The sequence below is a fragment of the Pelophylax lessonae genome (assembly GCF_965119305.1).
Source record: "Pelophylax lessonae genome assembly, chromosome: 5".
Taxonomy (NCBI): domain Eukaryota; kingdom Metazoa; phylum Chordata; class Amphibia; order Anura; family Ranidae; genus Pelophylax; species Pelophylax lessonae.
In genome coordinates, this window is record NC_138772.1 from 147,446,323 (window position 1) to 147,590,501 (window position 144,179).

Genomic DNA, 144,179 nt, shown 5'->3' on the forward strand with positions numbered 1-144,179 from the left:
CGCTGCCACTCATCCCACCCCCCATCACCACCGCTGCCACTCAATCCACCCCCCATCACCACGGCTGCCACTCATCCCACATCCCATCACCACCGCTGCCACTCATCCCACCCCCCATCACCACAGCTGCCACTCAATCCACCCCCCATCACCACGGCTGCCACTCATCCCACCCCCTATCACCACCGCTGCCACTCATCCCACCCCCCATCACCACCGCTGCCACTCAATCCACCCCCCATCACCACAGCTGCCACTCAATCCACCCCCCATCACCACCGCTGCCACTCAATCCACCCCCCATCACCACAGCTGCCACTCAATCCACCCCCCATCACCACCGCTGCCACTCAATCCACCCCCCATCACCACAGCTGCCACTCAATCCACCCCCCATCACCACCGCTGCCACTCATCCCACCCCCCATCACCACAGCTGCCACTCAATCCACCCCCCATCACCACCGCTGCCACTCAATCCACCCCCCATCACCACCGCTGCCATTCATCCCACCCCCCATCACCACCGCTGCCACTCAATCCACCCCCCATCACAACCGCTGCCACTCAATCCACCCCCCATCACCACAGCTGCCACTCAATCCACCCCCCATCACCACAGCTGCCACTCAATCCACCCCCCATCACCACAGCTGCCACTCATCCCACCCCCACATCACCACCGCTGCCACTCAATCCACCCCCATCACCACAGCTGCCACTCAATCCACCCCCCATCACCACAGCTGCCACTCATCCCACCCCCCATCACCACAGCTGCCACTCAATCCACCCCCCATCACCACCGCTGCCACTCAATCCACCCCCCATCACCACGGCTGCCACTCATCCCACCCCCCATCACCACCGCTGCCACTCATCCCACCCCCCATCACCACCGCTGCCACTCAATCCACCCCCCATCACCACGGCTGCCACTCAATCCACCCCCCATCACCACAGCTGCCACTCAATCCACCCCCCATCACCACAGCTGCCACTCATCCCACCCCCACATCACCACCGCTGCCACTCAATCCACCCCCCATCACCACAGCTGCCACTCAATCCACCCCCCATCACCACAGCTGCCACTCATCCCACCCCCCATCACCACAGCTGCCACTCAATCCACCCCCCATCACCACCGCTGCCACTCAATCCACCCCCCATCACCACGGCTGCCACTCATCCCACCCCCCATCACCACCGCTGCCACTCATCCCACCCCCCATCACCACCGCTGCCACTCAATCCACCCCCCATCACAACCGCTGCCACTCAATCCACCCCCCATCACCACAGCTGCCACTCAATCCACCCCCCATCACCACAGCTGCCACTCAATCCACCCCCCATCACCACCGCTGCCACTCATCCCACCCCCACATCACCACCGCTGCCACTCAATCCACCCCCATCACCACAGCTGCCACTCAATCCACCCCCCATCACCACAGCTGCCACTCATCCCACCCCCCATCACCACAGCTGCCACTCAATCCACCCCCCATCACCACCGCTGCCACTCAATCCACCCCCCATCACCACGGCTGCCACTCATCCCACCCCCCATCACCACCGCTGCCACTCATCCCACCCCCCATCACCACCGCTGCCACTCAATCCACCCCCCATCACCACAGCTGCCACTCAATCCACCCCCCATCACCACAGCTGCCACTCAATCCACCCCCCATCACCACAGCTGCCACTCATCCCACCCCCACATCACCACCGCTGCCACTCAATCCACCCCCCATCACCACAGCTGCCACTCAATCCACCCCCCATCACCACAGCTGCCACTCATCCCACCCCCCATCACCACAGCTGCCACTCAATCCACCCCCCATCACCACCGCTGCCACTCAATCCACCCCCCATCACCACGGCTGCCACTCATCCCACCCCCCATCACCACGGCTGCCACTCATCCCACCCCCCATCACCACCGCTGCCACTCAATCCACCCCCCATCACCACGGCTGCCACTCATCCCACATCCCATCACCACCGCTGCCACTCATCCCACCCCCCATCACCACAGCTGCCACTCAATCCACCCCCCATCACCACGGCTGCCACTCATCCCACCCCCCATTACCACCGCTGCCACTCATCCCACCCCCCATCACCACCGCTGCCACTCAATCCACCCCCCATCACTACGGCTGCCACTCATCCCACCCCCCATCACCACCGCTGCCACTCATCCCACCCCCCATCACCACCGCTGCCACTCATCCCACCCCCCATCACCACAGCTGCCACTCAATCCACCCCCCATCACCACCGCTGCCACTCAATCCACCCTCCATCACCACCGCTGCCACTCATCCCACCCCCCATCACCACCGCTGCCACTCATCCCACCCCCCATCACCACCGCTGCCACTCAATCCACCCCCCATCACCACCGCTGCCACAATAAGCAGTTCATTTTAATATTGCCTGCTTATTTATTTCTTTTATCGTGTGTGGGGGGCCTCCTACATGATTTTCGCCTAAGGCCTCAAAAAGTCTAGAGCTGCCTCTGGCTTTGTATGTTGTTGTTGTTGTATATTGAATTTAATTTGTTGGGTGAGTGGAAGCCAGTGGAGGGATTGGCAGAAAGGAGAAGCAGACCCTGAACAGTTGGTAAGATTACTTATAGTTTCACGGCATCTGTCCAGAGGGACAAGAATTACCAGCAACTGGGGGATTGGAAATTAAGTCAATGTTTCTACCTGAGTGCTGAGACATGTATACTGAATTCCACTTGCTAAATTCTCTAAGCTCCTGCTGCCTTTCTGGTGTGGCTCAAGTTATAGGCTTTTCAAAAAATACTGCCTTGGAGGTCCTTTTCTTTAATATTGCTCCTAAGTCCCTGAAATTGTTTTTTAGGATGCTCCATCTTCATCTAACTTTATCATTGGTACCAATGTATACCATGACAGCTGGGTTCCCCCCAGCCCCACCCAAAAACTGTCCATCCGATCCATGATGTGCCGAACCTCAGCACCTAGGAAAACAACGTACTGTCCAGTGATCACAGTCATTGGGACAGATTGCCCTATCTGTCCTTCTAATAATTGGGTCCCCTACCACCTGTATCTGTCTAACCTTTTATGTAACCTTGCCCCCATTCTCACTGAAGGAGTTGTTCTCCCTGGCAACCAGGGAATCACTCTGCTCCAGTAATGCTATTCCTTGACTGATAAACCCAACATCACCCAACCAGGCAAATTTATTGGGATGTGGCAGCCTAGGATTGGCTTGTCCGTGCATAGTCCCCGTTGCCGTTACTATGCGCTTTTAACGCGCATGCACTTTATTGAGTCCTATAGATAGGGCAACGGCGACGCTTGTGCTTCATACTGGCTCTCTTTCGGATGAGTGGCCTTCCTTCCGGATACTGCACGTTTGCCTTAAGTGCCCTTAGTGATGGCCTATCCATGCACCGACGGACTTCGGCTTGGTTCACTTCCAACCACCACTCCTGTGAGCCTCGGCGTCTGGCATTCCTGGGATCCTTCCATTTGGTACCCTTAATTCCATCAGTGCTCTCACCCTCTCTGATACCCTGTGTGGTAATGTGCCTCTATGTTCCTGGTTTTATTCAAATAAACTATTTATTGTTCATTGATTGTTGACTTTGGATACCCCTCTGGTAATCGGGTTTGTCAGTCCCTGTGTGCTGTCAACTATCGTTGTGTTTAAATGAGTTTTGGCATATCAGCACCAGCATACATCATGTGGGGATAAAAAGAGAGAAAAAGAGGCATGATAGAAGGAAAGAGAGAAGGAAAAGGATAGATGGAGAAAGAAAAAAAAAAAAGGTTGGACTATCTGTACAGAGGTAGAGGACAAATACAGACAGAAGGAGAAAGAGAGAGAGAAGGAAGACAGACAGAAAGAGGGGGAGAGAGAGAAGGAAGCCATGCAGAAGGATTGAGAGGGAGTAGAATAGGTGGATGGAAGCAGGAGGAGAGAGCAAAAATAGCCACACAGTGTTGGGAAAACTGAGTTCATGCTCAAAGAACTGTGCATGTGTGTAGACCAGTCCACAGAACTGTGCACAGAATCAGGGTAATACACACATCTACACAAGCATGAACATGCTCGTGAGTGAATTGTGTTTGAATTTTCTTTGGTGCCCAGTGGCCAGTTTAAAGCACCGTAAGATCAAGATCATTGTTGAGTGGTCATCAGCTCCTGTGACAAGTGACCCTGCTTGTTCCTGTGATATACCACCTGGTTTTCTTTCTGACTTCGCCTGATCTTGATACCTTCGGTACCTGACCTCTGGCTTGCATCTTGACTCTGCACCATGCTTATCCATTCAGCTTATCTTCTGCTCATGTGATACAGACCTCAGCCAGGCTCCTTTTTACGCTCTCATCTTTCAAATCTGTACCTCTGATGCCAACCCGTCGCCAACCTTTGCCTGTCTGACCAAATTCTTGCCTCCTGCTTCTGCTTGCCCTGTGGTTAAACCTGGCAAGAATTCCTGTTTTTTAGCTTCTACATCATTTCAAACTCCCATTCTTCTGCTGGCCAGGACTTGCTAAAGGGCTCCAGTGCCACTCCATGTCCTGTCCTACTCTGTCATCAATCTCTGGGAACAAACAGGACAGGAGGTGTAAGAGTTAGCCCTCTCATCAGTACGCCCTCTACCAGGAGACAGATGGAGAGATAAGGAAGATAGTAAAACGTAGGGAGAGAGAAGGAAGTAAAGAGAAAAGGAAGCCACACAGGAAAAAGAAAGAGAAGGAAGACAGGCAACAGGAGGAAAAGACAGAAGCAAAGAAGGGAGAGAGATTGAATATAGACAGAAGGAATGAGAAAAAAAGAGAGAAAGAAGGTGGTATAAGAACAGAGGGAGGGAGAGAATGTGCATCTCCATGTGTGTGTGCATGACTGTGTGTGCGCAGTGTGTATACACTGTAGTCAGTGCCAATCCTTTTTTTTTTTTTGCAATTCCACTATAAAACAATTTTCTTGGCTTCAGAAATGGAAGTCATAAGGCTTATGACAAATGACTTTAACGCTCCAATTTTTATGCCGACATCATGAATTCCTGAGTTCTTACAGTGCTACTGTTTCATAAAGTCTGTTACATTTCAACAATGCTCTCTTATCTATGCTTCTGAGTGATTGCATTTTACAGAACTGTTTAGCACATATTGCGAGTCAAAGCAAGACGGAATTCAATAGCCCGTTCTGAGACTTACCAATAATGGGTTTTAGAAGGATGAAAAGGCTGGAGAAGCATTGATTCAAGTTCACTTCAAATCTGACTTCAACAGGGAACCTCTATTCACTCAGCAAGAACAGATTGGCAAAAGGAATGACGCGCTCTTTATTTAGTCCTCATTTTGATTTTGCAGACAAACTGTCTGAACAATGTTATTTTTCCCAGCAGTGGAACTGGGTAGAAAATTTTTGGCTGAAGGAAAATAAATGAATGTGCCAATGTGCTTATAGATGAATGAGCTTCACACAATTATAAACAGCAGTGCACAAAATCAAAAAAGACAAAATAGAAATGGTTTGCTCAGATTTGTTTTGCGCTTGAGTCTATAAACATTTCAAAGAAACTAACACTGATTACGCTTGCCTGATTTAGCTTAAGTTTGCTCTCCATAAAAATTATCACAAGCGTAAATGTAACAGCTGTCAGTGTGAATGAGTTGCGCATTTTCTCAAGGTATTGACAAACAGTAAACAAGCAGCTTTAACTTTTACAATTTCCAGGACTCTAGGAACAGCACATAGTATGGAGAACATCATAAGTAAAGGCAACAAACATTGATGATTATTTCAGCTACCAGCATACTTGCTAGTACCATTACCTTACATTACCTGTTGTGGGATTTCTCCATTATAGTACTTATTCCCCTTAGCAAAGAATTTATTTTAGGGGTTCCTCACTTATTCACCAGTATTTTTTAAACATCTATTTTTTTTTTATATATATATATACAGTGCCTTGCGAAAGTATTTGGCTCCCTTAAACTTTGTGACCTTTTGCCACATTTCAGGCTTCAAACATAAAGATATAAAACTGTAATTTTTTGTGAAGAATCAACAAGTGGGACACAATCATGAAGTGGAACGAAATTTATTGGATATTTCAAACTTTGTTAACAAATAAAAAACTGAAAAATTGGGCGTGCAAAATTATTCAGCCCCTTTACTTTCAGTGCAGCAAACTCTCTCCAGAAGTTCAGTGAGGATCTCTGAATGATCCAATGTTGACTCAAATGACTAATGATGATAAATAGAATCCACCTGTGTGTAATCAAGTCTCCGTATAAATGCACCTGCACTGTGATAGTCTCAGAGGTCCTTTTAAAGCGCAGAGAGCATCATGAAGAACAAGGAACACACCAGGCAGGTCCGAGATACTGTTGTGGAGAAGTTTAAAGCCGAATTTGGATACAAAAAGATTTCCCAAGCTTTAAACATCCCAAGGAGCACTGTGCAAGCAATAATATTGAAATGGAAGGAGTATCAAACCACTGCAAATCTACGAAGACCTGGCCGTCCCTCTAAACTTTCAGCTCATACAAGGAGAAGACTGATCAGAGATGCAGCCAAGAGGCCCATGATCACTCTGGATGAACTGCAGAGATCTACAGCTGAGGTGGGAGACTCTGTCCATAGTTCAACAATCAGTCATATACTGCACAAATCTGGCCTTTATGGAAGAGTGGCTAGAAGAAAGCCATTTCTTAAAGATATCCATAAAAAGTGTTGTTTAAAGTTTGCCACAAGCCACCTGGGAGACACACCAAACATGTGGAAGAAGGTGCTCTGGTCAGATGAAACCAAAATCAAACTTTTTGGCAACAATGCAAAACGTTATGTTTGGCGTAAAAGCAACACAGCTCATCACCCTGAACACACCATACCCACTGTCAAACATGGTGGTGGCAGCATCATGGTTTGGGCTTGCTTTTCTTCAGCAGGGACAGGGAAGATGGTTAAAATTGATGGGAAGATGGATCATGGAGCCAAATACAGGACCATTCTGGAAGAAAACCTGATGGAGTCTGTAAAAGACCTGAGACTGGGACGGAGATTTGTCTTCCAACAAGACAATGATCCAAAACATAAAGCAAAATCTACAATGGAATGGTTCACAAATAAACATATCCAGGTGTTAGAATGGCCAAGTCAAAGTCCAGACCTGAATCCAATCGAGAATCTGTGGAAAGAACTGAAAACTGCTGTTCACAAACGCTCTCCATCCAACCTCACTGAGCATGAGCTGTTTTGCAAGGAGGAATGGGCAAAAATTTCAGTCTCTCGATGTGCAAAACTGATAGAGACATACCCCAAGCGACTTACAGGTGTAATTGCAGTAAAAGGTGGCGCTACAAAGTATTAACTTAAGGAGGCTGAATCATTTTGCACGCCCAATTTTTCAGTTTTTTATTTGTTAAAAAAGCTTGAAATATTCAATAAATTTCGTTCCACTTCATGATTGTGTCCCACTTGTTAATTCTTCACAAAAAATTACAGTTTTATATCTTTATGTTTGAAGCCTGAAATGTGGCAAAAGATCGAAAAGTTCAAGGGGGCCGAATACTTTCGCAAAGCACTGTATATACTTAGCTAAATCATCATTCATGTCTAAAGTCTTCTGTATGGTGAGGGCCCTGCCAACAGGAAGTTCCCATGCCACCAAACAGTGACATGTACAGCAAATATGGACTCCCCTCCTCTGCATAAAGAATTTAAAAGACTTGGGAGCTGGAACATCAAATGACCATGGATCTCAGTGTGTATTTTGGGCATTTAAAACTGCTTCAAAGTTAGAGGGGGCAAAGGGTAGGAAAAGGGTGTCCAGAATTCAGTTTTTTAGTCATCTATGGAATAACATTATCTAAACCCTAAATGGAAGAACTTAAGTTTCCTAAAGCACTATGTATCAAAACACTTACCATGCTTTCACTTTTTTTGTTTTTTCCTTAATTAAAATACTTCTTTCAGCTTTTTTTTTTTTTTTATCTCAGTGCTACATATAAAAATATTGAAAACATCTTTGGAAACTACATTAACATGTTTATGTCTATACTGAATTTAAAGTATTGGGTTTAGATCTACTATGATGTATCCAACACCATGTATAAGCGCATAATGTTTCACAATAACAGTTTAAATAGACGTTTTTTTATCTTTTTTTTTTATCTCAATGCTGCATATAAAAAAATAGTGAACATCCTTTGAAATTAAATTGACATGTTTAGGGCTATATGGCATTTAAGTTATTAAGTTTGGATCTACTTTAACTATATTGTAGCCACCACCAAGAGTAAGCCCATCATTTTTCACCGTGGCAGCTTGAAGTGACATATTTCATGAAAACTAAACGAATGTACAAATTGCAAAAACCACAGCAAGCAGATAAAATCTTTGCTCTATCTGTTTTAGTGTTAGTGCGAACAAGTCTCAATCCTGATAAAAAATCAAAAGCAGTATATTTTCAGGGGCTTACAGGTAAAAGGGACCGTTGATCTGTTGTAGGTCATTTTAACATCAGTCTAAGGTCAGAATGGGATTACCTTAGAAAACATTTAAGATGGATTTTGAGAAGAAAGGGGGTTCCCCTGGGATTGGGACTTTTTAGGCACCAATAGATAAAATTTGCAACAAGTAAGAATTATTAATAAATGTTTTAATGAAAAAAAATAATATATACAAAAAAAGAGAAAACATTGAAACATGCAAATATATACATAAAAACAATTGCAAGCTCAGGTGTATGTGCAATGTAACCAGAGAAACACAACCAAAAGGACCAGAAGATCCGACGCGTTTCGGGGTTCTTGAGACCCCTTCGTCAGGGATAACGCTAATGTCCTATCTGTAAGTATTCAAAAAGATAAAATGTATAATGTTCTAACAATATCATATCTGTTTATACAATATATATGCACAACATATTTTGACAGGTGGTTTTTACTTACAGGGTTGGTTTACACATAAGTTTAAGGCTTGCAGATTAAAAACAGGAGGAAAACTGTGATCCAAGTACTGCCAAATGCCTGAAAGATTTTTTCTCCTTTTTCCTTTTCCTTTAAGATGTTATGCAACCATCATAAGATGGAGAAAGGGGGGATGGGTTTGTGATCCTCAAAAATATCCTGATTCAGGGCAGCTGGAGTCCAATAGTAGCTTGGCTTAGCGGGACGGGTCAGACATAAGCCTGTCCATACTGCAAAAGACCATGTAAAGAAAAAAGATGTAATTGTTAAAAAAATACTGTAAATATTAGTCTCTTTTCTTAATAACAATGATATGTCACTGATAAGAAAAGAGGAACTGCCAGAACAATAATGTATCTCCATTTAAGAGTCTCGTGAATATCGCCATATTTATCTTTTAACAATTGAAATTGTATATAAAGAAAAACGACAAAAATGAATAAAAAAGGAAAAGAGTTGTCAGTGAAAAACACACCATATAACCAAAAATATACACTGAGTACATATAAACCCAGTGTGGCTGTATGGCTGTGGGCAAAAGAGATACACAGCTCAAACCAAAAAGGGAGGAGCAAATGTATAATGGCATATCGCAGGAGTCTAAAGAGACACCATTTGTTCTGGCAGAAAGGCACGAGGATGAGAGGCTCAATCAGTGCCACAAAGGAATAGAAAAGATTAAGAAGAAAAGAATTAAGCAGAAAAAAAGAAAAAAAATTAAAGAGATCTTTGTAGAGAGTACCTTTTAGATGACAGGGGATCAGAAATCTGCATGGACAGCCTTCTCCCAGCAATGGATCGCACAAATGATCCACGCTGGGAGCCGGTATTATAGCGTCCATGCAGCTGATCCCCATTAGGCAAATGACTGCAGATCACCGCCGCCAGCTGAGGGCTCCCTGGGCGGTGTCTGCCTGGTCACGGACACTGCGCCCGACGCATAGATGTGCGTCATGGCGCCGGATGTGGGCGTGATCGGCACGTCACTGCCCACCGACACGGAAGTGATGTCAGCGCATCGCACAGGAAGTGCGGTCGCTGACATTCCGGGGGTGTGGCTGGCACTAGGAAGTGTCAGCAGAGTGTGTATATATCCACCCGGATGGGGGGGGCATGCCAGTGATTGACAAGTCCCGCTTTCCGTGCCGGGCTGTACTGGATAGGAAAGAATGAGGGGGTCACTATTTATCATAGCATAAAAGTCTGATGTATTTAATAACAACTTAACCAGAAATCAAACCACTTTGGAATTGGAATAGGTTGAGATTTAAGAATGAAAAAGTCAGATTGGCAAATGAATAGGCATTTGGCAGATGGCGGGCACAGCTGTCGACCTGTTCTTATTACAATGGGCAAAATTAGAAAAACAAAATATATACATGGGCATTAATATATACAAGATACATAATACAATATTATTATATTACAGTATGAGACACATATAAGATGCATATGACAGAATCAATTGAGGGAGATGGGATACAGCACAACAATAGATGAAATTATTAGCTATCTCTCCATCCCACCCGAATGAAAACCCTCCAAAAAAGGCTTAAACGAGACTGCCTCGTTCAGCCCGGGGGGCTCAGTAGCTCTAAGTGAATATATCCATCGAAGCTCCAGCTGCAGGAGACGTTTGTTCCAGTCTCCGCCCCTGGAGCTGGGATGGATACGGTCCAACACCAAGAACTTGACTTTTGGAAAGATGCCCGCATGTACTGATGCAACGTGGCGTCCCAGGGGTAGTTCAGGATCGCATGTCTGCATGCTCCTGATATGCCTATATATGCGCCTCCAAAACTCCAATTTGGTCTTGCCCACATAAAAGCAATTACAGTTACAGAGCAGAAGGTAAACCACCCCAATGGTACGGCAGTTCGCAAAGTGCTTTGCCTGAAATTTAATACCGTTGGGTAAAATAATGTCACGTTGCACATGCATGAATTTGCAATAATTGCAAGATCCGCACATGTATGTGCCCCTGTATTTACACGGGTCAGATTTAGGTGGCTGCTTGAATTCGCTCGAAACTAATTTATCCCTAAGTGCGGGAGCCCTCCTGTATGTAAACTGAGGTGTTTGGGGTACATGAGGGCCCAACAGAGGATCCAAAGCCAGAAGGTGCCAGTATTTGGAAACTATGTTGCGTAGATCCTGATGCTGCTGTGAATATCCTGTAATTATTCTCAGAGTGTCATCAGTTTGACGTTTTTTTGGGGTCAGAAGAGTACTTCTGTCACACATTAAAGCTTTTTTGTACGCTTTTTTCAAAGTTTTATGGGAATAACCTCTGAGCAGCAATCGACTACGCAGACCATCTGCTGCTGTTTTGTATGAGATGAGGTCAGAACAATTGCGTCGGAGGCGCAGATACTGACCAGTTGGTATAGATCGTATCAGAGGCTGGGGATGGAAACTGGTAGCATGGAGGATGGTGTTCCCCGCAGTGGGCTTACGATAAAGACCACTGCGGAGGACACCATCCTCCCCTCTGGAGATCTCCACATCAAGAAAAGTTATCCTAGATTGATCTGTGGATGAGGTAAAGGAAAGATTGAAATTGTTCCTATTAAGTCTCTCAATACACTTATCTAGGAGGTCATAAGAGCCGTCCCAGATTAGAAAAATATCATCAATGTACCGGATCCAAGTCCGGATACAGTCAGTGTACAATGAGAGAGATTCATCCGAAAGAAAAGCCTTTTCCCACTCCCCCAGGTACAGATTGGCGTAGGATGGGGCACAACAAGTACCCATCGCTACGCCCTGCACCTGGAGGTAGTGGGAATTTTGGAACGTGAAAACATTATGGGTGAGGATGTACTCGAGAAGAGTCAAAATGAACTCACCGTAGGGGTCCAGATTTTCTTGGCCTGCGATGGTATGGCGTACAGCTGCAATTCCCTTGTGGTGGGGGATAGAGCTGTATAATGCCTCCACATCAATGGCTACTAGCAGACAGTCCTGGGGAACTATGAGATCACTGATTCTTTCTAAAAAGTGAATCGTGTCTCGCGTGTACGATGGTAATTGTATAACAAATGGTTTTAGAAAGGCATCAACAAGCTTGCTGGCATTGTCCGTGATAGAACCACATCCGGATATGATGGGTCTCCCCGGAGGATGGACAGGGTCCTTATGGACCTTGGGGAGAGCGTAAAAGGTAGGTGTTATGGGGAACGAAGTACGTACGAACTCCCAAGTATCCTTAGTGATGATGTTATTTAGATACGCCCCATCTATTAGTTCATAAAATTGTAGATTATACTTCTGGACGATGTCCTGTGTAATTCTTCTATACCATTGTTGGTTTTTTAGGATCATATGGCACATGTCAATGTATTGGGTGTCGTTCATCAGAACAATGTTACCCCCCTTGTCAGCCGGCTTAATGACAATGGAGGGGTCACCAGCAAGGGTGTTGATAGCCCGTCTCTGTTCAAGAGTAATATTAGAATCCAAGAGTGTCTGCATTCTTAATTTGTCCAAATCTTTAGATACCATTTTCAGAAATGCATTAATATTTGCATTCTGAATGGAAGGATATTTATCCGACTTTTTCTTTAAGGTAGGATGGGATTCAGAGATGGGGGTCCCCAATGGTTGAACGCCAGCTAAAAGGGATGGTAGGTCGACTCGATCTATTAAATCCTCATTCTCCTCCAATAAAGATATGAGGGCATCCAAGATAGGGCCGCTATCTGGGGTACCTGTCGGGGCTGTGCCAGTATGGCGTTGGTACAGGGTTTTGAAATTAAGCTTACGAGCGAAAAGATGTATATCTTTCAAGAATTCAAATTTGTTGAGACGAGTACTGGGGCAAAAACTAAGGCCCTTCTTGAGTATTGAGGATTCATCCTCGGATAGCCTATGGTTGGAAAGGTTTATGATTGTAAGATCTGTGTCAGGCACAGGGTCAGGCATCAACTGGGTTGTGTTGGGACTTGGGGTGGTGCAGATAGTTTTAGAGCTTGTTGATGAACAAGCTCTAAAAAAGAGGGATCATACAGATCGATCGTGCTGGATAGTGTAGATGGTGATTGGATTGTGGACAAATTGTTAGGTTGCGGGGGCTGGGAAGTGTGAAGTGATTGAGGAGTGTTGGTTGATGATTGATTAGTGCTGGGGGGTTTAAACATTGGGAATATTCCCTTTTTAGTGTTAAATTTTTTTGGGAGGGACTGAACATCCGTGGACTCCTCAGAAAGTGGTCTCTTTGGCCGTTCAGCCAATTTTTTAGTTTTTGGCTGTGAAGTGTAGTTAGAGGTGTTAGTGGGAAGATCTTTTTTGTTGGAATTAGTGTTATGTTTAGTTTGTGTCCAATTGTATGCCTTCCCCTGTTGGAAAGCGAGTCTGTCACGATTTAATTTTTTTTGTTTATTACTAAGAATGCTTTTGTTATAGACCTCAAGATGTTTTTTAAGCCTTGTCTCTTGTTCTATGTAAATTCTATGTGTTTTGAAAGCCTGGATTTTTTCACATATTATGGCAATTTCTGAATCCAATTTCTTGGATCTAACTGAATACTCCTCTATGAGGAGTTTCATGAGGGAGGCAGAGCAGTCTTTTAAAGACTGTTCCCAGTTGGATTTGAAGGTGGTACTTAAATCCTCTAGTAATGAAAACACTTGAATTCTTAAACCAAAAGGGTTAATGTTTTCTTGAAGATAATCCCTGAAGGATTTAGCATGCCAGAAAAGAGAAGACCTCTTTTCTAGCAATTTCGATAGATGAAAAAATGAAGAGAGTAAATCAGTGTCCACAAATTCTTTAAGGTTGTACTCACTCATGTACTGGGTCATAAGTGCCTCCCAGTCATCGCCAGTGAATCCAGACATTCTAACACCTTGATACGTCAATGCCCAGTAAAAAAGCCCAAAGAAAAATAGGAAAAAATAAGAATATGATTCACAGATCTTTAGAAAAGAAGTTTTTTGTTAATATATCATTCAAACAGACAAAAACAGAATTTCTTTACTAATAGATGGGGCGTATCTAAATAACATCATCACTAAGGATACTTGGGAGTTCGTACGTACTTCGTTCCCCATAACACCTACCTTTTACGCTCTCCCCAAGGTCCATAAGGACCCTGTCCATCCTCCGGGGAGACCCATCATATCCGGATGTGGTTCTATCACGGACAATGCCAGCAAGCTTGTTGATGCCTTTCTAAAACCATTTGTTATACAATTACCATCGTACACGCGAGACACGATTCACTTTTTAGAAAGAATCAGTGATCTCATAGTTCCCCAGGACTGTCTGCTAGTAGCCATTGATGTGGAGGCATTATACAGCTCTATCCCCCACCACAAGGGAATTGCAGCTGTACGCCATACCATCGCAGGCCAAGAAAATCTGGACCCCTACGGTGAGTTCATTTTGACTCTTCTCGAGTACATCCTCACCCATAATGTTTTCACGTTCCAAAATTCCCACTACCTCCAGGTGCAGGGCGTAGCGATGGGTACTTGTTGTGCCCCATCCTACGCCAATCTGTACCTGGGGGAGTGGGAAAAGGCTTTTCTTTCGGATGAATCTCTCTCATTGTACACTGACTGTATCTGGACTTGGATCCGGTACATTGATGATATTTTTCTAATCTGGGACGGCCCTTATGACCTCCTAGATAAGTGTATTGAGAGACTTAATAGGAACAATTTCAATCTTTCCTTTACCTCATCCACAGATCAATCTAGGATAACTTTTCTTGATGTGGAGATCTCCAGAGGGGAGGATGGTGTCCTCCGCAGTGGTCTTTATCGTAAGCCCACTGCGGGGAACACCATCCTCCATGCTACCAGTTTCCATCCCCAGCCTCTGATACGATCTATACCAACTGGTCAGTATCTGCGCCTCCGACGCAATTGTTCTGACCTCATCTCATACAAAACAGCAGCAGATGGTCTGCGTAGTCGATTGCTGCTCAGAGGTTATTCCCATAAAACTTTGAAAAAAGCGTACAAAAAAGCTTTAATGTGTGACAGAAGTACTCTTCTGACCCCAAAAAAACGTCAAACTGATGACACTCTGAGAATAATTACAGGATATTCGCAGCAGCATCAGGATCTACGCAACATAGTTTCCAAATACTGGCACCTTCTGGCTTTGGATCCTCTGTTGGGCCCTCATGTACCCCAAACACCTCAGTTTACATACAGGAGGGCTCCCGCACTTAGGGATAAATTAGTTTCGAGCGAATTCAAGCAGCCACCTAAATCTGACCCGTGTAAATACAGGGGCACATACATGTGCGGATCTTGCAATTATTGCAAATTCATGCATGTGCAACGTGACATTATTTTACCCAACGGTATTAAATTTCAGGCAAAGCACTTTGCGAACTGCCGTACCATTGGGGTGGTTTACCTTCTGCTCTGTAACTGTAATTGCTTTTATGTGGGCAAGACCAAATTGGAGTTTTGGAGGCGCATATATAGGCATATCAGGAGCATGCAGACATGCGATCCTGAACTACCCCTGGGACGCCACGTTGCATCAGTACATGCGGGCATCTTTCCAAAGGTCAAGTTCTTGGTGTTGGACCGTATCCATCCCAGCTCCAGGGGCGGAGACTGGAACAAACGTCTCCTGCAGCTGGAGCTTCGATGGATATATTCACTTAGAGCTACTGAGCCCCCCGGGCTGAACGAGGCAGTCTCGTTTAAGCCTTTTTTGGAGGGTTTTCATTCGGGTGGGATGGAGAGATAGCTAATAATTTCATCTATTGTTGTGCTGTATCCCATCTCCCTCAATTGATTCTATCATATGCATCTTATATGTGTCTCATACTGTAATATAATAATATTGTATTATGTATCTTGTATATATTAATGCCCATGTATATATTTTGTTTTTCTAATTTTGCCCATTGTAATAAGAACAGGTCGACAGCTGTGCCCGCCATATGCCAAATGCCTATTCATTTGCCAATCTGACTTTTTCATTCTTAAATCTCAACCTATTCCAATTCCAAAGTGGTTTGATTTCTGGTTAAGTTGTTATTAAATACATCAGACTTTTATGCTATGATAAATAGTGACCCCCCCATTCTTTCCTATCCAGTACAGCCCGGCACGGAAAGCGGGACTTGTCAATCACTGGCATGCCCCCCCCATCCGGGTGGATATATACACACTCTGCTGACACTTCCTAGTGCCAGCCACACCCCCGGAATGTCAGCGACCGCACTTCCTGTGCGATGCGCTGACATCACTTCCGTGTCGGTGGGCAGTGACGTGCCGATCACGCCCACATCCGGCGCCATGACGCACATCTATGCGTCGGGCGCAGTGTCCGTGACCAGGCAGACACCGCCCAGGGAGCCCTCAGCTGGCGGCGGTGATCTGCAGTCATTTGCCTAATGGGGATCAGCTGCATGGACGCTATAATACCGGCTCCCAGCGTGGATCATTTGTGCGATCCATTGCTGGGAGAAGGCTGTCCATGCAGATTTCTGATCCCCTGTCATCTAAAAGGTACTCTCTACAAAGATCTCTTTAATTTTTTTTCTTTTTTTCTGCTTAATTCTTTTCTTCTTAATCTTTTCTATTCCTTTGTGGCACTGATTGAGCCTCTCATCCTCGTGCCTTTCTGCCAGAACAAATGGTGTCTCTTTAGACTCCTGCGATATGCCATTATACGTTTGCTCCTCCCTTTTTGGTTTGAGCTGTGTATCTCTTTTGCCCACAGCCATACAGCCACACTGGGTTTATATGTACTCAGTGTATATTTTTGGTTATATGGTGTGTTTTTCACTGACAACTCTTTTCCTTTTTTATTCATTTTTGTCGTTTTTCTTTATATACAATTTCAATTGTTAAAAGATAAATATGGCGATATTCACGAGACTCTTAAATGGAGATACATTATTGTTCTGGCAGTTCCTCTTTTCTTATCAGTGACATATCATTGTTATTAAGAAAAGAGACTAATATTTACAGTATTTTTTTAGCAATTACATCTTTTTTCTTTACATGGTCTTTTGCAGTATGGACAGGCTTATGTCTGACCCGTCCCGCTAAGCCAAGCTACTATTGGACTCCAGCTGCCCTGAATCAGGATATTTTTGAGGATCACAAACCCATCCCCCCTTTCTCCATCTTATGATGGTTGCATAACATCTTAAAGGAAAAGGAAAAAGGAGAAAAAATCTTTCAGGCATTTGGCAGTACTTGGATCACAGTTTTCCTCCTGTTTTTAATCTGCAAGCCTTAAACTTATGTGTAAACCAACCCTGTAAGTAAAAACCACCTGTCAAAATATGTTGTGCATATATATTGTATAAACAGATATGATATTGTTAGAACATTATACATTTTATCTTTTTGAATACTTACAGATAGGACATTAGCGTTATCCCTGACGAAGGGGTCTCAAGAACCCCGAAACGCGTCGGATCTTCTGGTCCTTTTGGTTGTGTTTCTCTGGTTACATTGCACATACACCTGAGCTTGCAATTGTTTTTATGTATATATTTGCATGTTTCAATGTTTTCTCTTTTTTTGTATATATTATTTTTTTTCATTAAAACATTTATTAATAATTCTTACTTGTTGCAAATTTTATCTATTGGTGCCTAAAAAGTCCCAATCCCAGGGGAACCCCCTTTCTTCTCCTATACTTATCGGGATGTGGCACACCCATTGAGGTTCTCAGCAGGAACACACTTTGTATTGTTTAAGATGGATTTTGTGTCAACTTGTACAGAGGATGTGTGGTACATGGCAGTAATAACAACAAAAAACAAGTGTACATATTTTTAGGAGCCCATTCAAATTTCAAACGTATGCCAGATCCTTAGATATAAACCCATGTGGGTAACATCATCTTACACCAACAATAATCTTTCTTTAGAGTCATTAATTAAATCTGTGTAACTGTCACTAAATAAAATTGAACCATTTGTGTACAACTCACGATTATTCCCCTTGATTTTTCAGAAGGCAAACCCATACCCATATGTACACTTAACCCTAAAGAGATACAAATGCTTCTAGGGTTTATAACATTTGTACAAAATCCTTGACCTTTTTATCATCTAAATAAAGGATGGCTGTTGTGGAAAATACTTTATTCCGATAGTATATGATTAATACCTGTAATGAAATTGTTCAGTGTAATAACTCCTATAATTCATGTATTAATTTTTTTTGATTTCACATAATTTGTTTATATTTTCCTCCACATTTAGTACACCTATGTCCAGACTATGGACGTTAATCTATTTACATATTGTTAATAAGCAGTAAAAGCCTCTCTAGCTGTTTGTACTGTGAAGAAATGAATTCCCAAAAAGTCTAAAAAACTACAACAAAAACCCTAATTTCTATCTTCAATTGGCTTCTAACGGCTTAGAAACACCTTCTATGTGTATAACTTTTCTTTGCTTGGACACAAAATAAATAGTCCTTTTCTCTCTTTTCAAGTGAAACTGTTGCTTCTTGCTCTCGTACTCCAATGCTCTGTGCACTGGGACTGCATCTGATCAATTTTGTTAGGATACTGAATTCCCTAAGCAGTTACGTAAAACTCTGGCCCCTACTGGACTAAGCAGTTTGGTAAAATGCCTAATGGACTGAGCAGTCATATTTAGATATACTGTATATTACTGTTACTTCATTTGAGCTTTAAATTGTATTTAAAAAAACATTGCTACAACTGCTTAAAGTGATTGTAAACGATCACCTTTTGAAACAACCTATTCAGTTAAAATTTAAACGAAAGGCAAACATTTGTGTATAGATATAAAAAAAACATTATAAATACCCTTTTCCCCTTTTTTTTATAGGTGATCACATTCCCTCTGTTCCCTCTGTTTTCAGCTGCATAAGAGCTGGGAGTTGATGCAAAGATGGATGGAGCCAAATACAGAGCAATCTTAGAAGAAAATCTGTTAGAGTCTATAAAAGACTTAAGACTTGCGCAGAAGTTCACCTTTCAGCAGGAGAATGACCCTAAAGGTACAGCTAGAGCTACAATGGAATGGTTTAGATCAAAGCATATTTATATGTTACAATGTCCCAGTCAAAGTCCAGACCTAAATCCAATTGGGAATCTGTGGCAAGAGTTGAAAATTGACACTCTCCATCCAATCTGACAGAGCTTGAGCTATTTTGCGAAGAAGAATGGGCAAAAATTTCACTCTCTAGATGTGCAATGCTGGTAGAGACATACACAGAAAGACTTGGAGCTGTAATTGCAGGGAAAGCTGGTTCTAAAAAGTATTGACTCAGGGGGGCTGAATACAAATTTCTAGATATTTATTTGTAAAAAAAATTCTAAAAACCATTTATGATTTTCTTTTCACTTCACAATTATGTGTCACTTTGTTTTGGTCTATTACATAAAATCCCAATAAAATATATTTACATTTTTGGTTGTAACATGTCAAAATGTGGAAACTTTCAAGGGGTATGAATACTTTTTAAAGACACTGTAACTATTTTATTTTAGATTTACTGTTTATTTCATTGTACTATAAGTACTTTTTACTCCTGAGGTAAAGCTTGACCAAACTAAACTCTGAGTTTTCCTATTACACTCACTTTCAGAAACCCCAGTTCCTCTAGTAGTCAGCAGGAAACGGGTAAATATGTGCCTCCACTGATAGAAAAAGGTGGGAAATGTTACCTGCTGACTGCAGTTTTGGCAAACTGATTATCGCAAACTTGATTTCTGCTGTTTATTGTACAAATATTAATATTACAGAAAAAAACTCTCCACGCAACCCCTGGGGCTCCCAATAAAAAAATATGTGTGTAGTTTTTAAAGGAGATGCTCTCACCAAAATGTGTGGTCACAACATATCAATCAAAGTCAGGCCCAGACTGGGATAAACAATAGGCCCTGGAAATTTAAACCGAGCAGCTCATTATTTTTTTTTTTTACCAATTTAGAATTAAGAGAGAATTTAGACAGCCATGCATTTCTGTGTTACTCCCTAGAGACCCACATGGCTTGCGACAGCCATAGACCCACAGTTGAGAGCCATGTGCATAATATATGCAATATAATCGCATATTTTATGTCGCAGTTCTCACCCTCTGGAGCTCTTTGTCACATTAGCCAGCTGTTGTTAGGACATGCGGCCCGGAGGGCCCTATGGCCAGTTGAGGTCTGATCAAAATGGTGCAGTGCTCCCCCAATAACCTAGTATCAAATAAAACCAAAACTTTGAAAAAAAAAAAAAAACAAATTCAGATCTTCAAAATTACCATGCAGATATAAATGAATAATAATACTATGTAATGTGCAATCAATGTAATAAAATTCAGTTACAAAAACCCTATATAACAGTCCAATAAACACTCTCAGAACACTACATGTGATAGAGTTCACCCACAAACATCCCATACAGCAATTTAATAAATACGTGAAAAAAACACAGGTATAACTCATCTGTAATAAATCCTCTTTTAGAATAAAAATAATCTCCACAATGCTCAGAAAGACAATGTCCACTGATCCCGCATCCACCAACACGGTGCCCTAATGGATGTACTCTCATCATCCCAGATGGACCTCACCAGAAAAAATATGTCAGCTTAATATTAACAGGCTCAGCAAATATTTTCCTATGTTATATATTTATTTGAAGTATTGTTAAATTACAGTTTATTACAATGATTATAAAACTTATAAAGTCTCACTGAAAATATTCATATTTTCACATAAAGCATACGAAAAAATAAAGGTAGCCTGTTTATTTTAGCATATTACCATCTGGATGATAGATTGAAATTTAGGAAAGTAAAATGGGGTTTGTGTGCATATCATCTAGAACACTCCGTATTGTCTCAATGGACACTTCTCCTTTTGGATGTATCTTTGTAGCCACATCCCATAGTGTTTCAAAGTGTTTATCTGGAATATGAACACCTATGTTGCGTAGTATCTGTGCAATCTGGAAAAAAAAAAGAATAATTCAGATAGCTACAATTTCCATTTATTCTTGGCCTATACCTAGGCTGAACTCAGGCGCTAACCTTTTCAAAGTAAAATAACATCATAACCTTAATAATCTAGATAGAGAGATATCCTAACCAAAACAATATACTGTATAGTAGTGTGTAGTGAAACATATGCCTATTGCTAGTGTTCGGACTTGCCGCATTTTCTCCAGTAACAAGGATAAAAGAATACAGAATTTCACACTGCAAAGTGTATGTTAACTTAGCTTAGTGAATAAGATGTAGCTGTATTCACTACAATTATCCAATAATGTGCAAGCCAAAATCATTTTTTATTTTTTTTTATTTTTATTTCCCTTGCACCAGATTGGGTATTTAAAGCGAATAGTATAATCTAATATTACTCTCTAAACTGTACATTCTCTTATTTAGTAATTCAGCTTCAATGCATAGATATGGAGCATGGGCAGAAAGAAGAAGTGCATTACCTCAGCTCCTCAAAAAGGAAACAAAAGGAATCCTGCCACATGCTTTTTTCCAATATGTTGGAAAAAACTGTGTAAAATGATAGGAACTTCATACATTCAGAAGCATTTTTGGCCTCTAGTTTTTTTCTCTTTCTTATGAATCATCGGAATTGTTCATACAGGTAGTTGCAATGAAGCAAATGTTCCCTTTGTGGCCCCACCATCTAACTTTCAGTTCTTTCATATCAAGAGTAACAATGGTATTCAAAATTTAGTTCATGCTGCTTCTAATTTCATATTGTGCCATTGTATCTGGGTATATAACCAAGCAATCAAACCCATATCTTCCAAGCACCTGTCCCTGCTAACAATATTTTGATTGGAATACTTGGCTAGGTTTGGTTGACCACTATATCTCTATATCTAAATACGTTTTTCTTCCTTGGTTTGTACTTGTTTTTCCAAACAAGTTTATTTTTAATGTAAGAAAAGGATACAAGGTTTACAAACATTGCGTGTACAACAACATGAAGGTACAACATATGAGTAACATTCGAATAACAAAACAAATTGAGACATTTTGTCACATGTAGTCTAGAAAGACAATTGCCTGCGGGTGTAATGGTTATATTAGGAAAGACCAGTAGTAGGCACATAAGGATCCCGCTAAAACATAACCAATCATTCGTCTGGTAAGTCCCAGTACAGGTATGCATTTTGAAGAGGGGTGCGCTATTCAATTCGTTGTTAAACAAAATGGATATGTGGGTATTTGTGTCCAGCACAAGTACTCAGTGAATTTTGACCTTGTAATAGGGGATGTAAGTTTAGGTATGGGATACATATAAAGAAGGGTTGAAGGTAGGTTATGCTGGGGGGGGGGGGGGATGTGGGGATAGTTATGTTACAAAAAATATCAGGTATGACAATTTCAAAGTGAGAAGGTATTCGTAAATATTTGTGCTTTGTACTTTACCTCTTCCTTGGGACGGGATTTAAAAATATCACGTTCATAGACCATGTTCTGTGTAAAGATAGATGGACAAAGCAGTCCAAAGGCATTAGATTCATCTCCATAGTTGTTTCTGTCACTAATCCTGCGTAACCGAGGAGGAGCAATATCTGTCCGAATGGTAGGAATACCATAGGTCCTATAATCTAAATTAAAATGTAAGATTCAAAAGAGTCAAAAATTGGATGTACTGAGCAATCTTATGACAAATGTTTTATAAATAAGGTGATCAGACAAGAGTAGCTAGACTGGGCAATGATTACCTGAAGGTCTATATGTAATTTTAGCAAGACCTTGTATGCAGAGTATTAAACAACTGAAATCCTACTATCAGGTATGGCATACTCTTACATGAACAGAGAAAATAGACAAATAAAACATAAGGGACAGGGCCACTGAAATATAAGTCATTATAAACAGAAGGGAGCATAGATTCAGACACATTCGCCATTCATAATTTTAAAGGTACAAAATTGGAATACATTGCTGCTTACCATACCTTATATCCATATTAAACGTCAAAATACACTTTTTTTACATTCACTAGTTCTTAGATGTGGTGGCTTTTTAGGTTTTTTTCCTTAAAGCCTCATGCACATTGGATGTTTTATCTCTCCTAGACGCCTTTTCTCCTGGCAGCAGCATTTTGGCAGAAAAGATGCTTGATGCTTGTAAATAGGTGTAATAATAATGTATTCTTGCCATTAAAATGAATCAATTCTCAAGTGCCAAACATGCCTATTGTTAATATGTGTTTAGCTGCATTAGACGCGTTTACAGGTGACAAGCATTTTTTTTCTGCCAAAGTGCCACTGCTTCTGGACACCCTGGCCATGGGGTTTTTTTCTGCCTCTAAATGCCCCTGCCTTCTCTAAATGCCTATGTGTGCATGAACACAGGCTAACATGCAGAGGCATTTAAGGCAGAAATAAAAAAACACCAGATGCCCCCAACAGCCGTTATAAAAATGTCCAGTGTGCATGAGGCCTTCGTTTAACCTGGTGATCCAGCCAGTACACCAGCTATTTTTCAACTTGCTTTACCAGACTATAACAACATGAAGCTGAACTCCAGTTGACAATGCTTCTGTACAAAGGTTCTTGCTTTACTACTTCATCCAGAATGAGGACACCCTAAGACAAGAAGTCGTTTATTTACTAAAGGACGAGAGGGCAAAATCAGGCTCATTTCTGCATAGAAATGAATTACCTTCTAACCTCAGCCTGTTCCATTAAGCTTTGGCAATACAACCTGGAAGCTGATTGGTTTCTATGCTGAAGTAAGCCTGATTTTGCACTCTGCAGCTTTAGTAAATAAACCCTGAAGTGTGTTACTGGCTGAACCACCAGCTGGAATAAAGGAAGCAAGCCCAAAATAGAAAACAAATGCAGCATATAGTGGTTGGTAAGCTGTAATATAATATATTATATTGGTGTTTTTGGGTTTAATGCCACTTTAACCACTTAAGCCCCGGAAGATTTTACCCCCTTCCTGACCAAAGGGTATTTTGTGATTCGGCGTCCTTTTTTTCCCCACAAACAGAGCTTTCTTTTGGTGGTATTTGATCACCTGTGCGATTTTTTGATCATGCGCTATAAACAAAAAATGAGCGTACATTTTGCAAAAATAGCAATATTTTCACTTTTTTTTATATGAAATTCCCCCCAAAAAAAATGTAAAAATCAAAATTTTTTAACATTTTCGGCCAATTTGTTTTATGCTACCTATGTTTGGTAAAAAAAAATCGCAAAAAGCGTATTTTGATTGGTTTGCGTAAAAGTTATCGCGTTTACTAACAAAGGGAAAGATTTTTGTCATTTTTGTTGTTTTTTTTTTTAACGCGTAATGGCGGCGATCTGCGATTTCTTTTGCGGTACTGCGACATTGCGGCGGACAGATCAGACCCTTGACTGACATTTTTGACACTTTTGGGGTTACCAGTGACATTACTGCAGTAATCAGTGCTATACATATGCACTGTTACTGTAAAAATACACTGGTAGTGAAGGGGTTAACTTTATTTGAGAGGGAGGGGCTGTGTGTGTCCCTAGGGGCGTGCTTTCTACTGTGATTGGCTGTGGCTTGAGCTGTAAGGACACTGATCAACGGATCTACATAGTAGATCCGTGTGATCAGTGTTTTTACACCGAGGAGAATGACAGGTGGCTTGTTTACTCAAGCCACCTGACTTTCTCCCTCTCCCCCGCCGATCGCAGAGTGGCCGGCGGACATCGGGTCCGCCGGTCACACGCGCTCGCTCCCTAGACCCTCACAAGCAAGCGACGTAGCCCTACGTCACTTTGCCTGTGAGGGGCTGACCGCCGACGTAGATAGTCGTGCGGCGGTCGGCAAGTGGTTAAAGCTGATCTTCAGGTCTTCTGTGACTTTAAATAGTTTGTTTAGACCAAACTGGTCCAAAAATACCTTTTCCTTCACTATGTGTTGTACTGTCTCTTAGCACTGTATGTACTGCATGTAGCTACAGCTACATACAGTACACAGTGCTTGGTTCTTGCTGTGAAACAGAGACTTCCCGTCTTACACCCGGAACAAAATAGAATCAGTCTGAGCAGCGCTCAGCCAATTACAGGCAGCTTTCTATTCTGTGATCCGATTGGCTGAGGTGGAGAAGTGGACTAATGACATCACGCTATACAGCTCAGCCAATCACGAAATACAAAGCTGCCTATGAATAGCTGAGCACTGCTCAAACCAACTCTGCATTGTTCCGGGTTTGAGACGGGAAGTTTGGATCAGCTTGATCCAAAAAAACTATTTAAAGTCACAGAAAACTGCAAAAAAAAAAAAATGCAGAGGTGATCAAATACCACCAAAAGAAAGCTCTAGTTGTAGGGAAAAAAGAATATCAATTTATTTTTTTGGGTACAGCACCACACGTCCGCGCAATTGTCAGTTTAAGCAATGCAAAAAATGGCCTGGTCATAAAGGGGGTAAAACATGACGGTCCTTAAACACTTGGCGACAGCCGCAAGTACATATACTGAGGCGGTCAGCCCCGTGCAGGCAAAGTGACTTACCGGTACGTCACTCTCCTGTGAGCCAATAGGGGGCAAGCGCGCGCCGCCAGAGGCGCGCTCCCGCCCCCGCTCGTTCACGGACACCTCCGCACGAGTGACCGGCGGACTCGATGTCCGCCGGTCACTCGCGATCGTCAGTTACAGAGGGAGAAAGGCAGACGGCTAATGTAAACAAAGCCGCCTTTTCAACACACCCCTAGGGGCACACTTAACCCCTCCTTCTCCAATAAAGTTAACTCCTTCCCTGCCAGTGTCATTTTTACAGTAACAGTGCATATGTATAGCACTGATTTCCGTAATAATGTCACTGGTACCCCCAAAAGTGTCAAAAATGTCAGTCAAGGGTTCGATCTGTCCCCGCAATGTCGCAGTCCCGCAAAAAAAAATCACAGATCGCCACCATTACTTGTTAAAAAAAAAACAACAAAAATTCCAAAAATCTTTCCCGTAGTTAGTAAACGCAATAACTTTTGCGCAGACCAATTAAAATATGCATATTGCGATTGTTTTTACCAAACATATGTAGCAGAAAACAAATTGGCTAAAAATGTTAAAAAATTTTGATTTTTACATTTTTGGGGGGGAATTTCATATAAAAAATGTGAAAAATTTTTCAAAATTTACGCCCTTTTTTTTGTTTATAGCGCATGATCAAAAAATCGTACAGGTTTATCAAATACCACCTAAAGAAAGCTCTGTTTGTGGGAAAAAAGTATGTCAAATTAGTTTAGGTACAGCGTCGCACGTCCGCGCAATTGTCCGTTAAAGTCACGCAGTGTCGAATCGCAAAATAGGACCTGGTCAGGAAGGGGGTAAAATCTTACGGGGCTTAAGTGGTTAAGTGGTTAAAGATCGATATCGAATTGATACATTCACCAGAATTTGTATTATTCGTATAAACACTTTAGGGTTGTAAAAATAAGTTTGTTATGTGATTAGGGCACCAACTTTCTTCATTTATTGGTAATGTAAGTCTCTTGTGTTCGGACTAATTTTGGGTGCAACTTTTCAATAGTTTCTAGTCACAATTTGCTTTGTTTAATTACTTTAAATTCATTCACTTTTATTGAGAGGTGGTGGGAAAAGGGCGATTTTTTTTTACATTTTATTGTAGGAAGATTCCCGACTTCTTTTGGTAAATCAGTCTCTTTATATACATTTTTTTAATCTAACTGTAGAAAATAAAAACACAGTATCAGTACATGATATTCCACTTACAAATAGAACTTGGAAGAGCCAGAGATGCACCAATTCTAGAAGAAGATGTTTTATAAATGTCTGGAGTCTGGTTTCCTTTTGTTAGCATTTTCGTTGTCTTTTCAGATCCCCCTTCTTCTTTCAAAACAATTTCTTCAGGTTTCAACAGGCATTCTGAAGGGAAAGCAGATTTTTCCAAAAATGAATGTGCTTAACTCATATAACACATTCATATAATATATATGTAGCCAAATGCCAAGTAATGTTGTTTTAAGAAAACAGCCAAACCTAAATGACCTATGTGTTAACAAGTGGCCATTTCACTGTGATTCTGTGTGATTCCAATGTGACTGGTGTCTACAAAATCTAGTGCAGCTCTGCATAGAAACCAATTAGCTTTCAGGTTTTATTGCCAAAGCTTAATTAATCAAGCTGAACTTAGAGCTTTTTGGCTACCATGCACATCTGCACCCGATTCTGAGTGCTTGGGTTTTAGTAAATCTCCCCCAATGTGACTCATGCACTGGATCACACCAAAACTAGTGCATGCACTACTTTTCAAAAATGTACAGCGATCCAGTGCTGGAAAAGGCATTGCATTTGCAATCTGTGTTTGGGGTGTTTTTAGGAATACATTGACAACCACAACAGATCACACAGCCAGTGCATTTTAACTGTCCTAAGAGGAACGCGGGCTGAATGTCGGTTTCCTGCACTGTGTTCTGGTGTAAACAAACTCTTATATACCATAGTGCTGCTTGTCAGAATTTCCAAACAGTGCCTGCTGATAACATTCTAACAGACTCCTAAGGCTGGCCATACATGGCTCCATTTTTTTTGTTTAGTCAGTGGGCTGAATGAAAAGACCTGAACCAATTCCCACACATCTGAGGTGGATGGGGGAATCCTCCCCCTCTATCAGAATACACAGATCATTGCTGCAGTCATTGGCTGTATGTGCTGATCAAGCCGCTAAAATTTGGCAGGGTGGCTGAACAGATGTCAGTCGATAGATTGACTTTTGTTCAAATGCAGTGGCCACACATGGATCGAAATGCGGCTGGTTCAGAATGTATGGACCATGTATGGCCACCTTTACACAAATGTTGAGTGAAAAAACAACTTTTGTCGAATAGAGCAGTGCTGGCAGGGCCATACACTGCTCTATATTTTGGCCGAGCCAGCAGAAACTGTCCGAAATTCAAGCAGCGTATGGACAGAATATAGGAAAAATGAGAGAGTTTCTAGGAAATTTTAAACTTATTCTCTGTGTTCTGTACACACCTGGCCTTAAAATAATAAGGATGTTAGAGGTGACAGAATTAGTTGTCAGACTATGAAGAACAAACAAAGAGCACCCAGACATAAATGTTCAGATCCTTTCACACAAGTGTTCAGTCTGTCCGTTAACAGATGAAAAATGGACAGCAATGCATTGGTCACCAATGACAGCAGAATGTAAAAGAAAGAGCTAAAAACATTTTTAAAATAAGCGTGAGGTTCCACCTCAATTTCTTTGAATTTGGTATGAATTGGGGGGAACCTCACACCACCCCCAAGTAAATGAGTATTGGGTAAACATAAAAAACAAAGAGGTAGGGTCATCCAGTAACGCTATCGGATGACCCATTTATTACGTCATATACAAGCAATAATGCCATCAGGGGTGGAGTCACCTGGTGACCCCACCCTCTTTGTTTAATTTAGCAGCAGGGCAGAATGACAGCTGTGCTTCTCCCAGAATTCCCTGCTGACAGCAGGGATGAGTCATGGTTGTTAGTACACCAGCAGGTGCTGGCTCCTTAACAACCAATGACTCATCCCTGCTGCTGACAGAAGTGATAAGTCACTGGTTGTTAGGACACTGGTACGTGCCGCCTCCAAACAACCAATGTAAAAACAGATGAAAAAACAAACCATTTGTCCGCTTGCATCTATTTAGGTCTGTTTCCTGAACGGAGACAGATGTATACGAATGATCATCCATTTACATCCATTTCCCCATTTTTCATCTGTCAATGGATGGATGAAAAATGGACAGACAGAACACCCGTATGAAAGGCCCCTTAAAAACAAAAAATGTGGTATGTTGAGATGGTACCTTTCAGGCTAAGAAAATTGAAGTACAGAAAATACCTCTTGCCATTTCCCAAAAATACAGGAAAATAAAGAAAATGAATGAAAAAAGAAAACAAATGCAGCCAACACATCTAGGGGTGGGTGTTAAGTATGTTTTATTGCTCCTAATAAAAGTTTGTGAACACTGTCTGGAACTACATACCAATTGATAAACCTAAATGCAGCAAAACACAAAGAAATCTCTGCATGATACAACCATATGAAACAAACACAACAAAATAATTAAAACAGAGACAAAGTCAAAAGAGAAGTATGTCCAAAGTTTCTTTGGACACACTTCTCTTCTGGGTCACAGGAGTGCATTTATTTGTGCTAAAGCCTGCTGTCAGCTGACAGAGCCAGTTCAGGCTCTGCAAGGATCCCAACAACAATGTCGGGATCAACCCAGATGCCTGACCAGCAGCTTTATCTGCCTCCAAGCACTCCACTGAGAGCCTGAGTCAGCCACCTCCACTCCCCAGCCAGGCACACCAGTGAGCACTTGAAGACCTTGAGCTTCCCAGGCTAAGGCTGCATTCACACTTGAGCGTAGCATTTTCGCGTGTTTTTTTACCACGATTTTACAGCGATTTTTACAGTGATTTTTACCGCGTTTTTCAGGCGTTTTTGGAGGCAGGCATTGACATCTAACAAAAACGCTGGTAATCAGCCCAAAAAGAAGCTCCTGTACTTTTTTTAGCGTTGGGCGTTTTGCTTCAGGCGTTAAAACGCTCAGATGTGAACAGGGGCCATTCAAATGAATGGGGTTTTACTTGTTGGGCGTTTTGGAATGTTTTTTTTTTTTTAGCGTTTTTGGAGCTTAAAAACCCGGCAGGGGACACCTTTAGCATCAGACTGATGCTGCAGCCATATAGATGTGTATGTGTGTTTGTTTGTTTTTTATTAGTCCTGCACTTCCTCTTTAGAATAGATGGAAGCACATAATGCAAGCATATCATTAAAAAAAAAAAAAAATGCCAGCTACTGAGATAAAAAGTATAGCAAGAAGAGAAAATCTAAGGAACAAATTATTGTGTCTTATGGCAGTGGGAGGCCAGCATCTGTGATTTTAACACATATAAATTCTTTTGATCAATGATCACAACTGATCAATGATAATTATAGTTTTAAATAAGCATTATCAGTCAACTCTTCTTACCTTCTGTTAGTTTTTTTTCTTCCATTTTCCCGATGGACATTTTATCTTTCCAGGTTAAAAAATTGGCAAACTCTACAAAGTTGATCAAACCATCTTTGTCTTCATCACAATATTCAACAAGTAAGTCCAGGACATTAGAGTCTAGATTTATGCCAAATGTCACACAAGCATCTTTTAACTCTTCCTTATCAATTTTTCCGTCACCATTCTAAGAGAGAAATCATGGTTTTGTTTTTAACAGAAAATATTTATTGGATTACCCACCCCCCCCCCCCCCCCCCCAGCTCCTCAATCAGCCAATTCACTACATTTTACATATGAATGTAGAATAAAAATACAATATCAGCTGTATACATTGCAGCACCCCTTTTCAGCTAGTAACTATATCAGGATAGAGGGATAAAGCAGATTCCCCTTTGATGACAAACCTCAAGAACTGGCTTGAAGAAGTGTTCCCCCATATATACAGAAGATACCAGCTCTCTCATCTGAGAAGTCAGTATGTGTATGTGATCAGAGAAAAGATGCTGAACATTGTAGCTCTGCAGTAAGATCAACATGAATTAAAGTGATTGCAAAGTCTAGTTTTTTTTCAATAAAAATAATAAACATGTTATACTTACCTCCTACGTGCAGTGGATTTGCACAGAGTAGCCTGGATGCTCCTCTTCTCATGCCCCTCCTCTGTGCTCCTGGCCCCTCCCTCCTGTCGAGTGCCCCCACAGCAAGCAGCTTGCTATGGGGGTACCCGAGCCGAGTCACAGCTCCCTGTGTCCATTCAGACACGAAGCTGCGGCCTGGCCCCGCCCCTCTCTTTCCTGATTGGCTGACTGAATTTGACTGACAGCAGCGGCTGTCTCTGTGTCTCAGCCAATCAGAAGGAAGAGTCTCAGATGCCCGAGACATTTGTTGACTTCGCTGGAGAAAGATGGGGGCTCAGGTAAGTATTAGGGGGGTGAGGGGGCTGCTGCACACAGAAGGCTTTTGATCCTAATGCATAGAATGCATTAAGATAAAAAAAAAAACCTTCTGACTTTACAACTCCTTTAACAGGGACGAAAGTGAAGCTGTCATTGTGAAAATATGTCGTTTGGCACTATATAAAAAGTCTCCATTTTACTTGTAGTTAAGTGGCATCAGTTATCTATTTTCCATATTTCTATAGTGCCAACATAATACACATTACTTTACAGAACTTATCCACACCAGCTCTTGTTCACAAAGGAGGTCACTATGTAATGTTCGTACCATACCAAAGTTGATTTTGTGAGGAAATCATCTAACCAACCAGCATGCTTTTGGCAGGAAACTAGGGCATCCTTAAAGGCTAAGTTCACCATTAAAAAAATAATAAATGCTCATGGTTTTGCAGGAAAATAAATTAACATTTAGGGCCAATTCACACTAGGAATCACACAGGAGCATGCTGCACATGCGATTTAAACCCATTCATCGCGAATGGACCAAATCGCACTGGACTGCACCGAAAGTAATGCATGCACTCCTTTGAAAAAGGAACTGCAACCAGATCGCATGATACATTTGTACCATGTAATCCGGTGCAGGAGAGTTTAATTAGGCTGCTGCCCCACTTTCTCTTGCGTTAATCCCTCTTGTTAATGTATTTGCAACACTTTTGGCTTTGACAGCGACTTCTGCAACAAATTCACATAGTTCTAAAATGCAACACTTTTACACTGAGGTGCAATGAATGCGTCGAAATCAAAATAAAATACTGACAGTTTGTACCTTACCAAAGTGGAGATAATAAAGACCAACTCTCTTTTTCCATACAACGAGAGAAACTGGCGTAGACAGGTTTTGTGAAAGTGTTTCAGGTGCATTCTAAAAGTGGGCCAAATTCAAGTACACGTTCTAGACAGATATATGAATGAATACTGTGCTATTCACCATAGCATAATGGCATCATGCCAAGTAGAATGGGCAAAAACTGCAGAACCCAAATGTGCATTTCTGGTAGACCCTTAGCCTCAAAAGTCTTGGAGTCTATGAAATACTTGAAGCTGCATAGTTATGCAATTAACATATCAGCTTTTTAAATTAGCTTTGGCAATGACAAATATTATGTGCCTAAATAAAATGTTAAAAATCCCAATTAAACACAATTTAATTTAAGGATTTAACACTAAAATATTTGAGGTGCATACTGTACTTCTAAAAAGCATTGCAAACTGATAATATGGAATTATATCTAAATGGAGTTCTCCTTTGACTCTATAAATTAAAAAAAATAGGCAGAAGAGAACGTGTATAATGACCTTTCCCTTATCCTCCTTTGAGTTACAGCAAACACCTTCCTTTTTTATTCTCTGGAAATTTAGCAGAATCTTCCCTTATTCTCATTAGCGGTTTATTATTATTAAATATTATTTTATGCTTTCTACTGAAAGTTTAATCATACTGTTCATTGCTTTTGCAATTAATGATCTTAATAATGTATAATTAAAATTGACAGTGAAAAAGCTGTGATATTATCTTAAGAATACAAGCAATGAATGATGGATGCATTACAGTTAAGGCAGCAGCCAACCTTGTCATAATGCCTAAAAGCTTCCAGTAATGAGCCAAAGTGATGATAGTTTGCTCTCTTCAAATGTTGCTGAACAGTTGCCAGGATGGCTCTCTGCCTGTCCTTGCCACGCAAGAAGTCTTTGGGTGCCCTATTGTGAAGAATATCCCCCACTCCTGGTGGTGAAAAAAAAAAAAGGGTTTTATTTGTAATTATTAAGCACATTTATGTTTTATTGCAGTAACTTTTAAAGTCTATAAATATTCTGCACACATTTGGCAATATCAAATGATACAGGTTTATTTACATGGTTGCCGCTCTACTGAACTAAGTGGCATTTAAAGGAAGCTATAATGGTTTTAGTTCAAATGTGTTTTAACCACTTCTGGACCAGAAGGATTTGCCCCCTTAATGACCAGGCCATATTTTGCGATTCGGCACTGTATTATTTTAACAGACAATTGCATGGTTGTGTGAGGCTGTACCTAACTAAAATTAATGCCCTTTTTTTCCACTAAGGGCCCTTTCACACGGGCGCTCCGTATGTCCGCAAATCATCCTATTTTTTTGCGGATGATTTGCGGACATAATGTAAGTCAATGGCATTGCGGATGTCAGCGGAATACCATCCGCTGACATCCGATTTTCTTCCTTTCAGTTCTGTTCCTTTGGAACGGAACAGAACCCTATTTTTCCTCCGTTCAAAAAATGAAAAGGAAGGAAAATGGGCAATGCCCATAGACTTACATTATGTCCGCATATCATCCGCAAACGGATGGGATGATATGCGGACTTACGGAGCGGATGACACAACTGTCATCCGCTCCGTGAAAAAAAAAAAAAAAAAGTCCCGCAGCGGACAAAAACAGCGGAGTGGCCGTGTGAAAGAGGCCTTATAGAGCTTTCTTTTGGTGGTATTTGATCACCTGTGCAATTTTTATTTTTTGCGCTATAAACAAAAAAGAGCGACAATTCTGAAAAAAAAAAACAATATTTTTCACATTCTGCTATATAACATTCCCCAAAAAAAATTTAAAAATCTAAAGTTTTTAACATTTTAGGCCAATTTGTTTTCTGCTACATATTTTTGGTAAAAAAATCGCAATAAACGTATTTTGATTGGTTTGCGCAAAAGTTATTGCGTCTACTAACTACGGCAAAGATTCATGTCATTTTTATTGTATTATTTTTTACTAGTAATGGCAGCGATCTGCGATTTTTTTCAGGCTTGCGATGTTGCGGCGGACAGATCGGACCCCTGACTGACATTTTTGACACTTTTGGGGGTACCGGTGACATTACTACAGTAATCAGTGCTAAAAATATGCACTGTTACTGTAATAATGACACTGGCAGGAAAGGGGTTAACAGTGTGGGTGATCAAGGGGTTAAAAGTGTACCTAGGGGTGCGTTTCTAACTGTGGGGGGGCGTAGCTTGTGAAATGATCATAGAGACCTGTGATCCTATATGGAAGGATCACAGGGGCTCTATGATCATTCCAGGGAGAAGAACGGTCAGCTGTGTATACAACAGCTGACCGTTCTTCTCTCTCAGCGGGGAACGATCGCGGGTGTCAGGCGGCAATCTGTGCCATCTTCCCTGTGCATCGGCTTCCCCGCTGACGAGCAGGGGCGGAAGCGTGCCGCCGGCGGCGCGCGCTCGCCCCCTAGCTCCCTGCACGTGACCAACGTATACCTACGACAGTTTGCGCAGGAGCGGCTGCCTGCAGCAGTATAACTGCGGCAGGCGGTCAGAAAGTGGTTAAATGTATACAGTGTGATAACCACTTGCCGACCACCCTATAGCAGTTTTAGTTATATACACGTAATCCTGCACTTCTGGGTAGAAGGCACGAATGCGCACCGCTGGCAGCTCACTCCCATTGTGAATATGCACAGCAGGAGCCAATCAGCAGGTACCGCAGACACCATGTCTGTCGGCACCCTCCAATCGTTTGGTACACAGGAATGGCAGTCTGCCTATGTAAACAAGGCAGATTACCATTATGTCAGTAGGGAAGGCATGGATCCTGTGTTCCTGCAATGCGGGGTCCTTGATCCATGCCTTCCCCTGGTAAAAGCACCTCCCACCCTGACATTAGCCCCTTCCCAGCCAGTGTCACTAGTACAGTGACAGTGCAAACTTTTACCAAAAGTGTCAATTAGTGTCAGAAAGTCTCCCGTAATATTGCAGTCCCGCTTTAAGTCAGAAAAGATCACCACCATTACTAGTTAAAAAAATAAATATATAAAAAAATTCCAGAAATATACAGTATTTCATAGTTTGTAGATGCTATAACTTTTAAAACAATCAATATACACTTATTGGGATTTTTTTTTTTTTACCAAAAACATGTAGCCAAATACATATTGGCCTGAGTTAATGAAGAAATTCGATTTTTTACACTTTTATTTTGGATATGTTTTATTGCAGAAAGTATAAATATTGTTTTTTTTTTTTTTTTTATTGTCTGTTTTTTTTTGTTTATAGCGCAAAAAGTAAAGGCATAGGTGACCAAATATTACTAAAAGAAAGCTCTAAAGGACATCAATTTTATTTGGGTAATTGGTCATGAAGGGGGGTAAATCTTCCAGAGCTGAAGTGGTTAAACTATTACATAATTCATTTTTTTACTAGTTATGTAAATTCTGTATTTTACAAAGAAATAGATTACAAACAAAGTGCGCCTATTATACAAGTGTCACAAAGTTTTATAGGTTTTCTGAAGAGAAACTGCAACAAAAGCTGTTTGACTTCTAACTGTCTCTCTCTACCTGAATCTTCATGCAACTATATAAATACAGTGAAGCTGATAACACATGTATTGAAATTCCTGCTGAACCGGCCGAATTTCAACCTGATAGACATTAGATTATTCTATCAAATGCCCCTGCTGGAAAACCAGCATTTGAACAGCCGCTGCAGCTGTGGGCTGTAAATGTAAATATGAAAAATGTGTATCTCATTTTTAGGCTGATGTGACAATAAACCTTTAAGCTTAATATGTGTATCTGTTTTTGTGGCTATTTAGGTTTGTTTGAACAACTATGATATATAATTAGATAACTAGTAATAAGCATCTCATTTTTATATTCTGTCTAAAGTTCCAGGACTTTGGATTTGGATCACTCTATTTAACTGATTGCTCTGGAAAAACATAATTTAAAAATATATAATTCAGAAATATATCCAAAAAATACAAACATATTACCATATTTTTCAGGGCGAAGAAGAATACCAAAAGTGTGATCAGCAGGAACATTCAAAGTATCTGCAATACTATGGAAAATACAGGAAACCATTAAAATAAAGTAAAAATACCAGCCCTAAAAAATATTACAATATACAGTATTTGTAATGGGGAGTCTCTAACAGGGACATGCAGTCAGACGAGGCAGGTGAGGCAGACCTTCACCTGCCATAATCCATGAAAAAAAAAAATGATTGAGCTTCGAGGGTCGTACCTCACATCCTGGGGTCACAGAGACCCCAAATGTGGGGGGTAGGTAGCCAAAATCACCCCACCACTGGTCATTTTTGGGGCTCCTAGCACCTATGGTTCCAGAGATACAGGGCTCCTTGTGCAGCCTGTAAGAAGCTACAGGCTGGCACACGCTGTTTGCCGCAGAATAAGAGGATGAGTTCTCAGTGCCTCTGACTTCTTGTCAGAGGCACTGAGCTCAATGGACAGCTTGGAGCCTTGGACCAATAGTAAAGCACCGTTGGCCCAAGCTGTCCAATAAAAATGCTGCAGTGGAGGCTCTCCTCTCACTGCAGTGTCATAGAAAGGGGAGTGTGTCTAAAAGACAAATGCTCCCTTCCAGCCCAGCCCTTTATATAAGGTTTACCAATAATCCCATGTTTTTTTCACACAGTTAAGAGGGAGAATCTGCTGCTGCTGCTGCTGCTGCTGCTGAAAAGGTACTTTTTTAATCAAGCAAAATAATATAGTATTATGCTATATATTATAACAAAAAAATATTATTTATTTATTTACTGTGAAATTATTGGTTTGAAGATATAACTATAAACTTCAGTAATTTGTCCATTAAGCCACCTGCTTGAGTACCGTTTTTGAAAATATAGTAAATGACCTTTAAAAAAAAATATAATGAATATTTGTCTATTATTTACTTATGGTAATTAACCACTTGCCACCCAGGCCAATTCTGACACTTCTCTCCTACATTTTGCTAGACAATTACTCAGAACCCCCGAACATTATATATATATATTTTTAGTTGGACTGGTTTACTGTTTTACCAATTGTTTTAAATTTAATTGCATTTCACCTTTTAGTACATAACCCTGAACCCGTTATTGTTTACCTTTTTATTGTTTACTGAAAAACATCTTAAAGAGACAGTACTTGTAAAAAATGTTTGTTAAATGAGTATAACTAGTATAACTAGTAGAACTGCAATCGCCTACATAATGAGAATCGAATACATAACTTGTGAATATGTAACCTGTGTGTATCTGGCTCTGATACTAGCCAGTGTCTCACCAGCCACTGACCTTTACCACACTTCCCTGGTCTGTAACACTGAAAGGTCAGCCAAAAGCGTAGTCTAGGTAAGCCAGGTCACACACGTGTAGATCAGAGTTGAAAGAGTACCGAATCAGCAGCAAGGAAGAGAAAAGTCAGAACAAGCCGGGCCATACACAGGATACAGGATACACATGGTGGTGTGTGGACACAGGTGTTTTAACCACTTCAACACTGGGCTAATTCTGACACTTCTCACATTTATGTAATGATCTACATTTTTTGCTAGAAATGCACTTAGAACCCCCAAACATTATATAAGTTTGGAGGCCCTACAGAATAAAATGGTGGGTGTTGCAATTTTTTTGTCACATGGTATTTTCACAGCGGTTTTTCATACGCAATTTCTTTGGGAACAAATACACTTTAAAGCAGAATATATGACCCAATTAGTTTGTAAAATGTAAAAGATGACGTTACGCCAAGCAAATAGATACCTAACATGTCACTCTTTAAAAATGTGCACGTTCGTGGAATGGCGCAAAAATTACAGTACTTCAAAATCTCCATAGGTGACGTTTTATAAGTCTTTACAGGCTACCAGTTTACGTAGGAGGTCTGGTACTAGAATTATTACTCTCGCTATAACATTCACAGCGATATTTAACATATGTGGTGCGAACACTGTTTACATATGTGTGCACAATCTATGTATGTGTTCGCCTTTGCCTGCCAGCACATGGAATGATTTTAGTTTTTTCTTATCATTTATTTTATTTTGAAAAAAATATACACTGTATCCCTATTTCTTTAAATCTCTTTTATTGCTATCAGAAGGGATGAAGAATATTCCTTCTGACAGCAATAAAAGAGAATCCTGGTACTGACAGGAGGCATAGGGAGAATTGGAAGTTCATCTCTGTTCACAAAACATATTACGAATTTAGTAATAAGAATTCAATGTTTTTTTTTTATTTTTTTAACAAATGAAGGGAGTTCAGACCCAGCTAACTCCTGTGATATCTGTTATTGTAGCTGTAACTATAATTCTCAGCTCAAGATGTTTGCTGCCAGCAGGGGAGTGCAGGCAGGCTGAAGTTATAACAGATGCTGCAGCAGCCAGAGATGGGCACACTTCGCTGGAGGTAACTTATTTTTCTTGTGTGCAAATGTAAAAAATTATTTTTGCCCATACATCAGCTTCACACAGGTATAAAAAATAACCCCTTCCCACATGCACTGATCCAATTTCCAATGATCCAAAGAAAGAAAAAATGTTGAAACTTTATACAAAAGACCTGTACCTGTGCCAGCTGAAGATATTGATGTAAGATTAAAAATGATTTTGCTGCAAAATTTTCAAACTAGTGCATAAAAAATGTGCACCAAAGGAAAATGCTCACTGAGCTGTTTGGGAAAAAAAGTTGAAATTTTCTTTTTTTTCATTCAGAGAATCAGTTTTTTTTTTTTTTTTGATGAGTGATTTTAGGGTAGTTTAATATTTGTGTTTTTTTCTTCTTTTTGTGGTGTGTATTTTATTGTTATTTGCACACGGTTACGTTACATTTTTTGTTTAAATTTTTTAACGAGGGACCATTCTTGGCTCAAGAACTGGTCCAGAATAGTGGAAAGCAGTTTCTGTAGCAATTAGATGCTAATTAAAGCCTTGTTTTTCCTTGAATTTTTCCAAAATTTATGGAAACAAAAACTGAATTTTCCATCTCTACCTAGCAGGAATAGAATAGATTAAAAGTATCGACACTAAATACTTGAAAAAAAATTAACGCCTTATATACTTCATCTATTAAAACTTCTGACTTTTATTTGTATCCAAAAGGGGAGTATTAAATAAATATACCCATATTTCAAGTAGCATTTGATATCAAATGCATTGTAGTGGGGTTTTTTTTTGCTCAGTCTATCTTGCAATACACAACAGTTAGGCCACAAAAATGTAAGACAAGTATATTTTGGACCTGGAGAGACATTTATTTTTCAACAAAACTTGGATTTTTGAGTGAGAAATGTGCAAAACCTGTTTACTCTGAGCAAGTACCACATGCTAAATTTTTAATGCTGCCCTTCAGAATAAACATAAATGTAGTTATAGTTTCACTTACGCTAGCTCTTCTTTAGTTTAATGCATAATGCTGACGAGACAGTACTTACGGGTCAAGAACTTTTCCGAGTTGATGTTGAGTACGTTCACGAAAATCATCGAGCCTTTTAGAAACGATGTTAGCGGTTTCGTTCCTAAAAATAAATTCATGCAGGAGTACAAGTTAGTTCAAACACTTTGTCAAATGCCTAGATTTCCTAGCATATGGTAAGTGTTTAGAAGGTGACCACAATGTACCTGATTGCTAGGTAGAATGTCCCAAATGCTAGCAAGAAGTGATCAGAATGTCCCAAATGCTAGCTAGTTCAGAAAGATATCTATGATGAAGAGAAAACAGCAGGCAGAAGAGGCGTACAAGGTGACAGAGGAGGCATAGGGTACCGGCGGTGATGAGGAGGTGGAAATGGGGCAGCCTTCCAGGGGTTCATTTTACCCTTCCCAAAACCCAGCATCTGTATGTGGGTAGAGTAAGAGCGTTGAGGACATCATTATCCTCAGCGACAATGAGGAGTTAAGGTACTCTGCCTCAGGAAATCTATGGTAAATGGATTCATTCGTACTGAAGTACCTGCCCAAGGATTCCAGGATTAGAGCCATGAAGGAGTCTGACCATTACTGGTTGGCCGTCATTTTTCAAACCCCAAGGGGAAAATGGCAGATCTCAGTCTGCCATCTCAATGAGAGCAAAAAAATGAGCCACTTGGAAGCGTTGTTGTGGAAGAACTGCTTCAATGCCTTTCCAGAGAGTGTCAGGATCCACTTTCATGCCCAATGGGCCTCTGATCCTCATATTGCTGAAAGCAAGAGCAGCGGTGACAGTGGATGCCTCAGTGCCACTTTAAAGTTGTTTTTATAGAACACAGTGGACAGAACCTGGCAGCAGTCACAGATAGCAAGCAGCAATCAGTTTTAAAGGTGAATGCATACAACCTGTTATTAAACCCACAATGGAGGAACAGTCTAATTATTTATTAATGCATGCACAGCTGCATTTATTTGTAGGTTTTTATTTTCCTTAAAAAGCTGTAAACGTAAAACCTAGAGTTCATGCCCTCATGACCCTGTCCAATTTTCTGCATTATGATGAAACATGCAGTGCTCAACTGGGAAAGCTCAAAAGTAGCATGCTACAATGTACAAGTGGTTCCTGCTTTCATACATGTTATTATTACATGATACAAAGCAGCTCCCAGTTCCATTTTTAATCAAACCAATAAACACAAAGACTAGAAACGAGAAGGATTCCCCTAAGGGTTTGGGACTTTATCGGCACTCAAAAGGATACAAGAATGTATAAAAATGTATAAATGTTTATTGCAGAATAACATATAATTTATGACAAGATAAATCTCAAAAGTGGGCAAAACAGTTCCATAAAAACACAGTACAGATACAAATAACAATAGAGCAGTACAGATACCCAATGCGTTTCGAAGCTGGGTGCTCCTTCTTCAGGGGTAAATAGGTTATATACTGCAAATGAGGTTATGATCTGTACTTGTGTTGAACAAATTCTGTTTGCTCTATTAAAAACATGTAGACAGGCTCACGGGTTTGTCTACAGGCTTCCACCACAAAGTATACAAAACTGACATCTTTCCTCTAACCAAAAAGAGGGAGAGGAGGAAACAAGATGGAGTAGGAGAAGACTAGCTGCTTCAGTAGGTGCCAGTCATTCCAACAAAGTGCAGAAGGTGTGGCCAGTGTCTCAGCTGTGTGTGGCTGGAGTCCAAAAAATAGGAATTTCAGGTAAGCCTCAAGATTAATGTATGAAATCCTTATTTGAGCAGAGTATAGACCTGGAGTTTATCCGTAAGCCGGATCGAAACAGAACACAAAGAAACTAAAACGAAATGAAACATAAACACAAAGAAAGATATCTACCTTTTGGTTTCTTGGAGCCACCTTAAGGATTTTGCAACATTCCTACCATCATTAAAATGAGGTGTTTCGATTCCAAATGATCCGTCCTTTCTGAACTTTGTCCAGTCATATTTTCTGTCCTTTATTTCACCTAAAAAAGTTTGCAAGAAATCATGTTAGCAAGGTATCTACTGATGTTTTTTTCAAATGAACACGGTCCTCACACATTAGTATGTAAACTACATAAAAAAATACAAGGGTGACGTTCCTTCCTATATATAAAACCACAGTGTGTTATTCTATCCAAACTATAACAGCAGACAGCAATTTGTTTGGATTTTCCAGAATATACATCCTTTCCTAATTTAATTTGATTTCCTTTTGCTCCATCTCTTTGATGTGAGATTTGACAACCTTAGCATCTCCATGTAATGAAATATACATCCCTTCAAGAAATGGGAAAAGCATGCAGCAGCTCCATTAATTTAGTTGTCCTTCTTTCATGACACAACCCTATTATTTCCACGGCAAATTTACATGGAACCTCAAATGTCTTTAGTTTGGATAAAGTGTGGAAGGTTTAGAACCTCAGATAGATTTTAAATGCAGTGTCCAGTTTGTGGAGATTTCTCATCCCTTCCAGAATGGTCTACAGGATTGTAATGGTGCTTTTCCAATGCATGGAACCGAATGGTTCGGCTCGCTTTTGTGCTTTTCCACTGCATGGTATGGTGTAGGAACGGTTCGGTACGGTACGGCGGCGCTTTTCCACTACATGGAACCGAACAGTATGGCTCGCTTAAACGGTACCACCTCGGTTGTGGTTCCAAGAGGGCCGTACCGGTACCATATCCCACAATCCTTTGCATGCAGCCTTGACTGTTTGTCACTACTAGCCACTGATTGGTCAGAGAATCGTTGTTATCCCACCCACTTACTTTAGTACTGCTTTAGTGGAAAAGCAAACCGTACCAAATCGTACCGAACTGTTCCAACACCGCACCATGCGGTACCATGCAGTGGAAAACCAAGCCGGGCCAAGCAGGGCCGAGTGGAGCGGAGCCGGTACTTGCAGTGGAAAAGTGCCATAAGTGAGCATAACCAACAAGTACCCAGGCAGCAAAAAAATCACCTTGATAAAAAAGTATGGAATAATTAGAACTTCTTTTGAGCTTTTATTGCTTTGTGTGACCCTGTATGAAGATTCTCCTGGGCAGAGGCGTAGCTTGACGTTTGTGGGCCCTAATACAAAAGTTGACCTGGGGCCCCTCTCACTACCACTTGCTTTTTCCACCGTGCACCAAGATACACCCACCACATGCCAAGATACTCCAAGTGGCTCAAGAGTTATTTCACATTTATATTTACAAATTAACAGGATAATTTAAAGGATTTTAGCGAAACTGTCCAAATGTTGACACACTGTATCTCTCTAATTCTTTTGAATACCTTGTAGCATGGTTAGGCACCCTTTGAGAGTTGGAGACCTACCTGAACAACTTGAAAGAGATCGAAGATCGCCAGGGTTCAGCGCCCTTTTTTTTTAATAAAAGAAAGGAACTAGCAAGGCCTAACAAAATAGTAAGGGGAACTTGAAAAAATATAATAAAACAAATGTCACTGTAAAAATACAAACTTAGCCTACCTTGAAAGTGGACAGTGTCAGTCAGTAGAACAGTGGATAGTGTTAGTCGGGCAGTGGATGGTGTCAGAGGGTCAGTAGACTGTGCGAGTAGAGCAGTAGATGGTGTCAGTAGGGGGATGGTGTTAATAGAACAGTGGATGTGTCAGTAGGGCAGTGGCTAGTGTCAGCCAGTGGGGCAGTGGACTATTTGTTATCATTTCATTTTATTTTTGTTTTTACAATTATATTTTATGAATGAACAGGAAGTGCTCTGCATGAAATGGACACAAGTGCGATTGATATCAATTAGTCACAGGGGCTGGTAAATTACATATTTACTGGCCCCTTCTCTCGCTCTCCATCCAGAAACATTCCCTGCAGCAGCCAGCATGAGAGGAGGGGGGGGGGACCGGCAGCGCTGTGAGGGAGGGGGGCAGACAGGGGGGCTGGCCAACAGACATAAGTAACTCGAACAGGGAGGCAACAAATACAGGAACCGATCCTAGTCATCAGGAGGGAGAGTCGGGCTTTCAGCAGCTGCAGGAGAAAAAAGAAGGGGATAGGTTGCTGTATTTGGAGGTGGCTCCCTGAAAATGTACGGCTATTGTTTTCTTCCTGTATAAAATTCTTCAATTCAAAACTATTTATAATTATGTAATGAATTAAAATGATTTGCTTATTATTAAAAGGTAGGAACATACTTAAAGTGGTTCTTCACCCTAGAAACCAAAAATATAAAGTCAGCAGCTACAATTATTGTAGCTGCTGAACTTTAATAATAGGACACTTACCTGTCCAAAGATCCAGTGCAGTCCTCACCCAAGCTGGCTCTTCGGCTGTCTTCGGATCCAGGCATGTTTACTTTGTGAGGCCGGCTTACCATTGTGCATGCGTGAGCTGCACTACACTTTGTGAATGGTCCAGCAGCTTTCTGGGACTTGTGACATGTCCCAAAAAGCTGCAGAGAAATGGGGGATGGACTTCTGGTTGGATCATTGTGGCTATCCAACTGAAAGCGGGATCAGAGACATGTCTTAACGAGGTACTCGCTCCCCCTCCCAAAAAAAAAAAAAAAGGGCCAACATTTAAAGATAAGGGGGGAAGGAGGTAGGAAGGAAGTTCCACTTTAAACACATCAAGGTCATGCCATATGATTATTTTCTTAAAGTGATTGCAATGTCTCATTTTTTTTTTTTTTATTAAAACAAACATGTTATACTTTCCTCCTCTGTGATTCTATGCATTAAGATAAAAAACCTTCTGTGTGCAGCAGCCCCCCAATACTTACCTGAGCCCATCTTTATCCAGCGTTGTTGCAGGAGAGACTTGGCTGCCCGGGATTATCCTCCTCATTGGCTGAGACAGCAGCGGAGCGCCAGTGGTTTCTGCTGCTGTTAATCAAAGTCAGTGAGCCAATGAGGAGAGAGAGGGGGCGGGCCTAGCCGGGGCTCCATGTCTGAATGGACACACAAGGCTGCAGCTCAGCTCAGATGCCCCCATAGCAAGCTGTTTGCTACGGGGCCACTCGTCAAGAGGGAGGGGCCAGGAAAGCCGAAGAGGGACCCAAGAAGAGGAGGATCTGGGCTGCTCTGTGCAAAACCACTGCAGAGAGCAGGTAAGTATGACATGTTTGCTATTTTTAAGCCCAAAAAAAAACTAGACTTTACATTCACTTTGAAGTGGTTGTAAACCCTTACATATACCCAGTGAAGTAACTACACTCAGGGGATACACAAAGATGAAATAAATCCTCCTGCATAAGTTATACATGTTTATCTGAAGTATCTCTTCTCTACATCTGTTAAAAGTATAGAATTTATACAGCTTGTGTGAGCTTTTATTTTTTTTTTGTTCCATGAATTTTATTGAATGAGATAGATCATACAATAGTAACATTATATTTAAACAATGAGGCATAGGTTTGAAAATGCATAAGAGTTACGTGCATACAGAGATTGTGATTAATATACAAAGTTGCCATAACTATTTTTTATAGAGTGAGAACAAGACTCTCTGTAACAAAGCCATACATTTTAGGTTTGGTAACCTTCAATAGCATACAGTGTCATCAGTATATGTGAGGTAGAGGACATGGTGATTTTATACCTGCTCGGGAGCAGGCAAAGAGGTAGAAAGAAGAGAGAAAGACAGAGAAAAAAAGGGGGGGGGGGGTTGGGGGTGAGGGATGCAGGAGGCAAGGAAAAGGACAAGGATGTGAAAGCTATTTCTCCCTATTCACGTTGCATCTAGGGCAGGTCATATAGTTACAATTACATGGTTCAGGAGAAAGGAATTAATCGGTCAGTGTTAATGGTTTGATCTATGGATAATTGTAATCAGGTGAAATGAAGGGGGGCACGCAGGAGGATATCAGAAGGCCAAGATAGTAGAAGGTCAGAGGTCATATCTCTACTTTACCTCTTCTCTCCTCTCCTCCCTCTCCTTCTCCACCTCCCACCTTCACCCCCCATCACCCCCTTCTCTTCAAAGAATATGGTTTAGCTTTCTGCTACATAAGATGAAGTAGACCTGAATCGTATCCAGTCATACTACGTTGAGGTGAATTTTTTCCTAGGAGATACTAATGAGTTCCTCTATTTTTTTCTATGTTATTGAGTCTATGAAACCATTCTTTCCTTGATGGAACAGTGCTTGAGTGCCAGTAACAACGAATATAATGTCTGGCCCCGTTTATCATGAACATAGTTAGGGATTTGAGATAGCGTTTCTTTGGGATGGAAATGTGGTGCAAAAGATATTGTGATGGTGAGAAATCTATATTTTCTGATGTGACTGGGGTGATAGTCTCATGAACTAATTCTTGTGTGAGCTTTTAGAAAGCAGGGGTGGGTAGCTGAAGTTACACTCTGCAGTGCTCAGTGAACAGAGCTAATTGGAGGGAAGAGACAGCCCCGCAAAAATCTTTCAGTGTATACTTCACACTGGTTCTATGTGGACCTTTTCTTTTTACTTGTTTTTTTTTATTTGGGCAAGCTGTTATTCTCACTCTCCTTTGGAAACATTTGCCTATGCTATAGGAGTGCCTCTCAGTTCTTCTGCCTACTTAGTTCAAAGCGCTCCCTGGGTAGATGAACCCACTGGAGCTGTGTTTGTTCATTTCTTCCAACTCCACATGCCATCCTGGCTGTACAATCTAGAACACACTTGATACAATCTCAGACACAATTTTCTCCCCTATATGGAGAATACTTTTACACCAACAACTTATGATGCTCCCACCCTACCATCCATAAGTGTCTACATTCTTCAGAACTTTCCATTTTGGTTTTCCAACACCACTCTCCACATCAGCTGGATACATTTACATGGGACTTAAGTTCATGCTCCTAAATGTCCGAGGCCTAAACTATCCAGCGAAACGCCACTCTTTATTGAAGGAAGCACTCTCCAACAAACTGCATCTCATTGCCATACACAACACCCACTTTCACAAAGATTTCACACCTCACTGGTCCCACAAGAACTATCCACACATTTTCCTGGCCTTGACTCATGCCGAGAAAAGGGGAGTCATGATGCCTGTTAGAGACTTGGTATACTTTTCTTTATCTAGTGCAAGCTTAGATCCAGAGGGTAGATACATCATACTCCTTTGCACCAGTTAAAATTTTTGCGCAAATTATTTACTAAAATTTCAAAGGTACGTCAGGGATATCTAGTTGTGTGCAGGGGTTTTAATCTTGTAGCAGACCCTATCATGGATGCCTATTTACGATCGAAAAACCAGTTGTCATTCCTGGGAAATCTTCTCCATGAGGACGTCTATGATGTGTGGCGCTGTCAACATGCAAATGACTGTGATTTCACGTATTTCTCCCTGCAACACAACTCGTATACACCCATTGAAATGTTTCTAGTTGATATGTTTCTTTTACAAAAGATGTCCTCATCCACCATATCCAATATCACCTGGTCAGACCCTACAGCTATATATATGTCCTTGGTGGAGGTTGACACCTGCCCGTCGGTGTATGAATGGCATTGCCCTAATTCCATAATTCAACACCCCGAGTTCCAAATAAACATTACTAACCAACTTCAGGAGTTTTTGCACAATGACTTTCCTGACACCAATCCTTTTTACCTTAAGGAATGCACACAATGCCTATGTAACAGGCCTACTGTTCCAACTTGTATCCAGGGCTAAAAAACAATGCACTGCCAAATTAGATGCTCTTATATCTGAAATTAACTCTCTGGACACTCTAAATAAAAGTCCCCATCTAATACTACAGCAGCCAAACTTGCACAATTAGGAAAAAACTTAAGAAAGCTATTGTGCAAACAGCATGACAAGTATCTGCGTCGTTTAAAGTTGAACTACAGTATGCACTTAACAATAGAGCTGTATGATTCCTTGCAAACAGACTAAAAGCCCAGAGGACTAAGACCAGGATCCTCTATATTTTCCATCCGCATACTAATAAAAAGCTCATAAACCCTCAGGTAGTGGCAGATGCATTTGCTAATTATTACGAATCAATCAATCTTGACCTACCGACCCTGAGCGAATCCCACTACTGACTCCAAACACCCCACAAACGGTATTAAAAATAAAAAAAAAACATTGATTCTCTACCCCTGGGCAAGTCACCAGGTCCAGATGGACTTACCAACGAATATCTTTAAACATTTAAAGATATTCTCACTGCCTTTCTACAACCATATTTTACCAAGGCCACTGAGACTGCCTCATTCTCCTCTGAAATGTTAAAAACACATGTAGTAACCCTCCTGAAGCCTGGAGAAAAAAAAACTTGGACATAAAAGTCTATGCAAAACTTCTAGCTAATAGACTCTTAAACATACTACCCACTTTAATTTAACCGGTCAAACTAGGATTCATTAGGGGACGACAGACACCTGACGCTACTAGGCGTCTGATCAACCTCATCCACCACACAGAGCTGAGCCGCAAGCCTTCTCTGCTTCTTTCTATTGATGCAGAGAAGGCATTCATCTGGGTCCATTGGGGATACATGTCTGCAGTGCTAACTAAGTTCGGCTTCAGGGCTCAATTATGTCGGCAATCTTAGCTCTCTTTTCCAACCCATATGCTCATGTCTTTAAAACTAGCATCCTTTCTAAACCCTTTCCAATAACCAATGGCACCTGTCAGGGTTGCCCCTTATCCCCATCGTATTCAATCTCAGGACTGAGCCATTGGCAGAGTCCATTCGTTCCCACCCCCATATCTCCGGGCTTAAATTCAATCTTAGATCCTACATGATAAATCTTTTTGCTGATGATGTAATTCTAATATTAACCAAACCCCTCATCTCACTCCCATTTATTCATCAGGTTCTACAAGCTTTTAGTAACATTTCAAATTATAAAGTAAAAATATCAAAATTTCTAATTTTAGACTTAGGAGTCCATACTGAAACTCAAAAACGTCTCTCATCCCAACTGCCATACTCCAGGGCCGACCACATTATCCCATACCTAGGAATTACTTTAACCTCCTCCACATCTATATTGGTGGACCCTAATCTCTCACTATTATTCCAAACAATACGAGAAGATACCCAGCGACTCATCAAAATTTAGTTATCTTGAGCCAGGAGGCTCGCAGAATTTAAAATGCAAGTCCTTCCTAAAATCTTGTAAGTTTTCCATACACTACTGATCCCTCTAGTGTTATTCACTTCAATAAAATTCATCCTGAAAACCTTCCTATGGAAAGGCAAAAGAGCCAGGTGTATATACCATCACTTTTTTTAAACATAGACAAGTAGGTGTCTTTGCACTTCCTGACATAGAAGACTACTTTCATGCTTCTCAACTTGCACCCTTACGCCACTGGTTCAAAGACCCACAAAACATACTATGGACAGATACTGAATCTGCTCTCACATGATCAGACAAAGTTTGCCGCATTCTATTGGCAGACTCTTCGAAAGCTCTACATATTAAATCCCTCCCCTTACCCACCCATGCATCTGTGCTAACACAGGGAAAGATCACATCCTATACCCCCCAGGGTTCCTTTCAACATCGTATCCACTTCCTATTAAGATCCCCGAAAATCCTTATCCCCTGTATATCCCCTCAACAATGGGAAGAGGCAGGAATCCACTGGGTAGATCAGTTGTATGAAACTAACCAACTTAAAACAATAGACTCCCTACTAGCAGAGTACAATCTTCCCAGATCTTCCTATTATTAATATATTAGAATATCTAGCTTCCTATCCAAACATCCCCCTCCTTGCCTGCAAATCTTGTAAAAAGTCTGGCAATTTTTATCCTCATCGACCCCCACCCACAAAGGTATTCTCTCTTTTATAACTTTTTACAACACAAAATGATTTTCTCTAAAACACCCCCTATGCTTAAGTGGGAAGAGGATCTCTATACATCCTTTCCTGAGACCCAATGGACAACAGTTATTCGCTATAACTATTATTTGATGCACTCTGTAGCCCACTGGGAACAATCACAAAAGATGCTCACTTATTGGTACCTAACACTGTACCAGCTGGAGAAATTTTCCAAACCCAATTTTCCTCTGTGCTGGAGAGAGTGCAGACAAGTGGGTAATCTCATTCATATTTTCTGGTCATATAAAAATCTCACCAGCTTTTGAAGATACATTTTTGCTATATTTTCAGAGACCACGGGTGTGTTGGCTAACCCTAACCCTGCTCTCGCAATCCTACACTTGGGTGTAGATGGATTCCATCACAGTCTAAGAACTGTCCTTTTACACATTTTGGTGGCAGCAAAAACAGTGATAGTTAGGCACTGGACTAGAAACATGGCACTCAACCCCTCTGAAGCTGTAGACCTAATTACCATGCAATTTTCATATGAAAAAATGTACTTAAACACAAACTCCATGAGTGCAATATTTAATAAATTGTGGAAACCATGGATGGATAGTGAATACTATGTCTTTTGATACGACACATTGTACTGCTTTATCTCACGTATTCGAGATTGTTTCTGTGATTGCACTAATAAATGTATTAGCCTCTTTTTCCTATTGGAATTGTATTACTGCATTTATCTTGTTATATGTGTAGTATGTATAATTGTGAACACTCAATAAAAACATTGATAAATAACAGAGGAACAAGGCAGCAGAGATAATTAGAGCTTTGGAGAGAGACAAGTACACACTGTAGGATTTGCTTATTTCATACAGTATATGGGGTTGATTTATAAAACTGGAGAGTGCAAAATCTGGTGCAGCTCTGCACAAAAATCAATCTGTTTCCAGTATTTTTTTTGTCAAAGTTTAATTGAACAAACTGAAGTTAGAAGCTGATAGGCTACCATGACAGCTGCACCAGATTTTGCACTCTCCAGTTTTAGTAAGTCAGCCCCTATGTCGCACAACCACTTTAACGGCTTACAGTATAAGAGTAGTTCCATCCTCCTTATGCTATTTACTATACTATATACTAATACAATGGTATATTCCTTGTACCTAGTTGGCTTAATGCATCTAGATCAGTGTTTCTCAGGTTTATTAAATTAGGTAAACCTTAATAACACTGTATAAATGTTCAGTATCTCCTGGCCTGTGAAGATACCTATCAATGTAAACAAACTGAGGGTGCAGCAAAACAAAAAAAATAAATGTACTTTTGGTATTGTTCTCACTGTGCCGAAGTAGAAAACCCTGTGTGCAGATAAAGCAAGCAGTGGTCTTTATGCCAGCAAAATTATTTTTCTCACTAGGTAGGTAGCATGTTGGACCATTGCAGATAGGCCACTGCTTTCATAAAGGGCACAATAGTATTTTTGTTAAGGGGATTTATCGATGAAGGGTCAGATAGTGGATAGAGTGATAAATAGTACTTACTGTACCTGCATCACCTCCATCTCTTGATTGCAAGTCCAACTGTGCTCCAATTCTAAAATGTACAGCCAGCTTCAATATACCTTCTATTCTACATATTAGGTCAGTAAAGCACAGAGATTTAGCCAACCAGACATGACATGTTAAAGCTGTCTGCAGGCCATAGCAAGGAATATCACCAGAGTCGTGACTAGAAGATTTGGGGATTGAGAAATGTATTCCTTCTATTTACCCAAAGCCCACCACCCCCAGCTCCCTACCCATTCAAAAAAATGGTAATTTGCAGCAGTGTGTCCAACTGTCATTATTTTTTCTGGCAGCCAGTAAAAAATGGGCACTTTTTTCCTGCCAGTATATGCCAGTGACAGGAAAAGGTTGCCAGTAAAAATTATGGTTGTGATGCTCGGCTTGGTATGGCAGTTCCTGATCTGGAGCTGCCTGAGACCATCCCAGTGCCTGCTACAGTGGGTTCCAGCAGGGATGGAGGGGGATGGCTCTGGGGGAGCCTGAGAATGTCATGTGATGTCATGGTGCAAGGAAGCTGAGCAGAGTGGCTGGAGCCTCGTGTGCAGGTCTGCAGGACAGGAGCAAGCCGGGAGAGGGACTGTCAGTGCTGTTGGCACTGTAATGGACTGAAGAGACCACCTGGAGTGGAGAGAGACTGTCACTGTGACTCAGGAGGGGACGTGTAGTGACGGTGAGGTGTCATCATCATTTGTGCTGCTGCACACTGCTGTCAGTGTCACTGTGAAAGTCAATTTCATGTGTGTGTGTGCCTGCACATTTTAATTTCAGAGTCCTGTCCCTGAACTACTTAGTTACTTACCATATTGAAAATAAAATGAGAAATACATTTTTTGCCTTAATATGTACCTGAAATCACATTGCTAAAAGCATATTGTACCTGTTTGTAGCCTAAATACTGAAATGTGCACTTAGAACTGTAATTTTGTAACTTTTGGAAATGCTAGCAACAACTTAGTTGTGCCAGTAAATTTTGGGCGTTGTGTCAGTAAACTTCAATCTGGTAGGTCGGCAACACTGATTTGCAGCATGACAGACTTTCAATTGTTTTTCACTCACCTACATCATAATCATTATGTGTGATCACATAAATCTCATGTCCTTTGCGCGCATCCTCCTCTATGTCTTGCTTTCCTTTAGACGGATTAATAAGAACCCCTGCTGATAAACCTAAACTCAAAATAGTCAAATAATTGAATTAATTCAAAATAAATGTGAATATTCAAACAGCACAGCTGTTGATTTTTAAAGACAACAATAAATAACAATAAGAAGTAATGATTACCAACCTCTTTCATACTTCCTCCCAAATGTCATTTCACTAACATTTCTAGTGGGTGGAAACGCTGTTGTCTGGTCATGCGATTTCCCAAGCGGTGTTCGTGTATGACTAGAATATAATGACTCTCGCTTCTCAATTAATTTTTGCTGGAACAGTGTTTTTGATGGTACATTTATTAATGAACCAGCCTGCATGAAGAAGGGGATGGGGTGAATGACATAAACATTTACAAATATAAATTTTGTAGGATGAAGGACTAACTACAAATTATCAAAAGCTAAAATATGGCTTCTACCATACAATGCATATGCCGCAGATAGAAACTGTGAATAATTTAACTAAAAGTACAGAATACTGGAAACTGTGTGTATTAAAGGAACCCGAGGTTATATAAATAGGCTTCTAAAAAACTCTAAAATATATTTTCATGGCTATTTGGCCATATGAACAAATGGGGCAACTGCCACAAGCCCAAAATAGCATGACCACCAATCCAGGGCCATTTCTAGCTCTGGGAAAGACTCCATTAACACCAGCCCACTAAGTTTGAGAGTTAAGAAAAATCATTTATTTGATAATTTAGTTTTCCAATGTTTTTGTCTAAGTATGTGTAATACGGATGAGCTCCTGGTTCAGTCTGCTTTTTTGGCCGTCCGTTTGAACATTGGACTTTCACCCTATCTAACAGAAGCCCAACATCACGAAGCTGGGAGCTCACTACTGAAATATGAATGTAGCAGACTCTATCTCCACCTCTGCAGGCTACTCCTGTTTCCCCTCTAGTGCTGTACGCATATCATTTGCATCACACTTCTGAGCCCCCAGAGGACCTTTTTAGGAACTGTAGTTCTACACCTCCTAACAAGCCACCCTCTCTATGGAAGAATTATGGGAGAGGCTATAAAAGGAAGCCCGCGCTCTCTTCTCCGCAGGATCCATTGAGTGAGCACCAGCCCCGCCGCCCAGCTGTGGGAATCGCGGCCTACCAGGAGTCATTGCTATTCCTGCCCAAGAGGACCCGCCGCGCCTCACTATGCTGAAGACTTCCTGTGCCCCTTGCTGATAATTGAGAGACAGCGCAGTGGGTTACAGATCAGACTACCGAATCCATCACTGACTGGCCCCTCGCATCCAGCTCTCTGCTGAACAGTGCACAGACCATGCATCACTTCTTGTACGTGAGTGCCTGCTATCTTCAGGATCTGGTGAGCAGGCTCATGCCCATACCCTCCCCTGCCTGCCAGTAAGAGACAACACATGGGCATTGCATGCAGACAACATATTTCTGATTTTTAAGGGATCTGCCAAATTGCCATACCTAGCATTCCCTGCTGATCATTGACCACTTTTGTCACTCACTGAGGATTCCCTGTTCACAACTTGAGCTCCAACGCTTCCATTGAAGACAGACCTCAGGCCTAACACTTGGACTACTACTCCTTTTTGCAATTATAGGGAAATGTGACTGGTTCCTATACAGCTCAACCCCCATTAGGATTAGAGTCACGTTAGGCCAGCCCCTTTCCTTCGTAGCAGTAGCATAATCCATCGCTTTGATTTTTCCATTGATAAGTGTCTGTTATTGCTCTGTACATTTGAGTACTGTTGTCTCTTACTGTTTGCTATTTGTGCATACTATTTTTCTGAGTGTTCAATTCAACCGATTCTTGGGGCGTCTTTCCAGGACTTGGCTGATTGACGCTCCTATACACCCCTTTCCCTGTTTAGTTAATACAGAAGTACTGCTGAACTCAGTTTGCATTGTGTTTGTGTTTTACTTAAAGGGATATACACTATGTCTGAACCTAGAGTGTTAGATGGGGCTGGGAAGTTCCCAAGGGTCAGTGCAGCACAAGAGGACAAGCAATATCTAACAGCTCTCATGGGGGTGGCACCGCTGCAATCATATATAGTAGCAAGTTTTTCCGCCCCTACTATATATGACAGCTTTCTTTGTCCGATGTCAAGGTTGTTAAGCAAGTGGTGTAAATAAAGTGGCTGGGGATTGTTAAAAAGAAATGCATGCAGTGTCATTCCCCCCCCCCCCCCCAACCCCAAAAATCATACCAAGGACTCTATGCAGAAAAATAAGGTAGGGTCCCCCACAAACTCCACCTGGAGATTCCTGTGACATCGTTGACCAAATATGGTCAATGTCCATGTTTGGTCAATGGGGTCACCCAAGAGATCCTTCCAAGGCTTCATTCATCATGTGTGACTTGAATATACTGAACATCACTGAACAAAGTGATTTGCTGTGGATTTCTATGTACCCCTAAGTTATTCATTGAAAAAGGGGTCTTCCAGTCTCCAATAAGCATTCCGTCCGCAGACCTTCTCAGCCACCAGGAAAGGGTTTTGGGGAAGATGCCCTTGTCCTCAACAACATAAGATCAAGGTGCTATGCCAGAAGGGTCTCCCTGGAAAGGTACCTCCCCCTCCATGTTGAAGGCATGTGACTTGGTATGGTTCAGATGGTGGGGGCACAGATTCCCCCCCCCCCCTCTCCTTTCCTGTTTTGTCTGGCTGCATGCTTAGATAAGGTTCTGTGGTGAGTTTTGGGAAGAATGCTTTTTTCTCTTCATTTATGCATGGGATTCCTCTCTAAAATGCACACTTGACCCAAAGGGGGGCCTGGTAAGAATTACAGAGAGATCCCCATTCTGTTTTTTTGTGGGGCCCCTCTTTAAGAGACCCTTTCTAGACTACATGTACCTGCAAAAATGTGAGAACCTTCCTTTAGTGCAATGAGGTCATTTCCTTATTATGTAAGAAAGTTTCGTAATTCTGGCATGTAAATGTGTCCAATTTTGCAAAAAGTCTGTAAATGGTCATCAAGATTTGAGGTCTTCTAAAGTGAGAGATTACTACTCAGACTTAAAATACTAAGCCATAATTCGCTCAAATCAATGCCTTTCTTGACTTTTCCAAAATGGCAAGACAGAGGTGAGAGATGGGAGAGAGAAAGAGAGAGAGGTAAAAGAAGGGGAAAAGTGACTTACAAACCTTGTAAAAATTAAAGTTTCAAAATCATTTGGTAGCATTCTGAATAGCACCCCAACACATCTTGTAAATCACTTGCATTGCATTACACCCATAAAACCCACAAACAGTAATGCTGACTATAAATTTAGCAATTTTGTGGCAAACCATTAGGTTTCAATAGATAAAATATGATCACCTGGAATTGAAAATTTTTTACAGTAATTTGACAACCATTTTTTAAAAGTTTCCTGTTTTAAGCAACCAATAAAGACCTGCTGCTGTGAGATGATAGGATGGATGCTTAAAGTTTGCAGTAACGAACATGGAGAGTACTAAGTTCTAGTGAATTTTCATGTATATATTCTTGAACATTACATGCATGCACTGCTTTTGCTTTTAGTGTATCAGAGCAAGATATTCCTGCAGCATTGCCTTAGGTCAGTATCCCAGCTTACAACCTTCCAAAGCAAGAGATGTACGTTCTCTGAAAATACATTAGGGTTATGTCATGTTACCAGGTTAGATGTAAACAGTACTCAGCAGAGAAAAATGTGAGGAAGAAAGAAAAGATTCCTTTCACTGTGTGAGGATCGGCTCATGATCACAGTAATCTTTCGAAAAGCATAAAACTATTTTATTCAGGAGATACTGTATATTATGTGGAATGCTAAATTTTTTTGTAATTTTAAATTTTCCATATACATAATATATGTTACATCAAGATGCAAACTGTCTTTACATATACAGGATCATATCATTAGTTTAAAAAAATTTACATTTGTATATATTTGTATATATTGATATACAGTTACTTACACTAAGTGATGGATAGGTGCTCACACCATGCACTATGTAATTCTCCACATCAGGATCATTTGCTTTGCCATAGAATACAGTCCTAGCACCAGGTTTGGAGCGTCTGGTGTTAAGGAACTTCTGGACAACAGGAGGAGTGAAAGACTGTAACAGCAAATGCAACAAAAAATATTAACACGATGCCATGACATATTGTACTACATTTTGTATACCAATGTTTTATAAACTATGTGTGTACCCCTAGTCATAATTAGCGATGAGCAACCAAGACAAAATTCAATTTACTGCACCTTCGCTGAATCCATCATGAATTTCACAAAAACTGAACATGGCGCTGAATCCCATGAAAGTCTATTGGAGCCAAATTTTGTTATCTGGCCTTTTTCATGACGAATGTGCACTTGTTAAAGGGGAAGTAAACCCATCGATTTAACAGTTTTAAAAAACAGTTACATTCCCGGCATGTGTAGGAAATGTAACTGTCACATTGGTTGTGCTTTCAACCAAACCGTCAAACCATCCAATGGCTGGAAACTGATTACACGTGCCAGCATCATGGCAGTTGAAGATTAAACAAAGGCCAAGATGGAAGCTTCCTTGGCTGAAAACAATAAAGGGGTTTACTTCCACTTTAAAACAATTGTGAAATAATATTCAGCAGACCTTTTGTCAGAGGGTTTTTTAACCATTGACTTAGGTCTTTGATGGAAAAGAACTGCCTATGTAGCTAGTCAGCTCAGTAAGGGCACTTTCACACTGATGCTGGGATTTTACCACAATTTCACTGCGTTTTCTATTGCTTTCAACGGGAAGGTGCGTTTTTTTTAGCTCCTCAGACATACTCCAAAGATGCTACAAGCAAGTTTTTTGTCACTGCAACAGAAGTGCACCACCCCAGTGTGAACACATTTATTGATTTTAAGGGGAATAATTTTTCTTGAGTTTTTCAGGCACTTTTTTTAATGCAAAAGTGCTTGGAAAATTCCTCAGTGTGAAATGGTTTGAAAAGTCCCCTGCATGATGCCTGTTACATCCTGTGCCCTTTTTTTACTTTATTAATAAATTCTGATTGCATCCTATGGGAGGTGCGAGCATTCCTCTACTCTTCTTACAATGTGAAAGGGGCCTAAGTCTTACATTGGTGCATTCCATTCTGCAATAAGCTCATGGTCGCTTTAAAAATCAAGAAATTAGAGCAGACAAGTTCCCTAGAGACTCAATCTCCTTGGCTATCTCAAAATGAAATATCAGAGATCTGTACAGAGCTATAGAGTCGTCTTATGGAAGAGCACAATGCCGATACCATACCTCCCAGCTTCTTGAGAAGGGAACGAGGAACACCTATTAGCCAAAGTATGTTGGCATAGGACACATCCCATTGCATTCCCCCCTTAAAGAAGAATTATAGAAAAATGATTAGTTAAACCCTCTAGTGTTTTTACCACTACTATTCCTTTTTACTGGCTTTTAGATTTTACAAATGCAGCAATAGAAAATGGATGAAAGGTTTAGCTCTGGGGAACACTTTTTGAAAGATAAACAGTGCATTTATATACAACTACATAGATCCGACCAAAATGAAGGACAAATGACGATGAATGAGGGACAGAGGGATTTTGTTCCAAATCAGGGACAGTTGAGAGCTGTGCGATACAATTGGGAATATATGAAACTGTTTGAAAGTATTCAGTGGACATTTTGGAGAAGACAATCTGGAATAGTACCACTGGATTGGCGTAGGGCCAATGTGGTGCCTATATTTAAAAAGGGATCAAAGTCTTTACCAAGTAACTATAGACCTGTTAGTTTAACTTCTATAGTCGGGAAGATACTGGAGAGTTTAATAAAAGACCACAAAGATGAGTTCTTGCTGGGAAAAAATATTTTATGCAGCAGACAGCATGGATTCATGAAAGACAGAAGTTGTCAAACAAACCTGATATCTTTTAATGAGGAGGTAAGTAAAACCTTGGACAGAGGGGTGGCTGTGGACGTAGCATACTTAGATTTTGCAAAAGCGTTTGACACAGTTCCCCCCACACAGCTAATGTGTAAGGTAAAGTCTACGGGCTTGGAAAAGATCAGTTTGTAAATGCATAGAAAACTGGCTCAAATATAGAATTCAGAGAGTAGTGGTTAATGATTCTTACTCTGAATGTCTGAATGGTCTAAGGTTATTAGTGGTGTACCCCAAGGTTCAGTGTTGGGACCCTTACTTTTTTAATATCTTTATAAATGATATAGGGTCTGGGATTAAAAGTACCATTTCAGTGTTTGCAGATGACACCAAGCTATGCAGTGGAATAACTTCCTTACAGGATGTCTCCAATTTACAAGCCGACCTCAGTGGACTGTTTCATTGGGCAACTATGTTGCAAATTTTTCCCCTTTGAGAAAGCTACGGGTGTTCGTAGCGCAACGCGTCAGTGACAAGCCGTGTTGACGTCACTTCCGGTCGTCGGCCGAGACCGGAAGCTTCGGATCTCACCGCATCAGCGGTTGCACTAGGAGACTGTCTGCACTTTTATATCTTCCTAACTGTAAGTAATTTGTACTTGGGCATTAATAAAGTATACCCGGCATACTGCACCATGAGAGTCTCTCTTGTTTGAGCACTAGACACAGGGATTAAGTACTGTTTGCGTGGACCGAGTTGAAACCACCTGATCCATAACAGCGGGAGGATAGGATATACATATCGGAAGATTGAGGAGAGGAACCTGGAGACATAGATCTAAACGCTCTTTTTGAGCGTTGTAGAGGTGAGCGGCCACTGCACCCGGTGTTGGATTTGTGGGCTCACCGTGAAACACTCACCATATTGTATTTGGAAGTGTAACCTCACCTTTAGATTGCATTAGAAGAGACCACCACCTGTTGGCACTTGACACTTTAATCATTATATGGGACTGTCATCTATTTAAGAAGTGATTTCGTGGACATTTTCTAGCACTTTTAATTGGGCACTGCTGCACTTTTTTGCATTATTCACTTTAGCACTACTATATATTGTATTTTGCACATTTATATATTGCTTATTGCTTTTTTCATTATCCACTGTGAGTCACTTGTGAGCTATATCAGCATTTAGATCAGGACTCAGAAGATCATTCACCACTTGATATTCATTTGAATATATTGCATTTAAGTTTTTTACTTCTTATATATATTTTTTTCCACCATTTTGTGTGATTCACGTATAAATTTATATTTATTCACCTATCACCTGATCACCGTTAGTTGTTGGTGACCATCCGACATTGTGTACTGAAGATAGAGGAGGTGGTCCCCCTCATTCAGAGTCTAGCGCTGATTTAATTTCTTTTTTATTATACTTGATACGTGGGGACACTATCTAAATCAGCTGCTCACTTTGGAGGAGTTCCACGCCCCCCCCTTTTTATAGCTGATAGTAGTCATCAGGTCGTTTACCTCAATACAGCGCATACGTTTATTTCTCTTTATGTGGCAAATGACGTTTAATGTTGATAAATGTAAAGTTATTCACTTGGGGTGAAGAATATGTATGCATCATACATACTAGGGGGAGTAGAACTGGGGAATCCATAGTGGAAAAGGATCTGGTTGGTCTAGTAGATCATAAGACTAATAATAGCATGCAATGCCAAGCTGCGGTTTCCAAAGCAAGCAAAGTCCTTTCTTGTATTAGGAGAGACATGGACTCCAGAGAGAGAGATATAATTTTGCCCCTGCACAAATCATTAGTTAGACCTCATCTGGAATATGCAGTTCAGTTTTCAGCACCAGTTCTCAAAAAGGATATGGGGGAACTGGAGAAAGTGCAGAGAAGGGCAACCAAACTGATAAGAGGCATGGAGGAGCTCAGCTCTGAGGAATAATTAGAGGAACTGAATTTATTCTCTCTTGAGAAGAGGAGTTTAAGGGGGGATATGATCAACATGTAAAAATACAAAAGGGCTCCATATAGTGAACTTGGTGTTGAGTTATTCACTTTAAAGGTCATCACAGAGGACAAGGGGGCACTCTTTACATATAGAGGAAAGAGTGAGAGAAAAAAGATTTTGTCTCCAAATACGGAAAGGTTTCTTTACAGTAATAGCTGTGAAATTGTGGAATAGACTCCCTCCAGAGGTGGTTCTGGCAAGCTTAGTAGATTGCTTTAAAAAAGGCCTAGATTCTTTCTTAGGTGTACATAATATAACTGGGTACTAATATTTATAGCTAAAATTGATCCAGGGAATATCCGATTGCCTCTCGGAGGTTTGGGAAGGAATTTATTCCCCTGCTGTAGCAAATTGGATCATGCTTTGCTGGGTTCTTTCGCCTTCCTCTGGATCAACTGTGGGTATAGGATTGTGTATATGGGACTGTATGGTTGTGTTTTCTTTTCTTTTTTGTTTTTTATTTGTTGAGCCAGATGGACTTGTGTCTTTTTTCACCCTGACTAACTATGTAACTATATGTAATCTACTAATTAGAGGCTGGCAGTTTATTTGGGTGGGACATGAAGCAATTAGAAATACTACATCCAGAAGTTAAATTTCATAAAGGCAGAAATTGGCGATCCACAATTCTACAAAAATTAAATTTCTGTAGCTTCTGTTAGTACAGATCACAACTTTATAATGTGATTATACCCTGGCAGTAGCTTCAGAAAAAAAGATAGTTAACAGAAAAGAACATTTTTGCAGCTTCTGTTAGAATCAGATCACAGACTAATTATTTGTCACATTTAACAGCATTACAGGAAGTGAAAAATACAACTGGATCTTGCAGTAGTCCCTCAAGTAGGATCCACTCTGGCCGATCCCTGTTTGCAAACCAGGACTTCAGCCTTCAAGTTGACAGGGAAATACAACAGAAGCATACACAACAAGGGAGACCATATATTCATAAACAACCTGATGGTTTAGATTTAACCTAAGATATTTACATAAAGTAGAAGCTTTCTGAAAATGGATACCTTTAGGGAAAGCTTGAAATAAAACTTCAAGCATCCTCAGCTCCGTCTGACTTACTGCAAATAGCTTTTCAACTTTGGTGATATAATTGCTATACTACATCTACATGGATGTCAGAATGATGGATTTATACATGGCTTACTTACAGTTACAGGCAGTTTACATAAATTCTTAGACATTGAGGGCTGTATAATCCCTTACATACCTATGGGGCATTAGAAAATGGGTTCAGCTTACTGTGCCTGCCTGATGAACACATGAATGTTGCAACAGTAACTAGGCAGCTATAAAGACATTCTGTGAGAACTGAGCCTGAGGTGTGTGGTGTTGCGATGTTCCAGTGTGGAGATGGCTTTGGGGAGAATGTATTACTCATTATACATAAAATGAGGCCATTATCACACTTTCATATACAAAATTAGCTTTGCTGAGACATGTACTTTCACTCTAGCAAAAGAGCTAATGACTCCGTATGCACTTTGTATATCATACTGTATATAGTTCATTCAAAATTAAGAAATGTTGAAGTATAGCCTCATTCCACTTGTTAAAATAAATAACGAAAGTGATATATACATACTATAAGTACAACCTTAGTCTGTACACCATGCTGTTGTAACGCTCCTGCGTTTTATGTATGATGTGGATTTTCAGCTGCAGAAATATTCCACTTCAGTAGTCATGTAGAGAAACGCTGAGACACCATTCCCAACTCTCAATGACTCATCATGTGTGGATGATCTCAATTCAGCAAGTAAATACACACACTCAATAAGATGTTTCCTAGAGTGACTTATGTATATAGTAACACAGTGATGATAGGCTGAAGAGACAGGTTGGGTAGAGATGGTAGATGACAGACACATGAAAGGAAATGTTCTTGAAAGTAAGATAGTAGCAGATGGGATGCAGATAGGTTTAGCAATCATGTATGGTAGCAGATGACAGAGTAGCAGGTGGACATACAAGAGAGATCAACCCAGTGCAAGAACAGGTGGTAGTAGGCTCAAGAGCTAGCAATCTTAGATAATGCAGATGTAGTAATAGTCCTTAGTATGCAGAGCTAGATAGTGTAAGCTTTAGTATGAAAGTTATAGAGGTTTCCCCTGTGGGGTACTTATCACTAATAGCAATGTAGCAGAGGAGAGGTTCGGCAAGAGCGGATGATCCGGTAGCGGGATACAGGGATCAGCGCAGCGTGGTTCCGACAGCGAGGTATGCTTGCAAGCATGAGAGCTTCAAGACAGGTTAGCATCAAGGCACAAAGCAGTTTGAACGAACACATGTGAGTGAGAGCCGGCGATCTAAATAGCCATCCAGTCTGGCGCTCAGTGATGACAGCATCAGTCTTAAAGGTGTATGCGCACCTTACCAAAAGAGAATGGTGGGGCGCATACACTTATGAAAGAGTAATTAGGGTACCCAAAGGTACCAGAACATTACAGTACCCCCCCCCTTAAGGCCGGCTCCTGAAGGCCTCTGGAGCTGGTTTGTCTGGGTACTTCGCATGAAAATTGCGGATTAATCTAGAGGCATGTATGTCAGAGGTGTTTAGCCAGGTGTCGTCTTGGGGCCCACAGTTCTTCCATCGAACCAAGTACTGAAGTCTTCCTCTGTGGATACGAGAATCCAGAATCTCTTTTATCTCATATTCTTCTCCACCTTCAACTTGTACAGGAGGAGGAGGTGGGATAGTAGGCCTTATTCCTTGGTCAGGAACATGGGGCTTCAGTAGCGACACATGGAAAATGGGATGTATTTTGAGGTCTATTGGCAATGTAAGCTGTACTGCAGCTTTTCCAATAAGTTTCTTGATTGGGAAAGGTCCCAAGAACAGAGGTCCAAGCTTTTTGCTAGGGATTTTCAGTCTTAAATTTTTTGTTGAGAGCCAAACGAGGTCCCCGATAGCGTACTGGGGAGAAGGTCTTCTGCGAAGATCATAGTACTTCTTTTGTTGACTATGAGCGTGTGCAATGGTAGTATTAAGCAAACCCAGAGAGTCCTTTATTTGGGTAAGATAGTCTGAAGCTACTGGGTTATTTGAAGGAAGGATGCGTGGTGGAAGAATAGAGGGATGAAACCCATAGTTCAAGTAGAACGGACTCTGCTTGGTCGTACTGTGGGTTGCGTTGTTGTAGGCAAATTCTGCCAGAGGGAGAAGATCCACCCAATCATCCTGTTGGTAAGAAGTGTAACAACGTAAATATTGCTCGATGTATTGGTTGACTCTTTCAGTCTGTCCGTTGGTCTGCGGATGGTAAGGAGAAGTGAGCTTCCGCTCGATCCGTAGTATGTGACATAGTTCTTGCCAGAACTTGGAAATAAATTGTGATCCACAGTCAGACAGAAGAGTTTTTGGGATACCATGTAACTTAAAGACATGTTTCATCAGGAGTTCTGCCGTTTGTTTGGACGAAGGTAGTCTGCGAATAGCAATGAAATGTGCCATTTTTGTCAGATGGTCCACTGACACTAAGATGGTATTAAATCTTTTGGAAGGAGGCAATTCCACTATAAAGTCCAAGGACACAACTTCCCATGGAGTTTGGGGTATTGGTAGACTGCATAGTAGACCGGATGGTCTCGTAGTGTCAATTTTGGACCTGGCACAGACATTGCATGAAGAGACAAATTTTTGTATAGATGTTTTCATGTCAGGCCACCAGAATTGCCTGGTAATCAGATTAAGAGTCTTTGTCATACCCATATGTCCTGCCATAGGCACATCATGCGATAATTCCAAGATCTTGGTGCGTATGGTAGGTGGTATGTAAAGTTTGTCGTTGTAGTAGAGGAAGCCTTCTGCATCAGTATTTAGTTGTGGTGGGGGTGAATCCAAACTTATACCATGCGAAACCTCTTCCTTCAAGGAACGGACAACTCCAATAATGCGTTTGTAAAGTATTATAGGAACGGAAGGGATTTCGAAGCAGTTTTCTTCAGCTAGTCATAACAGTGCATCCGCCTTTTTGTTCTTATCTGCAGGTGTGTAGGTCACTAGGAAGTTAAACCTTAGAAAGAATAGTGACCATCGTACCTGTCGGTGCGAGAGAGTTTTGTTAGTCTGAAGATATTGGAGATTTTTATGGTCCGTGTATATAAGTATTGGTAATTGGGTGCCTTCGAGTAGATGTCGCCAATTCTCCAGAGCCAATTTTATAGCAAGCAGTTCCTTTTCACCCACGGGGTAATTTATCTCGGGACTGCTTAGGGATTTAGAAAAAAAGGCGACTGGATGAAGTGGTGAAGTGTGAGTTGGTCGTTGGGAGAGTATTGCTCCTACTGCCATGTTTGACGCATCTACTTCCAGAATGTATTGGAGGGATGGGTCTGGATGGCGTAGTATGGGAGCAGAAGTAAACCTTGTCTTTAACAGGTGAAAAGCTTTATTTGCTTCATCTGACCATTTGAATGGTTTTTTTAAAGCTAGTGAGCTGTGTGAGGGGTCTCACAATGGCAGAGAAGTTTCTAATGATCTTCCTGTAGAAATTCGAAAATCCAAGGAATCGCTGTAGCGCCTTGCGTGTGGTTGGTGTAGGCCAATCCTGAATGCAGGATATCTTACTCATGTCCATCTCGATTCCTGTTTTGGATATGATGTAGCCTAGAAACAGTACCTCTTCTTTATGAAACAAGCATTTTTTCAGTTTCACATAAAGGTTGTGTGCAAGCAATCTCGATAATACTAGTCTTACATGTCTTATGTGTTCAGACAGGGATCGTGAATATATAAGTATATCGTCCAGATATACCACAACACAGACATCTAGTAAGTCTCTGAAAATATCGTTTATAAATCGTTGAAAAACTGCAGGGGCGTTGCATAGCCCGAATGGCATTACAAGATATTCGAACAATCCGTATCTGGTTCTGAATGCAGTCTTCCACTCGTGTCCATCACGGATTCGAATGAGATTGTATGCTCCTTTCAGGTCCAATTTTGAAAAATAGGTAGCTCCACGCACCTGCTCAATGAGCTCAGGGATAAGAGGTAGAGGATAGCGATCTTTTATTGTAATAGCATTCAATTGCCTATAGTCGATGATAGGCGTGAGACTTGAGTCCTTATTGCGGACAAAAAAGAGTCCTGCTGCTGTGGAAGAAGTGGAAGGTCTAATAAAACCTTTTTCCAAATTCTCATCCAAATAGTCTTTGAGATGGGAAAGTTCATCCTGTGAAAGAGGATAAACATGACCGAACGGCAATTTGCTATTTGGGAGTAGATCAATGCTACAATCATAGTCTCGATGGGGAGGTAGTGCTTGAGCATTTTTCTCAAGAAAAACCTCAGAGAGATCCTGATAACATAGTGGTGCAATCTCATCTGTCACTACAGACAGGATCTTCCCGAAAGACGGGAGGTTACACGTACCCTTGCAATAGCAAGAGAGGAAGGTCAGGGTCCGTTCCTTCCAATCTATGGTTGGTTGATGTGTGTGCAACCAGGGAAGTCCCAAAACAATGGGAAAGTGGGGTGAAGGTATTAGATCGAAGGTAGTGGTCTCCATATGAGACCCGTTAGTAGTGACTAGGAGTGCCTGTGTCTGATCAGTGATCGGACCAGAGGATAAAGGAACACCGTTAATAAGACTTACTGAGACAGGTTTAAGTTTAGAAATAATAGGAACTTTATTTAAAGCAGCAAAACGTATGTCAATATAATTTCCACAAGATCCTGTGTCAATCATGGCCTTAGTAGTAATCCTGTTCTGGTCCCACTGTAATGTTAAGCAAACAGAAAGGTAAGGGTTAGTGATTGAAGTTGTCAATCCCCCTAGGAGGACATGTGAACACTCACCCTTCTTTTTGTAGACTAGGGGACAGACGTTTATCTTGTGATCCGGGGATGCACAGTACAAGCAGAGATTACCAGATCGTCTTCTGGCTCTTTCCACAGTTGATAGAGGTGGGCGTATGGTTCCTACCTCCATAGGAACGGGGTCAATGGCCGAAATCCGAGAAGAACTGGATAATGGCATTCCCATTTTCTCAGCCTTTCTTTCTCGTAGTCTTCTATCTATGGTGATACTGAGTTGTATCAATGCATCCAGGGTTTTTGGCAGATCCGCTCGGGCGAGCTCGTCTTTAACGGCCTCTGATAGGCCAAGCCTAAATTGGGATTTCAGAGATGCATCATTCCATTCTGAATCAAGGGTCCATCTCTTGAATTCTGCGACAAAGTCTTCTACAGGTCTCCCACCTTGTTTCAAGGATCTTAATTGAAGATCGGCAGTACTCTGCCTATTGGGATCATCATATAGGCTAGCGAGTTCTGCTAGGAACAAGGCATAGGAGTTAAGAAGCTGGTTGCTTTTCTCAAAAAGAGAGTCTGCCCAGGCCCGAGGATCACCTGTTAGGTAAGAAATAATAGTACAAACCTTAATGTGATCAGTAAGGTAGGTACGGGGTTTTAGCAAGAAAAGTAACTCACGTGCGTTTTTAAATTCGCGACATTTTTTGCGATCGCCTGTAAATACCAAAGGAGGATTTATTTTGGGTTCAGGGGACTGAGCAGTGGTAAGTTGTGTCAGTCTAATTACCTGCTGCGACAGAGCCTGATTGTCTTCTTTTAATTCAGCAAGTGCGTGTATTAACGCAGGTACTTGCTGTTTTAATTGTGTCATCTGAGTGGTTATTTCTGCTGAATCCATTTGTGGTTCGTTCAATCTGTAACGCTCCTGCGTTTTATGTATGATGTGGATTTTCAGCTGCAGAAATATTCCACTTTAGTAGTCATGTAGAGAAACGCTGAGACACCATTCCCAACTCTCAATGACTCATCATGTGTGGATGATCTCAATTCAGCAAGTAAATACACACACTCAATAAGATGTTTCCTAGAGTGACTTATGTATATAGTAACACAGTGATGATAGGCTGAAGAGACAGGTTGGGTAGAGATGGTAGATGACAGACACTTGAAAGGAAATGTTCTTGAAAGTAAGATAGTAGCAGATGGGATGCAGATAGGTTTAGCAATCATGTATGGTAGCAGATGACAGAGTAGCAGGTGGACATACAAGAGAGATCAACCCAGTGCAAGAACAGGTGGTAGTAGGCTCAAGAGCTAGCAATCTTAGATAATGCAGATGTAGTAATAGTCCTTAGTATGCAGAGCTAGATAGTGTAAGCTTTAGTATGAAAGTTATAGAGGTTTCCCCTTTGGGGTACTTATCACTAATAGCAATGTAGCAGAGGAGAGGTTCGGCAAGAGCGGATGATCCGGTAGCGGGATACAGGGATCAGCGCAGCGTGGTTCCGACAGCGAGGTATGCTTGCAAGCATGAGAGCTTCAAGACAGGTTAGGATCAAGGCACAAAGCAGTTTGAACGAACACATGTGAGTGAGAGCCGGCGATCTAAATAGCCATCCAGTCCGGCGCTCAGTGATGACAGCATCAGTCTTAAAGGTGTATGCGCACCTTACCAAAAGAGAATGGTGGGGCGCATACACTTATGAAAGAGTAATTAGGGTACCCAAAGGTACCAGAACATTACAGCTGTTCATCACATACTTGTGGACTGACCCCATGTGTCCTGGACATCATATACTGCAGGCAACCAATGTCTGAAAATTATGCCATATGTTACATAACTAACACAGCCCAATCTATACACTGTGCCACAAGTCACCCACTGGCAGAGATGTATAGTAACTAAGTAGAACTACTTCACTACTGTACTTAAGTACCGAAAGGCGGTATCTGTACTTTCCTAGAGTAGAATTTTTTTCTCCTACTTCCACTTTTACTTCACTACCTTTTTTCGATGATTTCAATACTTCTACTCCAATATTTTTTTTTGTGCTGCATAGTTACTCGTTACAATTATAAAAATTACCACTGCCAGAACAGTAGATGGCAGGTTTCATGAAGCTCAAAATATGTGTATTATCAACGCATACGAAAATAAATGCTACTGTATGTATAAATAAAAGCTGCATTTGAAATAATAAAAAACAATATGATGTTCAAACTTTTGACTTCTTTCTTTAATAACTACATAACACAGTACTTGTACTTTTACTTTCAGTACTTGAGTAGCAAAATTAAAAAAAAAAACTACTTGCAATACTTAAGTACAAAAAATGTTGAATACTTTAGTACTTCTACTCAAGTCACTTTTTGATTGAGCACTTCCACTTCTACTCAAGTCACTTTTTGATCAAGCACTTGTACTTTTACTCAAGTATGGGTTTCGAGTACTTTATACAACTCTGCCCACTGGTCCAATTTGTATACAGTGCAGTATGATACATAACATGGTATGCTATGCTAAAGCTTACATAGACCAGATACCACGAGTGGGTATACTGTGTTGTAGGTCACATACCCCAGACTGCCTCACTCTGTCTAAAAATGGAAAATAAGAATATGAGATAACAAATTATACAGAAAAAGCACCTAGCACAATATTGTAGAACAAACAATAGTAAAAAATGTCAAAAAGGTGCAATGCTGAGTATAAATAAACAGAGTCCAAATCCTAAAGATAAAGACACAGTGGAAAGAAGATATGGGGGTCTTTGTAATGTTCCGGTACCTTTGGTACCCTAAATTACACTTTCCACAAGTGTATGCGCCCTACCATTTACTTTTGGAAAGGTGCGCATACACCTTTAAGACTGGAGCTGTCATCACTCAGCGCCGGACTAGATGGCTATTTAAGGCGTCGGTTCTCACTCACATGTGTTCGTTCAAACACCCTTACTTGGATGCTAACCTTGCTTGAAGCTTCCATGCTTGCAAGCTTACTTCGCTGACGGAACCTCGCTGCGCTGATCCCTTTATCCCGCTACTGGATCATCCGCCTCTCCTGAACCACCCTTCGGCTGTATCGCTAATAGTGCTAAGTACCCCGCAGGGGAATTCTCTATAAACTTATACTAAGCTTACACTATCTAGCTCTGCATAGTAAAGACTGTTTATTACATCTGCATAAACTAGATTGCTAGCTCTTGAGACTACTGCTACTTTTCTGCACTGGGTTGATCTCTTTTGTATGTCCACCTGCTATTCTATCATCTGCTATCATACAACATTGCTAAACCTTCCTGCATCCATCTGCTACTGTCTCACCTTCAAGTGTCTATCACCTACCACCTTCACTCAACCTATCCCTCAAACCTTCATCATTGTGTAACCACATACATAAAGTCATTCTAGGAACCAGCTTGCTAACTGTGTGTATTTACTGGCTGAAATAAGACCTTCCACACATGATGAGTCATTGAGGTTGGGAATGGTATCTCAGCATATCTCTTACATGACTACTGTCGTGGATCTATTTCTGCAGCTGAAAATCCACACCATATAAGAAACGCAGGAGCGTTACAGATTGAACGAACCCAAAAATGGATTCAGCAGAAATAACCACTCAGGTGACACAATTAAAACAGCAAGTATCTGCGTTAATACACGCACTTGCTGAATTAAAAGAAGACAATCAGGCTCTGTCGCAGCAGGTAATTAGACTGACACAACTTACCTCTGCTCAGTCCCCTGAACCCAAGATAAATCCCCCTTTGGTATTTACAGGCGATCGCAAAAAATTTCGCGAATTTAAAAACGCATGTGAGTTACTTTTTTTGCTAAAACCTCGTACCTACCTTACTGATCACATTAAGGTTTGTACTATTATTTCTTACCTATCAAGCGATCCTCAAGCCTGGGCAGATTCTCTTTTTGAGAAAAACGACCAGCTTCTCAACTCCTATGCCTTGTTCCTGGCAGAGCTCACTAGCCTATATGATGACCCCAATAGGCAGAGTACTGCTGATCTTCAGTTAAGATCCTTGAAACAAGGAAGCAGGCCTGTAGAAGACTTTGTCGCAGAGTTCAAGAGATGGACCCTTGATTCCGAATGGAATGATGCATCTCTGAAAACCCAATTTAGGCTTGGCCTATCAGAAGCCGTTAAGGACGAGCTCGCCCGAGCGGATCTGCCAAAAACCCTGGATGCATTAATACAACTCAGTATTACCATAGATAGAAGACTACGAGAAAGAAAGGCTGAAAAGATGGGAATGCCATTATCCGTTTCCTCTCGGAGTCTGGCCGTTCCTATGGAGGTAGGAACCATACGCCCACCGCTATCAACTATGGAAAAAGCCAAAAGACGAAATGAAAATCTCTGCTTGTACTGTGCATCCCCGGATCACAAGATAAACGTCTGCCCCCTAGTCAACAAAAAGAAGGGTGAGTGTTCACATGTCTCCCTAGGAGGATTGACAACTTCATTCACTAACCCCTACATTTCTGTTTTGTTGACATTACAGTGGGACCAGAACAGGATTACTACTAAGGCCATGATTGACACAGGATCTTGTGGAAATTATATGGATATATGTTTTGCTGCTTTAAATAAAATTCCTATTATTTCTAAACTCAAACCTGTCTCAGTAAGTCTTATTACCGGTGTTCCGTTATCCTCTGGTCCGATCACCGATCAGACACAAGCACTTGTAGTCACTATTAACGAGTCTCATAGGGAGACTTCTACCTTCGATTTAATACCATCACCCCACTTTCCCATTGTGTTGGGACTTCCCTGGTTGCACACACACCAACCAACCATAGATTGGAAGAAACGGTCCTTGACCTTCCCTTCTTGTTATTGCGAGGAAACGTGTAACCTCCCGTTTTCCGGGAAGATTCTGTCTGTGGTGACAGATGAGATTGCACCACTATGTTATCAGGATCTTTCTGAGGTTTTTCTTGAGAAAAATGCTCAAGCATTACCTCCTCATCGAGACTATGATTGTAGCATTGATCTACTCCCAAATAGCAAATTGCCGTTCGGTCATGTTTATCCTCTTTCACAGGATGAACTTGCCCATCTCAAAACCTATTTGGATGAGAACTTGGAAAAAGGTTTTATTAGACCTTCCACTTCTTCCACAGCAGCAGGACTCTTTTTTGTTCGCAATAAAGATTCAAGTCTCAGACCTATCATCGACTACAGGAAATTGAATGCTATCACAATAAAAGATCGCTATCCTCTACCGCTTATCCCTGAGCTCATTGAGCAGGTGCGTGGAGCTACCTATTTTTCAAAATTAGACCTGAAAGGAGCATACAATCTCATTCGAATCCGTGATGGACACGAGTGGAAGACTGCGTTCAGAACTGGATACGGATTGTTCGAATATCTTGTGATGCCATTCGGCCTATGCAATGCCCCTGCAGTTTTCCAACGATTTATAAACAATATTTTTAAAGACTTACTAGATGTCTGTGTTGTGGTATATCTGGACGATATACTTATATATTCACGGACCCTGTCTGAACACATAAGACATGTAAGACTTGTATTATCGAGATTGCTTGCACATTATCTTTATGTGAAGCTGAAGAAATGTTTGTTCCATAAAGATGAGGTACTCTTTCTAGGCTACATCATATCCAAAACAGGAATCGAGATGGACATGAGTAAAATATCCTGCATTCAGGATTGGCCTACACCAACTACACGCAAGGCGCTACAGCGATTCCTGGGATTTTCAAATTTCTACAGGAAGTTCATAAAAAACTTTTCTGCTATTGTGAGACCCCTCACACAGCTCACTAGCTTAAAAATACCATTTAAATGGTCAGAAGAAGCAAATAAGGCTTTCCACTTGTTAAAGACAAGGTTTACTTCCGCTCCCATATTACGCCATCCAGACCCATCCCTCCAATACATTCTGGAGGTAGATGCGTCAAACCTGGCAGTAGGAGCAATACTCTCCCAACGACCTACCCCCACTTCACCACTTCATCCAGTCGCCTTTTTTTCTAAATCCCTAAGCAGTCCCGAGATAAATTACCCCGTGGGTGAGAAGGAACTGCTTGCTATAAAATTGGCTCTGGAGAATTGGCGACATTTACTCGAAGGCACCCAATTACCAATAATTATATACACGGACCATAAAAACCTCCAATATCTTCAGACTAGCAAAACTCTCTCGCATCGACAGGTACGATGGTCACTATTCTTTCTAAGGTTTAACTTCCTAGTGACCTACACACCTGCAGATAAGAACAAAAAGGCGGATGCACTATCACGACTAACTGAAGAAAACTACTTTGAAATTCCTTCCGTTCCTATAATACCTCACAAACGCATTATTGGAGTTGTCCATTCCTTGAAGGAAGAGGTTCTGCATGGTATAAGGTTGGATTCACCCCCACCACAACTAAATACCGATGCAGAAGGCTTCCTCTACTACAACGATAAACTTTACATACCACCTACCCTACGCACCAAGATCTTGGAATTATCGCATGATGTGCCTATGGCAGGACATATGGGTATGACAAAGACTTTCAATTTGATTTCTCGGCAATTCTGGTGGCCTGACATGAAAACATCTATACAAAAATTCGTCTCTTCATGCAATGTCTGTGCCAGGTCCAAAATTGACACTACGAGACCATCCGGTCTACTATGCAGTCTACCAATACCCCAAACTCCATGGGAGGTTCTGTCATTGGACTTCATCGTAGAATTGCCTCCTTCCAAAGGATTTAATACCATCTTGGTGTCAGTGGACCATCTGACAAAGATGGCACATTTCATTGCTATTCGCAGACTACCTTCGTCCAAACAAACGGCAGAACTCCTGATGAAACATGTCTTCAGATTACATGGTATCCCAAAAACTCTTTTGTCTGACCGTGGATCCCAATTTATTTCTAAATTCTGGCAAGAACTATGTCACATACTACGGATTGAGCGGAAGCTCACTTCTCCTTACCATCCGCAGACCAACGGACAGACTGAAAGAGTCAACCAATGCATCGAGCAGTATTTACGTTGTTACACTTCTTACCAACAGGATGATTGGTTGGATCTTCTCCCCCTGGCAGAATTTGCCTACAACAACGCAACTCACAGTACAACCAAGCAGAGTCCGTTCTACTTGAACTATGGGTTCCATCCCTCTATTCTCCCTCCACGCATCCTTCCTTCAAATAACCCAGTAGCCTCAGACTATCTTACCCAAATAAAGGATTCTCTGGGTTTACTAAATACTACCATTGCACACGCTCACAGTCAACAAAAGAAGTACTATGATCTTCGTAGAAGACCTTCCCCACAGTATACTATCGGGGACCTCGTTTGGCTCTCAACAAAAAACTTGAGACTGAAGATCCCTAGCAAAAAGCTTGGACCTCTGTTCTTGGGACCTTTCCCAATCAAGAAACTTATTGGAAAAGCTGCAGTGCAGCTTACATTGCCAATGGACCTAAAAATCCATCCCATTTTCCATGTGTCGCTACTAAAACCCCATGTTCCGGACCAAGGAATAAGGCCTAATATTCCACCTCCCCCTCCTGTACAAGTTGAAGGTGGAGAAGAATACGAGATAAAAGAGATTCTGGATTCTCGTATCTACAGAAGAAGACTTCAGTACTTGGTTAGATGGAAGAACTATGGACCCCAAGACGACACCTGGCTAAACACCTCTGACATACATGCCCCTAGATTAATCCGCAATTTTCATGCAAGATACCCAGACAAACCAGCTCCAGAAGCCTTCAGGAGCAGGCCTTAAGGGGGGGGGGGTTATTGTAATGTTCCGGTACCTTTGGTACCCTAAATTACACTTTCCACAAGTGTATGCGCCCTACCATTTACTTTTGGAAAGGTGCGCATACACCTTTAAGACTGGAGCTGTCATCACTCAGCGCCGGACTAGATGGCTATTTAAGGCGTCGGTTCTCACTCACATGTGTTCGTTCAAACACCCTTACTTGGATGCTAACCTTGCTTGAAGCTTCCATGCTTGCAAGCTTACTTCGCTGACGGAACCTCGCTGCGCTGACCCCGCTACTGGATCATCCGCCTCTCCTGAACCACCCTTCGGCTGTATCGCTAATAGTGCTAAGTACCCCGCAGGGGAATTCTCTATAAACTTATACTAAGCTTACACTATCTAGCTCTGCATAGTAAAGACTGTTTATTACATCTGCATAAACTAGATTGCTAGCTCTTGAGACTACTGCTACTTTTCTGCACTGGGTTGATCTCTTTTGTATGTCCACCTGCTATTCTATCATCTGCTATCATACAACATTGCTAAACCTTCCTGCATCCATCTGCTACTGTCTCACCTTCAAGTGTCTATCACCTACCACCTTCACTCAACCTATCCCTCAAACCTTCATCATTGTGTTACCACATACATAAAGTCATTCTAGGAACCAGCTTGCTAACTGTGTGTATTTACTGGCTGAAATAAGACCTTCCACACATGATGAGTCATTGAGGTTGGGAATGGTATCTCAGCATATCTCTTACATGACTACTGACGTGGATCTATTTCTGCAGCTGAAAATCCACACCATATAAGAAACGCAGGAGCGTTACAGTCTTCCGTTTCAGTGTGATAGCCACCACCAGCACCCAAACACACAGCCTCTTACCAGATAGTATAGACCCTCATTACAAAGGTCTATACAGGCAATGTATTATACGTCAGGCTCAGATGGTACGAAATATCTCCGCTTGTCCACTAGTGATCATCTCCACAATTAAATGATATCAGATAGTATGGACCCTCATTACAAAGGCCAATACAAGCGGTGTATAGAGCATCAGGCACAGATGGTAGAAAGTTCCTTCCCATAATCCACTATCGATCCTCTCCACAAATGTATCTCCTCTGCTGCCTCTTCCAGTAATGTCACCTCTCTGCTTTGTATGGAACGTCCTGTGTGATTGACCAGCAAACTTGCCGGACCTAAACTCCATAGAAGACATAGAAGCAGAGAGGAGACATCGCTGGAAGAGGCAGCAGAGGAGATACATTTGTGGAGAGAATTGATCAGTGGCGGCTGGTGCTCAAAATTTTAGGGGGGGGCGCAAAAAGAAAAATGTAATAGGTATTGCTTCGTGGCAAAAAATGCGGTAAAAAATTGCGTAAATTTGAGGTCATGGTACAGGCATGGCACAGGCATGGCACAGATGATGGTATAGGCATGGCACAGGTGATGGTATAGGCACGGCACAGGTGATGGTATAGGCATGGCACAGGTGATGGTACAGGCATGGCACAGATGATGGTATAGGCATGGCACAGGTGATGGTACAGGCATGTCAGAGGTCATGGTACAGGCATGTCACAGGTCATGGTACAGGCAAGTCACCGGTCATGGTACATGCATGTCACAGTTACATTGTACATCAGGTAAAGTTAAACCCAAAAGCAAATAGCTTAAACTTTGCCATATCCAGGACCAGGAGACTGGCTGCTGGCTGGGAGAGGACGGAGGAAGACATGTCCTGGCCTGGTCAGTTCCAGCTCTGAGTCTGCGCACAACCCGAGGACACATGGACACCTTACACCGCCACTGCCCTGGGTAAGAGAGGAGAGAGACGGAGGCACTGGCTGCTTCAATCGTCACTTACCTGCTCTTACGCTGGCTCACTCGACCGGACCGACTGCTGTGCTGTGAGCTGCTGAAGACGGGAGACACGTCTCTCGCCCGACCACGCACGCCGCTGCTCCTCCTCGGTCTGACGGCGGGTGGGAAGGTGACGACGGTGAGGACGCACGCATCACCCCCAAGCGACATCAGCCGGGATGTCCTGAATGATTGGTCCAGGCTGGAGTCTGGACCAATCACAGCCAGGACAGGACTAGTGGCGAGTGTCGGGGCGCATTGCTCTGCGCCCGGTGACACCCAATCGGCGCCTCTGCCTTGCTGCATGTGGGCTGCCAAACCCCATCCCCCCCCAGCAATAGGACCGGCCCCCTAGTAGGCTTTAAATGGTAATTTTTTTTTCTTTGCAGATGCTGATGGGGGGGGGGCGGCGCCCCTGCGCCCCTTATAGACCGGCCGCCACTGGAATCGATAGTGGATTACGCGAAGGAGCTTTCTACCATCTGTGCCTGATGCTCTGTACACCGCTTGTAATTGCCTTTGTAATGAGAGTCCATACTATCTGATATAATTTAATTGTGGAGATGATCACTAGTGGACAAGCGGAGATATTTCGTACCATCTGAGCCTGACGTATAATACATTGCCTGTATAGACCTTTGTAATGAGGGTATAATACAAATTAACCCCTGTTTGTTTGCCACAAACTCTGAAGGACCCTACTCTGTACTCTGTGCTGCACAGCACATCTTGTGTACTGCCTAATTGCTGTACACCACATACCACTGTCCACCCAATCTGTCCATTGTGCCGTACAATGCATACTCCAAACTTCACAACCTGTACTATCTTCTGAATGCATACAATGCACTGCTATATGCGAATCAAACTAAAACCACAGAACCAGAACAAGCTCAAGACGAAAATGATAAGAAAATGCTGGAAATACTAAATTCACTATTACAGGAAAACAAAGAATTATCATCCCCTGATAGTCCTGAGAACTTCAGAAAATCAGGCATGCGAATTAAATCCCTTAACATGCCACAAATCAATAAAAATAAATGGATGAATGTCTTCTTAAGCCAGGTGCAAGCCGACCTCCACCAAATCGATTGGACAAACGGAGGCATTGATAATATTACAAAAGAGGAACGTAAGGCAATCAGAGAGTTGAATGAAGCCAAAAATATCATCATCAAAAGAAGTGATAAAGGAGGTAATGTTGTCCTGATGAACGCAACACAATACGAAAGAGAAGTGAACAGACTTCTCAATGATGACAAAACGTATAAAAAACTGGACAACAACCTATTCCCGAAACTAGTCAAGGAACTGAACTGGAAAATTAAGCTGGCCAAGGAAGAAGGCCTAATGACAAAACAGGAAGCAGAACATATAACAGTACAAGAATACAACACACCGACATTCTATATAATCCCAAAGGTACATAAATCCTTAATTGATCCCCCGGGGAGACCCATAGTATCGGCCATCAATGGCCCCCTTGAAAAAGTGGGCAAATACCTAGACGCTCTTCTGAAAGACATGGTTACCCAACTAAAGTCCTACGTACAGGACACAAGAGACGTTCTGGAGAAAATCAATAATTTACAGACAGAAAACGAAACATGGCTCGTGGGAATTGACGTAGAGTCGCTTTACACCTCGATACCCCACAATTGGGGATTAAAAGCCATAGAAACGTTCCTTGACAGATATCACTTCAATTTAAGTCATCAGAACGAATTTATAGTTGACCTACTGGCATTCATTCTAAACAATAATAACTTTCAGTTCCTTACCCAGTACTACCAGCAGATTCAGGGTACATCTATGGGAGCAGCATGGGCACCAGCCTATGCATGCCTTCACCTCGGCCTATGGGAAGAAGAGGAAGTTTACCCCAATGAGCTGTACAAACAACGTGTACATACATGGCTGAGATATATAGACGATGTGCTTATGATATGGAAAGGGGATATGCCAACACTTGAAACATTCATTAAAAACCTGAATACGAACGAGAGGAACATACACCTCACGTACACGTTCGATAAAAATGAAATATCCTTTCTGGATTTGTGGATAAAAATGAATGACAATAGACTAAAGACGAAAACATTTCGTAAAGCAACAGCAGCAAACACCCTCCTAATGGCAGACAGTTATCATCCAAAATGGCTTAAAAATGGTATCCCTACAGGACAATTCCTACGAATTAAACGGAATTGCTCAGAGAAAGGAGACTACCATCAGGAGAGCAAAGAACTCTACAACAGATTCCGGGAAAGAGGCTACTCCCACAGACAACTACGGAAAGCTAAACAAAAAGCCAGTGCGAGAACAAGAGAAGACCTCCTCCAGCAAAAAATAAATCCAAAAGCCGACGCGATAGGGACCACAAGGATAATCACCCAATACGGGTCTCAATGGGAATCAGTGCGTCAAGTTCTTCAAAAAAACTGGGGTATACTCAGTAATACATCATCATTAAAAGACATAGTCGGAACTAACCCCGTCATGGTAGCCAGACGTGCAAAGAACCTTAAGGACATACTTACCCAGTCAGAATATACAAAGGACCATAACAGCACCTGGCTCATGGATACACCCAGAAGCAAGGGCATGTTCCCATGTGGAAGATGCCAAATGTGTCCCTTTGTAGATAGAACTGACACGTTCCAAAACAACATAAATGGAAAAGAATTTAAAATACGCAATCTTATCAACTGTTCCTCCACTAAGATCATCTACATGATAACCTGTCCATGTAATAAATACTACATAGGAAAGACAAAACGCCAACTGAAGACCAGAATAGGTGAACACATGCGAGAAATAAGGGAAGAAAATCCAGACAAACCCCTATCTAGACACTTTGCCCAATACCAAAATGGCAACATAAAAAATACCAAGAACAAAGGAATCTACGAACTAAAACTATCTGCAAGACGCAGTGATTTCAACCGCATCTTATTACAGAAAGAAAAGTGGTGGATTTATAACCTGGACAGTCTCATCCCTATGGGATTAAACACTGAAATGAATTTTCAAGTCTTTCTTCAACAATAATGCAGGTAGACCGGGAACAACACTTCCCCACTACCCATCCACCGACAACAATTCGTTGACACCCCGACCCTCATACTGAACTAAAGGGATACTAATCCCTCCTTCTCATCCCTACTGGCCATTTATAAAAACATGGCCTGCCTCATCCTAAAACCTCCTCTCACTTAAAAATATGGCACATAACGACATACTGACAACCTTAACACGTTAATTCTAGATGGACTGAAAATATATATAGACATAACAACACTATCACGGTAAATACAATCAGTCCACATGAATCTATAACTATTTGTCCTGTTATACGTTGTCATTGTGTTCAGATAACACCTGTGGTTGTATGCACAAACTGCAATTTTGGAGCTCCACATCATTACATGCATTCTAAAGGGTTAAATATATATATATATATATATATATATATATATATATATATATTATATAGTCATATATCAATGTAGTTATACAAGATAAAGTAAATTGACCCTTGACTATGCAAAGTGGTACTTACACTAAGTAAAAACAAAGAGGGTTATATAAGGGACTCGACTCATATTTGAAGCATTGAAAAAATATTATCACTAAAATTACAGTAACAATAAGTATAGGTCTTACCGTAATTGACAACACTGCAGCACTTTTAGTCTGTAAGAGTGAGACCTGTGACCAAAATAATTCTAACCCATGAAGTCTCAGATTAATGTATCCAATACATGATCGACCTTAATCGGGCAACCAATAGAGGCTTACAAACGAGACTCCACACACCTCAGACCCAATGGAATAATGACAGTACCAAAATTGCAGTAATAACAACTTTGTGTCAGATACAGTTATTGCCCTATTTTAAAATGACAACTCAATGTCTATGTATATACTCATTAAAGAGAGTGAGATATATGAACAAAATGTATTTCATACCCTAACCCATGAATTCTCAGATCGGTGCACTCCAAAAATAATGTCGATGTTTCATAGAACACAATACATGACCAACAAAAATCGGGCAATCAACATCCTGCGGTCCAATCACAAATCACTTTCCCCAGCCATGCCCCGCAGCAACAGATGTGAAGAATTAAAACCAAGAAACTCCCTCATCACAATTAACCCGGAGTCAGAACAGCTGAGAAGACCTAGATAAAAGGGATCAGCCGACTGACTCAAATCACGTCCAGACGAAGCTACGCAACAGGAAGCGAAACGCGTCGACGTCATAGCCCGGCGGCACATCCCTCCATCACTCCCATCAAGCATTGGACGACCAGGACTGCCAGGGAGAGTGGAGACCGAAGGCGGCACGAGACAGGTGGCGGAAAAGGCAGGTGTATCTGCTCTACAGACCATCGACAAGGTAACAAGTACTTGCCTAAGAGGGGTGAAGAAACGGCTTCAAGCCGTCAGAGCAAACGGGACAAATATTTACCTGACCGTACTGAACCGACATACATTACATGCGGTCAGCGGGAAACAAAGGTACACACCAGAATACTGCAGGCTCTGCAAAAGTCCCCGGCACTACCCTATACCCCCACACAACTAATATAAGACATCTTACCTGTAACCACGAGCAACACCTTACCAACAACAGGGGTGAAGAGACGGTATTACACCGTCAGTGATTTAGACACCATTGCCAGATCCCTGCATAGTCCCCGGATAGGTAGGTGTATTTTGCTCCATGAATTACTAGAAAGGTAGCAAGTACTTGTACCCCCACACAACAAAGACAAAAAACTCTGTCTGTAATAACGAGCAACATCTTGCCACCAATAGGGGTGAAGTAACGGCAATACACCATCAGCGATCAAGACACTAATGTCGAGCAACATCTTGCCACCAATAGGGGTGAAGTAACGGCAATACACCATCAGCGATCAAGACACTAATGTCAGATCCCTGCATAAGTCCCCGTTAAGCCACACTAACCCATGATTGACACATCATCACACGGCAACACATTAAAACAGTTTTGCTGTCTCACCTAGCTGCCTCCCGGACGGAATACTCCCTAACCCTCCCCCCACACCAAGTATGCCAACAACACCACTCTGAGTGGTTTAACTGGATTTAATACACAACGCTAACGGCTCAATACCGTTACCAGACCAAGTGGCGACCGATCGCCCATGAAGGAGTCCCTTCAAGAACATTAATACTGCAATTGCATTCGATTGAATATATAATTATTACACTTGAAGTTTATATATCTGACGGCCGTTTTTTGTCACTGTATGTTTATTTATGTTTTGTTTGTCTTGTTTCTTGTCATTGCACTGATTGTACTATTTACCAACTTTTTACCTTGCACGGTTGTAATTATACCCCAAGATTTTTACCAATAAATGTCTATGTTCACTTCATTCAGAGCCCGCCATGTTATTGCTGACTAAATAACCTCCTTTCTTCTGTGGTCTATACAGAAACATTTTGTTTAAATGCACTGCCCCACCCTTGTCTGTAAACTTTGCTGCACATTACATATTCTAGACTGCAACAATCTGTTTACTGTGCTGTACATCACCTACTATGGTTCACTCCAGTCTGTACATTCTGCCTTTGTCACATATTCCACACTGCCCCAGTCTGTATGGTGTGCTGTAGGTCACATACTCTGATAAACCCTAGCCTGTATGCTTTGCTATATGTTACATACTTCAAATTGCCCCAGTATGTGCATTTTGCTATATGTTACATGTTCTGAATCATCTTTGTCTTTATGCAATGTCGCATGTCATACTCCCAACTGCTCTAGTTTATACACTTACATAGGTCCCATAATACAGTCTCCACTAGTCTATAGGCTAAGCTATACATCAAATACACTAGGCTGCCCCATTCTATACATTGTGCTGAATGTTAGATACTTTGTTTCACCCTACATTGTACAGTATGCTATGTTGTACATTACATACTCCTGGTCACACTGCTCCATTGTTCTGTACCCTGTGCTCTATGTCACACACTCCAGATTGCCCTGTTCTGTAAAAGGTGCTGAATATTACCTACTCTGGACTGTGCGACTTTGTATGCTTTACCATTAGTTATGATACTTCATACTACATATCATCATAGTATTGCCCTATAATTTTACAGAAATCACTCTGATTGCTAGCAACATTTTAGGACTTTGAATTTCCACCCCTTTCAGTAAACAGGGACATTTCTTATAATCATATGTTTAAAGTTAGAAGTTAAAAAATCTTTGGTTGCTATGGCTGAACATTGTACTTTCCTGTCTCCAGTGTTTAAAAAAAAAAACACAAAGCAGTCTTTTGTGTTTTACTTTTACAGCAAATAGCATAATAATTACACAGCGATAAATACAAAATGTCATATGGAGTTCTTGAGACATGCACAGAATACACATCGTGCTTAGATAATAACATTATTATGCCATGTTAAATTGTTGTGTTCATCTGCTCTCCAGGATAGGGATGAGGATTATGAACAGAACTATGCATAAACCGTCAGATTCAGATTCTTGTTGGCTGTAGCCGCTTATGTTCCTATGTAAATTGATGCTCCCTTTTGATTTGTATATACAAATTGTACAAAGAGGTATCAGCAAAAATATAAAAATGACCATACATGTTACAGGAGAATTTATGATCTCCCTTAGATCATCTGCCAATAACCATGTGATATCTAGACAATACAGGTGCATCTAAAAAAATTTGAATACCAATCAAAAAGTTATTTATTTCAGTAATTCAATTCAAAGTGAAACTCATATATTTTATATCGATTCATTACACACAGAGTGATATATTTCAAGCATTTCTTTCTTTTAATTTTGATGATTATGGCTTACAGCTAGTGAAAACCCAAAATTCAGTATCTCGGAAAATTAAAATATTACATAAGACCAATAAAAAAAGGATTTTTAATACAGAAATGTTGGCTTACTAAAAAGTATATCCATGTACAGTATAGTATGCACTCAATACTTGGTTGGAGCTCCTTTTGCATGAATTACTGCATCAATGCGGCGTGGCATGGAGGCGATCAGCCTGTGGCACTGCTGAGGTGTTATGGAAGCCCATGTTGCTTTGATAGCAGCCTTCAGCTTGTGTGCCTTGTTGGGTCTGGCGTCTCCCATCTTCTTCTTGACACTACCCCACAGATTTTCTATGGGGTTTAGGTCCGGCGAGTTTGCTGGACAATCAGGCACAGTGATACCATGATCATTAAACCAAGTATTGGTACTTTTGGCAGTATGGGCAGGTGCCAAGTCCTCTGAAATAAATTACCTTTTTGATGATATTCTAATGTTTTGAGATGCACCTGTTTATTTAATTTATATCCAAACAGATAGGTCTTTACACTGTGCAGATATTGTTAAATCAAAGAGTTGCTATAATCAGATTGGAATGTGAAGCCATCTTAGCATTACTAAAATATATGTCTGACTCTTATACTACAAAGTCTTTTGTTTTCTTCTTGCTGATGTAAGTTTGCTATGCATAGCACTATGCGTCACTAATTCAGGAGCTTTGAGATGTGGGCCAGAAAGTGTGAGAGTGATTAGCTGGGTGGCAAAACACCCTAGCAACAACAAAGCACCAGTTGGGAAGGTCACTTACGTTCACGTTCCTGATTCTTTACATGCAATTCTGTGTGCCTGCAAACCCAGTGAAAGAAATATACCCCTTGGGTGTGCTGATACCCAATATCAGCAGCCGTAAGGGTCAGGAATAATTTAAATTAAATACAGAGCTCCCTCTAGTGGATACATTTAAAAAAAAAAAAAAAAATCTTTCTCTCCGTTCCCCCCTCTCTCAGCCTTGCTGTCAGCCATTGCATTGCACTGTATTATACATCTGTAACATTGATTTTTTTTTTTTTTTTTATTAATATTTGCCATCATATTTGTTTATATTTGCATTCCAAATAAGAAATTATGTCAGCAGGGAATAAATTACACTAATGTGTTAAACCAAAAAAGAACAAGTCAGTAGATGAAAAAGGAAGGGAATGAGTACAAAGAAAGACATTTTGGAAACAACTTTAAAACAAGAAAATGCTATCTGGGCAAAACAGCAGAAAAAATATTCTAATATGAAAAAAATATATATTTTCTCAGTGAAATGGAAGCATATGCATTTGAAAAAGTGATGCATTCCAACTGAAAGGGAAGAATTAGATATGTCTCTGAAAGAGAAAATTATATATCATCCAAAAAAGAAGGCACAGAGACAAGTACACCTACAATACAGCTGAAAGAAAAAAAAGATGAAAATAAAGCTGAACTCCAGGATAAAAAACATACCCTTGCAGTGGTGTGTCCCCACACAGCAAGGGTTAAATGCTCCTTTAGCCTTGGACATGTCTTATAGTGGTTGTACTCCTCAGACTTGAAATATAAACAAAGCATATCCCTCTATAGTGTGTACTTGTCTCAATCCAGAGCATTAAGTGTAATTTCTGTCTGCTACCCTATTCCTCTGCTATCAGCTTGAGTAACTTCTAACAAGTTATTCTGATACAAAGAGAAAAAAGGTGACAGGGGAGGGAACTCCATCTGATTGACAGACCCAGCTCTGTTCCCGTGTGGCCCTTCCCTCCAATCACCACTCAGAGATCTCCTCACTGAGTTCTGCAGAGTGTAACTTCAGCTCTCCGCCCCTTTTTTCTGACAGCTCAGACAAATTTTATAAATTCTGGAATTTGAACGGATGTACAGAAGAGAAGACTGCAGATAAACAGGTATGACTTATGTAAGAGGATGCAGGAGGACTTTTTTTTAAGCTCTGTGAATCACCTAAAATTAGTTACTTCACTGGGTATATGTAAGGGTTTACAACCACTTTAATCCTCGCTCCCCTGGCAGCCAGTGCTCTCCTGTTTTCTCCAGTGCTCTCCTGTTTTCTCCAGTGCTCCAGGTTGTGGGTGGACCCTCAGCATCATCACTTACAATGCAGGACTGCTGGTCCTGCATTGAATATAATGACATCATAAAGCAATCAGAAAGCCTTCAACTGGCAGAGAGCGGAAGAGAAGCAGCTTTGGGGAACTGATCACACAGCATGGTGGAAGCCTGCAGGAGTGAGACATAAAATAAGTATTTCAGTTTATTTCGCTATACATTAAAGTGTTACCAAACCCGCTCACTATATCTGGTCTCTCACAGTACACAATACCTTTTCATATCAGCAGTATACAGAATAGTAGTCTTGTGACTTCTATCTGTGTCCGGCCGAGCACAGGTTAAAGCTTGTAGGAGGAGTTTTCATTCTCCTCTGACTGTCCTATGAGGCTGCATGATCCATGACTTTCTGTCTGGACAGTGCTGTTTGGCCCTGTTCTGATCACATGCACCCCCCCCCCCCCAAAAAAAAAACTCTCTAGCATTACACTCAGCATGTGCAGAGTGCCTCCTAGGGCTCTGTACTATAAGCAGATAGATTGGGGACAGTGGAAGAAGGAGAGGATCAGAGAAGACATGATCAAGCCTTTTAGGTTCCACAGTGAGTATAAAAAGCATGCTTTACTGCATATACAGACTGATATCACTGTTGTGGGTTTAGTAAAACTCTCACTTAACGAGCATCTAACCCTTGCAATGTAAAGAGACTCCCAGGCTAGGTTCAGGCTTGCTTGGAAGGATCCTATCAGCAGAATGGTTTGAGAAGGAATCTTGCCAAAGAGCAGCAGGAAGCAAGGAGGACAGGGTGAGTACATCAGAACACCCAGGGATTCACAAGGGGAGAGACTGCCACATGTAGCAAGCTTTTAACCACTTATGCCCCGGAAGATTTTACCCCCTTCCTGACCAGGCGTTTTTTTGCGTTTTTTTACTGCGTGACTTTAACGGACAATTGCGCGGTCGTGCGACGCTGTACCTAAACGAATTTCACGTCCTTTTTTTCCCACGAACAGAGCTTTCTTTTTGTGGTATTTGATCACCTGTGCGATTTTTTGATCATGTGCTATAAACAAAAAAAGAGCCTAATTTTTGCAAAAATAACAATATTTTTCACTTTTTTATACATGAAATTCCCCCCCAAAAAATGTAAAAATCAAAATTTTTTAACATTTTCGGCCAAATTGTTTTATGCTACATATGTTTGTTAAAAAAAAATCGCAAAAATCGTATTTTGATTGGTTTGCGCAAAGGTTATCGCGTTTACTAACAAAGGGAAAGATTTTTGTCATAATGAGTAATGGCGGCGATCTGCGATTTTTTTTGCGGTACTGCGACATTTCGGCAGACAGATCGGACCCTTGACTGACATTTTTGACACTTTAGGGGGTACCAGTGACATTACTGCAGTAATCAGTGCTATATATATATATGCACTGTTACTGCAAAAATGACACTAGCAGGGAAGGGGTTAACTGTATTGGACAGTGAGGGGTTAAGTGTGTCCTAGGGATGTGCTTCTAACTGTAGTGGGACATGGCTATTGGTGTAAAAACAAAGATCAACGGTTCTACACAGTAGAACCGTCTGATCTCCATTTTTACACAGGGGAGAATGACAGGCGGCTTGTTTACATAAGCCGCTCTGCCTTTCTCCCGCTGTACCGACGATCGGCGAGTGACCGGCGGACATCGGGTCCGCCGGTCACACGCCCGCACTCCTCCCTGAACGAGCCGAGGCGGGCGCTCGCCCGCTATTGGCTCCAATCCCAGTGACAGGTGAGCGACGTAGATCTACGTCACTCTGCCTGGCCGGGGCTGACTGCCACAGTAAATATGCTGTGCGCAGTCGGCAACCGGTTAAAAGGACAGCGCTGTGCTTAACCCTTTTATTGCTTGTCCTGGGAGATCTTTGGAGCAGCCAGGTAGGCTGGTAGACAAGCAGCCAGAAGGGCTGGTAGTATCTGCAGGTAGTGGAGCTGGGAGCAGATCTACAGAGGAGAGGAGATACTCCTGCATGCAGTTTGTAATAATTTGTGCTATTACTAAGAGCTTCTAGTCCTCAAAGGACTTTTGCCACTGATCTTTAAAGACTGATTGTGTCCAGGAAGACGAATAGTCTAAGATCCTTTTCTCTGTACATAGGACGGAAGTTGTCCCCACCTGCTGTTTCAGTCAATTCCGTCCCCATCTGTTGTTTCAGTCAAGTAGAGCATCCCATAATCCCTATACCCCATCCAAGTTGTTATCCCTAATAAAAACAAAAAAAACGTTCTTCTGTCCGGATGCAAAATTCATGTTGCCTGAATAGACACAGGGCGCTACAGCTTGGCTCGGGTGAACCAATAGCAAGCTGCTTGCTGTGGGGGCACTCAATAGGAGGGAGGGGCTACAAGCAGCAAAGAGGGACCCGAGAAGAGGGCAGGTAAGTATAACATGTTTGTTATTAAAAAAAAAAAAAAAAAACAAGACTTTACAATCCCGTTAAATAAAGAACTTTGAAGCAAAATAAGGATCAGTGCCCATCAATGCAGCCTCACCAGTGCCCATCAATGCAGCCTCACGAGTGCACATCAATGCATCCTGATCAGTGCCCATTGCTGCAGCATCACCATTGCCTATCAATGAAGGCTGATCAGTACCCATCTGCAGCCTCACCATTGCCCATCACTGGAGCCTGATTAATGTCCATCTGCAGCCTCAACATTTCCCATCATTATAGCCTGATCCATGCCCATCAGCAGCCTCACCATTGCCCATCATTGCAGCCTGATCAGTGCCCATCAGAAGCCTCACCATTGCCCATCTTTGCAGTCTGATCAGTGCCCAGAGATGTATAGTAACTAAGTAGAACTACTTCACTACTGTACTTAAGTACCGAAAGGCGGTATCTGTACTTTATTTCACTACATTTTTTCGATGATTTCAATACTTCTACTCCGATATTTTTTTTTTGTGCTGCATAGTTACTCGTTACTATTATAAAAATTACCACTGCCAGAACAGTAGATGGCAGGTTTAATGAAGCGCAAAACGTGTATTATCAGCGCATACGAAAATAAATGCTACTGTATGTATGAATAAAAGCTGCATTTGAAATAATAAAAAACAATATGATGTTCAAACTTTTGACTTCTTTCTTTAATAACTACATAACACAGTACTTGTACTCTTACTTTCAGTACTTGAGTAGCAAAATTTTTAAAAAAACTACCTGCAATACTTAAGTACAAAAAATGTTGAATACTTTAGTACTTCTACTCAAGTCACTTTTTGATCAAGCACTTCCACTTCTACTCAGGTCACTTTTTGATCGAGCACTTGTACTTTTACTCAAGTATGGGTTTCGAGTACTTTATACAACTCTGTCAGTGCCCATCTGCAGCCTCCCCATTGCATGGAGATTAGAGCCGCCACATTACACAGAGCAGGGATCTCCAGCTTACTCTACGGCCACTGTTATACGAAGTCCCGCTTCCTTGACCAGTTCCTATGATAGACAGCACATGTCCAGGCATTGTACCAGTGTGCTGTCTATCATAGGAGCCGGTCCAGGAGGCGGGACTTCGTATAACAGCGGCTGCCGAGTAAGCGGAAGATCCCTGCTCTGTATAATCCCGCGGCACTCTCTGAGACACATATTGGCGTATAACATGCACACATTATTTGCACTCTGTTTTCAGGGAGAAAAAGTGTGTGTTATACGCCAACAAATACAGTAATGCACTGCTCAAAAACATTCAAGGAACACTTGTTAAACAGAGTATAGCATCAAGTCAGTTAATCTCCTGGGATATTGATCTGATCAGTTAAGTAGCAGAGGGGGTTGTTAATCAGTTTCAGCTGTTTTGGTGTTAATTAATTTAACAGCAGGTGCACTAGATGGGCAACAATGGGACGACCTCCAAAATAGGAATGGTTTTACAGGTAAAGCAGTGTTAATTTCGACGACTAAAACCGACTAAAACGTTTTCGTCGACTAAATTAACACAATTTTAGTCGACTAAAATATGACTAAAACTAAAACAATTCAGATGACTAAAATACAACTTAAATGGCATTTTAGTCTTAAGACTAAAATACGACTAAAACTAAAATGGCATTTTAGTCAAAAGACTATAACTAAAACTAAATCGAAATTTGCTGCCAAAATTAACACTGGTGCATGCTCAAAGCTTAATACCATAAATAATAACATATTAGATTTTTCACTCCAGGACCAGCAGTAGTATATAATGAGTTTGGAAATTGTAGAGAAATGCTTAAATAATGCATTACAAATTACAATTGAACTACACCCATTCCATTATAGATGACTAAAATGAGTTATAGTCGACTAAAATGTAGGACGTTTTAGTCGACTAAAATGTAGGACGTTTTAGTCGACTAAAATGTAGGACGTTTTAGTCGACTAAATACGACTAAAACTAAAACACTTGCAGAAGACTAAAATGGGACTAAAACTAAAATGCAATTTTAGTCCTAAGACTAAGACTAAAACTAAATTGAAATTTGCTGCCAAAATTAACACTGAGGTAAAGGCCACTAACTTTTTTTCCCTACTCAACTTTTCTGACAGTTTTTTACTACTTTTGCATTTGGCTAAAGTCATTGTCACTACAGGTAGCATGAGGCAATACCTAGACCCTATAGAGGTTGTGCACAGGCAGTCCAACTTCTCCAGAATGGCACATCAATACGCGACATTGTCAGAAGGTTTGCTGTGTCTCCCAGCACAGTCTCAAGAGCATGGAGGAGATTCCAGGAGACATGCAGTTACTCTAGGAGAGCTGAACGAGGCCGTAGAAGGTCCTTAACCCATCAGTAGGATCGGTATTTGCTCCTTTGTGCAAGTAGGAAAAGGATGAGCTGCCAGAGCCCTACAAAATGACCTCCAGAAGGCCACTAGTGTGACTGTCTCTGACCAAACAATCAGAAACCAGACTTTATGAGGGTGGCCTGACGTCCTCTAGTGGCCCTGTGCTCACCGCCCATCACCATGGAGCTTGATTGGCATTTGACATTAAACACCAAAACTGACAGGTCTGCCACTGGTGCCCTGTGCTTTTCACAGATGAGAGCAGGTTCACCCTGAGCACATGTGACAGATGTGAAAGGGTCTGGAGAAGCCATGGAGAACGTTATGCTGCCTGTAACATCATTCAGCATGACCAGTTTGGTGGTGGGTCAGTGATGATCTGGGGAGGCATATCCATGGAGGGATGCACAGACCTCTACAGGCTAGATAATGGCACCCTGACTGCCATTAGGAATTAGGATGAAATCCTTGGACCCATTGTCAGACCCTACTCTGGTGCAATGGGTCCTGAGTTCCTCCTGGTGCACAGCAATAAACGGCCTCATGTGGCGAGAGTATGCAGCCATTTCTGGGAGGATGAAGGAATTGATACCATTGAATGGTCCCCACGCTCGCCGGACCTAAATGCAATAGAACACCTCTGGGATATTATGTTTCGGTGCACCTGACGCTACCAGGTTGCACCTCAGTCTATTCTGGAGCTCAGTGATGCCCTGGTACAGGTTTGAGAGGAAATACCCCAAGACACCATCTGTCATCTCATTAAGAGTATGCCCCGACGTTGTCAGGTATGCATAGAAGCACATGGGGGCCATACAAACTACTGAGTACCATTCTGAGTTGCTGCAATGAAATTTAAGCAAAATGACTAGCCTGCTACATAATTTTTTCACTTTGAATTCAGCCCTCTGTAGGTTAATACTTTTCATTTCCATCAAACAATGTGGCATCCTATAGTTCCTAACACATTAGCCAGTCCATATCACTATAAATATCCAGCATGATATTTTTCTTCATTGAGATCTGATGTGTTTTCAAAGTGTTCCTTTCATTTATTGAGCAGTGTTTTTTACTTGTAGCCTGTCTCCAATTATTTATGGAAGACTCACTTTAAAAATGTAATGTGCCTGTTTGCAAATGTTAAGAAAGATGTGCACCAGGGTGAAGTATTGTTTAATCACATGAGACGGGTGAGGTGTGCTCTTTCCTTACCCTTGGGTAGACCTCGGTCAGACAGCTTTCCGCTCTCTCTCCAATAGGAAATAGTTTTCCAGCCTGCAACATAAATCATTTAGAAACCAATTAAAAATACGTAATTGAAGATGACAATTTTTAGTTTCTGGTTCTACACTTTAAAAACTTGAACCCACTTATACTGAGTTTTTGTGAGGGGTTAGAATATTTGAACTTAAAGTTTAACTAAAGGTAAAACTTTTTTTTTTATCTTTGGATAGAGGGGAGGTGAATTAGAATCAATTTTTATTGCTGCCTGTGTGCCCGTTAGGGAGATTCACCCTCTCTATTTGTTCTGTTTACTATTATCATTTAAAGTAAAAGAAAATCCCAATTTTGAGTTGTCCCCAGAAAAGTAATAGAGCGGAAATCTTCCAATGGGAACACTAGTTCTGGTGACCTGGGGGTCATTTTTTATTTTTCAGGGATTTTCTGTTTGGCTATGGGACAGGAAGTGAAGGCAAATCTCCTCAATGGGGCACAGATGGCAAAAAACTGAATTTTTGTAAAATCTTACTGTAAAATTCCTGAGTCCTCCGACAGTCGCCGCCTCTTCATAATCTTCACCAATGGGGTAATTGACCTTTGCTCCGCAGGAGTAGCTAGGCAACAAGATTTGTTAATATCAAAGCTTTTAGCATATCACACCCCTAGGGGGTGGTCCCCTCTGTCAATACCTCCCTGCTTCCAGCATTCTCAACTCAGTTTCAGTAGAATAGCAGTAGAGTACATAAACAAACCCCAAAAGAGGGGTGGGGGCGGCGACTGTCGGAGGACTCAGAGAAAGGAATTTTACGGTAAGATTTTACAAAAATTCAGTTTTCTCTTACGTCCTCCGACAGTCGCCGCCTCTTCATAATCTTCACCAATGGGGACGTCCCAAAGCAGTGTAGACATGAGGGGTGGGAAAAAAACGCAGCCGCGCATAAAGCAACGCAGTACCCACATCAGAGAAAGGAACCTTACCAAAGTAAGAGAACCAACCTGGCAACAGGAAAACGTGCTCAACAGGAGCAACAACCCAGGAAGAACAAGTAACCCAGGGGTAAAAACACCCCAACAGCCAAGGGCCCAAACAAGGGACCCTAAAGCACTGCCGCACTAAGAACTTTACGGCCAAAGGAAGCATCCGCCGATGCCTGAACATCCACTTTGTAAAATTTGGAGAAGGTGTGAACGGACGACCAAGTCGCCGCCTTACACACCTGGGCCACAGAAGCCTGATGACCATAGGCCCAAGACGTACTCAGAGATCTGGTAGAGTGCGCCTTCACAGGGAAAGGAGGAAACTTCCCCCTCAAAGCATAGGCTTGCACAATCGTCTGTCTGATCCATTTGGCGATGGTAGCAGCCGACGCTGCCATGCCCTTCCGAGGTCCCTCTGGAAGAACGAATAGGGAATCCGACTTGCGAAAGGACTTAGTCGATGACAGGTAAACATTGATCGCCCGAACAACATCCAAGGCATGCAAAGCCACCTCCTTCGGATGCTTAGGCTTCGCGCAAAGCGAAGGCAAGACAATGTCCTCATTCAGGTGAAACTCTGAGATCCTTTTCGGAAGAAAAGATGGGTTAGGTCGCAAGACCACCTTATCCTTGTGAATCACCAGGTAGGGAGAGCTGCAGGACAAGGCCGCCAGCTCCGACACCCTGCGAGCCGAAGTGATCGCCACCAAAAAGGCAACCTTCTTGGACAACAGAGACAACGAGATCTCCCTGATCTTTTCAAAGGGAGCCTGTTGTAACACGGACAGAACCAAGTTCAAGTCCCATGGAGGCAGAGGTTCCCTCCTAGGAGGGGCCAAATGTCGCACCCCCTGAACAAAGGTGCTAACCAATGAACTTGACGCCACAGGGCGTTGAAAAAGAGTGGCCAGAGCAGAAATCTGACCCTTAATTGTGGCCAGCGCCAAACGCTGGTCTACTCCAGTTTGGAGGAAGGCCAACACTCTCGACACCGAGTATGAGCGAGGGGAATACCCCCTGGACTCACACCAGGCAAAGTACGCCTTCCAAGTACGGTAGTAAATTTTTCCCGAAGAGGCTTTTCTAGCCTCGATCAAAGTGAGAATGACCTCAGGGGAGAGACCCCTATCCTTCAGGACCTGGCTTTCAACAGCCAGGCCGTTAAAGCCAGCGACTGTAAAGCAGGATGGAATATCGGCCCTTGAGACAGAAGGTCTTCCCGAAGCGGCAGGCGCCACGGAGCGTCGACTGCCAGATTTACGAGGTCTGCGTACCAAGACCGGCGAGGCCAGTCTGGTGCCACCAGAATAACCGCGTGCGGTTCCAAGGCCAATCTGCGAAGCAGCCTGGACAGGCATACATCAGACAATACTGATGCCAGGGCGCCACTAACACGTCTGAGGTGTCTGCCTGAGGATTGCGCGTCCTTGCCACGAACCTTCCCACCTTGTTGTTCAGACGAGACGCGAACAGGTCCACATCCGGAAGACCCCACTTCGCACACAACTTCTGGAAGACATCTGGGTGAAGGGACCATTCTCCCTGGTCCAGGGTCTGGCGACTCAGATAGTCCGCCTGCCAGTTCTCCACCCCCGGAATGTGCACAGCCGTTATCGCTGGGACGTGCGTCTCGGCCCACGACAGAATGCCGTTTACTTCCCGAGCAGCACGGGCACTCCTGGTGCCCCCTTGATGGTTGATGTAGACCACCGCTGTGGCATTGTCCGTCTGAACCCGAATCGGACGGCCCTGAAGCCGTTCCGGCCAATGCAGAAGGCAAAGTTTTATCGCTCGCAATTCCAGAATGTTGATCGGAAGGGAGGATTCCTCCTCCGAACAAAGTTCCCTGGGCGGACAGAACGCCCAGAACACCACCCCAGCCCGACAGGCTGGCATCCGTGGTGATCACCGTCCACGACAAGGGACGAAAAGACTTGCCCCCCGATACTGCCGGGGACTGGAGCCACCACAAAAGACCCCTTCGGGTGTGGCAGCTCAACGAAAGCTGCCGATCCAGAGATTGCGGACGCCCGTCCCACTTGGCCAAGATCTCCGCCTGAAGACCTCGCGTGTGAAACTGGGCGAAGGGAATCGCCTCGAAAGCCGAGGCCATTAGACCTAGACATCTCATACATGTCCGGAGGGACGAGCACTGAGTGTCCCTGAGGGACCTGACCTCGTCCTGAAGTTTCCGGAGCTTGTCTTCCGGCAGGAAGACCTTCGCTTGAGCAGAGTCCAGGATCATCCCCAGGTAGGGAAGACGAACCGACGGACACAACGTTGATTTTGGAAAATTTACCGTCCAACCAAACTCCTGCAGAGTCTGCATCATGGTGGACAGGTCGTTCACCAGGCCCTGACTGGTCGCAGACCGAAGCAAGATATCGTCCAGATATCCCAAGACAGAGACGCCCTGGGCTCTCAATAAAGCCAGGACCGGCGCAAGCACCTTGGTGAAAACCCACGGAGCCGAAGCGAGACCGAAGGGTAACGCCACGAATTGGTAATGATCCTCCGCAATGGCGAATCGAAGGTACCTCTGGTGACCTTCGAAAATGGGGATGTGAAGGTACGCATCCTTCAGATCGATGGAGGCCATGAATTCCCCCGGACTCAGGGTAGCCACCACTGAGCGTAGGGATTCCATGCGGAACTTGCAAACCCGCACAAAATGGTTCAGAGCTTTCAAGTCCAGAATCGGACGTACCTTGCCCTCCTTTCTGGGCACAGTGAACAGATTGGAGTAGAACCCAGGTGCAGATCCTGCAAACGCTCCGGAGACAGCTGAAGATTTGAGGGAAAAAATCTGCTCGCCGGCCGAGAGAGAAACTCGATCTTGTATCCATATCGAACGATTTCCTGAACCCACCTGTCCCGAATGCGGGCCAGCCAGGGTTGAAGAAAACCGAGCAAACGTCCCCCCACCCCAGAACCGGGTGAGGGCACCCCTTCAGGCCGAATTGGTATGGGCAGCGGACCCGGAATGGCCGGACTTCTGCTTACCTGCCCACTGCTTCTTCTGGGAGCCTTGGCCCTTGAAGGGCTTGCCCTTGTATTGTGACCGAAAGGCACGAAAGGACCCCTGAGAGGGCCTAAACGAGGTATTCTTCTTACCGCGAACAAACTTATTCTTGTGAGTTTGGGGTAAGAGAGTGCTCTTACCCCCGGAAATTCCCTTTATCAGAGTATCCAAAGACTCGCCAAAAAGGCGAGATCCTGCGTAGGGTAGATTAGCTAGAGTCTCGCGAGAGGATTGGTCAACCGACCAACATTTCAGCCATATCAGGCGACGGTTCAACACCGCTACACTGGAGAGACGTGCAGCCAAAGGGACTAAATCCAAGTCCGCATCGCACAAATACATGACACCCTGATGAATTTGATCTACCATAGCCAGCGTTGTCGGCGGAGCAGAGTCAGCCACCAGGGTGTGCCTGAGCACCTGCGTCCAATCCGCAATAGCTTGGGCTGCCATAATGGAAGCAAAAATAGGCTTCAGCATAGAACCAGCAACCGTATAAGTATGACGGGCCAGAGACTCCAATCTCCTGTCCGTAGGGTCCCGGAACACCGGGGTATCCTCAGCAGGAATCGCAGTAGATTTATTCAAAACTGCCACCGCGTGATCCACCTGAGGCGGCACACACCAACGCTCATCAGTGGTGGGTGTAAATGGATAACGCAGCTTGAACTTACTTGGCACAGTAAAGGGCTTCTTTAAATTGCGCCATTGCTCATCAACAGCGCGCTGAAATTCCGCAGGGCAGGGAAAAACCTGCGCTGATTTGCATTTCCTTTTCGTCCCATAAGAGGATATCAAAGCAGGAGGACATGGTTCATCCTGCAGATGCAGTGTTTCCTTGATAGAAGTAATCAACTCATCTATGAGTGCAAGCTCTTCAGGCGAGCCAGGGGGAGAAGTATCAACTCCTTCTACCTCAGCCTCCCCCTCAGACCCCACAAGGTCCAGAGATGAACGAGACCCTGAGAAGGGCACTCCAGCCATAGCAGCCCCTGAATCAGAGGAAATAGATAACCTGAGCCGTTTTGCGGATCGATCAGCCATTAGCATCTGCACCTGAGAAGCCAAGTTCGCTACAACAGCAGCCAGATCAGCCCCCTCGGGGGATTCAGCAGCCCCTTGGCCCCCCACCAGGGTGGGAGGAAACTTGCAATCCTGAGAATCCATGCCCCAGTATCAACTGAAATAAAGGACTGCCCCTTTAAGACCGCGGCAAGCGCAGCCCACCGCACACTACTGTATGTACCGACCCCCGCAGGGAGAAGGAGCACTGAGCAAGGAAATACAGGATAAGGAAGGTAAAAACCTGGAGAGAGCACACAGCTGCTGCCACCGATCGCTGTTCCAGTGAAAAAGGAAGTGATGCAATGACTGACCGCCCTATATAGCCTATGAAGGCTTCACAAACATGGCCGCTCGGCTGAGGGAATCAAGGCAATAAGAAAATGTCGCCGACATGTGCTTGCAGGAGCGATTGCCGTCAAAATGGCGGCGTTTGGCGCCAAAACACCGCGACGTACCACACAGGGCCGGTCACCACAGTTTGCCGAGAAAAATGGCGGGCCGCATCAGCGTTGCCGCACAGCATGTCTGAGCCCAGTCTGCCCCATACATCTCACACAGCAGAGCGGGAGAGCCCCCCCGCAGCCCACAGAAAGGCAGCTATCACAGCAACTGACAGGGAGCTCAGCACTTACACAGACATGCGGGTCACACAGTCACAGACTGACACCCAAACAGACAGGTCCCCACATAGAAATTTACTTACCATTCCGGATGGCGTGGGGAGCCTTCTCCAGCGACCAAAACCGCTGTACTGAGGACAGGGAGCGTCGCAGCCAGGACGCAGTGGACTGCGGTGCGAAACCGTAAATGGCGTCCGGTGGGGTAGCCACCTCACAGGCAGCATCCCTGCAGCGAACAGGGATGGGTCGTTCAATATGCCAGGAAAACCTGAGCTGAACGCTCGATGGCAGACTGGGGAAACCCCTGGCTCTCAGCCCTGGGATCCAGGGTGGCCAGTCCGAGACCCAGCTCCGCATGATCATCTTCATCCGAAGAAAACTAAACTAATGCTGAGAAAAAAACAGCTAAGTAAAAGAAAGAGAAAAATACCTGAAATAAAATCAAAAAGATGATAGAAGGCTGAGACTGAAAGCCCCAGCACAGGAACAGCCAGCTACTCCTAAGCTAGGCAATTGAAAACTGAGTTGAGAATGCTGGAAGCAGGGAGGTATTGACTGAGGGGACCACCCCCTAGGGGTGTGATATGCTAAAAGCTTTGATATTAACAAATCTTGTTGCCTAGCTACTCCTGCGGAGAAAAGGTCAATTACCCCATTGGTGAAGATTATGAAGAGGCGACGACTGTCGGAGGACGTAAGAGAAATAAACCTTACAGGGATTATAACCCTAATGTACTCTATCCAAAATAAAAAATAAAAAAATATGTGCCTATAGTTCTACTTTAAGAACCCGAATCCCACATTTTGCAGCTTGTATTTCTTGTAAGAAGATCAGAGCTTGCTTATGATGCTCCTAAGGTTAAATATACTGCCAGGCTGTGCATCTATGTACAGTATATAGTATATAAATCAATTCAGTGGTATCTAACTCCCAGCAGTTCTGTGGGCCAGTTCTCTGGGAACCACATCTGATACACTTGAAAGAATTTTCTATATAATTTCTCATTTACATTTTCATAGTCAGTAGCTACAGTTTTTGAAGCTGCTGACTCTTATTTTTTACATAGGTAACATTTGTCTTCAAGCCACTATTACAGTAATCGATAAGTATTTTGATTTAAAAAGAAATCTCTGATGTGGCTAGTTCTCTTTAAAGTGGAGTTCCGGCCACAGAATCGTTTTTTTTTTAATCAATACTTCCCAAACTGTCACACCCCCCCCCCCCTTCATACATCAACGAATCCGGTTTTTTACAGTATAGTAATCGATTGGCCATGGCAATTATAAAATTTTACTTTATAAAATGTGTCCTGAGCGCCGCCATCTTTGTCCGGGTTCCCCTGAAGCCGCTGTGTGTAAATGGATGCCCTGTTTCCTGGTTCGAGATGGAGGGGGGCCAGTGAATGCAGCGCGAAATCTCGCGCATGCCCAGTGCTATGCGATCGGCATAGTATAGGAATGCCTATCATCGCGTTATTTCCTGTTTGCAAATAACGCGATGAGAGGAGCGGCCGGCCGCCTATGTCACTGCCCATTGCATCCTGGGAGTGATGAGTAAGAGCTCCCAGGAAGCATTGCGGGACAGGAAGTGACAGCGCGGGCCGGGGCCGCAGAGGGAGGAAGTGGAAGGAAAGGTGAGTATATTTTCTTCAATAATAAGGTAAGTAAAAATCGTAACTACCCATTTGTTTTTCAGGTAACAGATAGCAAGCGGATGGCCCCAAAATCGATTAGGTCGATTTTGTGGCCGGAACTCCGCTTTAAGTCACATGTCCCAGTACAAAATTTAAACTGGAGACACCTCATTATTCATACAAAAAATGAGTGTCTCATTCAGCCCTAGGGTTGCTAATTTTTTATTAAAGCGGAGTTCCGGGCACAGATCTCATTTTTTGCTGAACATACCCCCGGGACAGTCAGGGCTAGTACATTCCACAATGGCTAGCCTCTGATCTGTCCCGGTTCGCACTTACCTGCAAGAAGAAATACTTACTTTGAAAATTTCTTCCACAGCGTTTCCATCTCTCTTGTGGGCAGCTGAAGCCGGCGCGGTCCTCTTCGGTGTCTTCTTCCGCATCTTCTTCTCCCAGAATGCGCAGCACCGGCCCCTCTCGTCACTTCCGGTGCGGCGCCGCATTCCTAAACAGCTTCTGGGCATGCCCAGAAGCTGTTTAGCAGGGGAATGCGGCGTCGCCCGGAAGTGACGTGCGGGGCCGGTGCCGTCGCATTGATTCCTGGGAGCGATGACGTTCAGCTCCCAGGAATCATCGCGAGGCAGGAAGTGACGGGGTGAGCCGCGGCGCTGGAGGAGGAAGTACCCTGAGGTGAGTATTTACGATCTTCGATTACAAGGTGAGTGTACAAAAAAAAAAAAATAACTATCCAATTCCTTTTCAGGTTATGTGTAGCTAGCGGAGGGGCACAAAAAAAAAATACCGATTTTGTGCCCGGAACTCCGCTTTAAATTATGTCATTTATTTTCCAATAATAATATGTATAGTAGGAGCTTCTAAAGCCTAATCCCAGTCAATATTTTTCCCTTTACATCTATTGGAGAGATTTCTCATCACTTCCAGTCCTGACAAGCAACATACAGGTCTTCTATGGAGAATGTAATCTGAGCACACAACAGTAACTAAGGAAAAGAAATAATAGCCAAATGCCTTGATCTCATGGGTACAGGAGTACGAACCCTGTCTGCACAGGTTATAGCCTAGTTATCCTCTTTGGGTACCAACAATATGTTTTGTAAATCTATCCCAGACATATGCTAAAAAAGCGCATAAAGTACACAATATAAGAAGGATATATATAATTTTATTATGTCATTATTATTTTTATGATTATTATCAATAATATTTTTTTTAATATACTCTTCCATTAATATGCATCTATACTGTAATAGTTTCTGCACCTATCAGCAAATACATGAAATTAGCATAAATATCAATATACATAGCTTTAAATACAGTTTCACCTGAATTTGGGTTTTCTAACACAGTAGGTCGCCACTAGATAACGATACTTTATAGTAAAATTGTTGGTCCAATATGGCTTAGTAGGAGTAAGTTTGAGGTTTCTGGCTAGCTATGGTCAGGATAGCCAATGAAAAAATGAAACAAAAAACTGCGCTTGGGTCTATTAAATAAAAAACAGCTGCTGCACATATGCTGGATAAAACATAAAAACAGTATAAAATTGAAAAGCAGCGCTATATAAAAAGTCCAGGTATAGGTAGGGTCCAGCTGATTGGTCTCCTTGAAGTGCCACCAGAGAGAGAGAGAGAGCAACCCCAATCACACTGCCGCTTACTGTCCCACTAATAAAAGAAGGCTCAAAGGTTCCACCAAACTGCTCCTTCAGAAATCCTCAGCGATTCCAGGATCAAGCCAATTAGGTGCGACTCTATACAGATGGTACAAGGCAGACTGGTCACTCATATATACCAGAAAAAAGCAAAAAATAAAACCATAGTGCAACACTTAATGAACCCCCATTTAACCACTTTACCCCCGCTCACTTTGCTGCTACTGCAGCAAAGTGGCTCGTTCCCGTCCAGCGACGTAGACCTACGTCGCTGGACTCCACCCCTTGTGGGCGGCGCGCGCGCGCCGCCGGAGGCTCGCTCCCGCTGTTTTCAGTCACAGCGGGAGTCGGGCCAGGGGAGGAGCAGCGGCGATCGCCGCTGCTCTTACCCGATCGTCGGGGATCGAGTCTGGAGATCCGCCCGCTGTGTGTAAACACAGCGGGCGGATCTCTGAAGTGACAGGCAGGTTCAGATTGCAGGGTTCAGCATAGCTGAACCCTGGATCTGTTCTTGTGTCACTCTGTCACCTCCCCCCCCCCACACGTCAGTAAGCACCAGGCATACATTAACCCCTCCCTCTCCAATAAAATTAACCCCTTCCCTGCCAGTGTCATTTTTACAGTAACAGTGCATATATATATAGCACTGATTACTGCAGTAATGTCACTGGTACCCCAAAAGTGTCAAAAATGTCAGTCAAGGGTCCGATCTGTCCGCCGCAATGTCGCAGTCCCGCAAAAAAAATTACAGATCGCCGCCATTACGCGTTAAAAAAAAAAAACACCAAAAATGACAGAAATCTTTCCCTTTGTTAGTAAACGCAATAACTTTTGCGCAAACCAATCAAAATTCGCTTTTTGTGATTTTTTTTACCAAACATATGGTAAAAAAAAAAATTGGCCCAAAATGTAAAAAAATTTTGATTTTTACATTTTTTGGGGGGGAATTTCATATAAAAAAATGTGAAAAATATTGTTATTTTTTCAAAATAAACGCTCTTTTTTTGTTTATAGCGCAAAAAGTAAAAATCGCACAGGTGATCAAATACCACCAAAAGAAAGCTCTGTTTGTGGGGAGAAAAAGAACGTAAATTTCGTTTGGGTACAGCGTCGCACGACCGCGCAATTGTCAGTTAAAGTCACACAGCGCCGAATCGCAAAAAGTGGCCTGGACGGAAGACAGCAAAATCCTCCGGTGGTAAAGTGGTTAATTTCCTTATGCCAAATAAATGCTTACAGGTAATAAGAGTAAAAAGAGTCACGCCCCGGAAGAAGTCTAACATTGGACAAAACACCGCTTATGGCGGGACCTGTGATGCAGGACGTCACTACGGAGTGAAGCAGCGGTCATCTCGTTGGCGGTCAAACATTTCTGGCAGATAAGCTCTTTTTACTCTTATTACCTGTAAGCATTTATTTGGCATAAGGAAATTAAATGGTGGTTCATTAGCTGTTGCACTATGGTTTTCTTTTTTGCTTTTTTTCTGGTATATATGAGTGATCAGTCTGCCTTGTACCATCTGTATGGAGTCGCACCTAACTGGCTTGATCCTGGAATCGCTGAGGATATCTGGAGGAGCAGTTTGGTGGAACCTTTGAGCCTTCTTTTATTAGTGGGACGGTAAGCGGCAGTGTGATTGGGGTTGCTCTCTCTCTCTCTCTGGTGGCACTTCAAGGAGACCAATCAGCTGGACCCTACCTATACCAGGATAGCCAATGGCCAAGACTTTGCAAATGTCAGAAAATGTTTGACAGGCAGGTATTTTTACTCTTTCTAGTCAAAACATAAAAAAAAAAAAAAAAAATGACACGTAATCAATAAAAAAGTAATTAAAAGAAAGCACAATATAATATACGATATATACTGTATATCTATAATGTGTTCTACAATAGAGCGCAAAGAGTGTATAAAGTTATATAAAGAAAAATTTGAAAGACTTTTGAAAAAAAATATCTTTTGAGCAGCTGCTGTTTAAAAGATGCCTTTCAATTCCTAACCTTTCCTTATCCTTTTATAGATACTGTACAATGGTTAGATATAGGAGGTGGTTTAGGCTGTACCACACTGTTCGCCTCAGGCAAATATAACTGGAAATAGAAACAAAGTATAAATGATTAATCAGTTAACATGTAACTGAGAGAGTAGCCAGTAATGGTCTGACATTTATCAGCCTTGCCTCCTCCTGCTCAATCTGTGTCAGGTGTAGTGTTAAAATATGCTTTAAATTAGAGATGTGCAAATACCTTAAAATCTGCTATACCGACAATTCACACATATATTGCTATTTTAACTTATATGGTTATTCATTTTCTTTCCTATTTGAGATACATATTTTTAAAGTGTTACTAAACCTGCATTCACTATATCTGGTCTCCCACAGTACACAGAACATGAAAATGCAATTATTTTAGTAAATATAAACTGCTAAATAACTTTTCTTATCAGCAGTATATATCAGTCTTGTGAGTTTTTAGTGTCTGGCCGAGCACTGGTTAAAGCTTGTAGGAGGAGTTTTCATTCTCCTCTGACTGTCCTATGAGGCTTCATGACCCCTGACACTCTATCTGGACAGTGCTGATTGGCCTTGTGCAGATCATATGCGCCCCCCCAAAAAAGTTCTCTAGCAACACACACCAAACTGAGCATGTGCAGAGTACCCCCAAGGCTTAGTACTATCAGCAGATGGATTGAGGACTGTAAAAGAAGAGGAAGAACAGAGAAGACAGGATCAACAGCCTTTTTACACAATGTGAAGGATTAATCCCAGTGAGTATAACAAACATGCTTAATTACATATACAGACTGATTTTACTGTTGTGGGTTTAGTAACACTTTAAGCAGAATACACTTCTACATGGGTTGGAAAGATTTTTCCCTTTCAGGTTCCTTTCACACTAGCAGCAGTTACCCCCTTTCACCCCAGCCCAACTCTGCAAGTAATGTTTGGTTTCTTTGGCCTTATGTGATGATGTCTTCACAATAAACTTGTGAAACGCATCTATTTGAAGTGCTGGTAACTTCGCACATTTGCATTTGGTACTGCAATGGCGCCATCCATGGCATTCACTTATGGCACTTTTCCACTGCAAGTACCAGCTCGGCTCTACTTGGCCCTGTTTGGTTTTCCACTGCATGGTACGGTGTTGGAACGGTTCGGTACGGTTTGGTATGGTTTGCATTTCCACTAAAGTAGTACTAAAGTAAGTGGGTGGGATAGTGGGTGGGATAACAACAATTCTCTGACCAATAAGTGGCTAGTAGTGACAAACAGTCAGCTGCATGCAAAGGATTGTGGGATATGGTATCGGTATGGTACCTCTTGGAACCACAATCGAGGTGGTACTAGAGAGCCGTACCGTTCGGTTCCATGTAGTGGAAAAGCGCCGCTGTACCGTACCGTAAAGAACCATTCCTACACCGTACCATGCGGTACCAGCAGTGGAAAAGCACAAAAGCTAGCCGAACCGTTCAGTTCCATGCAGTGGAAAAGCACTATTTGAGTACTCATCGTTACAAGGCTGAGTACTGTGAGTAGTGTATCTTCTTTTTGGAGGCATGGATATTACCACTTATATGAGAGAGTTTAACAGATGGTGCACAGCGTGACACTTTAGTATTTCTGCAAGGAATCATGGCCATGGCAATGTGTACCCACTGGAGCGACATCATGTCTTCTTGTAGGTGGGTAGTCCGGGGGCTGTAAAAAACATATATAGTATCAACTGCCTGTTTTTTCTGCCCCTTCCACCCCCCATGTGAAAGAAGCTTTATGGTTAAGAATTAGGGGCCTTTGCTGTGATAGAACCAACAAAAATGATTTCAAACTTTGTTTTCATTAAAGGGTCAGTCCACTAAAATGTAGTATTTTGGTAGATGTTGGAGAGTAACCCTAGCTACATTTTTATTTATTTTATATTATAGGGCATAATTTGCAACTTAAGAGCTCTGATAGTGGATACAAACTCTTCCGGGAATCATTATGACCTTTTGTAGGCCTAGATCAGTGATGGCGAACGTTGGCACCCCAGATGTTCTGGAACTACATTTACCATGACGCTCATGCACTCTGCCGTGTAGTTGAGCATCATGGGAAATGTAGTTCCAAAACATATGGGGTGTCAAGGCTAGTCATCACTGGCCTAGATGGTAATTGTTTTACTATTGTTTCTTACCAGGTTGCCCACTTGGAGACCGAGGAAAAACAAAGCGTGGTTTTCTGAAAAAAAGCCAACAAGGAGAATCTGAAGGATGAAGGATAACCATGTGACTTGGTTCTTTATCATGGCAAGGCTATGTTCACACTGATCCAACACAAAAGTCGTACGACTTTCGATCCAAGTTTGCCCTGCGACCACATGTCTGACTTCCTTGCGACTTCAGTGAACGGGATCCGACTTTGATTTGACCCCACCAAGCCCTTTAAGTCTTAAGTAAGCCACCATTACTAGTAAAAAATAAAATAAAATAAAAAAAGTCATAAAAATATTCCATAGTTTGTAGACGCGATAACTTTTGGGCAAACTAAATAATATACGCTAAGAGCCGGTTCACATTAGAGCGATCCGACTTGCCGGGGCTACCTCACAAGTCGCGGTGCGCTGCTCGCACCGCAACCTCGGAACGGCCGGCACGGACTTCATAACATTGAAGTCTATGCAGGTCGCTCCGGGTCGCCCAAAGAAGCTCCGGACCCTTTTTCTAAGTCAGAGCGACTTGTGTCGCTCCTATTAGAACGGGTCCACAGCTTCTCTATGGCAGGCAACCTACGGCGACCCAGTGTGAACCAGCTCTTATTGGGATTTTGTTTTTACCAAAAATATGTAGCAGAATACATATTGGCCTAAAATGGTGAAAAATAAGATTTCTTTTACATTTTTTTTTATTGGATATGTTTTATAGCAGAAAGTAAAAAGTTTTTTTTTTCAAAATTGTCACTCTTTTCATGTTAATAGCGCAAAAAATAAAAACCGCAGAGGTGATCAAATACCACCAAAAGAAAGCTCTATTTGTGGGAAAAAAGGACATCAATTTTATAACGTCGCATGACTTCGCAATTGTCAGCTAAACACTTAAGCCCTGGAAGATTTTACCCCCTTCCTGACCAGGGCCTATTTTGCGATTCGGCACTGCGTGAATTTAACGGACAATTGCGCGGTCATGCGACGCTGTACCTAAACAAATTTGACGTCCGTTTTTTCCCACAAACAGAGCTTTCTTTTGGTGGTATTTGATCACCTGTGCGATTTTTACTTTTTGCGCTATAAACAAAAAAACAGCGTCAATTTTGCAAAAATAACAATATTTTTCACATTTTTTTATATGAAATCCCCCCCCCCAAAAAAGTAAAAATCAAAATTTTTTAACATTTTGGGCCAATTTTTTTTTTTTACCATATGTTTGGTAAAAAAAATCACAAAAAGCGAATTTTGATTGGTTTGCGCAAAAGTTATTGCGTTTACTAACAAAGGGAAAGATTTTTGTCATTTTTGTAGTTTTTTTTTTTTAACGCGTAATGGCGGCGATCTGCGATTTCTTTTGCGAGACTGCGACATTGCGGCGGACAGATCGGACCCTTGACTGACATTTTTTACACTTTTGGGGTTACCAGTGACATTACTACAGTAATCAGTGCTATACATATGCACTGTTACTGTAAAATTACACTGGCAGTGAAGGGGTTAACTTTTTTTGAGAGGGAGGGGTTATGTGTATCCCTAGGGGCGTGATTCTAACTGTGATTGGCTGTGGCTTGAGGTGTAGGAACACTGATCAATGGTCCTACATAGTAGAACCGTATGATCACTGTTTCTACACAGGGGAGAATGACAGGCGGCTTGTTTACATCAGCCGCCTGCCTTTCTCCCTCTCCATCGTCGATCCGGGTCCGCTGGTCACACGCGCGGGAGGGGTCCGTGACCACGTGGGAGCGCGCCTCCGGCGGCGCGCGCTCGCTCCCTAGACCCTCACAGGCTAGCGATGTATCCCTGCGTCGCTCTGCCTGTGAGGGGCTGACCGCCGACGTAAATAGTCGTGCGGCGGTCGGCAAGTGGTTAAAATAACACAGTGCCGTACCACAAAAAATGGCCTGGTCATTAAGGGGGTGAAACCTTCCAGGGTTGAAGTGGTTAAATAAGGCGCTTTTTTCCTCTCTGTAAATGTTCTTAGACAAAAAAAGTGTGCCCGTAAATTTTGCAGCTTCTCCCCAGTTCTGTTCTGTGCATGCACAGTTCCAGGGCCAGCGGATCATTAGACAGTTGAGCTTGGCGTAATTCAGGCAGTGAGGCAGGTACAGGAGGTGATCGTGATGTCAGTGTGCTTGGCGCTTGTTTCTAGTAGTTTGAAGGCGACAGGAGACAGGAGGGAGGGGGAGGAAGTACCAACAGTCTGCCTGAGTCTAAGCCACCAAGTAGATAAAAAACACAAAATCTCCTGCGCTTGAGAGTGGGCCCAAAGATAACAGTTGACTACATTAACATCCTGGCTTTCTTGGATTAGACTCGTCTTGCTGCCCTCATAGGACTGGGGAGGTCCAGGAACACTGTAACCATAAAACAAAAGAGAGGGCGCACCAGCCTAGTACAGAGCTGCACGATTAATCAATCGTTAAAAAAATCCTGATCACCGCCTCCCATCCCCCCCACCCCTTACGATCTTAAAACGCCATGTCCTCCATTTCCTACAGAGCCGTTCTCTGCTCACTCACAGCTGTCAAAAAAAACAAAAAGAGCCCCAGCAAATGTTTATCAACATTGTTAAGGCTGCTAGATAACTATAAACACAATGCTTTAGCCCCCGTTCACACTAAGGCGACCTGTGAGGCGACCTGGTCGCCTCACAGGTCGCCTCCCATAGGGAAGCTGAGGACCCGTTCTAATAGGAGCGACACAAGTCGTTTCGACTTAGAAAAAGGGTCCGGAGCTTCTTTGGGGCGACCAGGAGGCGACCGCCATAGACTTCAATGTTATGAAGTCCGTGGCGGCCGCACCGAGGTCGCGGCGCGCTATTCGCACCGCAACCTCGGAGGTCGCCACCCGAAGTCGGATCGCTTGCATGTGAACGGGGGCTTAGACCCCGTTCACACTGGGGCGATCCGACTTGCCGGGGCGACCTCACAGGTCGCGGCGCGCAGCTCGCACCGCGACCTCGGAGCGGCCGGCACGGACTTCATAACATTGAAGTTAATGCAGGTCACTCCAGGTCGCCCCAAAGAAGCTCCGGACCCTTTTTCTAAGTCGGAGCGACTTGTGTCGCTCCTATTAGAACGGGTCCACAGCTTCTCTATGGCAGGCGACCTACGGCGACCTGTCAGGCGACCAGGTCGCCTGACAGGTCGCCCCAGTGTGAACGGGGACTTACAATGTATAATTTCCTTTTTTTACATCAAAGAAATTAACTTCTGTCTGTAATTGAGGGCCTTTTTATCCTCCTAAAGCTAAGGCCCTGTTCACACCTGAGCATTTTTCAGCTCGTAAAACGCTCATCTCTAAAGTCTCAAAACGCCCAACAAGCAAAATCCTATTCATTTCAATCGCCCCTGTTCAAATGTGAGCATTTTGTCGCCTGAAGCTCAAAAAAAAGTAAAGTGCTTCTTTTTTGGCAGATTACAAGCGTTTTTGTTAGATGTCAATGCCTGCCTCCAAACACCTGCAAAAAAATGCCTGAAAAAACGCCAGAAAAAACGCCTGAAAAAAACTCCAAAGAACGTCTGAAAAACGCCTGGAAAAAAAACGCCTGAGAAAAGCCCCAAAAAATGCCTGAAAACGATAGGCTCAGGTGTGAATGGAGCCTAATTCTTTTTTCTGACACTTGTTGCTTACAAGTTAAAATCAGTATTTTTTGCTAGAAAATTACTTAGATCCCCCAAACATTAAATATATATATATTTTTAGCAGAGACCCTAGAGAATGAAATGACGATCGTTGCAATCTTTTTTGTCACACTGTATTTTCGCAGAAGTCTTTCAAACGCAGTTTTTTTTGGGAAAAAATACACTTTGATTAATTATAAAAAAACGAAACAGTAAAGTTAGCCCAATTTTTTGTATAATGTAAAAGATGATGTTACGCCGAGAATCGTGATCTTAATTCTAAGCAAAAAAATTGTGATTCTCCTTTTATCCAGAATCGTGCAGCTCTAGGACATCCTAACTTTATTTCATATAGAGGTGTGTATATATAAGTAATGAAGTTATGTTTTAAGGATAATGCACTAGGCTGGTGCGCCCTCTCTTTTGCTTTATGTTTACTGAGCCAGAGCCAGCCTGCAGTGCCCTAAAGTCCATCCACAGTGACCTGAATCCTCCCCATAGTGCCCTACTGCCTACATGCATGGAATGGACAATGATGTAAAAGGGAAGTGTGACTGGGAAAACTAAGGGGGGGGGGGCACTGATATAAGGGGGAATTCTGCAAACTCTCGTGTAAAGAGGAACTCTGATGTAAGAGGGGTTCTGTCACAAGAGCCCCCTTACATCAGAGTTGGCAGTGTTCCCTCTTAAATCATGGTGCCCAGAGTCCCTTTCCTCTTTACTGTGTAGTGGATTCTGATGAAAGGGCTCATTTAAAAAGGCGCTAAGTGCTGTCCTCCATGCAGAGATGCTGTCTGTTGAAGGGAGGACAGTGGGGGGGAGGCAACAAAATGTACTTACTCACAAAAATCCTTGCAGCGGCTTTTGCGATCAGAGACACTGACTGGTGTGGCAGTGATCAGGAACACTGTGACTGGTGTGGCAGTGATCAGGAACACTGTGACTGGTGTGGCAGTGATCAGGGGGCTCTGACTGGTGTGGCAGTGATCAGGGGGCTCTGACTGGTGTGGCAGTGATCAGGGGGCTCTGACTGGTGTGGCAGTGATCAGGAATATTGTGACTGGTGTGGCAGTGATCAGGGGGCTCTGACTGGTGTGGCAGTGATCAGGAATATTGTGACTGGTGTGGCAGTTATTAGGGGCGCTCTGACTGGTGTGGCAGTGATCAGGAACACTGTGACTGGTGTGGCAGTGATCAGGGGCACTCTGACTGGTGTGGCAGTGATCAGGAACACTGCAACTGGTGTGGCAGTGATCAGGGGCACTCTAACTGGTGTGGGGGTGATTAGGGACACTGAGAATGGTGCAATAGTGATTCTGTCAGTCAGCAGCTCTCTGCTTTGCCCCCTCTTGGCTCACCGGGCTATGGAGGGGGTGGGAGCGGCTGGCTCAGGTTCTCAGCAGCTGAGAGGCTGAGTCGGGTGCCAGTCCATGGTCGTAATGACGCCCGAGCCTGGACCGACTCTGTGACTTGAAACAAAACAAACTGCACTCCACTGATCCATATCCACGAGCTATGACAGTACTTCTCCTTTAAACCTCCCTAGCGGTATTCCCGAGTGTGACTCAGGGTTAAATTTCAGTGCCAAAAGCGGTAACACCGAGCCACACTCGGGGTACCACTAGGGAGATCGCTGGATCCTGTAAGAGAGGGTACTCACCTTGTCCCCGGGACCCAGCGATGTATCCTGGCGGTGTGCGGAGGCCGGGTCTTCCTCCCGATGCTCTGTGCCCCAGCTTCCATCTCCTGCGACGTGACGCTCGCAGGGGGGTGGAACCGGCAGCAAATTCAAACAGTAAAACACACCAAACACACTGATACATTGCAAAATAAAATAAATTCACATTAGTTTGCCCCCCAGTGCCCTTTCCTGCAGTTTTACTGTACTTTTTATGTATATATATATATATATATGTATATATATATATATATATATATATATATATATATATATATATATATATATATATATACGTACATATATATATAGATATACATGTATATCTATATATATATATATAGATATACATGTATATCTATATATATATATATGTATACACACATATATACAATATATGTATATATATATGTACAGTATATATACAGCATATATATATATATATATATATATATATATATATACATATACATACATACTTTAACTTTGGGTTTATAGTTATTTATTATATTATAATTTATGATTTTGTGTTTCAAACTTTATCATACCCGAGATGTTATAAAGAAGAACGCACAGTAAAAAAAAAATCATATGTAAATAGTTGGTTTGGGCTGCTCATTCTTAAGAATTACATGCAAAATAATGGAAAGAATCATACCGCCAGGGAGGTTAAAGCCACAAATATTTCTTTATACTAGCTTTTGACATTTACCAATGTAGAAATTTAGAAATGGGATGAATAGTTTAGCACTGGGCAGAGCCAGGAAAAGGGGTGGGCAGGAGTGACGTTTGCCCTGGGCACTGTGAGGTTCAGGGGCACCACAAGGAGGGAGGGGATTTGTGTTAGGAGGGGGAATTGGGGGGAGGGGGGTGCGGCAGGAGGTAAGAATTGTTCTAGAAGGGGAAATTTAAGGAGGTGTGCTAAGATTGGGGATTTGGGGGGAATTGTGTTGAGAGGGGAAATGGGGAAGAGGATATGTGCTAGGATGGGTGTGTTAAAAACGGTAATATGGTTGGGGGGGGGGGGGTATTCGTGCTTAGAGGGGAATATTTTGTTTGGAAGGGGGATTTGTGCTAGTAGGGATGCTTATGGGACATTTTTGCTAGGAGGGAAAACATTTTTTGGGGGGAGGAGGATTTGTGCTAGAATGGGGGATTGGGGAGGCAAATTTGTGCGGCGGGGAGGATTTGGAGTGGGGTAGGTGAGGACTTGTGCTTGGAGGGGACATTTGAAAGGTAGAGGGTTTGCGCTAGGGAGGGGGAATTGTTTTTTCCTGACAGACTCCATGGCAGCATACGTTTGGGTAGTCCCGCCTCCACTCCTACCCTATAGGACCCCACTCCCATAAATCCTTGCTCCCTTTCAGCATTCGTGTTCTTTTTTTGTCCTCCTCCTGCACCTGTTTGGTGCCGAATTCCTACAAGTATGGTCGTTTTAAATGACGCAGGGTCATTGAGAGTCGGAAGGACCTGGTTTCCCAATAAGCCCTTGCTGCTGCGGGGTATGGGATGGGCAAGTTGAAGAGGAGCCGAGAAAATGCCTGGCAAAGCAGGCTAATTAAGGCATGGCCGATGACCCAGCTGCGGTAGGGGGCCTCATTGTATTGCCCCAATGCTGGATTGGATGTCCTGGTGTCTGGCTCTAAATGTGTCCCTGGTGTCTAGTGGGAAGGGTAAGTGTGTTTTTCCTTTCCTTATTGTTCTTTTATGTACCTGGTGGTCTAGCGTTCCATGGTGGTCCAGTGTGCGGCTCTCCGTTGCGTCCATACTCTTCCTGGTGGTCCGGGAGGCTCTGTGGACGCAGTGGAACGCTCTGCGTTCCATCTTCGGCGTCCTCGGTCGCTCTGCGCATGCGCGCCGGCTGACCGAGAACGAGGCTTGGCTCGCGCATGCGCAGTAGCGGCGATTGCCGATACTCGCGCATGCGCAGTACGCCGCGGCCGTGACGTCACGGCCGGCGCCGAATTTAAACGGCTGTCAGTTCCACAGGCGGTGGAACTGACTGTAGTATACGGCGGTCCCAAGAGCTGGCACTTCTTTCACAAGGTATGTGGGTCTCCTTCTTGGGGGCTTTCTCCTAATGCATTACTGCTTGCTGTACCTATTCTAAGCACTGTATTGCCTTTTCTAGTGGTCATTGCTGCTTCCCTATGGATGCGTCACCGCTCCCCTGTGACCAGCCCTCTCTTAGGTAAGTGTAGGGCTGCATTGAAGGGGGGGAGCGGGACGTACGGATGGGGTCCGCATTACTTTATTGCTTATGTGTTTTCTTTGCAGCTCCTCCTCTAGGTCAGAACAGCCTAAGGGCACGCGGGAAGACCACCATGCTAACCCCCAGCATCACCGTTCTTCCTCCAAACACGGCTCTTCATCTAAGTCCAGATACCGTAGTAAAGACCGGTCACCTCCCAGGTCTTCACGCCAATCCAGCGAGACTAAGTGCTGGGGCTGTGGTATCCGTCTACTGGATGGTAGATCGCTGTGCGACTCCTGTTATTCCCGGGCAGCGGGTGAAAGGGGAAGCTCTGACCAACATCTTGAGTCCATGGTCAAACGCATAGTCAAGGACTCCCTGGCTGATTTCAATAGACGGCAATCCCCAGCGCCAGAGCCATCTGTATCTCCAGTTAGAGAGACCACTAGCGGAAGAGCCCTTGAATCCTCTGAGCCTAGCCATCCCTCGGTATTCGAGTCTGATAGCGATTCGGATCAGGATGAACCAAATTTGGGATTCTCTTTTAATCTGGTCCCACCTTTAGTAAAGGCTGTAAGAGAAACTTTAAACTGGGAAGATTCAGTAGTCTCGGCTCCGAAGCAGAGAAAACTCTTTAAGCAGCTGAGCAAGGAGCGGCTGAATTTCCCATTCATTCCTGAATTAGGAGAAATCATAAACGGAAGAATGGGGCAAGGTGGAGAAAAAGAATTCTATGGTTTCAAAATTGGCCAAGCTCTATCCATTCAAAGAAGAGGAAGTTAGACATCTGGAAACTCCTCCTCTGGTAGATGCGGCTGTCATGAGGCTAGTGAAGCATGTTACTTTGCCTCTTGAGGATACTGTTTCCTTCAAGGACCCTCTTGACAGAAAAATCGACACGGACCTGAAGCGTGTCTATCTTTCAGTTGGTGCTGCCTGTAAACCAGCCTTGGCCCTGGCTTCTCTGTCCAAAGCAATGGAAGTATGGGTGGATAATGTGGATGATTCCCTCAGAAGCTTCTCCGAAGATGCAGCTAAGAACTCTCCTATCCAAGAGTTGAAACTGGCCTCAGCTTTTCTGGGGGAGGCGTCTATTGATGTTATTCGCCTGTTAGCCCGGGGAATGCTATCATCTGTTACGGCGAAGCGTGCACTTTGGTTGCGCCCTTGGTTGGCTGATCCTGCTTCTAAGCAGGTGTGGTGCCGCATTCCCTTTGAGGGTTCGTCCCTCTTTGGGAATAAGTTAGATAGCGCTATTTCCAAGGCTACTGGTGGTAAATCGGGCTTTCTCCCCCAGGATAGGCGTCTTCTGGGTCAAAAAAGGCCACCTCTTAGAAGACAAAATTCTGATCGTGCCAGGGAGGCACGTAGTTATAGGCCAGGAAGGGAGTTTGGGAGAAACTGGAAATCCAGGCAGTCTTCCTTTCGGAAAGGCCCCAAGAGCAATCCGTCTGGGGATAGAGATACGACGAAGTCCTTTTGAGAACGGGCCCGCTCAGGCCAGTCAGGTGGGAGGTCGTCTCTATCACTTTCGGCGGGTCTGGGCGGCCTCAATCCGGGATACTTGGGTCGTCAACACGGTCTCTGCAGGTCATTCTTGGACCTTCACCAGTATTCCCGGAGACAGATTTTTTCCTACCTCCCTTCCTCGGTCAGGCGACAAAAGAGAGATTCTCTTGTCTTACGTAGACTCGCTAGTCACTCAAGGAGCAGTGGTTCCAGTGCCAGAATCCGAAAGAAGATTCGGAGTGTATTCTCCTCTGTTCATGGTGCGCAAGAAGAGCGGTGCCTGGAGACCAGTGATAGATCTGACGAACTTGAATCGCTTCATCAAAGGAGAAAAATTCAAGATGGAGACTCTATTCTCCATTCAGCAAGCCGTTCAACCAGGAGATTGGATGGTCTCAGTAGACCTGAAGGATGCATATTTCCACGTGCCAGTGGCAACAGAGTTTCAACGATATCTGAGATTCTCGGTCGGCCAGCGTCATCTACAATTTGTATGTCTCCCCTTCGGGCTTTCCACGTCGCCTCGTACCTTTTCGAAGGTCTTATTAGCGGTGGTAGCCTTGATAAGGCTGAGAGAGGTCCGTCTTTATCATTACCTGGACGACCTCCTTCTTCTGGCCCAAGACAAGTCTGTCATCCTGGAACATCTAGGTCTGGTCATCTCGTCTCTAGAGAGGTTCGGCTGGATCCTGAACAGGGAAAAGAGCCATCTGATTCCCACTCAGTCCCTGGTCTTTTTGGGTGCGCTGTTCAACACCAAGAACAGTACCATCTCTCTGCCAGAAGAAAAGATTCCGGTAATCAGGGACAGAGTGTCTCTAGCTTTGTCAGCATCACGTCTCACAGCAAAACAATGCCTAAGGGTAATTGGCACCATGGTGTCGGCAGCCCCTATGGTGAAGTGGGCTCTCTGGAGGATGAGGCCTTTTCAGAGGGGTTTCCTTCAGCAGTGGAACGGAGTCAGCAATTCCCAACGAATTGTGATAACCGCAAAAATGAAGAGCTGGCTTCCGTGGTGGCTACAGCTGAAGAATTTGAGCAATTGTCACTCCATAGCCCCCATATCTTGGGTGATAGTGACATCAGACGCCAGCAACACCGGATGGGGCGGTCATTGCGGAACAGAGATGGCACAAGGGAAATGGGACTTTCGGTCTCGCCAGACGGTGTCCAACATCTTGGAACTACGAGCGGCCTTTCAAGTGCTACTAGCCTTCAGCCGCCTCATTCGGGGCACCTCAGTCATGCTGAGGTTAGACAACACGACTGCAGTAGCCTATGTGAGGAAACAAGGCGGAACTCGCAGCGCATCCCTGCTTCGGGAAGTAGAGCCAATAATGACCTGGGCTCAGGAAAACCTGGTCAATCTGTCGGCAGTTTACATACCAGGGGCTCAGAACACACAAGCAGATTTCCTCTCGAGAACACAACTCAACAACAACGAGTGGTCTCTTCACGAGGATGTGTTCAGCTGGATCCTGTCCTTGAAGTTCATCCCAGAGGTGGATCTATTTGCCTCCTTCAACAACAGGAAGTTGCAGAAGTTTTACTCGAGGGACAGAGATCCTAGAGCATCCGGGGTGGATGCCCTGACAGATTGCTGGAGGTTTCACAAGGCTTATGCCTTTCCCCCAGTACCAGTCATCTTTCAATTCCTGCGGAGAGTCCAGATGGAGTCAGTCAAAGTGGTTGCAGTAATCCCGTTCTGGCCCAACAGACCGTGGTTTCCCCTACTGTTTCAACTGAGCTATCGCGACCCAGTCCCTCTTCCTCTCAGGGCGGATCTGCTGTCCCAGGGCTCCATCCTTCACCCATGCCCAGCCCGTCTGCACCTTCGGGTCTGGTTTTTGAAAGGGGAAGGCTGGAAGCGTTAGGATGTCCGGAAGTAGCCATACCAACTCTTTTGAGTGCTAGAAGACAAAGCACGAACAAAACCTATGAAAGGATTTGGGCTAGGTTTACTTCCTTCCTAGAGTCCAAAGGAAAGTCCTGGTCATCTCCTTCTGTGCAAGATATTCTTTCTTTTCTTCAATCGGGATTGGAGTTGCCTCTTTCAGTAAGCGCCCTACGAGTACAAGTCTCAGCCATATCTGCGTTCACAGGAATTTCCTGGGCTGCACATCCTTTGATCAGACAATTCTTCAAAGGGGCAGTAAGGCTAAGGCCACAGAAGAAGCTGAGATTCCCCAAGTGGGACATGCCTCTGGTCCTTGATTTCTTATCATCGGTTGGCTCAAGTCTTGAAAATCCTATATCATTGAAACATCTCACCCTCAAAACGGTCTTTCTGGTGGCCATCACATCTGCTAAAAGGGTGTCAGAAATCCAAAGTCTGGGAAGTAAGGAACCTTTTCTGACTTTTTTTCCGGATAGAGTTGTCCTCATTCCAATGCTGGGAGCAAGGCCTAAAGTCACGTCGGTCTTTCATGAGAACCAAGAAATTGTTCTCCCTACTTTCAATTCATCGGCCGAACCTCCGGAAGTCCATCCGCTGGATGTGGGCAACACGCTCAGACAGTACTTGGAAGCTACAGCCTCTGTCCGGAAGACGGATTATCTCTTTGTCCTATTGTCTGGGAAGAACAAAGGTATGCGTGCCTCTTCAAGATCAATTGCCTCCTGGATAGTAGAGGCGATTCAGTGGGCTTATAGAGAGAAGGGCTTGGTTCCTCCTAAAGCGGTGACTGCACATTCTACTCGTGGTGTCGCTACTTCTTGGGCAGCTTCAAGACATGTCGCTCCGGATGTGGTCTGCAGAGCAGCGTCTTGGTCGTCCATTCATACATTTATGACACATTATTGTGTTGAGCCGGCGGCTCTTTCTTCTGTTGGTTTTGGTGCTCAAGTGTTATCTGTTGCAGGTGTTAATTAAAATTTATCAGCATCTGCCCACCCAATTGTGTTTTGGCGAGTTATTTCCCAAACGTATGCTGCCATGGAGTCTGTCAGGAAAACGGAAAATTTATATCAAATACTTACCGTAATTTTCCTTTCCTGATGGACTCCATGGCAGCAGGAGTCCCCTCCCAGTTCCTGAGTAGGCTAGTTACAGAACACGAATGCTGAAATGGAGCAAGGATTTATGGGAGTGGGGTCCTATAGGGTAGGAGTGGAGGCGGGACTACCCAAACGTATGCTGCCATGGAGTCCATCAGGAAAGGAAAATTACGGTAAGTATTTGATATAAATTTTCCGTTTTTCAGTAGTGGGGGAGAATTGAGCTGGGAGCATATGTGGAATGAGAGGATTTGTGCTAAGCATGCAGATTAGCAATCATTTTCTTTAGGAGGAGGGGATTTTTGCTGGCACATAATGCTTATACATCTTGGAGGAAGGGGCAATTTGCCATGTTCACCCTGGGCTCTAGATGACCTTGTCCCAGTGTAACGTTAAAAAACCCTACCCCGTGAAAATTCCCTACCCTCGTCACTTCCTGTGAGGGTACGTCATTCAACAGCTGAGCAGCTTCCCACTGCGCATGCTCACAGCTGCAGCATGTAGGGAATTTTCATGGGGTAGTGTTTTAACCTTACACCGCGTCATTTATCAGCTGTTGCAGCGCGTCTCACTGAGCATACCCAGCCGCTAAATTAAATCATCTCGGAGACTTCCCTCATCAGCAGGTGTGGCGTCCCAAATTAGTGACTGTTACGTTCTAAAACACTGTAGCTGTGATTTGTATTTTCATAGACCCGCTGCCAATTTAATTTTCCTGGAGCAGAGATGAGGGAAGTCTGACGGGTTGGAGCCGAGATGATTTTACGCGGCAACAGCTGATGAATGAGGCGGGGTTCCGTGAAGAAACACTACCCCGTTAAAATTCCCTACCCTCCGCAGCTGTGCACATGCGCACTGGCAAGCGGCTCAGCTGATGTATGACGTACCCTCACTGGAAGTGACGAGGCTAGGGAATTTTCACAGAACACCGGCAACTGGCACTGGGAATGATTAATAGGGCATTTTATATACAACTATATAGATCAGACCAAAACCAGGGACAAATGAGGAGGAAAGAGGGGCAGAGGGACTTTGTTCAGAATCAAGGACAGTCCCTCCAAATCAAGGACAGTCCCTCCAAATCAAGGACAGTCCCTCCAAATTAAGCACAGTCCCTTCAAATCAAGGACAGTCCCTCCAAATTAAGGACAGTCCCTCCAAATCAAGGACAGTCCCTCCAAATTAAGGACAGTCCCTCCAAATCAAGGACAGTCCCTCCAAATTAAGGACAGTCCCTCCAAATTAAGGACAGTCCCTTCAAATCAAGGACAGTCCCTCCAAATCAAGGACAGTCCCTCCAAATCAAGGACAGTCCCTCCAAATCAAAGACAGTCCCTCCAAATCAAGGACAGTCCCTTCAAATCAAGGACAGTCCCTCCAAATCAAGGACAGTCCCTCCAAATTAAGCACAGTCCCTTCAAATCAAGGACAGTCCCTCCAAATCAAGGACAGTCCCTCCAAATTAAGGACAGTCCCTTCAAATCAAGAACAGTCCCTCCAAATCAAAGACAGTCCCTCCAAATCAAGGACAGTCCCTCCAAATCAAGGACAGTCCCTCCAAATCAAAGACAGTCCCTCCAAATCAAGGACAGTCCCTTCAAATCAAGGACAGTCCCTCCAAATCAAGGACAGTCCCTTCAAATCAAGGACAGTCCCTCCAAATCAAGGACAGTCCCTTCAAATCAAGGACAGTCCCTCCAAATCAAGGACAGTCCCTTCAAATCAAAGACAGTCCCTCCAAATCAAAGACAGTCCCTCCAAATCAAGGACAGTCCCTTCAAATCAAGGACAGTCCCTCCAAATCAAGGACAGTCCCTTCAAATCAAGGACAGTCCCTCCAAATCAAGGACAGTCCCTCCAAATTAAGCACAGTCCCTTCAAATCAAGGACAGTCCCTCCAAATCAAGGACAGTCCCTCCAAATCAAAGACAGTCCCTCCAAATCAAGGACAGTCCCTTCAAATCAAGGACAGTCCCTCCAAATCAAGGACAGTCCCTCCAAATCAAGGACAGTCCCTTCAAATCAAGGACAGTCCCTTCAAATCAAGGACAGTCCCTCCAAATCAAGGACAGTCCCTCCAAATTAAGCACAGTCCCTTCAAATCAAGGACAGTCCCTCCAAATCAAGGACAGTCCCTCCAAATCAAAGACAGTCCCTCCAAATCAAGGACAGTCCCTTCAAATCAAGGACAGTCCCTCCAAATCAAGGACAGTCCCTCCAAATCAAGGACAGTCCCTTCAAATCAAGGACAGTCCCTTCAAATCAAGGACAGTCCCTCCAAATCAAGGACAGTTGGGAGCTATGATAAACATTTCAGTTATAATAATAAATAAAAATATCAGCTCAATAAAATGAATCTCTACTCTCCTTTAATCTAATCAGTATGAGTAGTGCCTGGCTGTGAGGATGAAATAAGGATGACCACATGCAGCCAGTTTATTAGCATTGCACATCATTAGAAGAGAACAGAAAATAAAGCATGCAGCGATCATCCACACACACACAACGTTTAACACTTCCCGAGCTCTCTACTCACAGAACGGACATGCGGGGAGCGATCTACAAATCTTCCCCCGTAAATGGGAGCCGGGATTTCTTCTTTCAGGGCGCCCATTATATGCCAAACCAAAGGCACCCAGCACCCTCCACTCCGCACCGGGCACCGGCCGCTGTTTACTGTTACCAGGCAACAGGAGGAGGTCACGTGTCCCGCTCTGCAGCCTGGATCGTGTTACAGTTGTCACTCCTAGTAGATGGGAGCTTCTAATGCTCGCCATCATCCACAGACGATCCTGTACATCTAATGTTCATGTTCAGTTTTTCTATATTTTTATTTTAACTGTCTTTACTAAAACTTCTAGTTATTAAACTGAAATGAGCCTCATGGTGATTTATAGGAGTTAAAGGAAAGAAAGAAAGAAATTTAGATGTAACTTTCAAAGCTGCATCATGAAGGACGATTGTTATGTGTATGATCTGCAAATTTTTAAAGCATATTTAAACCAAAAAGCAAAAACAAAAAAAAAGTGTCATATTGCATGTTACCAATTCTTAGCTATGGTGGCTGTTTTAGTTTGTTTGGAGATAACGAAATAGAAAACTAAAGCAGCCACCAAATCCAAAGATTCATAAGCTGCAAAATAAATAAAAATAAAATAGCTACAAATATAACATTTTAATTTTTATTTTTTTTGGGGGGGGGGGGGGGGTGTTAATACATTTCCTATACTGTGTACATTTTTTTATTTTATGACAACTTGTGTACAAACTCAACCAGTGGCCACCCAAGAAATGTATGATCTCAGAGAGAAAAAGCATTCTAGACATGGGGGGCATAGTTTGGCGCTCAGCAAAGATGGCCGCCTGAGTCAGGAGCTCTGCTGAGACCAGGCGATTTTAACTAGTTTTCTCCATTCACCAGGAGTGCTACTAAAGGACACCTCACTCCCAGCTGGGAAGGAACCTTCTAGCGCTCTGCCGTATACAGCAGCAGGCCAGTCCAGAGCCCTCTCCGCTGCCCAGATTTCTCAGGACTCCTACACCGGCTTGATCTGGACTCCGTATTGGTGGTGGATTTAATCCAACAAAGGCCTAAGATGTCTGATTGCAATCCATCTCTTCAGACATCAAGAAGGTGTCTGAAGACACCAGCCTAATGGCGGTGGTAATGGACCTGAAAGAGGAACTACAGGGAGTTTTCAGCAATCTACTATAAAACTTTCTCAGACAATTTGATGCCTCTTTTCCTCCGAGCTTTTAACCCACTGTCCCAGACCTCAGTTTTCGTGATGACGCTGGAACCATTTCTACAAAAAATCTATTAAAATCCGCATGTTTCTGGAATTTTAATAAGTGATAGAGAATCTAAAATTGCGGCCTTTGCCGATTACATTTTACTATTCCACTCTGATCCTGTACGCCCTTACCTTCCTTTTTTGAAGAGTTTAAACTTTTCTACAACATCTCAGATTTCAAAATGAATTTTAATAAATCAACAGTACATCATTGTCAATAACAATTCCCTTTTGTGGAAGGATAAGGACCTAACATATCTTGGCATTCAAATACCATCTAACCCCTCAAACCTTTTTTATGGAAACTTTCTCCCTTTTTTAGCCACTCTTCATCGAGACCTTAACATCTGGGACAAACTCAACTTGCCTTGGTTTGGCAGAGAGCTCATGCTCAAGATGAATGTGTTACCCTGGTTTCTTTATACGATGCAGGCTGTGTCCATTAACCTCACCCCCCCCCCCCCCCACCCCCTTATTTTTCTCCTATATACGTAGCATGTTTACTTCTTTTATTTGGAAAAGTAAGACTCCAAAGGAAAATTTAACTCAACTATCTCACCCCAAACTGAACAGGCCTAAGTGTTCCCGATATATGACAATATCATAGGACATGCCTGCTTACTAGGCTAGCAGACTGACATGTCCACGCTTCTTCTAAGTATGAACTCAACACACATTACCGATACTCCCCTGAACTAATCTAGACACTCAATTTTGTAAAATGACCTCACATCCACTTATCAGTCCCACCTTGACATGCTTCCATATGATTTACCGCCATAGTCAACTAGCCTATCAACCAGGCCTTTTAATTCTAAAAGAAAAGGGGTGATCCCTGATGCTGCACATCTGAGAAATCCTATGGAGGTGAACAAAGTAGCAACCTCATCCGGGACTCCCACCAGGCCATGCCCCAATGCATTTTGCTCTGCTCTGCTCTTGCTCTGAGGTTGCCACTATGTTGGAGGTGAACAAAGTGGCAACCTCATCCTGGACTCCCACCAGGCCATGCCCCAATGCATTTTGCTCTGCCCCCTGGAGCTTAGTCCCCATGACTAATCACCCATTTTCTTTTTAAGCAATTGCAGGAGCCGGGATGGGCTCCATTCCTTGCCAGCACTCTCAACAGCAGATGCAGAGGAACCCGCCTGTATAACCCTTATTCACGAGCCTGAGCAGCACATGAAGAGATAATGGGTCACAGGCCCTTTAACTCTACTCCTAAATAACCCAAACTTCCCACCAGGGTTGCAGCAAGATCTTCAACAAGCTTGTTCTTTCGACTCACTGCCCTGAGTTTATCAATTCTTTATAAACAGGCAAAAAATTTGGGGGAGCATACCCATGTATTTCTAAAGCTGCTGCAGCTATGAACCAAAAGACATGTATATTAAAAAAGAATAGCGCGCAAATGCAAAAGAAATAACTACCAAATCTGAAGACAATCCATAAATAAAAATGGGGGTTTGGTCCCACCATATGGCCATATCGTGCTCAAGCCCACTACTGCGTCAAAGTACCCCATTATCAGTGGGTCCTACACTATCCATGAAAAAGAGATGAATCCAGCCTTTCTAACCCTTGGAGATAATACTCCTTGCTGGGAAGGATGTGCAAATGCACTACAGGGGACTCCTCCTATATCCACTTGATGGTGGACACAGATCTTTGTCAAGGGTGCCTTTGTCCCATGCTCACATTTACAACTGTCTTCACAACAACCTACCATACCTCTATGGTTTGGTCCTACTTCCAGATCGGACACTGCCTAAACGACCCCAAATGGAGAATGAAGTTCACTAGGCCTTTGACTTATTTTGAAAGACTCTGTATGGTCACATCCAACCAGGGACATTTGATAACTAAAATACATTTTTGGGACCAAGTCCACAGACCACCCTTCTAGGCATGGCAGCAAATGGGAGGAAGACCTGAACTTCTCCCTGTCTCCTGAATGTGAGAGTGTCCACTTGGTGATCTACAAAGACCCTCACAATGTTTCCGTTGAGGAACATAACTATAAGTTATATTCTCACTGGTGCAGAGTCCCCTCAAATCTTCACCGCATATTTACCGTCAAGCTCCAATCTCTGTTGGAGGTGTGGTTCAGCCAAAGGTTCCATGATTCATATATGGTGGGACTGTCAACTTATACAACCATACTGGGCCAAGGTCCACAAGCTCACAGTGAAGGTGCAAAGGCTATATGCTGTGCACTGGTAAAGTCAAGGTATTCATGATTAACAAGTAGATAAATCAGAAGATGATTAAAAAAAAAACTTGCTTCCATATAAACCATTAAGTAAAATTTACTGTGTGGCCATAGATAAAGCACACAGTCCAGATAAAAACAAAGTCATGTGTAAACGTCTAAAAGGTAAAAGCCCAATTCCCATCCAACCTCAAACACTAAATAGAGGGCCCAGCACTTTTGATGGAAACATGGTCAAGGTTCACATACCAGAAGGAAGGCTCACTGGTATCAGCTGTCGGTGTCCCACAGGAAAGGCACATATCAGTGTGGTGTGTAGTAAAGCTGGGGCCCACCAAGAAGATGTCCACTCACAGGATGGAGACAATAATGCAGCAGGCCAAGGGAGATGGCCACTCTGGTGGCCCGTGTCAGAGGAACAGGAGGGACCTCTCTCCAATCAAATAACACATTTCAAAGCTCCCAGCTTCTTTGTCAAAGAAGTTGGTGTTATCTGATTGGAGGGAGAGCCCCCCTGGTCCCTCCCCTTCCTCTGACACGGGTGACTGTAGTGGCCATGTCATCTCCCTGGGCCTGTCACATTATTGTCTCCATCCTGTGAGTGGCCATAGTCTTGAAATTTAGGGAAAAGAAAAATTAAGTCTTGCTTTACAACTTCAGGCTGGCCCCTTTTGCAGGTATAGCTATGTAAAACATTAAATATGAGTGCCTATACTGTTTAAAATCCAGTAATACACTGTCTCACTCTGCTCTGCACATGCTCAGTTGCTCTTTTTTTTAGCACAGTGCAAAAAATGTAGAGGTAGAGGCTGATCTTCTGATAGCCTAAAGATTTATTGCTGTTCAGGGGCTGTGGGCTTCAGCAAAATGGCAGCCTCCGGCAAGAAAAACAGTAGCAATGCTGAAGGCAATATACAGCACACACTAATTTTGGTAGCATTATTATTAATGTGGAATGTATGTTCCTTGCTAAAGAACATTATTTTTAGCAAGTTGTTATAGGTAAAGTTCCACTTTAAATCACTCTAACCCATATCAGTTACTTCAGATAGTTTTGATACGCTTAACCACGCTAGCGGTATCCCCGAGCGTGACTCGGGGTAGGAATTTCCTGCTATTATCGGTATCCCCGAGTCACGCTCGGGGTGAATGTGCAGAGCTGTGCAGACAGCGCAGCGGAGTGTCTTACCTTATCCTGGCGATCCAGCGATGAGCTCTCATTGCTGTGACCGCCAGCCGAGATCTCCGCCGCTCGTCTGTCGGTAGGAGGACTTCCTAGTTCCGTTCCCTGCAGCAGCAATGCTGCATGGGAGCGGAACTAGGGAGGGAAATTCAAAAAAAAAAAAAAAAACGTTGCACAAAACACATTTTATATTATATATATATGCATATATATATATATATATATATATATATATATATATATATATATATATATATATATATATATATATGCATATATATATATATATATATATATATATATATATATATATATATATGCATATATATATATATGTATTGTAAGGGATTAGCTCGGTGGTAGGCGTATGGGTGACCCCTTTGGGGGTGCGTTTTCACAGAGATAGCCGATTAGAGGTTGAAAAACAAGACTGATTTATTCATGCAATTTACTTAACACAATTGCAAGCATCAAAACAGCCAAAATAAAATAAAAGACAAAATAAATCCTTGCCTCTGTGGGCGGCTACCTTCTCACAGCTGGAACCTACCTAAGAAGTCTTTCCAACCTACTGTTGGGCCGACACTGCTGATCCTACAGCAGTCACTCAAATGTCCATTTGTTTGCTTTTCACACAGCACAAACATTGTCCATTGAACATGTCCCTTTGTTTTCTTTCACACAGCACATGTTCATTTATAACAGGATCCTTTACTCTTCAGATTCTTCACATTGAACACAGTTCATTTAACAGGTCCCTTTACTCTTCACACTCTTCACATGGAACACTTCTCTGCACACTCTTCACATGGAACACTTTGTCTTCTCACCTTTGAGACGTCTTCACTCGTGGTTACCCTCCTTAGCTTCACATCGCTTTAGGGGGTCTTCTCCCATGCTCACCAGCTTGTCGGGAGGCACACATCCGACTGTCCCCCTCTCCCAGCCCACACGGCGACAGGCGGCAGCAGTCCTTCTCCCATGCCCACACGGCGTCGGGAGGTACACGTATGTCTGTCCTCCTCTTCCCAGCTCACACAGCGACAGGAGGCAGCACTCAATAGATTTTCTCTGGACAAATTATAGAGTCCTTGATCTCCTCATTCTGAACAGCTGAATGGTTTTCAACTTCCTGCTGGCTCTCTCTGCAGCCAACACCCTATAGTATCAGTGAACTTTCAAAGCAGGTGGGAATGTGTCTCCTCTCAGTGACTACATTCCCAGATTTTCCTGACTTCCTGTCACATACCCCCCCCTCTTGTTTCAACCCTAGGGTTGGGACACATATTTCCAGGCACGCATGTGTCAGGCACTGCTGACTCACTGATAAGCCTCCTATTATCCTCAAGCTTCCGGATGAAACTGTTTTGTCATCTTCATTGACAGATTTCTCATAAATGCCACACAGTTTGTCTCTCATCTCATATACACATTCTTCAACTGCATTTTTGGCATCATTTTGCTCCTTCTCGTTTCTGTCATCTTCATTGACAGCTTTCTCATAAATGTCAGACAGCTTGTCCCTCATAACCGTCTGTCCAATCCACCACGGAGGTCCGTGATCCATAGGCAACTCAATTGGGCTAGTCTTAATGTCTTCAACATTCTTAAGACGCCTCTCTCTGCAATCCATAAATGTTTTCCACAAAACTTTGAGAACCTTTGCTTCACTAAGCTTTGTTCCAAGTAGGGACTCTTGACATCCCTCTGTGACTTGAGTTGCCTCTCCATACAGCTGTACACAATCATTGACTTTTTGTTGTAAAAGGGAATGATCTTCCTTCTTGAGCTTTGCTTGCTCTAAGATGCTGTGCAGAGGATTTTCCAATTGAGACAACAGGCTGTCACACATTTCTTCAAAGTGACCCCTGTTCCTTTTCCCAGAGATATCAATATCATTCACCAAACATTTCATATTCATAGGCAGATCTGAAGCATTTGCACTCATCAACTTCTTAAACTTTTCGCCCTCCTGAGCGAGTCGCAGTAAAGGCCTACTATTTGATTTGATATTCAGTTTATATTTCTTGCCAAACTCTTCACAGAAGAAGCCAACCAGAACATCATCAACTTTCCTTCCACCAACATAGGGGTCAAAGGCAACAACACAGTTGAACCCAGCGATCTGGGTGGTATCCATTATAGACCTCCTCTCTGCATCAGTGAAGAAGCATGGAACTGCAACACATTCTTTTACAGGTTTCTTCAATGCACTTTCTGCTGAACTATTTGACCGCTCAAGGTCACCTAGTTCTTTTTCTCTATCTGAATTCCACATGGAATGCATCTCAAGATCACGATCAAACTTCTGCCACCCGTCTTTCACCAGTTCCATTTTGGAAACACTCCCTGAAAGGCACTTATTCATTTGCTTCACTTTTTCACCAACAGCCTTAGTTTTCTCCACTAGGTTTTCAGCCTGAACTGAGAAATCACCACATTTCTTACTCAGCTCCTTTGTTTGCTGAAGTTCTAATGATACATTTTCCAATGCTTGAAGTTTTTGAAGGAACGGTTTATTCCAAAGGGGTGATTCAAGCCACATGTCGTCACATTTCTGAGGCTCACTCGGGACAGACCCCAAAACACTGATCCTTTTAAAAACTGCATCAGGCACACTATCCCCTCTTTGGGACAGATCCTCTGTTGCCTGGAATTCCTCTTCCAGTTCCTGCAACGGAATCTTCATCTCTTCTACTTGCTGTTCTAAGGCTCGCTTAGACTTTTCTAGCTCCTGAACGCTTTTCACAACATCATCCTTGGAGCTGACCAATTCTTCCATTTCTGTACGCAGCTGTTTAACACTTTCTAGTTCAGCCTTACACTCTAGAGCTTCCTCCAAAGAGCGAGCCAAGAACAGGGCTTTGCTCTCGTTATCACGCACCTCCGTTTCTGCACGTGCGCGTTCTTCTGCATATTTTGCAGACACAGTCTTCTCTTCACCAAGCATCTGATCAAACTTCTTTTTCACATCTTCAACACACTGTAATGAACCAACGCTTTCTTCCATGCGTTTTTTCATATCCGCTATCTGAGCTTGCAATGTTGCGACTTGCTCTGATAGGTTTTTCTTTGCTTCCGCCTCCTCTTTTAATTGTTCCAGGAAGCCATTTTTCTCATCTTCCATTTTTTTGAGCTTTGTGCTAAAACTCAGCCTTTGACACCTCTCTTCCTGTAAGAGTTCCTGCGTGTCTTGCAGCTGCGATTCCAAGATAGAAAAATCTTCCGCAATTTCTCTAGATTTGCTGTCTGCTTGAGAAAGCTGATTTGTAACATTGTCCAACTCAACCTGCAGTCGGTTTGCCTTCTCTGACAGCTTAGCACACAATCGGTCACCTTCTGACACCTTGACTTGCGATTCCAGAAGCTGTGCCTCTACTTTTTCCCTCTTATGTTCACAATCTCCTTTTCCCTGCATAAGAGCCTTCACCTCATTGGCTAGCATCTGGGAATAAGAATGTAATTCTGCCACACAGGCTTCTTTCTCCTTTAACTGCTGCTGGACACGTTGGGCTTCCCCTTTCCAACTTTCACAGTCCGCACGCCATTCATCTACCACATTGCTTAAAGTAGTGAGCTCATACACAGTACTCAGTAATTTAGCTTCTCTTTCACTTTTCTCTTTGTCGCTGAGAGACAATGTCGCTTTCAGAGCAACATTCTGTTCCTGCGACTCCTGCAGGTCTATTTTTGTAGCTCCCAAAGACTGAAGACTTTTTTCCAGCTGATTACGCAACTCCAACATATCAGCCATACTTTGCTTCTGCAAAGTCTGAATTTCACTTTCCTTTTCCATGAGGATGGTATCTTTCTGCATTATAGTCTCTCTGCGTTTTTGCAACTCGACCAAAAGAAGAGCAGTGGATTCTTCCCACTGTAACACATGAGACTTGAGTAGTTCATTCATTTCCTGCAAGTTTCTATGCTCCATTTTAAGCAATTCCAAGGCTTGTTCCTTTTCTTCCATTTTCCGTTGCAAGGCATCCAACTCAGCCCTGCACACACACTCGGTTTCCTCCAAACCGATGGCCTCCATTGGCTGCTGGCGTCTCTGTTTCCAGCCTGCCATGCTCTCTTGATGAGCCTTTTGTTGCTCTGCAAAGCTCTGCTGAAAATCCGCATTTGCCTGCTGTTGAGCTGCATTTGCTTGCTGTTGAGCTGCATTTGATATAATCAGATGTTTCAACATCTCCTCCATTTTGAGTTTACTTTTCATCTGAGCACACTGCGTCTCCATAGCGGTTTCATCAGTGTTGCTAGGGACAACAACCTTCCTCTTTAGTAGACTCTCTTTAGGCATGGATGGGGCTGGTTCAGACGGCAACATCCCCTCCATCCATAGAATCCGGTCTCTCATTTCATCTATCTTTGCATTCTTCAGGCGTTTTGAACGCCCCATCTTCAATAACTCCACAAACAAATTTTTCACAGTCCAGCAAAAATTTTTCAGACCACTGTCTCTTTAACACATGTAGTTTTTCTCTCTCTCTTGCAAGATCTCTTTTCCTGCACACACAGTTTGTGCAGTCACTTGCACCAGACACAACAAAGTTCATCAAATAATTTTGAGACCGCTGTCTCTTTAAAACACTTTTTTTTTTTTTTTTGTCAGGATCTTCTCTCCTGCACACATAGATTGTGCAATCTCATGCACCAGATAAAGTTCATCAAACATTTGCACTTCCTTGCAGGGATCTCTGCTTATGCCCGCATCCTCCACCATATGTAAGGGATTAGCTCGGTGGTAGGCGTATGGGTGACCCCTTTGGGGGTGCGTTTTCACAGAGATAGCCGATTAGAGGTTGAAAAACAAGACTGATTTATTCATGCAATTTACTTAACACAATTGCAAGCATCAAAACAGCCAAAATAAAATAAAAGACAAAATAAATCCTTGCCTCTGTGGGCGGCTACCTTCTCACAGCTGGAACCTACCTAAGAAGTCTTTCCAACCTACTGTTGGGCCGACACTGCTGATCCTACAGCAGACACTCAAATGTCCATTTGTTTGCTTTTCACACAGCACAAACATTGTCCATTGAACATGTCCCTTTGTTTTCTTTCACACAGCACATGTTCATTTATAACAGGATCCTTTACTCTTCAGATTCTTCACATTGAACACAGTTCATTTAACAGGTCCCTTTACTCTTCACACTCTTCACATGGAACACTTCTCTGCACACTCTTCACATGGAACACTTTGTCTTCTCACCTTTGAGACGTCTTCACTCGTGGTTACCCTCCTTAGCTTCACATCGCTTTAGGGGGTCTTCTCCCATGCTCACCAGCTTGTCGGGAGGCACACATCCGACTGTCCCCCTCTCCCAGCCCACACGGCGACAGGCGGCAGCAGTCCTTCTCCCATGCCCACACGGCGTCGGGAGGTACACGTATGTCTGTCCTCCTCTTCCCAGCTCACACAGCGACAGGAGGCAGCACTCAATAGATTTTCTCTGGACAAATTATAGAGTCCTTGATCTCCTCATTCTGAACAGCTGAATGGTTTTCAACTTCCTGCTGGCTCTCTCTGCAGCCAACACCCTATAGTATCAGTGAACTTTCAAAGCAGGTGGGAATGTGTCTCCTCTCAGTGACTACATTCCCAGATTTTCCTGACTTCCTGTCACAGTATATATATATATAAATATATATATATATATATATATATATGCGTATATATATATGTATATATGTGTATATATATATATATATATATATATATATATATTATATAAATATTATTGATTTGATTATAATTCATGCATTTATATATATATAACGCATGAATTATAATCGAATCAATAATATAATTTTATATATATATATATATATATATACACATATATACACACACACACACACACACATATATATATATATAATATATAACACATGAATTATAATCTAATCAATAATAATTTTATTATATATATTATATATATTCTATAATAAAATTATATTATTGATTCGATTATAATTCATGCGTTTGTGTTTCAAATTTATCACATCTGGGATGTCTACTAGAGACTTGTTTTGGTCAGGTTTAAGTCAGTAATTACTAAGAATTGTAGGCCTATAATACATAACGCCAAATTTCCATGAAAAGAATTGTACCGCTTTTGGTACAGAATTCCTGACAGAATCATACCGCCAGGGAGGTTAAAGAGTTGTGCACCACAAACAGGCATTTGTGGTAATACATGGGCAACAATTGGACCAGGGGCGTAACTACAGGAGTTGCAATCGCTACCGGGCCCCATGCTCCAGGGGGCCCGGTAGCAAATCAGTGGGTGAACTTCTAGGATCTCAAAGGTCACACTTGTGACCGGGCCCTGGCATTTCACCACTGTGGGGAGGCCCCAAGATTGCAGGAAGGGGGCCCACTGCAGAACTTGTGAAAGGATCCTGATGCGGGACCATAATAAAAGGCCATGCAATGAGAGTAAAGAGCCCCAGGATTAGTGCGAAGAGCCCCAGGCTTGAAGGGAAGGGCCCCGGCCAGGGGTCTGGGGGGCCCTTCATGGTTTCTTGCATAGGGGCCCTGAAGGTTCTAGTTACGCCTCTGAATTGGACATTTGTAGCAGTACCATAGCTTCAAATTGTAGGGGCAATTCCAGGAGCTTAGCCTTTTACCCTCCTCCACTCCTGAGCTCTAGTTGCAGGCTGTAGTCATTCAAGCTGGCCACACAGGAGCAGAATGTTGCTAAAAAAATTGGTTTTGGAAGGTTAATTTGATTTTCTAACAGTTAATGGGGCAAATTGACAATTGTTTTTGGCCGTATTGATATAAAAAAAATTTGGATGGAAGTTTTTCACAAAAGTCTAACAATGTATGTTTTTTTAGAGAAAAGGCAAGCAAAATTTTGAAATACTCGCTGTTGGCATTTTCGAATGTACTGACAAAATTTATTGCAAAAATTTGTGTACGAAAATCTACCAGTGTACGAATAGCTTAAAGCGGAGTTCCACCCTGGATTTTTTTTTTTTTTTTTAATACCCCCGGGACAGTCAGGGCTAGTGCATTCCACAATGGCTAGCCTCTGATCTGTCCCGGGTTGCACTTACCTGTTAGGACAAATACTTACCTTGCAAACGTCTTGTCCAGCGCTGCCATCTCAGATGTGGGAAGCTTGAAGCCAGCGCGTCCTCTTCGGCGTCTTCTTCCGCCTTCTTTGGTCCCACGATGCTCTGCGCCGGCCCCGACGTCACTTCCGGGTCGCGCGCGTCATCCCTCCACAGCTTCTGGGCATGCCCAGAAGCTGTTTAGAAGGGGATGACGCGCGCGACCCGGAACTGACGTCGGGGCCGGTGCAGGCGCAATGATTCCTGGGAGCTATGACGTCCAGCTCCCAGGAATCATTGCAGAGCCAGGAAGTGACGACGGGCCGCCGCCAAGGAAGGAGGAAGAAGGAAGTAAGGTAAGTATATTTTCTTCGCTACGAGGTAAGTAAAGAAAAAAAAAAATATGCGATTATCCATTTCTTTTTCAGGTGACCCGGAGCGAGAAGATGGAGGTAAGTATAAAAATAGGGTGGAACTCCACTTTAACTTTCTCTGGCTGCAGCACAACCCATTTCAGAATCCAGAGGTGTGTGCTGGAGTTCTTGTTTTTTTTTTTCGTTTGTTTGTTTTGATTTTATCATTTGGTTCCATTTTGGAGATTTCTTTCTATTTCCATTCCGCAAGACATGACAGGAATTAGGTGCCAATCTCTCCAGCATGACTGGTATCCTGTTTTAGGAAACTGTCATGGATCCCCATTAGGACAGAAGTATGGCCAAAGCTCTTTTGGCTATACTTCTCTTTAGGGCCACAGGAGAAACGTTTGTTTTCCTGTGACCCAGAATCAGCTGATGGGGCAGAGCTGCAGCATGTTTGTGTAGCACTACTCCCATTGAAGCTGCTGGTTACGGGTTCCCCTGGGTCAGGGCTGCTGTTAGAAATCGCGGGGCCCCATACAGACTACCTGGCAGGGCCCCCCCAAGAAAATATTAAAGATATATTTAGCTAAAATTACAACAAAATCACTATTAGCAGACACAAATATAACATAACTCGCATAATTCCTGCTAAATTAAAAAAAAAAAAACTATGTTAAATAAAAAAGAAGATGAGATGAGTAAAATATATACAGGCTGGGCCCTTGGAGCTCAGTGATCAGAGAGAGAGAGAAACAAAGTTACAATTTACAAATAAACTCCTGAGCAGAGATAAGTGCTGGGAGGGGGGCACACACAAGGGAGGGGATTAGTGAGGGACGACTGTCTCTTTCTCAACAGATAAAAGCTGATAGCAGGGAGATGGACAGATCAGATTCAGGTGCTGGAGGAAGATTTCTGTATTTGTTGTCCATCACTAATCCCCCTCTCTGTGTGGGCCCCCCTGTGTGCTCGGGCCCCCTACAAGAGGAAAGACAAGAACTCACTGCTCAAGGTGGTGTGATTGCCTGATGACTCACACAGGTGCATGCCCCTGCTCGCCTCCATGAAAACTTGATAAAGGAATTGGCAGCACTCCAGGTTGAGTCAAAATCCAGATTTATTGACTGGACATCCAAATATGACAATCGTGACGAGGTAGACGCGTTTCACACACTGACTGTGTGCTTAATCATTACCGATGTAATGATTAAGCACACAGTCAGTGTGTGAAACGCGTCTATCTTGTCACGATTGTCATATTTGGACGTCCAGTCAATAAATCTGGATTTTGACTCAACCTGGAGTGCTGCCAATTCCTTTTCCTTTATCCCCTACAAGAAGGCTGGTGGTCCCCCCCTATCAGCGGCCCTGCCCTGGGTTACCATTAGCAACAGCATGACAGTTCAACATTTTCCCCAGTGTTTTGAGCTCATTCAGGAAACAGTCCAGTAGGTTTGGTTTTTGTGGTTTTATTGAGAACTTGGATGGGAGAAGGGAATGAGTGGGATACTCCACCATGTATAACTATGCACAATTAGCTGGGACAAATGATTAATGCTGATTAAAGTTAAGTAACGCTGAGTAGCACTGTATAATGCTAGTCATGGCTAGGCCGCTGCTTCACCTTGTCATAAGCAGTGAAATAGAATTGAGTGAACTTCCTGAGGTAAACTGTACTGTACTGCAGAACAATCTTCAGGGTCCTTCCCGGCATTTGTTACTATTCTTCAGGGTCAACTACACGGCACCCCCTTTACTGTTAAACTTCCTGTGTGAGCTGGCCCCTTGATCCCCTGACTTCTCTGGAGTGGTCCCCTCTCCTAGGCAGACCCTGTGGCATAATCCCCGAGTACTCACAACACTGTTTTTCCTGAGAGACTCTGCCACCAGCTCCACTGTCAGCACTCTGGATCCTCTGCAGCTCAGCTCCACACCCGGTTCACAAGGCCGACTGCCTGAACCACTTTCCTCATACCTGCAGGAGGAGAGACCAGCCGTCTGCCTCCTCCTGGCACTCTGCTTCCTGCCAAAGAGGCCCTGTCACATGTCCCCTCCATATTTATGGTCAATCCCAGGATGCATTGCAGGAACACAGTGAATCACACCTGGAAACATGTGACAGGCAAACTAATAGATCAGGCTCCCCTGATAAGCAGCAGGAGCAACAGATGCTTTTACCTAGCACCTACCTAACTAGGAGGGTGCTACATCTGGGAAGGATCCCAGCAATAGTGTCAAGATCCACCTGTCTGCTATATTGACAGCTGACTTTGCCTTTCAGCGCATGGCTGAGAACCAGAGCCAGCCATACCCACCTCATCCCCAACCTGATGTTCCCGTGAGCACTGGTGGAACAAAGTAGGGTGCAGTGACTGACAGTCACTATTATCCTCTGTGAGCAAAGAGTTGACTGATCAGCTTTCATGTAGTCACTCAGTTCTCAGTCCCATTCTACCTGGTCTGAATAGTGCCTCAGTCTTGCAGAGTCATACAGGCTTCTCCCTCAAACATACTCGGATTTCTCTGCATGTTGTAAGTTTCTTATAGTGCATGTTAGAAGTTACAAGTCAAATAGTGCCTGCCTCATTTCCTGGCTGGTGGACATCCAGCATCATTCAGCCATTCTCTGCTCATCCTTACAGTCCCTGTCATCACAACATCATCGGTTTAAGCTTAAAGTGGAACTTTAGTCAGAAAATTCAGTTCTGCTAGATGACTTCAGGCTGGCATATTTTGCAGTTATAGTTATGAAAACATTAAAAATAAGTGTTTAAACTGTTTAAAATCCAGTAATACACTGTTTCGCCCTGCTCTGCACATGCTCAGTTGCTCTCTATTGTAGGAATTTTTAGGTACTGTTGAGTTTGTAGAGGCCGATTGGCTGACAGCTTTGAAGCAGAATTAAACCCCCTATCCTTTACGCAGGGGTGGGGAACCTAGGTCCCGGGGGCCGTATGCGGCCCTCAAAGTCATTTGGTCCGGCCCCCCGTGCAGCTGAGTCTGTGTCTCTCAGCTTATCTGTCAGAACGGAGCCAATACTTCCTGTATAGTTCCGGCTTCGTTCTGACTGAGTGAGTCACAGGCGGAGTGATATCAAATGCACTCCGTCTGTGACCAATACAGGAAACATTGCCTCTTCCTCCAGCGCGGCACCGCTGCTAGCCAGCATTTCCCGCCAGCAGCACACACAGCAGTACCAGCCAGAGCCAGCAGTACCCACAGCAGAACCAGCAGTACCCACAGCAGTACCAGCCAGAGCCAGTAGTACCCACAGCAGTACCAGCCAGAGTCAGCAGTACCCACAACAGTACCAGCCAGCAGTACCCACAGCAATACCAGTCAGCAGTACCCACAGCAATACCAGCCAGCAGTACCAGCCAGCAGTACCCACAGCACAGTACCAGCCAGCAGTACCAGCCAGAGCAGCAGTACCCAAGACAGTACCTACAGTACCAGCCTGAATCAGCAATACCCACAGCAGTACCAGCCTGAGCCAGCAGTACCAGCCAGCAGTACCCACAGCACAGTACAAGCCAGCAGTACCAGCCTTAGCCAACAGTACCCACAGCAGTACCATCCAGCTATACCCACCAGCATTACCCACCAGCAGTTCTTTTCAAAACTTACCACCACAAAGTCGACTGCGCTCCAGACTGACCAGTTGCGAGTAGCAACATCATCAATACCAGCTAACATCACACACCTCACCAAAGAGAAGCAGTTGCAGCCATCACATTAGGGTGAGTTAATTCAATTTTTAACCAAATCTAATAGGCACATTTTCAAGTTGATAATTTTGTACGGCCCCCGAATGATTTTATAAACACGCAAATGGCCCTTGGCAGAAAAAAGGTTCCCCACCCCTGCTTTACAGCCAGAAAAGCTACTTCTGTTTGATCTGAAACTGCCAGGGTGCTGCACATGTGAGATCGTTTGTGTAACCAGCCATTTGATGGTTTGACAGTTTGGTTGAGGACAAAAGCAAATGTGACACTTAGCAATCCATGGTATCCTGGATGTAGGAGCTCAGAGATCTCACATGCAGACGTAGGTAGTTGTCCACCAGTTGGTTGGTTGATTTGGTTAAACAACTGTAGCACCCTCCTAGGTAGGTGCTAGAAAAACCATAAGGGAGACCCTGTCTGCTTATCAGGTGGGGCTGATTGTTCAGCTAGGTTGTCATGTGTTTCCAGGTGTGCCTGTTGAGCTTGGGCAGTCTCCCCACTATGCCCAATGAGGGCTCTTATTGGATAGTGAAGGAAACCTGGCCAATAGCACACCAGGGCTTGTATCTATCCCAGAGGGCAGAATCTGCCACAATGCATCCTGGGATGGGGTATAAGTCTGAGGAGGGCACATGACAGAGCATCTTTTGTGGGAAGCAGAGTCCCAGGAGGAGGGTGACGGCTGTCTCTCCTTCTGTCAGTGTGAGGAAAATGTCCTGGGCAGTCGGGCTAGAGGACCGAAGGTTGAGCTGAGCTGCAGAGAGGGATCCGGTGTGCTGTGGACCGAGTGGAGCTGCTGGGCAGAAGTTTCCAGGAAAGCAGTGTCGTGAGTACTGTAAACGGCCCAGGGGTCTGCCTAGGATAGGGGACCACTCCAGAAGGTCAGAGGGATCTGGGAGCCAGCTAACCAGTAGAGAAGGCTTAAAAAAGGGGGTGCCAGTGTCTAAGCCCTGAAGATAAGTGTGTGAGAGAGGGTGGCGGTGCGGGCCCTGAAGCGTACGAGTGTTCAGCAGTGATAAAGTAGCTACCTCAGCAAGGAGTGCCAAAGGGAGCTTAAAGCGGAGTTCCACCCAAAAGTGGAACTTCCGCTTTAGGGAGTCCTGACCCCCCGACATGCCACATTTGGCATGTCATTTTTTGGGGGGGGAGCGGGTACCTAGTTTTGACAGGTACCCGCTCCCACTTCCGCTCGGAGCGCCGCGGCGCCCTGAGCGGAAGTTCTCCTCTCCCCCTCCCTCCCTGCAATCTTCTGGGACACGTCAGAGGTCCCAGAAGATTGCCGGCCAATCACGGCGCGCAGCGCGACTCGCGCATGCGCAGTGGGTACCCGGCTGTGAAGCCGCAAACTGTAACAGCCGGGTGCCCACAGCAGTGATGCCGGCGCCGAGAGAGAGGATCGAGGCTTCGGGCGGCCGCATTGCTGGACCGTTGGACAGGTGAGTAAATGGCTGGAACTCCGCTTTAAAAAGGACTTTGAGTCACAAGGAGGTGATCAGAAGTCAGTTCAGTGTTAACAGGCAGCAGGCCAGCGTTAACCAGCATTAACCGACATTGACCGGCATCAAGCCGGTCAAAGGCAGCACTGATTGGCATAACTTACAGGCACTGATAGCCACTAATAGATGGAAATTATGGGTAATGATAGTTGGAACTGATGGGCACAGACTGGTGTCACTAATGGGCACAGAGTGACATCACTGATGGGCACTGTTGGGGCTGCATTGTAATCAGGGCACTGATTACCTTTACAAGTCTTCCCTGTGAGGAGATGCTCCATATCAGCTCTCATCTCACACTCTGTGATTGGACACAGCCGATAACATGGGAAAAGCGCTGCAACCGCAGCTCTTTGCCAAGATCAGGGTCGTGCCATGTCCCAGGGACATCGCGGCTAAACTTGGCGCCATCATATGACATCGCCCCAGAACGAGAGCCACACTTCTCCGCCGTCATTTGACAGGGGGCATGGAGGAAGTAGTGAAATTGTCCAGAGCCATGCTGGGTTTTTTTGGTATCGGGGTGATGGCGGCAGAGGTCAGTTGATGGTATACTGGTATACTGGTATGTAGGGAAGCTGGGATTTAGAATAGTGTTTGACTGAACTTCCACTTTCATTCCTCAGGGTAAGTATCAGGTGTGACAAGGTGTACATATTTATTATATAATGTGAGAAAGTTGGGAGGTAAGCAGTCCTTCCATTGGGTCAGTATATGCCAGTCCCCATGCCCACTCCCACACACGTAGCAGTATTGTGTACACAGGCGAGTCCAGGAACGCACCAGTTTGTCCCAGCGGCTTCCCGTCTGTGCGGTGACGTCACCGAGGTCATGTGATCGGGCCATAGCAGAGCCATCGGGCAGCCCAGGAAGCTGGCGGAGGAGGGAGAGCCCGGACAGGAAGCCGATCACCTGATATGACTGGCCGGTGACTGTGTGGCCCCGAGTGTCCGGTAATAGCGGGGAGCCGGGGCTGTGATGTGTGAGGAGGGGGTGGTGACATGGAGCTGCGTGTGTTGTTATTTACGTGGCGCCGAGCAGAGCTCCAGAACCCGGCACTGGGGACCCGAGTCTGAGGTCTGCTTCTACTTCTCTCATTACACAGAGACAGGCTGAGCCCGGCACCGGGGACCGGGGAGGAGAGGCTGTGCTACAAGGCCTCAGCTCCACCTCTGTATACTTCTCCTAGTGACAGGCACAGCTGACTCCGCTCATCACCACAGGCCGCACATAGCATTCACCCACCGTTCATTGTCAGAGATGGCACCAGATAGTCAGAGATATACAAGAGAGGGCCAGAGACTGAGAACAGGATAGAAGAGAGGGTCAGAGACTGAGAACAGGATAGAAGAGAGGGTCAGAGCCTGAGAACAGGATAGAAGAGAGGGTCAGAGACTGAGAACGGGATAGAAGAGAGGGTCAGAGACTGAGAACGGGATAGAAGAGAGGGTCAGAGACTGAGAACAGGATAGAAGAGAGGGTCAGAGCCTGAGAACAGGATAGAAGAGAGGGTCAGAGACTGAGAACGGGATAGAAGAGAGGGTCAGAGACTGAGAACGGGATGGAAGAGAGGGTCAGAGACTGAGAACAGGATAGAAGAGAGGGTCAGAGACTGAGAACAGGATAGAAGAGAGGGTCAGAGACTGAGAACAGGATAGAAGAGAGGGTCAGAGACTGAGAACAGGATAGAAGAGAGGGTCAGAGCCTGAGAACAGGATAGAAGAGAGGGTCAGAGACTGAGAACGGGATAGAAGAGAGGGTCAGAGACTGAGAACAGGATAGAAGAGAGGGTCAGAGACTGAGAACAGGATAGAAGAGCGGGTCAGAGACTGAGAACAGGATGGAAGAGAGGGTCAGAGATTGAGAACAGGATGGAAGAGAGGGTCAGAGACTTAGAACGGGATGGAAGAGAGGGTCAGAGACTGAGAACAGGATAGAAGAGAGGGTCAGAGACTGAGAACAGGATAGAAGAGAGGGTCAGAGCCTGAGAACAGGATAGAAGAGAGGGTCAGAGCCTGAGAACAGGATGGAAGAGACGGGCAGAGACTGAGAACGGGATAAAAGAGAGGGTCAGAGACTGAGAGCAGGACAGAAGAGAGGGTCAGAGACTGAGAGCAGGACAGAAGAGAGGGTCAGAGACTGAGAACAGGATAGAAGAGAGGGTCAGAGACTGAGAACAGGATAGAAGAGAGGGTCAGAGCCTGAGAACAGGATAGAAGAGAGGGTCAGAGACTGAGAACAGGATAGAAGAGAGGGTCAGAGACTGAGAACAGGATGGAAGAGAGGGTCAGAGATTGAGAACAGGATGGAAGAGAGGGTCAGAGACTTAGAACGGGATGGAAGAGAGGGTCAGAGACTTAGAACGGGATGGAAGAGAGGGTCAGAGACTGAGAACAGGATGGAAGAGAGGGTCAGAGACTTAGAACGGGATGGAAGAGAGGGTCAGAGACTTAGAACGGGATGGAAGAGAGGGTCAGAGACTTAGAACGGGATGGAAGAGAGGGTCAGAGCCTGAGAACAGGATAGAAGAGAGGGTCAGAGACTGAGAACAGGATGGAAGAGAGGGTCAGAGACTGAGAACAGGATAGAAGAGAGGGTCAGAGACTGAGAACAGGATAGAAGAGAGGGTCAGAGACTGAGAACGGGATAAAAGAGAGGGTCAGAGACTGAGAACGGGATAGAAGAGAGGGTCAGAGACTGAGAACGGGATAGAAGAGAGGGTCAGAGACTGAGAAAGGGATAGAAGAGAGGGTCAGAGACTGAGAAAGGAATAGAAGAGAGGGTCAGAGACTGAGAAAGGGATAGAAGAGAGGGTCAGAGACTGAGAAAGGGATAGAAGAGAGGGTCAGAGACTGAGAAAGGGATAGAAGAGAGGGTCAGAGACTGAGAAAGGAATAGAAGAGAGGGTCAGAGACTGAGAAAGGGATAGAAGAGAGGGTCAGAGACTGAGAACAGGATAGAAGAGAGGGTCAGAGACTGAGAACAGGATAGAAGAGAGGGTCAGAGACTGAGAACAGGATAGAAGAGAGGGTCAGAGACTGAGAACAGGATGGAAGAGAGGGTCAGAGACTGAGAACAGGATAGAAGAGAGGGTCAGAGACTGAGAACGGGATAGAAGAGAGGGTCAGAGACTGAGAACGGGATAGAAGAGAGGGTCAGAGACTGAGAACGGGATAAAAGAGAGGGTCAGAGACTGAGAACGGGATAGAAGAGAGGGTCAGAGACTGAGAACGGGATAGAAGAGAGGGTCAGAGACTGAGAACGGGATAAAAGAGAGGGTCAGAGACTGAGAACGGGATAGAAGAGAGGGTCAGAGACTGAGAACAGGATAGAAGAGAGGGTCAGAGACTGAGAAAGGGATAGAAGAGAGGGTCAGAGACTGAGAAAGGAATAGAAGAGAGGGTCAGAGACTGAGAAAGGGATAGAAGAGAGGGTCAGAGACTGAGAAAGGGATAGAAGAGAGGGTCAGAGACTGAGAAAGGAATAGAAGAGAGGGTCAGAGACTGAGAAAGGGATAGAAGAGAGGGTCAGAGACTGAGAACAGGATAGAAGAGAGGGTCAGAGACTGAGAACAGGATAGAAGAGAGGGTCAGAGACTGAGAACAGTATAGAAGAGAGGGTCAGAGACTGAGAACAGTATAGAAGAGAGGGTCAGAGACTGAGAACAGGATAGAAGAGAGGGTCAGAGACTGAGAACAGGATAGAAGAGAGGGTCAGAGACTGAGAACAGGATAGAAGAGAGGGTCAGAGACTGAGAACAGGATAGAAGAGAGGGTCAGAGACTGAAAACAGGATAGAAGAGAGGGTCAGAGACTGAGAACGGGATAGAAGAGAGGGTCAGAGACTGAGAACGGGATAGAAGAGAGGGTCAGAGACTGAGAACGGGATAGAAGAGAGGGTCAGAGACTGAGAACGGGATAGAAGAGAGGGTCAGAGACTGAGAACGGGATAGAAGAGCGGGGCAGAGACTGAGGACGGGATGGAGGAGAGGGTCAGAGACTGAGGACGGGATGGAGGAGAGGGTCAGAGACTGAGGACGGGATGGAGGAGAGGGTCAGAGACTGTGGACGGGATGGAGGAGAGGGTCAGAGACTGAGGACGGGATGGAAGAGACGGGCAGAGACTGAGGGCGGGATGGAAGAGACGGGCAGAGACTGAGGGCGGGATGTAAGAGACGGGCAGAGAATAAGGGCGGGATGTAAGAGACGGGCAGAGAATGAGGGCGGGATGGAAGAGACGGGCAGAGAATGAGGGCGGGATGGAAGAGACGGGCAGAGAATGAGGGCGGGATGGAAGAGACGGGCAGAGAATGAGGGCGGGATGGAAGAGACGGGCAGAGAATGAGGGCGGGATGGAAGAGACGGGCAGAGAATGAGGGCGGGATGGAAGAGACGGGCAGAGAATGAGGGCGGGATGGAAGAGACGGGCAGAGACTGAGGGCGGGATGGAAGAGACGGGCAGAGACTGAGGGCGGGATGGAAGAGACGGGCAGAGACTGAGGGCGGGATGGAAGAGACGGGCAGAGACTGAGGGCGGGATGGAAGAGACGGGCAGAGACTGAGGGCGGGATGGAAGAGACGGGCAGAGACTGAGGGCGGGATGGAAGAGACGGGCAGAGAATGAGGGCGGGATGGAAGAGACGGGCAGAGAATGAGGGCGGGATGGAAGAGACGGGCAGAGACTGGGGACATGCTGTAGAAGTTGTTGGAGACTGGGGAAATGCCTCAGGAGACAATCATAAACTGAAAACACATTCATAAACAAATCCATGCATAAATGATCATCATAGAGTGTGTACACTAATAGAAGTGTGCCACTATTCTCCCACCTAGTAATATAGATGGTGAAAACAGGTCCAGTAACACAATATAAAGTCCAACATGAAAGTGATTTCCACCACTCCTTTATAACCTGTAGTGCTCCGTATGTGAAATCTTCCATCATGCAGAAAATGCTTACTAAAACCAGAATGCCATGACCCTCTAATCCTGAATGATTATGATAAGTGTGAGGAAATATCTCCCAGGGGGTCCGCTCCTCCACAATGCCCAGCATATCCACACTCCACTCCCGGATGTAATAGGGTAATATGTGCTAATAACAAATAAGCACACGAGTGTGAAATCCTTTCAAATTCACATTTATTAAGCTAAATATGAACTCACATAGGTTCAGTAGTAACTGAGCTTCAAACAAAATACAGTCAGCATCCTGATTGGAGAAAGTCCGATGGGCGTGCGTGATGATGTTAACAAAAAAAAAAGACTGGCCATACCGGAACCCTGGCTGAGAGCGGCTGCATTACAGCATTTAAAATACAAAAGTAACAAAAAGTAACCTAATACTTCTTGTCCTGTTTATTCCTCACTGTCTTTTAGTCAGCATCCCACACATATGGGTGTGTTGGATGCTCATAGTTCTCCCTGACTGCTACAACGATGCTGTGTTCTGCAACTCTCAATAGAATGCACTGAAATAAAAGATTTTTTGGGTGCTTCAGAACCATCACAGTGGGTCAACCGGTTAGAACAATCATTTTATTTATTTATATATATATATATATATATATATATATATATAAGTACGGCAGGCCATACAATGTGCAAATTACTTTTCTTCAATCACAGGTTAAAGGAAAGAAAATTGCTTGATTCCCCCATCACCCCAGCTGTCAGAATAAAATAATCACTGCTGGTGGCTGTAGCTTTCCAGCCTTCTATAGCAAACACCAGACAGTTGTAGACTACTAGAAATGGACTGAAACCTGACTTCAGAGTCGCTGTTTTGATCTTTGAGAATGAATTGCTTTACAGTACAAGCAGTTAGAGAGGTCAGGCATGGCTTGTTTTAAACTCTTGTTAAAAATTTGTAAACATTTAATTGTCCATTGCCTCGTCACAGTTGCGCAAATTTTGTTAATGCTGCAACAAAACGAAGGCCGTACAATGACGATGTCTCTTCTTGATAAAACCTTTTTTCAGCTTCAGACAGCCAGCATCGGATCTGCTCCCAGGAACCTCTCCTATCTGATGCCTCTTGGGTCATCTAAGATTGTGTTATTGCTGTTACAAACTAAGGAAGTTCATCGTTTTTTTAGTATCTTATGTTTGATTTATAGCAGGGATGGCAAAATTATACTGGGATTTGGGAGCCAGTCTTTCCAATCCAGGAGCCAGCAAGCCAACTCCATGTACCTGAAAACTTAGGAGCCAGCATTGACTACCTGGCTTCTGGGATTTGTCAAGCCCTGAATTATTATAGAGAGATTTGTCTTCCGGCTTGCTGTTATTGATCTTTGTTCTTGCCTATTCATTCCATTTTTTCCTCTTGTAAAGGGACAGATATATAAACTGAGGACACTTTAGGCTGAATCTCACGTACATGTGCTACAGTTGCCATGAACAGTCACAATAAGTCCGCTTTCACACAAAGGATCCGATCTGGTCCATCTGTCAGTTTTCCAGGCGAACCTGATTAGACCGTCTATTCACTCCTATGGACCGGCAGGTGTAAACTGAACTTTTACACCCACTTACCTCCGAATTGGTCTGCTAAAAGAAAAACAAAAGGGCATAGGGATGCACCAATACCAGCAGTACAAACAAATGGCAACTGCCCTAAACTATAACTGGCCTTAACAGCTAAGAGCACATGGAAGGGTGAAGCATCTCAATCAAAAATAAAGAAAAATTCCCAGCATAACTTACCAACCAGACTGCAACAAACTGATCTGTCCTGTCTGCAGATAATACTGGGGTGCCTTGTCACAGCCCCTGCAGCTTACAGGTATATTTGCAAATGTGTCCAAACTAAATGGTTTTTAACGTAAAATGTTAGATAGGACAATTTAATTTGTTGCAGGCTGGTCGTTAAGGCGAGCTGGGAAATTTTCTTTGTTTGATGTGCGTCACCCTTTCATGTGCTCCTTGCTGTTAAGGCCAGTTATAGGTTGGCGCACTATGGTAGGACTGCAAACGATACTGGGGTCCTGTGAAGTGGCCTCTGCAACTTATGCATGTATTTTCAAATGTGTTTTTAAAGTGACTTGTTAGGACAATTCTGTTTGTTTGCAGGCTGGTTGGTAAGTTGAGCTGGGAATTTTTCTTTGTTTTTGTTTGAAATGCCCTAATACCAGTTTTAAAAGACCAAGTAGGAGTACGGATACTTTATCTCAAATATTTGCGAATACCAATTACCGATGCCTATTTTTAGTGTGACAGTTTTTTTTTTTTAGAGCTCATTCACACCCTACATGCAAGAAAACCACACAGGTTTCACATCAGTTTTTATGTGCGTTTCAGTGAGTTTTTACAGCCTGTTCGCATATATGCCAGCCGCTGTGCGATTTCAGTCTGGTTCAGATGTGATTTCTAATCTCCTACACTAGAATTCCTATAGGAATCGAAACTGAATTGCTCAACCAAATCGCACCAGACCCAGTTTTGAAATCGCACTGCAAACCGGCCCACGTATATGTGAACCGAGTCTTAAGGTATCGGTTCTAGCATTGAAACATTTGCACAAGTACTCATGCGAATGCTTAGTATTGGCACCGATACCGGTATCTTTGCAGCGCTAGAAGGCAATCCATCTTCTTCTATATAGGCAGACCGGTTCAGAGGGCAGCCAGGTGTAAACAGACAGCAGAGTCAGTTTACTCCCAGCTGCCCGCAGAGCAGTCTTTGTCTGTGTCCGCTCTGCAAGAACTGAACGGACACAGGCATTTCACCCACAGGGGATCAGCAGACAAATCCCCTGCTGATCTAATTGGAGTCCGCCCCGTGTAAAAGAGGTCTAATTTACATCTAAAAATCAACAGTGAATGTTAGCAGATTGCACAGATGTGAACAAGCACAAATTCAAACCATGTCTAACCTATGTACATGCATTAAAAACACATAGGTGTGAAAGGGCCCTTAAAGAATAGGATTCATTTTTAAGGAATTGTAAAGTCTCTTTTTAAAAACAAAAAAACTAAATACCAAGCATGTTATATTTACCTCCTCTGTGCAGTTGATTTTGCACAGAGCAGCTCGGATCCTCCTCTTTTTGGTTCCCTCTTTGCTGCTCCTGGCCCCTCCCTCCTGTCAAGTACCCCCACAGTAAGCAGCTTGCTATGGGGGCACCCAAGCCGAGCTGCAGCTCCATGTGTCCATTCAGACACATAGCTGCTGTCCGGCCCCACCCCCTCTCTCTTTATTGGCTAACTGACTTTGACCGCCGTGGGAGCCAATGGCGCTGTAGCTGTGTCTCAGCCAATCAGGAGAGAGACGGCCGAGGGAATCATGGACATCGCTGGAAAGAGATGGAGCTCAGCTAAGTATTAGGGGGTACTGGGAGGCTGCTACACCCAGAAGAATGCATTAGGATAAAAAATAAAAAAACACTTCTGACTTGACAACTACTTTAAGACCTACAGAGTTTATTTAAAAATACTGTAAGTTACTGTTCCTTCCTCTGTTGCAATTTTTTTTTTGCTTTTCTTAATATTTACATCTAAGACATGGGTGGAAGCTGGCTTATTTGCTTTATCTGAAGCAACATTTTCCATACGCTGTATATTTACCTGGTTAGTTCTTACGTATATGAGAAGTTCATACTGTTTAACTATATTGAGGCAATGCGCAAAATACTTCTATTGATGAGGCCATGGAATGTGTTTGGCTGGGTTTTGTGTATGAATTGATTTTGTTTAGCAGTGTGTATAGAGAACTATGAATATAGGAAAAATGGTCAGGAAGGGACAGTGGGGTTGATAAACTAAAACTAGAGAGTGCAAAATCTGATGCAGCTGTGCATGGTAGCCAATCAGCTTCTAACTTCAGCTTGCGTAATTGAAGTGTTATTAAACCCACAACAGTAAATTCAGTCTGTATATGCAGTAAAGCATGCTTGTTATACTCACTGTGGAACCTAAATTAATCCTCTGCATTGTGTAAAAAGGCTGTATGAGTCTTCTCTGATGCTCCCCTTCTTCCACTGTCCCTAATCCATCTCCTGATAAGACTGAGCCTTTAAAGTCACTCTGCACATGCTCAGTTTGGTGTGTATTGCTAGAGATTTTTATTTTTCTTGGGAGTATAAATTTGGTCAGCACCAGGCCAATCAGCACTTTCCAGACAGAGGGTCAGGGGTCCTGCAGCCTCATAGGAAAATTAGAGTAGAATAAAAACTCCTCCTATAAGCTTTAGCTAGACACTGATATAAGTCACAAGACTGCTATATACTGCTGATGAGAAAGGGTATTTAGTAAAGCTGTACGATTCTGGATAAAATGAGAATCACAATTTTATTTGTTTAGAATAAAGATCACGATTCTCGGCGTAACATCATCTTTTACATTATACAAAAAATTGGGCTAACTTTACTGTTTAGTTTTTTTTTAAATTCATTAAAGTGTATTTTTTTTCCCCAAAAACTGCGTGTGAAA

The 144,179-nt window shown here is 43.3% G+C and overlaps 2 protein-coding genes across 2 annotated transcripts in view; one reads left to right on the forward strand and one right to left on the reverse strand.

Moving 5' to 3' along the window:
• Nucleotides 1-20,596: 20,596 nt before the first annotated feature.
• Nucleotides 20,597-117,586, reverse strand: EFHB (EF-hand domain family member B). The gene is made up of 13 exons (XM_082259785.1): nt 117,452-117,586; nt 89,730-89,792; nt 55,448-55,591; nt 51,654-51,834; nt 51,424-51,534; nt 40,908-41,037; nt 39,074-39,157; nt 35,627-35,694; nt 32,436-32,590; nt 29,885-30,092; nt 26,629-26,781; nt 22,337-22,518; nt 20,597-20,886 (listed from the first exon to the last, which is right to left on the reverse strand). Exons 1-13 carry the CDS (start codon nt 117,527-117,529, stop codon nt 20,725-20,727), a joined length of 1,719 nt encoding a protein of 572 aa, XP_082115911.1. The 5' UTR covers nt 117,530-117,586; the 3' UTR covers nt 20,597-20,724.
• Nucleotides 117,587-135,546: 17,960 nt separating this feature from the next.
• The window catches only part of RAB5A (RAB5A, member RAS oncogene family), a 91,319-nt gene continuing 82,686 nt past the window's right edge, over nt 135,547-144,179 (forward strand). The window contains exon 1 of the mRNA XM_082257326.1: nt 135,547-135,702. The gene's annotated coding sequence lies outside the window, so the exon portion shown is untranslated. The remainder of the gene's footprint in view (nt 135,703-144,179) is intronic.

What these genes read in the sequence shown, in the direction of transcription:
- EFHB (XM_082259785.1), bottom strand. Translation starts at nt 117,529, where the DNA reads ATGGGCGCCCTGAAAGAAGAAATCCCGGCTCCCATTTACGGGGGAAGA. An exon ending in CTCGGAAAAGTTCTTGACCC is followed by an intron (nt 35,695 to 39,073) that starts GTAAGTACTGTC and finishes TATTTTCCATAG; the next exon opens with TATTGCAGATACTTTGAATG. An exon ending in TCTTCGCCCTGAAAAATATG is followed by an intron (nt 32,591 to 35,626) that starts GTAATATGTTTG and finishes TTTCACCACCAG; the next exon opens with GAGTGGGGGATATTCTTCAC.